This window comes from Adiantum capillus-veneris, chromosome 29 (assembly GCF_014529385.1).
Source record: "Adiantum capillus-veneris isolate H3 chromosome 29, ASM1452938v2, whole genome shotgun sequence".
Lineage (NCBI taxonomy): Eukaryota > Viridiplantae > Streptophyta > Polypodiopsida > Polypodiales > Pteridaceae > Adiantum > Adiantum capillus-veneris.
The window spans coordinates 108,528,869-108,673,047 of NC_140959.1; the positions used below are offsets into that span (position 1 = coordinate 108,528,869).

The 144,179-nt window shown below is 44.1% G+C and overlaps 3 protein-coding genes and 2 pseudogenes across 5 annotated transcripts; 3 read left to right on the forward strand and 2 right to left on the reverse strand.

Annotated features, from left to right (window-relative positions):
- Positions 1–18,314: 18,314 nt before the first annotated feature.
- Positions 18,315–112,005, reverse strand: LOC147419725 (uncharacterized). Of its 3 annotated transcripts, none has more exons than XM_086505500.1 (3): positions 111,876–112,005; positions 43,269–43,363; positions 18,315–19,105 (listed from the first exon to the last, which is right to left on the reverse strand). In XM_086505500.1, the coding sequence occupies exons 2-3, from the start codon at positions 43,339–43,341 to the stop codon at positions 18,645–18,647; spliced, it is 534 nt and encodes a 177-aa protein (XP_086361626.1). In that variant the 5' UTR covers positions 43,342–43,363; positions 111,876–112,005; the 3' UTR covers positions 18,315–18,644. The 3 variants fall into 3 exon arrangements, with proteins under 3 accessions (XP_086361626.1, XP_086361627.1, XP_086361625.1); XM_086505501.1 differs by having other exon boundaries at positions 43,269–43,367; positions 111,876–111,989; XM_086505499.1 differs by having other exon boundaries at positions 43,269–43,347; positions 111,876–111,927.
- Positions 19,744–31,279, reverse strand: LOC147419726 (uncharacterized). The gene is made up of 2 exons (XM_086505502.1): positions 25,934–31,279; positions 19,744–25,822 (listed from the first exon to the last, which is right to left on the reverse strand). The coding sequence occupies exon 2, from the start codon at positions 23,815–23,817 to the stop codon at positions 23,293–23,295; it is 525 nt and encodes a 174-aa protein (XP_086361628.1). The 5' UTR covers positions 23,818–25,822; positions 25,934–31,279; the 3' UTR covers positions 19,744–23,292.
- Positions 86,909–88,441, forward strand: LOC147419727 (uncharacterized; annotated as a pseudogene).
- On the forward strand, positions 88,418–89,121 carry LOC147419728 (uncharacterized; annotated as a pseudogene).
- Positions 112,006–136,873: 24,868 nt separating the features above from the next.
- On the forward strand, positions 136,874–137,790 carry LOC147419729 (uncharacterized). The gene is made up of 2 exons (XM_086506383.1): positions 136,874–137,562; positions 137,652–137,790. Exons 1-2 carry the CDS (start codon positions 137,302–137,304, stop codon positions 137,781–137,783), a joined length of 393 nt encoding a protein of 130 aa, XP_086362509.1. The 5' UTR covers positions 136,874–137,301; the 3' UTR covers positions 137,784–137,790.
- Positions 137,791–144,179: the final 6,389 nt, after the last annotated feature.

Consider the following 144,179-nt stretch of genomic DNA (forward strand, 5'->3'; position numbering starts at 1 on the left):
TTACAGCTTCTGTCCTGTTCATCCTTTCCGAAATCTCATTTTGTTGAGGTGTCCTTGGGGTTGTCCTTTGCCTCCGAATGCCAGTGCTAGCACAAAATCTTTCAAAAGCTTGGCTGCAATATTCGCCTCCATTGTCGGATCTGAGGCATTTAACCTTGGTACCTGTTTCATTCTCCACAAAGGCTTTCCACCTTTGAAATATGGAAAATACATCGGATTTATTCTTCATGACATAAACCCATGTTTTTCTAGTCGCATCGTCTATGAATGTTACATAGTACAATGAGCCACCAAGTGATGGTGTACTTGCAGGACCCCAAACATCAGAATGAACCAACTCAAGTTTTTTATTTTTTCGTTCATTTCCTGATTTTTGAAATTTTACCCTCTTTTGTTTACCATAAACACAATCTTCACAGAACTCTAAGTCCACTTCTTTCAAACCTGGTAGAATCTTCTTTGTTTGAAGGATTTGCATTCCTTTGGCACTCATATGCCCAAGTCGGTAGTGCCACACCGCACTGTCAACTTCTGTAGTTGCTGCACAAGCTGAAGGTTGCGTGCTAACAGTACACAAGTAAAGTGTACCGACTTTTTCACCCTTGGCAACCACCAAAGATCCCTTTGAGATCTTCCACCGTTTGTTTCCGAATGCAATGTTGTGACCTTCATCGTCCAATTGTCCTGTAGAGATCAAATTTTTGCAAAGAGAAGGAACATGCCTAACATCTTTAAGCTTCCATTCATTTCCGTTAGCAGTTTTGACAGAAACTGTACCTTTGCCGACAATCTCACAAGCTTCATCATCTCCCAAGTATACATACCCAAAATTACCTTTGGTGTAGTCTTGGAAATGTTGCTTGTGTGGTGTCGCATGGAATGAAGCCCCGGAATCTACTATCCAGGAATTAGACACATTGTCTAATGAGAGAATTAGAGCATCTTGCTCTACTTTACCTGCCACATTGGCCTCCGATGTTGGCTTGTTGTCTTGAGACTCTGTCTCCTTCTTCTTTTTGGACCAGCAATCCTTCTTGACGTGGCCCTTCTTGCCGCAGTTCCAACATTCAAGAACTGACTTTGTGCGTGACTTGCTCCGCCTTGAGCGATCACGACCCTTTTGGTTTTTGAACCTCTCCTTAAGCCTTCCTCTTGTTTCCACTGATAGTGCAGCACTTGATGATTCTCCTGTGCTTCTTCTTCGCATTTCCTCGCTTAGGAGAACACCCACAACATCATCAAACTTAAGAGTATTTGTGCCAGAGATAGAATTACTTACAGCCATCACAAGGCTGTCCCAACTATCCGGTAGAGATAATAGTATAAGGAGAGCTCGCACTTCGTCATCGAAATTGATTTTCACTGATTGAAGTTGACTTATGTTTGTGTTAAAGTCATTTAGGTGTTCTGCAACTGAACCATTCTCTGCCATCTTTAGATTGAACAAGCGCTTCATAAGAAATACCTTATTGGATGCCGATGGTTTCTCATAGAAGTCGTCAAGTGACTTCATCAAGTCCTCCGTGGTCTTCATCTCCGAAACATTGAAGGCCATCGTTGATGCCAAGCTTAACCGGATTGTTCCCAGTGCCTTTCGATCAAGGACAATCCATGCTTCATCTGCCATTTTTGCGGGCTTCTTCGCAAGACCGCCTAGTGGCAAATAGAGGTCCTTCTGGTAGAGATAGTCTTCAATCTGCATCTTCCAATGTTGGTAGTTTTTGCCGTTGAACTTCTCAATCTTGAGCTTCCCTTCCTCCGCCATAACTCCCACTCAATTCAAGGAATCCTTTCCTTGAGATAATTTAGCTACGAGCAAACCTTGCTCTGATACCGGTTGTTAGGAAATAAGACGTAGCTAAATAGATAATTGAGTAGATTACTTAATGGAGAGAGACAGATTTATATACACGAGATTATAGAGTAGAGAGAGTACACACGATATACGTGGTTCACCCAATGTGGGCTACGTCCACGGGAAAGCAGCCACTCAATGGCTTTAGTACTTCAAAACAAGAAGTAGTTTACAAAGGGATTATACCCTTAATGGAGCTCCCGCCTTGCTTCACTCTCACCACCTCACACTCACCTTGTTGCATCAACTTCACACTATGAAATGTGTGTAGAAATGGCCTCCTTTTATAGGCCAAAAGGGCTGCCCTCTCTTATGAGAGACAGCCATGTGTAGCCGCCCTTGTGCGAATAAGTCCAAATCGGACCCTCCAATCCGCCCATGTGTGGCCGCCCTTGAGAAGACAAGTCCGCTTTTGAATTCGGCCACCAGCCACCGGCCATTGAATTCGTCCACCAGCCACCGGCCATTGACTTCCGACCACCGGCCACCGGCCATTGGCTTCCGGCCACCGGCCAACCGACCGGTTGTTTTCCGACCACTTTCCGGCCGCTGTCCGGCCATAATATTCCGGCGATAAAGAATATTCCGGCGATAAAAAAGTCTCGAGGGCCTCCGCCCCCGAGGCCTTAAAAGTTGCCCCTGATTCTTGTCCATGAAAATTTTGGTTTCCGGTGAGTGATTTTCCTTCACGCACGATGGCTTCTCCTCATAATAGGGGCCTTACAAATGTGCGCTTTTACCACAGAAAATTACAAGGGTAAATCAGGCTCCATACTTAACACATCCCTCAAGGGTGATTCTGAATAACCTTCCGTACTTCTGGAGAGAAAATCAGCTCCACAATGATTCTTGCCAGGCTTATGAAAATTCTGAATTCAAACTCCATTAGGAACATCATCCACCGTATCAGCCTGCCTTGAATTATTAATCAGAAATAGAAGAGCCTGATGGTCCACATAAAAATGGAACAACTTTCCCAACAGGTAATGCCTGAACTTTGTAGCGTTGAAAACCATTCCAAGGGCTTCTCTCTCAGTAGTTGTATATCCTTGTTCAGTCTGACTGAATCTGCAATTGGCAAAATAAACCGGATAGTCAGTCCTTCCATCTGGCTGAGCCAATATCGCCCCCATTGCCAATCCCGAAGCATCTACATGTACATGGAAAATAACATCCCAGTTTGGTTGTCTAAGGACTGGTTTACTGATAATGGCCGTTTTCAGATTTTGGAAGCTCTCCTCACATTCAGCAGTCCAGTTGAACTTACTGGTCTTCTTTGTAAGCTCATATAATGGTACTGCTTGAGAAGTAAACTTATGTACAAACCTTCTATAGAAATTAACATAGCCCAGGAAAGAGCTCAACTCTGAAGCATTTATGGGTGCTTTAGCTTGCTAAACACACTGAATTTTGTCATTGGCCATCTCTATTCCGTTTTGGGAAACCACATGTCCCAGTAGTTGTCCCTTCTAGACTAGGAAAACAGATTTCAATGGATTCAAGCAAATCCGCTTCTCCTGACAGCGTTTGAAAACCATTTCTAGGAATAGTAGGTGTTGTTCCTCATCTGAATATATAGTAAAGTCATCCATAAAAATGGCGAGGAACCGATGAAGGAATTCATTAAACATCTCCATCATACACCGCTGAAAGGTAGCTGGTGCATTGCACAGGCCGAAAGGCATCACCAGATACATGAAATCTCTCCACTCGTTGATGAAAGTGGTCTTCTCTCTATCTTCAGGAGCGATCTGTAACTCGTTATAGCCACTGTAACCATCCATAAAGCTATACATTTCATATCATGCGATCTCATCAAGCAACATGTCAATAAAAGGCAATGGAAATGGATCTTTGATAGTTTGGGCATTGAGTTTCCTATAGTCGACACAAACTCTCAATTTCTTGTTTTTCTTGGGAATGACAACTATGGGAAATAGCCAATCGCTACTGGCCACCTCTGTGATGAATCCAACCTTGAGAAGATTATCAATCTCTTCTTTGACCTTTTTAGCATAGTTGGGGTTCATTCGGTATCTTTGCAGTCATACTGGCCTAGCATCTGGCTTCAACGGTATTCGGTGCTGACATACTTCAGGATCCGCTCCCTTCAGGTCTGTGTGTTCCCAGGCAAACACGTCTTTGTAGTTCTGGAACATCCTGCGTGCCTTTTCCTTCATTGCCGGGTTGAGATGCTTGTTGACCTTGATCATCCTAGGACTTTCCTCCGATCCTAGGTTCCATTCTTCCACTTCTTGGTCGTCTGGAAGCAACCAATTAGGCCTGCCTCCTTTTCGTTTGGTGGACTCTTCAACATAATCCCAGGATGGTCCATTCAGTTCTGAATCAGCATTCTGATCCACTGTGTGTTCTTCAGAACGTATTGGCCCCTCTACCATACCAGTATCAGCTGATTCCACCAACCTCCCAGTTAACTGAACTGTTCTTTCCCCTGTGTTGATTTCAGTAAACTGATCGGGGAATTTCCTTTTCTACTTGTCGGCCTACTCTTTATTCAGTAAGACTGCATTCAAGTCAATCTCTGCTAAAGGGAATATGTTCATGGCCGCTAACATTCGTTCGATCTTCTTGGCCCTGTATTTCTGGCATAACCCCTTTGGTCTCAGTTCTTTTTTCTAGCTCCTAGTATTGTTTGTCTGGATTTGAATTCTGTCGCGCTGGCCCCTTCTATGGTTAAGGTTTGATTTGCATAGTCATGAATAGCATGTGTTGTTCTCAACCATGGGCGCCCTAGCAGCATCCCATATGCCCCTTGCACATCCAAAATTAAGAAACTGGTTTTAAATTTTTCCCTGCCCACTCTTATCTGCATATTTTCAATCATACACGTCGCTTGTACCACTCTGTGATCTACCATTTTCACTTTAAATGGTGCTGGCTTGAAATTCATGATACCCATTATCTGCTGGAGATGAACTCCCATTATGTTGACTCCTGCTCCTCCATCCAAGATAACACTTGAGAGAGGTTCCCATTGCTTCCTAACCTTGTAGTCCACCTGAATGAGTAGAACTTCATCATCTCGAACGGCCATCAGGTCCACTATTTTGGCCTCCGCCTTAGCTTCCTGCGCTGTCTGATAAAGTTGGCCACTTCAGGCAAGGTTTTTCTGATATCCTCCAGCTCTACATTCAGCTTCTGAATTCTGTCACAAATTTTAACATGAATTTCCTCTCTCTCTTGGTCAGACTGATTGTCAGAGCTCGAAGAATTGGTATCTTCACACTGCCATTTCTCTTTTGCAGTGCTTCCAATCCTTCCATCAACTCTCAGCTCATCAGCCATTCCTTGTACCGCAGCCAGCATGGTCTCAGGTATGGCCGGTATTGACTGATCTTTATCAGTTGATTGGGCTGGTATCCTCTAAATAACTCGAGCTTCAAAACTTTCTGGCTGCTCTAACAGCTTCTTGGCCAAATCCTCCGTGATTTTAGCCGCTAGTTCCCTCTGCTCTTGCCATTCATCTACCACCTTCTCTTTACCTTTGGCCTTCCAAATTTCTCTTTGTTGAGCCCCCTTGCTACTGGTAGTATTGACTGGTGTTTCTGAAGTATCCGAAATTTCTTCAATCACTACACCCTTGCTTCTTGTAACTACCTGTACTAGGACTTGCTCTGGTGTCTTAGCCTCAGTAGCAGTAGGTGCAGGTGCGTCTGGGCATTGGGCTGCAAAATGGCCATACTTCCCACAAGTGTAACAATTCATACTCCGACTCTGGAAGTTGCCACGCCCTCTGCCTCGGCCCATACCCATTTGGAATCGGTCACGTCCCTGACCAGTACCACTGGTACCTGGTCTCTCCTCTTGAGATACTTTGGCGGGTTCTACCTTCACTAGTTCAGTATAGGCGACCACTGATAGGTCTTTTCCCTTCTTAAAGTGATGAATCCTGATACCACAATTGTTCCATAAGTGACCAAAATCCTTACAGCAAGTACATTGCGGGCACTCGTTGGATATATGGTCCTTGGATTTGCATTTCGAACACCAAGTCTCCATCTTCCGAACTGGTTGTCTGGTGTGGCTAATTTCGACAATCTGTCTAGCCATTTTTATTAATTTTCTTGGTCCAAGATTCCTTCTTTGACTTCTCCTTGGATAGTTCATTAGAGTTGCTTTCAGAGCTACTGGACACCTCATTGGAATCAGAACTTTCAATAGAGGAACTACTGCTACTGGACCTTCGCTTTTTGTGGCTCTTTTCCTTCTTGGCCTGCTATTCCAGCTTCAGTGCCCGTTGGACTAGATCATTGAATTTCCTGGTAGGAGCCGGTACCTCCTGCTCTCTCATCTTTTTGCTTCTGAAACCATTCGGAAACCATGCCCTCAACTCTTCTCAGATGGCGGTTCGTGTAACTGCCTGGTTAGCTCCTTGATCTTTTCCACATAACTTCGGACTGATAGATTCCGTTGCTTGATTTTATCTAGTTCACAGAGGATATCTTCATCCCCTCTGTTGTCGGAATATTCCAATCTGAAGGCTTTAAGAAACTTGTTGTAGGATCTGAGCTGGCAGGCAGGGTAATGGTAATACCATTTCCTCGTTGCCTCCTTCAAGGTTTGCGGGAAATTGTCCCCCCAATCATCTTCATCAATATTTTCAATTCAGCATACTACTCAAAAGCCTGTATGTGAACGTCTGGATCATCCTTATTACCTCCCTTGAATATTGGAAAAGAAATTTTCAGGGAATCCGTGTAATCATTCCGATTACCACTGATCCTACCGCTTCTCTTCTTGGATTCAGAATGACGCTTGGAAGGCTTCTTGCAATTGTCAGTGTCAGCATCCCAATCAATCTCTGTCTCTATCTCGGTGTTAGTGTCTTCTTTGGCCTGTCTGCTAGAAGTGCGGTGACTGCTTTTACTTCCCTTGGTACCCTCATCCCCCTGCCGAGACCAAGAACTCTTGGCTTTTTGTGCTTCCCTTTCTTCTTGCCGGCGTCGAGAATGACTGGACTGCTGTGAGTCCTGCGCCTCATCAGCCTAACTATGCTCCTCCTGAGCCTCACTGTCAATCATCTTCTCTTGCTTGGGGTCAGAAGCTCTTCCTGACTCCTCAGGAATAGGATCAACACGAATGGTGGATTTCCGGCCACGACTGGATTTGGGTGCCATTGCTGAAAAGCTTCAGCTCGAGCCACCGTGATCGCCAAAATGGAATTGGAGCTGATCTCTTGAGACAGCTAATTCCAGTGTTAGAAGATTTCAGACAATAGACTGGACAGAAATCAGAAACTGGACTCGAATTTCGATACTGGAATAAGAATCAGGCTTATGTACTAAGAATAATATTCACGTTCAGATTCAGAGTACTGGACACAAAGTAAGTGTGACTGGAATATCTGCCATGATTGGGATTACAGATAAAAGATTACAGCGAGTATGATATGATTTACAAAGAGAGTATAGCCGACAACAACTGCCAATGATTGACAACTCAAGTACAAATGTTGCCAAAATGCTAACCCGAATGCCAACAATTGCCAACCCGATTACAATGTAATGGGCCCTATTTATACACCTTGGGTTTACCATAGTAATTACCGTAGTAATTACTAACCAATTCGATGCCCGTCTCATAAGAGAACGTTCCCACATATTGAAACTATCCAGCCGTCTACAAGCACAATCACTTTCTATTTTTAGACTCTTATAACTATTGTCAGTCATCTCCTTTGTCTTGTACCTTTCATCAAGGTTTCTCAAGATATATTTATCCTTCCTTGACATGTACCTATGATTGAGATAACTAGTTATCAATTAACCTTGCTCCTTTACGGACTTTTCCCTTTTGGTCCCAAGCCTTGACCGCTTGGTCCATTAGCACTTTATTAATTTCACTTATTCTCTTTTTATTTTCCCTAGACTTAAATGGCCAATTTAAGTTGAAAAATACTTTTAAAAGGTTAGAAATTAATATTCATGACATTACCTCTTCCTTGAAATCATAGTCGTCCTCCACTATGGGGTGGAAATATAGCCATAGTTAGTCATGTTGCTTTGGGTAGAGAATCCCTTTTTACCTGTCGACATTCTTCCACGGTGGATAGACTAACTTTTCTTGGTGCTTGGAAGGCTTAGCTGTCACAAGAATGTTTTTATGTAGCCCTAATCATCTTTCATAGTTGATTGGAAAGATCTACTAAATGCTTGAGAGACAAAGCTGCCGCAAGCTTGAATCATGGTATGCATACACTTAAAACTTATAAACATTTAAAATAAATCTTGAGTCAAAACAAGACAAAAATTATTTACTAAATATTCTTTGTTCATACCTAATTCTTACCTTTGACAGGAGTCATTCTAAGTATTTACAAGGTTTACATTATCCTTTAGTTGGATGTCTTCCATTCACCTTGCATCTTCAAAAGGATAATTCTTAAATTCGGCAAGATATTGTTGGATAGTCTTACCACTTCTTAAAACCTTGTCTTCATCTTGAAGGATGCTCTCTTTTTGCAAGATCTCTTCTTGACCCTCAAACTTGGGTGGTTCTTCAATTACTGGTTCTTTGGATGGCTCGTCCTTTATAAGGTTTCAAGACGCTCACATGAAAGGCATTACAAATGAGAAAAGTACTTGGTGACCTTAACTTAAAAGCTATTTCATTGATAGGCTTAAGATTTTAAAATGGGCTAAAATACATTTTTTATAACTTAGCATAATATTTTTGGTGACCCGTTGGGCGTCCTTGTGCTCCCTTGCATGTAGTGTAACTTAGGCGTGCTTTAATAAACTTGAGCAATATCCAATCACTTTCTTTGAAAGTGAAGGCTTGTTTATGCTTATCAGTAGCAACAACCTTTTTCTTCTATTGCATGATGGATATATCTTCTTCGATCTTTTGAAAAGATTATTTCAGATATTTGCTATACTCATCAGTAGGAAATATGTTCCCAAGTTTCGTGACTGTCAATGGGATCTTGGGTCTTCCTTCAATTACTTCTAAGGGTGCCTTTCCTATAAAAGTATGGACAATGTTATTGCACACATATTCTACCAAGGGTAAATATTTTTCTCATTGATCTCTTTTATCTACATCCATAATATAGGCTTTAAATAGATCAATGATAGTTGAATTTGCTATCTCACTTTGGCCATCCATTTGTGGGTGATAGACCAAGGAGAAGTTCAATTTAGTATCCAAATTCTCAAAGAGACCTTTCCAAAAATTGCTAGTCATTCTTGGATCTCTATCGGATACTATAGATGTTGGTAAGCCATGATACTTAAAGACCTGTGAGATAAAGAGTGTTGCCATATAGTGTGATTTAATAGTCTTTTTGACCGATATGAAATGCGCTTTCTTGCTAAACCGGTCTAGTATTGTTCATATTCCCATGTATGGACTTGGTTAATCCAAAGATGAAATCCATGGATATACTTTCCCATGGGGAATCAAGTATAGGCAACAATTGAAGCAAGCTAGGTTGCTTCTCTCTATCATACTTTGTCTTTTGACATACAATGCATTTGGCAACATAATCCGGTATGTATGTCTTCATTGGTGGCCAATAGAAGTACATCTCTATTCCCTTGAGAGTAGCTTGAATCCCTTTATGTCACAGAAAGGGTGGAAAATGAGATTCATGCATAACCTTTTCACATAAATTATGTGTAATGCATAGCCTATTTCCATAGAGAAGATAACAATCTTGTACGTTGTATGGTTCCTCTTTTTCTTCCCTAGTGCAATAGCCGACATTACATCCTTGAAGTTTGGATCTGTAGCGTACTCATCTATCATAGAGGATAGATAACTGTGAATAGCTATTGATACAACATTCACCATTGACCTTTGTAAAAGTGCATCGGCCACTTGGTTGTGCTTACCAGGTATGTGAGAAATATGAAATTTAAATTGTGAGAGAGTGTTTTTCCATCTCATTTGCTTATCACTTAATTTATTTTGCATAAAAAATTATTTAAGACTTTGATGGTCTATGTGTAAAACTATTGGAGTGCCTAGGAGATAATGCTTCCAAGCATCTAGGGCATGTAAGATAGTTAAAAGCTCTTTTTCATATATGCATAGATTATTTTCTTGGTAATCCAATCTCCTACTTTCATATGCTATGGAATTCCCTTCTTGAAGAAAAACAGCTCCAAGGCATTGTCCACAAGAATCACACTAGACCTCAAAAGACTTTGAAAGGTCTGGTAATGTTAGGACAGGTTGAGAGATAAGCTTTACCTTTAAATTTTCAAAAGCTTCATTCTCTTTTTTGTTGTCCATACAAATTTAGCATTCTTTTTAGTCAAACCATACAATGGGCCGACTATGAATGACAATTTTTCTATGAAGCGTCTATAGTATCCACACATTCCTATAAAGCTTCTTAATTTGTGTAGATTTGTTGGTAAAGGCCATTCTTTTATTACTTCCAACTTTGCAGGGTCCATTCGCATCCTTGCTTCAGAGATAATATAACCTAAATACTGAATCTCTTTTAAGAAAAATTCACTTTTCTTTTTATTAATGTAAAGCTTATTGTCTCTCAAAACTTGAAATATTACCTAAAGATGCTTCTTATGTTCCTCAATAGTCTTCAAGTAGATGATAATGTCATCAAAGAAAACTCTTGTGAAACTTTGATGAGGTCTAAAAAGCCTTTCCATCATTTGATTAAAGGTAGCCGGCACATTGGTAAGTCCAAAAGGGAGTACCAAGAATACATATAGGCCAAAAGTTGTTCAAAATGACGTCTTATGAGTATTTCAGGCACTATCCCTATCTGATGATAGCCACTTTTGAGATCTATTCTATTGCAGTAGGTAGGTCCTTGTATCTTCTCAAATAGATATTCTATATTGGGAAAGGAAATATATTCTTTATGGTTATCCGATACAGCGATTGATAGTCCACACACATTCTATAAGTACCATCTTTCTTTTGTACTAGTAGAATGGGTGAACAGAATGGAGATGAACTAGGCCTGACCATCCCTTTTTCCACAAGCTCATTCACTTGCCTCATAATCTCCTCTTGTTGAGCTGGTGAGACTCGATAAGGAGTCTTATTAGGACGTGAGAAACCAGGTAGAAGTTCTATGGAATGATCATCCTGTCCCCTTTTGGGAGGTAGCTCCATAGGAATGTCATCCGTAAACACATCTTGAAACTCATTTAGGAAACTAGAAAGTTCTAATTCCTCTTTACTTTCATGTTTAACTTCATTAGGAACACATGCATCCTTCTTAGACTCCTTAACAAAAACCATGTAACAAGAAAGAGAGCTTTTTATTTCTTTGTCTAAAGTTTTGAGTCTATACAAGAGGTATAGTGTTTCCTGCACTATTAACATCAAGCACAACATCCTTGCCTCGATAGGGAAAGAAGACTTTCCTCTCTGGAAACTTCATAGTGGCTGCAATCAAACTATGGTGCCCCTAGGATAACATCTTTATGCTTGATTGGAGAGATAAAGAAACCCTCCTTGTCAACATAGATTTGCACATGGAGCCTTAGCTTCCCAATCAACGGAGTGGCTGAGACCTCTTGCCCTTTGAAAGATCCATCTACTTGTACCACAAATCTCATCTCAAAGTCATGAATTCCTAGCTTGGTAGCTAGCTCAACATAAATAAAATTGTGGGTAGAGCCACTGTCAAACAATATGAAAGCGTAATTATCTCTACTTTTTCCCAAGCATAAGAGAGTGGTGCTCCTTTGCAATGGCCTTTCTCTTTTAGAACTTCCACCACGGTGGCTCTTGGAGGGTCATTACGTTCACTTCTCTTGTTACATGCATGGGAAATATAACCTTGCTCCTCTTGGAGGTTCATTACATTCACTTCTCTTGAAACATGCATGAGAAATATAACCTTGCTCCTCATACTTGAAACACTTGTTATCTTTACAATATCGTTCAACCTCTTCAGGAGAAAGTTTATTTTTAACTTTGTAGCCCTTTTCTTTCACCTTTCCTTTGTCGTTGTTATTGTTAGCCTTGGGAGAATTTTGCATCGCATTGTTCTTCCCCTTTAGCTAAGTTGATTCTTTCGCTTCCGTGACTTTGAGCCCTTCTTAGTCCCTTGTTGGAAATGAATCCTTGAAGCGACCACAGTATGATGTATGACCTCCATAATAGTTTGAGGTCTTTGTGAGTTGACATACTCACTCATCTCTTCAGATATGCTAGCACAAAATTGTTTCTTTTGTTCTACAAAGTTTATCTTTTTGTAGACAGTGTCTTTGAGATGTAACTCTCAAAACTTATCCACATACTTTTGGATAGACTCGTACGGGGCCATCTTCAAGCTTCACCATTCCGTGATTACTTTGTCTTTGGCATCACTTAGTTAAATTTGCTTTGTAATAGAAATCATCATGGTTTTCCAAATCTTTGGTTGACTACGTAGGCTTGTCCACCCTTGACGGGCTGACTTTTGGAAATGGAAACATTTTGGATCTTTGAGGATTCCTAGAAATCTTCAACTCCAAAAGCCGCATCAAATTGTTGGTGGATAAAGGCCATTACTTTGTCATTTTCTCCAAAAGTTCCAACATAGGTAAGAAAGTTGATGTTCTTTCTTCCCTCTTTGAATTTCTTCAACTTTTGTGACCTCTTCCATGCTGCATAGCTCCTCCGTTTACCCCTTCTCTCTCTCTCTCTCTCTCTCTCTCTCTCTCTCTCTCTCTCTCTCTCTCTCTCTCTCTCTCTCTTGCTTCCTTGCTTGGATTTATTTCTCTCTTCTTTGAAGTAGCATGGGAGGGAGTGCTTGATGACTTCCTCTTCTTTTTGGGGGGGAGTAGGTGACCATCATGCCCGCCCTCTTCTTGGGGCATCATAGCTTTGAGAGGTAGGTGAAGTGTTGCTTTCAAACCTCTCCCTTAAAAGTTTAGGACACACTTCTTCTTCTCAAACATTTTGCCTTGGAGGTCCTTCGGGTATCTCCTCCTCATTACCCAAAGATATTCCTCTTTTGAAGTTCGCACTTGGAGGCCTCGCAAGAATTCTCTCTTCTTGGGTACTTGAGGGAACTTGGACTTGAAGAGCTTGAATTTGACTTAGAACCTCTGCTTGCAACTTGGGGTTTCCCATTGCTTCCTGTAATTTGTCTAACAAGGTAGTTGACTACACCCATCATCATATGTTATACCACGAGCCAAGTCTAAGTTATCTATTATTACATTGTCTTGATTATGTTGGGCCATGATTAAATTTATTTATATGTGCATGCTAATTCTTTCTTAAATTGCTCAAGGACATCTATTCTTATGCAAGAAAAGAGAAACCTCGGCTCTAATACCACTGTCATAGAATCTAATACTTACTTTTAGATTCAGCAAAATTTAATTATGAAAGGAGAGAGATAGCAAGGAGACCATAGGTGGTGTCGGGCTAATTTCTTTACACAAACACACACTTAAGACACTTTACACATGCACATAATTCAAAGACAATAACTAATTAAGATTGACAACCCGATGAGGACCGGATTTCCTTGGAGCCGGTTTCCCCTCTAAAAGGACTTTTATTATAATCCTTTTAAAAAAGAGCTTTGTTACAATACATGTTTGTGCTCTTGCAGAGACTTGCTTAAATAAAGAAGATGGTGTCTTCAAGATTCCATGGTATAACCCTTCTTCCCAAACCCTAAACACCCCAGCGGGGAGAAAGGAACTGAGGGGAAAGAGGAAGATGAAGGTGGAGAGAAGTATTTTTCAAGCAACAGAATTGATATTCCATGTACACTTGCTCATGGAAAATCTCTTAGCGTAGCTTAGTTATAGAGTCATAGAGATGGAGAAGGAGAAACATTCATTGGCTTGGATTTGCATCCATAGCCACGAGCTTGAGCATAGAGTCAGTAGAGAGAGAGAGAGAGAGAGAGCTTGCTTTGCCAGTCTTGGGCACTTGAGAGATTGTCTGAGAGGAGCAAGAAGAGGCAAAAAATTCCCACGAGCCCCTTTATGCTTATGCTAGTGTCCAACTAGACTTGAATTAGAATGCTTCACTCTTGACTAATGAGGTGGGAAAACCTCATTCGCGTGGGAACACCTCCTAGTGTAGCTCAAGCATGCCCAACACTTGTCCCCTCTTGCCTCCTTGCATGCTAGAAATCACCCCCACTTCTCTTGCACTTTGTCCCCACTTGCCTTGCATGCTAGAACTTACCCCCACTCTTCTTGGCAAGTGCACACACCACAAACACTCACACGCACTTGTTAAGTTCAGACAAAGCAAGTGTATGCTACTTAAAACACGTGGTCTAGCTAAGCTTAGTAAAAAAAGACTAGAATCAACTTACTGAATAAGGAAGGTCTGATGTAACCTTAGTCTTTAGCTTTTCCCTTTCAATTAATAAAGAACATACACTTACCTTTTTAATTAACTATCTCGGGTGCAAGACCTTTGCGCAAACCTTGGTATTGTGAGTCATTTAGAGAGGATAATCATATTGCAAGTGTTAATCTTGTGCTAAAGGATATGCTAAACGCGTACATTAGCACCAAACAATCCAATTAGAAAGGTTATCTCTCTAGTTGGAGTTTTCTTACCATGAGACAAAGCCTGTTGCGACTTAGTTTAGTCCCTTCATGTTTAAATTATGTTCTCAACCTCGATCATCAATTTATGGTGGGGTTGTTTACTCATGATGATGATAACAAGTGAAGGAATTAATCTTTGATGATGAGTTATGTCAGTATGTTACTTTCATGGAAAGTGAGAAGAGGTTTTTTTTTTACACCTCTTAGTTGTGGTAACTTCTTTAGCATACTCTAGTGAGTTATAAATGGAGTTTAAATATTATGTTGATATAGGCCAGTTACACAAAACGGTTGCAAAAGGACAATAATGTTGAAAATCAAGATGTTCTTGAATTTATTGAACCTCCTAGTGACCCGTGTTTCAGCCAAATGGACAGCTAGATCCATGAAGGATGCCACTGTGGAAAACATTAGTGTTCTTATGAAGATATCACTACTTTTTTAGGATGAAAACGATTCTCCAAGGGAGGAGTAATATTAGACCTAGGGTATGACCGGGCAGGCCGATGGTCTATATAGGGCATGGTTGGGTGGTTATTTGTATGTGCTAGTCTCGTGTCTCTTGCTTGGGTGACATATAGGCTCGTCTGAGCTCGAAAATAGCTATCGAAGAGACATATCTTTGGTTTGCTACTGAGATGGAGATTTTGAGGGCGGAAACAACTTGAAAGGGGGCTAACTCAATTAAGTTCTCATGTATGCTTCTATGTTACCCCCTCCTTATATAGGACACAATGAAATGTTGTACTTCTTGCAAACAAGTTTTATGCCAAAATATTTGTCTCAAGCTCATAGATAATGGCTAGCCTTATATGGTTTCTCTCTTTTGCTAGTTGTAAGACAAGTATGACATGCCAATGTTGTGGATATTCTTTGGTCTTGTGTACTTTGGCACGAGCACAATAGGGTTTTGGAAGAACTAACTTTGGTGTAGCAACAAATTATTTCTTATGGAAAAGAATCACACAAAATATACTTCAATATTGGTTTTTTGGGCCTTGCGTCCGTGGAGATGCATGTCACTTTGTACCAAAATGACATGTTTGCGAGAGATTGGGGACACCCACAATTTAGCATTGTTTACCCATTTGCGCCCCTAAACTCCTTTTTAAAATACATCCGTCATTTTATTGGTCCCTTTAATTGTGTTGCTACCTTTGAGAAAATTCAATATTGCACCAAGTGGGTTGAGGCATAGCTTTTGTGGAGTAACATTGTGGACTCTATGGCTAGATGTCTACTTAAGGACGTGTATACTCAATTTGGTTTTCCAAAGCTTATGATTTCATAACAAATTCATTAAATGACTTATTGCATATTATTACATAGTTCTAGTTAAGAATTTCCCTTCGTTTACCTGCCCATGGGCAAAATGATATAGCCAAAATCTCGAATAAACTTGTTGTCAGAACTTCTTATTTAGTTGGTGAATCCTCATTGAACATACTTGGGTGAGACATTACCCTCAATTTGAGGCATATTGCACTCCATATGTCCATACTTTGGCAATGAATCACTTATAGATAGCTCTAGCATAATGAATTGTTCCAAGTTTGTGTATTGAGGTTTTTGAAAATGGGTGTCTAGAGGATTCTTTATCTAGAGGATGTTTTAATATACAAGGTGGATGTGTAGGAATATTTAGATGAGGATAGATTGTGCAATGTGGTGTACTTATTTGACTTAAGAACTTAAATTTCTAAACACTTTAGATTAATTGATATTGTAAGAAACTCAATTCCAAGAAAGGTGATATGTTGTTAGATTTAGTATAAAAATGGGAAAGTACAAAGAAGGCTAAAGTTACAATGGCTTGGTCCGATTTTTTAATTTGGTAAGATGTTAGTTTCTCGAGAGGTTTGTGTGGCTACATCGTTGATTAGGAAAAGGATACATGATGTAGAGTGTGGCGGAATTATTGGGGAATGATGCACTTGTTACTGACACATTAGTTGAGGGACTTCTAGCCTTCTGTTGCTAAAATACTATGGGCATGACACTACTAGGACTTTGATTTAAGTTTCCATAGAAATTTCTCAGCTATCGCTAGTACTACCCTTTTGCATGACAATGTAATATATATTATTGTACAGGTACCTCATACCCTACCTTCTAATGTTAGTGCACCCTTAACTTGGGGATAAAAGAGACTTTAGAGTCATGCTATTGTAGGCACACAATTGGAAAGTGCGTGGTTTCAATTAGCTTCTCGCATCATACATGTGTGGTCTCTCTTTGATAATATGGTCGAAAGCCAACCTACTTAGCTACAAAACAATATGGACGATGTACAAGCTGAGAATTAAAAGTTGGTATATGAAAATCAAGGCACAATGCTTAAAGACTTTGGATCTTTGACGTGGACTCTCACTTGGGATTAGCCAAGGTGGGTTTAAAGGCAGCTATGCCTTTGCCAACTTGGGTGGTCTCCCACTACTAACACCAACTTTACTCTTTACTGTCTCATACACGTTGAGGAGCTTATCATGTATGTTGCATTGCTTATCACACTTTTTGTCTCTCTCCTATCTTGATTGTGTGTGTGCACGCACTCGCCAACAAGTGATATTAGAGCTGAAGGTTCTCATATGCAAAGAATTGAAGCTTGAAGTATGGTGCCTCCAAGTCTTTGTGAGAACATCCTTAAAGCTGTAAGTGTTTCTCCCAAAAAGCTTGTTTGATTTTGGCATCGACAATACCTATTTATATGCAAGCTGAACTGGGATGAGGATCTATACCTTAAACCCTCGATCAAAATAAACCAATGGTACAAATTATTCTGCAAACTTTTGTGGTTTGTGCAATCTTGTTTGTTTGATAGCATCCACAAGTGAATAGCCAAGAAGCATAACCTGACTGGGCACTCATGCCTACTAGAGTAAGCCAGCTCAAACTCATAGACCTAAGCTACACAAGCTCTTGTGTATTGGGTATGAATGCGGCGTCCGTGGGAAGAGAGGATTCATATGCCTCCCTTGCTCCCCCTCTTTGGATCTGCAGGAGTCCCCTCTCTCCCTTAAGCTCTCGATTTCCCTCCTTTCTAATTCTAGGCCCCTTCTCCATAGGGCTTGGCCCCTTTCGAATTGTCCTCCCCTTTGGAGATCGTCCCCCAACCATGGCATGCTTGATCCTTTTAGCGAGCTTCTTGGCCAACTTACCTAACCCTTATGATAGTGAATGCCATTGTTCACACACACACACACACATGAAATGTTATATCATCTTAGAAAAGCCAAAATGACATGTGAGACCAAATGTAGCACCCATATCGGATGTGATACAATCATTTGAGATAAAGCATAAAAGGAAACATCTTAGATCCTAAAAAGTCCCAGTAGAAAAGGTATTAAAGCTAACAAGCAAGTAGGATACAATCTCATGTTACAAATTGTAGAATGGGGGTTTCGCAATGAGGACTACATGCTAATGTGCGTGTGTTTACTATAAAAAAAGGTAGTGTGTGTGTGTGTGTGTGTGTGTGTGTGTGTGTGTGTGTGTGTGAGAGAGAGAGAGAGAGAGAGAGAGAGAGAGAGAGAGAGAGAGAGAGTTTTTAACATCTTTGAAAGCCAAACTTGACCTATGAGACAAATCCATGTACATATGTGATATATCCTCTCTTATCCCAAAAAAGGAAAAGGTGACCTTAAAAGTAAAAGCTGTAGCTAAAGCTAACTAATAAACTATCGATCTAGGGTGTGGAATGACTAGTGACCATGATGCTGGAGGGAGAGAGGGGAGCTCTACTGCTAGGGGCTCATAATGCAAGACTATATGCTAAGGGTACACAACTACGATATGCACTCCATTCTGTGTGTGTGTGTGTGTGTGTGTGTGTGTGTGTGTGTGTGAGAGAGAGAGAGAGAGAAGAAGAAGAAGAGAGTTTTAACGTCGTAGGAAACTATCCACAGAGAGAGAGAGAGAGAGAGAGAGAGAGAGAGAGAGAGAGAATGTCCATGTATTGCAAGCAAAAACTTAATGCACATGTTAAGAGTGCCAATAATAAACCTACTAAAGTGCTTATCAAGATATGTAGTTGGACACATTTAGGTAGCGTTCAGACTGCCGAGCAGATGCCTTCGGGCAGCTTGCACATGATGCAACAAGATTTTCCTCTATTTTACATGAGAGCCTACTCAACATTCGTAATACCAACAAGATTGAGAAACCAAGCTCTGCGAAAAGTGCTACAAGGAAAAACAGCCCTTCATGTCTTTAACTAGCTTTTGAGCATAATAGTCGGCATATTCACATGTCCTCCTCAGAGCTCATTCTCATTCTGAGGAATGTCCACCAGCCCCAACAAAAATCAGACCATATTCTTTACTTAGTTGCAAAGCCCGAGCTAGGTCTTCCTTTGTCGACTCAGGAGGTGGCTCCGATTGATTTATCACAGGTTTACCTACATCAAGGAACCACTTCTCGAATCCTGCAGGTGCATATGTGAGAACCATGTGTGCAGGTTTGTTCGACTTATTTTCAAAGGCATGCGGGACAAAACGGGGTAAGTGAATAAAGGACCCCTTGGTAGCTGTAAACTCCTGATTACCAACTTTCCATACCAACTCCCCTTCAAGCATGTACCATGTCTCCTCCTCTTGTGTGTGGATGTGAAGGGGCGGTCCAATCCCTGGAGGAACTATGTCCTCAAATAAGGAGTAGGACCCTCCCGTTTCATTGCCAAGTGCTTTCAACGTAACCAGCACTCCTAATACCCACACATTGATTCCTTCTCCTGTACATCATAGGCAGGCAACCCCTCTCTCTCTCTCTCTCTCTCTCTCTCTCTCTCTCTCTCAGAAAGAGACTGATTTCTATTACTTGAAAAATCCCTCAAAACGCCCAAATGGTGTTGATTCTGAGAGCAAGTACATCACTGATTACAAAGCAAGCCTAAAGGTAACAATCTGGAAACTGTAAAAACTGGATACAACTAGCCACATGGAAAACTGTAAAAACTCGAAGCTAGGGTGAAAACCCTCTCCTAAAGAGAGTAAAAAGTGCCATTGCAAGCTAAATCTCTCTCTCTCTCTCTCACACACACACACTCACACACACACACACACAAAGAAAGAGGCTGATTTCTATTACTTGAAATACCCTCACAATGCCCAAATGGTTTAGATTCCGAGGGCAAATACGTGAATGTTTACAAAAAGCAGGCCCGAAGGCAACAAATTGGAAACTATAAAAACTGGATACAACTAGCCACATGGGCAAAATGTAGGAACTCAGAGCAAGGGGAAAAACCTCTCCTAAAGAGAGTAAAAATACCCAGGCAAGCTAAATGGAGAAAGGATGACAGCAACCTCTGAAAGATAGGCACTTCCACCTAAAGCACACTCTGCTACAATATATAAAAACCCTGAACCACCAAAAGCCACTAGTGGTGAAAATGACAAAAGAGAATCTGCAATTGCAAGAGCTCAACGTTAAGCATACGCTCCCCAACTCCTATCATTTGACAACAAAAGGCAATGGACAAACTGAAGGGATAGAGCAGTCGATGAAGAACATGATGGAGAAGAAACAACTCACAAACTAAGAGGCTACAAGAGGATGCCACAAGGTGAGTAGCAAAGCACTACTCTGGAGCAAGCAGGAAGGAGGCATTCCACTTGCTGAAGGTGGCCAGATTGACAAGTGGGAAACCTCAAAGCGCGGAAAACCCACAGAAAGTATTACAAACTGAAACTCAGAAACAGTCAAAGTAGAGCTGGTAATGGCTAATAGGGAGCTCATCCAAGTCCCCAAAAACACACACACACACACGTTGTATACCCTAGATTGAGTCCTAGCATCACCTTATCAGTTAGCTAATGTTTTCCTTTTCAGTTCAGCTTTTCCTTTCTTTGGGTGACAGAGGATATGCCACAAATGTAAATTGTCATTGGTCGAGTTCGATCTTTTGAAGACGTTAATAAGGTCTTTCTCTCTCTCTCAATAAAAAAGTGGGCTGGTACTCTTTGTATTACGAAAGGCCAAGATTGGCATTCCAAAAAACAGTTGTAGTCCAATATCAAAATACAACCTTCCCACAAGATCTTTAGGGAAACAAAGCTGAGGAGAAAAACCCAAGAAACAGAACAAGAGTGAAAGATACGTATAAAATACTATACTATGATTTTTACAGAACTCTCAGTTCCACTGATAGGACGCCTTGAGGGAGACTTTGAATCAGTTTGCGTGGCCACAAAAGCTCTCATTAAATAAGATATATCCCATGGCAAACCATTGGAGTTGGCTTCACATGATTGTCTTGTGTACAAACTTGTTGCTACTTGGCATTCCCCGTTGGGATGGATGTTTCCCCTAAGCATCATTACAACTCCATTCTACAGTTCATTCAACGCAAGCTGTGCCATTGGTCATCTTCATGTTTTTCATTGAGGCAGGTCGTAAGCTGGTGGCAAACCAAGTACTCTTGGCTACAGATTGGTTGACTGTGTCTTGTTGGATAGTACCCTCAAGTGTTTTTGCTTCCGTCGACAGCTACAAGAACGGCTCATAGTGGTAGCAGTTGGATATGTTAGAGTTATGGCATCTCTCTAAGTCGGTCCTAGTATCTCCCAGGGACAGGTAGTAGGGAGTGAGGGCTGTTTGTGGTTGTGCCCAGCCGAAGTGAGGTAGTTTTGTCATGTAGGGATTTTTCAGCCATATTTAGCTCGAGGTTTTGGCTCACTTCATGGCCATAAAGGTTCCTACAGGCTGGGAGTATTTTATCCCAGCCTTGGCATCATTTTCCCCCGAGCCCTATGGGCCTACATTGTCTTCTCTCCCTATCTCCTCATATTAGCCCCTATGTAAGTAAGTTGTGGGCTGGGGGAGTGGGTCGGGCAATTTGGCTCTTTTCCTATATAGGGAGGAGGGGGGTCCCATAGTCGCAAGGGACGCGTCCCGAGGAGTGGGGACGGGGGACGGGGCTCAAATGGGATTTTAGTGTAAAAAGGAGGGCGGGACGGCAAGTGGGGACGGGAAGCCCAAAAATGGGCGTCCCCTGTGACTATGGGGGGTCCTCTCTTTGACTACAGATTTGTAGAGCCCTCTGTGGGGCGCCCTCATTGGGCAGCCCATTAAGCACGCAGGCAGCCAGGAGTTCCCTTCCCTGACGTTTTTGATCTCTCTGGCGTTTTTCCCATATCTGTCCTAGTTTCCTCCTCAGGGAAGCCTCACACAAGCTTTATGATCATGCAATGGTAGAGTTTCTCATCCGAGATCCAGATCCAAATCAAATCTTGCCTTGATGTGATCGGAGTGCCTAGCTGATCAGGTGTGAGGAATAAGCACTCTGCAGTATCAAGAGAGATGAAGTTGTCTGTAGATTCGAGATCTGAAACCAGCCCATAGGACGGTAAGACTTTAGCTTTCACCTGATCTTTACATTGTTTTACTTTACTTGAACTTTACGAGACAAAGGAACTTAACGAATGAGTCTGTGATTGGAATTCAACACTTCAAAACAAAACACCGCTTGGCAGCTAGAGTGCTCCCAAGCAGACAACGACACCTTGTTGGCCCCAAAGACTGGCGCCCTTTCGGTATTTCTTTATTCTTATTGCACTTGAGAAAAAACTGTAAACTTTTACACGCTGTCCCACTTTTATCGGGCTAAAATTCCCTACTCTAACCCGATTTCGGTAGCATAACCACAGTAGAAGTCTCCACGGTCCACGGACAAAATCCCAAGTAACCAGTGACTTTCTACGCACTTTAGAGCAATTTACAAAACCTCGCGAGAAATTACAGCACGCTGAAATCTGTGTTTTTGGCCTCCAATTTGCACTAAAACACTTGTTCGGTGATTCCTTAGCTTCCCCGAAGCTCCTAGGACCTGTAGGCATCAAAACTGGCCAAAACCCTAAACCTACAAAAAAGTACAGAGAGCTGTAATTCTCTGTTTTGCGCTCCGATTCGTGTGCTGATCACTCTTGTGGGTAGCTCTTGAGCTCTCGCACTTGTAGGGTCACTTGTCCCTTGAGTTAGACAAGATTCCTCGTCGGAAATCTCTCTAAATTCCTGTACAAGCACCCAAGGCTTTCCAGAGGCTCCCCTAGCATTACCTTGCAGTTTAGCTGTGAAAAGCTAAACCTACAAAAAAAAATTATGTTTCGCATCATTTTGAGCGGAGCAAATACGTCTACGTGTGTCTCAGAGGCTCCCACACACAATGCGATAGTTCCCCCGTAAATCGGACGAGTTTTCACGCGAGGAAACTCTCCGTTTTCGCATTCCTTCGCGATGGAACTATGCATATTTGAAGGGGATTAGCAATTAGCTAATCCGGTTCTTGTACATAAGGCTCTTGCCTTGGCAAACGCGCATAGAAGTCCGCTCCTTTTGGTTTAATTCCTAGTACCCACCAACTTATAAAGCCTTGCCGAGGGACCTAAATGACTTTAACTGAGCCTAGCCACTTCTTTACTAGTTAGATTCCAGTGCCGATCGGCCCAACCATCTCGTGGCTGCCTGGCCTTGAAACCTGCGAGTGAAACTCTCGGCCAACGGCCGTCTCACACTCGCCATGCAATGTTCGGGCATTTTTTATTTCAACAAAAGGGTCCCAAAAATTAAATAAAAATCAAGGAAAAGAAACCAGCAAATATGTATAGTGGTTGTCGCAATCTCGTGACATACCCCCCTCTTAAAATCGCAAACGTCCTCAATTGCATGCCATATATACATGCCATTGATGATTTAGTGTGGTAAGCACTCTTTCATCATCGCATGTATCTGCAAGAAAGACTGTCAAACATGTGTACAAATGACTTAATGAGACCTATGGAACCATGAAACCGGTCCGTAGGGCAGTAGACTTAAGCTTTCACCCAATCATTATTTTAACTTTACGACACAAAGGAACTTCATGAATAAACCTGTGAGACTGGAATTCAACACTTCAAGACCAAAACCACGGGTTGGCAGCTAGAGCGCTCCTAAGCAGACAACGACACCCTGTCTATTTAAACCAACATTTGGACTCGGAAAGGTGGCTAGCTGAACTGCTACAGCTTGTGGAATTGGCCTCCTAGCCACCTCTTTGTGGATAGAAAAAAGTTGCCTTGGAACCCCAACTGACTCCGCAACATGCAAGTGCTCCCTGCCCTGCTTGGACGCATAAGGGACCTGGGCTTGAGCCTCAGTGGGCTCTCCTGCATGAGAAAGTCGCCTTGTCTGCTGTGACACTGGTGGCGCGTGCAGAAATTCCATAAACCTATGATTCTGCACCAACCGAGAAAATATATTCACAGCAGCAAGCAACTGTGTCCTGAACGCATCCTCGTCTAGTTGCCCAGTCATAAACCCTTGAACTTGTGGAGCATTCACATCAACAAAAGGCACAAATAGTGGTGGCTCTGAAATCTCGCCAACCTCGAACACTGGAGGTACAACCTGTTTGTACTGCAGAGAGGAACCCTCTTCCCTAGCGTCATTTGTCCTGTCAGTCATAGTGTAATTCCAAGTTCCTGTGTTTTGTGTCTTCGTCGAAACCAACCAAGGCTCACTACTCGAGGAAAAAGTGATTCTTTCCCGGCAACGAAACCATGAAACCGGCCCCTACGACGGTAGACTTTAGCTTTCACCCGATCTTTACATTGTTTTACTTGAACTTTACGACACTAAGGAACTTAACGAATAAGCCTACGATTGGAATTCAACACTTCTAAACAAAACACGGCTTGGCAGCTAGAGCGCTTCCAAGCAAACAAAGACACCCTATTGGCCCTAAAGACCGGCACACCTTTCGGTATTTCTTTATTCTTATTGCACTTGAGAAAAAAATGTAAACTTCTACAAGCTGTCCCACTTTTATCGGGCTAAAATTCCCCTACTCCAACCCGATTTCGGCAGCATAACCAGAGTAGAAGTCTCCACGGACAAAATCCCAAGTAAATAGTGACTTTCCACGTACTTTAGAACACTTTACAAAACCTGGCGAGAAATTACAACACCCTAAAATCTGTGTTTTTGGCCTCCAATTTACACCAAAATACCTGTTTGGTGATTCCCTAGCTTCCTCGAAGCTCCTGGGATCCGTAGGCATCAAAACTGGCGAAAACCCTAAACCTGCAAAAAAGTACAGCAAGCTGTAATTCTCTGTTTTGCACTCCGATTTCACATGCCGATCACTCCTGTGGGTAGCCCTCAAGCTCTCATACTTGTAGGGTCACTTGCCCCTTGAATTATGCGAGATTCCTTGCGGGAAATCTCTCTAAATTGTCATGTACAAGCACCCAAGGCTTTTCTGAGGGCCCCTAGCATTACCTTGCAGTTTAGGTGCAAAACCCTAAACCTACAAAAAAACACAGCAGGTTGTAATTTTCTGTTTCGCGTCATTTTGAGCGGAGCAAACACGTCTATGCGTGTCGCAGAGGCTCCCGCACACAATGGGATAGTTCCCTTGTAAAGCGGACGAGTTTTCACGAGAGAAAACTCTCCATTTTCGCATTCTCGCGATGGAACTGTGCATACTTCAAGGGGATTAACAATTAGCTAGTCCGGTTCTTGTACACAAGGCTCTTGCCTTGGTAAACACGCATAAAACCCCCAGAATTGTACATGGTCATCTGAGAAGCCCAACTAGTGGAGCATTACCATATGTGCAAAGGGGAGAGAGAGAAGCACGAGAGCAAATCGTCGCGCTACATAGAGCAAGGGAGAAGGCAAGCTTTCCATTAAAGCTGTGATCACCTGCACCCACTACTCACACACACTGTGTAGCATACTTATGAAGTCCAAAAATCAGCCCCCACTCAAAAATGGGCACCCCCTCTTGGATGAGGCTTTTGGAAAGTGTGTGTTGGCATGCATGCAGCTCCCCTATTGCTAAGTGTCCATTTTGCTTCTTTTGGTTTAATTCCTAGTACCCACAACTTATAAAGTCGTGTCGAGGGGCCTAAATAACTTTAACTGAGCCTAGACACTTCTTTACTAGTTGGATTCCAATGCCGATTGGCCCAACAATCTCGTGGCTGCCAGGCCTTCACTCGTGCAGGTGGAGCTCTCGGCCAACGGCCGTTTCACACTGGCCATGCAATGTCCGGGCATTTGTGATTTCAAGAAGAGGGTCCCAAAAATTAAATAAAAATCAAGGGAAAGAAACCAGCAAATATATATAGTGGTTGTCACAATCTCGTGACAAGATCATAGAGGATAAATACTCACTGGTTGTTTAAAGATCCCCAACCCTTTGGAAGCTGACGCTTCTCTTTCTCCGTTTTTGTATCCCTTGAACATCAAAAATAGAGTTAGAGCTTGGCAAAGCGGGTTCCTTCTTCGATCAATCCTTCTTTGTAGATGCTTTCTCTTGTTGCTACTTCCAAATTGGACAGTCACGCTTCATATGTTCTTTGTCTTCACATCACAAAGTTGAGACAACTTCCTTCTTCTTGTACTTGTGCAGGTGAGGAGAGTATTGCCATGGATTTTATTATGGATCTCCCAAAGACTCGGACTGGAAATGAGACATATGTAAGAACACATGTCAAAGATAATTCACCTTTTTTGACAAGTAGCAAGACAGTTGAGACATGAGACATGTAAAGACGTGTTAAAGATAACTCACCTTTTTTGACGAGTGGCAAGACGCTTGTTTTAATGCTACCACATAACCTCCTTATTCAATTCATCTATAAAAACAGCCCCTTTTTCCTCATTTTGATCATCACTGAAATTAGTCTCTAATCTCAGCCCAAGAAGCCTCTACACTACCATCATCATCACTCTCTACATCTGCCTCTTCAAAAATCCATCCCTCTTTTTTTTACAACAGAAAACCTACAAATCAAAGAATCCAGCCTCTCTCTCTCTCTCTCTCTCTCTCTCTCTCTCTCTCTCTCTCTCTCTCTCTCTCTCTCTATGGATGCGACAACGAAGATGGACTACTACTATATGGCAACAATGGAATGATTTTGTACAAATTGGAAGGCTCTACTTATGTTTGTAGTTTCTTCTTGTCCATGTGTACTCTTGTACATCTTCCATGATCTGCAAGTTTGAGTATACCTAAACTCACTCTCACTGTCACGTGCACATCTATCCCTATGTGCATGGGGACAAGTTGTTCCTATTTCTAAGGTTTAAGAGCCTAGGAAGTGTTATGGCAACCTTGTGAGCCTGTACGCAGGCCATGCATGTCCAGGCACTTAGAGTAGCTGCATACCCCCTGATTGCACAACCCATAGTATTAGCATCATGATCCAATACCAAGCATGAGCATTTTCCACCACATGACACAGTTTGCAGTTGCATGTGAAACACCCCTTACAAATTCATTTGATAATAAGTGACTTTATTAATCATCCAGAATCGTGGGGACTGAAATGGAGCCTGCTCGACCCACTTGCATGCAGCTATATAAGCAAGGCCAGGGCGCTCAGTACAAGCAAAAGAGGCAAGAGGCACAAGGAGGGCATGCACCAACAGATGGGCAGCATCCTCAGGCATTCTCTAGCGTTTTCTCCAAGATCAGCCCTTAGGCTCGCCGTACCGCACCACCAGGCAGTAGAACCTCGCCGTAGACTTTCCCGTCACAGCAGATGAGATAGCGTTTTCTGTTTTCAGCCTTAAGCAGTCAGCGTTTTTGCAGTCCTCACCCTTGCGGCCTTGGTGGTAGTAGATCAGCCCTTGCCTCGCAACAGTAGTAGATCCACAGCATCAGATCTTAGCATTTTCAGATTTCAGCCATTGTTGTCATCGACATCATCGTCGTCATCAAGTACCACAGCCTCTAGAAGCATTGTACCAGACTTTGTGCAATCTAAAGCAAATACCCCTCTAGCAATAGAGAGGGGGGCCCTTGGAGCCGGGTTTGGAACCCCATCTGGTGTAGTCTCTTCTCTCCCTCTCTCTCTAGCACTCTCACTCATAGTTTGCATTCCACTCTCGTTGTTTTTGTCACGTGCACATCTAACCCTATACTCTTACTCATAGTTTGCATTCCACTCTCGTTGTTTTTGTCACGTGCACATCTAACCCTATGTGCATGTGGACAAGCTATCTCAAGTCTAGTCAGGTCAGCCTAGGAAGTGTTCTGGCACCTTTGTGAGCATGTGAGCAAGCCGTGCATGTCCAGGCACTTAGAGTAGTTGCATATCCTCTGATTGCACACCCAGTACCACCCAGCATATGCATTGTCCAAGCAGAAGGACCAAATCCCGGCCAGTTTTGGGACAGAGCATTTTACAGGCAATTTGGTATTTTATTAAGTAATTTTACCAACCCAGGGTCGTGGGTTGTAGGGGAGCTTACTCGACCCATGTTTCAGTAGCTATATAAGCAGACAAGGGACACCCATTTTTAGCAGAGGAAGTAGTAGAAGAAGCTCAGGCGACTTGCAATGCGACTTCTCAGCAAGACCGGCAAAAGACTCTAGCGTTTTCAGCCAACAAAAGCAGCCAACGCTTTTGGATTCCATTCATCAACGTTTTCTGCACAACAGAACCTCCCTAACGTTTTCTCCAACAGCACATCAGCTTGGCGTTTCTAGTTACAGACTAGCGTTTTGCAGATTCCCGACGCCAGATCAGCCAAGACCATTAGCGTTTTCAGTTTTCAGCACTTAGCCGTTGCAGATTCAGCCCCTAGCCTCACAGATCTCACCTACCCGCAGCAGATGCTCGCCGTACCGTCGAGTCAACCAGCATTTACAGTTTCAGCCCGCTGTTTTCAGATTTCAGCATCTGCGTTTTCAGTGCATCATTGTCGAGACGTCGTCAAGGCCATCCTCGCCGACACAGTGTCAGTATTCAGCAGAAAGTCAGCGTTTTGCAGATTTCAGCATTTCAGCCCTAGCGTTTTTCAGTTTTCAACTCGTCCTCGTCGTCATCAAATGATGATGACGACGAGGACGAGTTGATCCATAGTTTTCTTTTCAAAGTCTTTTAGGTTCTAAAACTCTTTCACATAAAGTATGTAATGATAAAATTCTCGTCAACATCGTCGGAAAGTCCATTGCATTTAGACCATTGTTCCAGATTTGTGCAATCTATAGCATAGACCTCTCTTGCCATCGAGAGGGGGGCCCTTGGAGGAGGGTTTGAGAACCGCCTGGTGTCGTATTCTTCTCTCTCTCTTTCTCTAAGTCTCAACACTTTCATTCACAGTAGCATTCACTTTGTTTGTGATCATTGCACTCTCTCTCTAAAGGACGGAAGGCTCTCCCTTCCGTAAGTAAAAGGAACCCTTGAGCACAGTTCGGAGCACCCATCTTGAGCAATATCAACATTCACTTCCGTTGCACCTTACATTGGTATCAGAGCTTTGGCAGTGTTCTGTATCACTCAAGGAAAGAACCACAAGAAATTTTTTGCTTGTTGCGGTCGCACGTAACCCAAGTCGACTTGGGTGTATCAATTCCTAATCGTGTTTTTGAAAAGTGACAGGTAACCCAAGAAAGAAGGGCTTTCCGACCTCCCCTTGTTCCTCTTTTCACTCATTGAGAGCGGACCGTGCACTTAGCGGCCGGCCAATCGATGTGAGGTGGGAAAAAGTAACTTTGGTGTGAGCGCAAGGCCGCCAAGGGGTGCGCCCGCAGGGAAGAGTCGAGCTCGGGTAAGAGAAAAGCCTTATCAAACACCGATTGCAAGCTTACGAACTCAAGAACCTCAAGAACCCAAGAGCCTCAAGAACCCAAGAACCTCAAGAACCGAAGTTCCTCAAGAACTGAAGTACCCAAGATCTCAATGTATGGTCGTCACCCAAAGTGGAATGGATACTTTGCGTGAAGGTGATGAGAGTGGAGTTGGTGACGAAGAAGTTTCTCCACGAGGAGAATTTTTTCTCGATCCTCCCCCATCCCCATCTACACCACGGGTTGCACCAAATCCTATGGTGGCTTTGGTCAAGTCGATGATGGACATGATGCTAGAACAAGAGGCGCAACGCGCCACCATGGATCGCGACCGCGAAGAAAGAAGGGAAGCTATGGAGCTTGAGCGTGAGCATGCACGCGAAGCTCAACGCATAGCGGCCGAAGAAAGGCGAGCGGCCTTGGAATTAGAGCGTGAGGCGCAAAGAGACCAACGCATGCAAGAGTTGGTCCTATAGGTACTCACCTCAAAATTGGAGCCGGTCAAAGATGTGGGTAGTTCATCAGGTAGCACGAGCAGATTCCAACAATTCAGTCACTGAGAAGTTGACGTTCAGGAAGTATAACGATAAGATGGATGCTAATGTTATTCGTTCTTGGTTGCATCAATTTAATGCTTACTTTGCGACAACTAAGGCCCGTGTCACACTGGGACGCCCGCCCCACCCTTTTTTTGAAGTTGGTCCTTGACGTTGCTGTCACACTGAGCCCCTTAAAAAATGCTGCGCTGAGTTGGCAACGAATTAGAGCAGTGCAAGTGGTTTGACGCCCATCTTTCACGCTGGCAGGCAGGGTTCACAGCCTGCGATATTGCTTCCCGCTTGCACTTTTCGCAGATGGCCGCTGCTAAGTGAACTTGGCCGAGGGTGCGAGGCCGTCCCTCTGACAAGCTCTGCAGGCCAACTTTTCCTTTTTCATCTACGAATGGTTGGTCGCCACCTCGGATTCGCCAACCTTTGCCTGCCCCAGTGTGACACGCGCCTAAGAAAACAGGGAATAGTAAAGTTTTGACGTCAGCCATGTATCTTGCCGGTGATGCCATTAATTGGTGTCACGCATGGCAAGAGGCACAGTTGGCCGCGCACCTAGAGAAAGCCGAGGAAGGCGTGCCCCGTTCTTTTTCTTTTCGGTTTGGACGAGTATATCAAGTTTAATGTCGAAGTACTCGACCCCGTGGATCTCAATAAGGCGGTAGCGATTGCTCTCGCACAGGAGATGAAGCACAACAAAGGAAGGCCTAAGGAGAACAAGTCTTCTCACAGTACCTCTCAGACTCCTCAGAACCCACAGAACGGTAAGAACAGTAAGAATGGTAAGCCCACCTTCCTCTGATCCTTCGGAAAAGAACTCTCAAAGTGAATCTAAGGGTAAAGCTAAAACACCTGCTAAACCTAAGCTAGCCCCTGATAAAAAAGCTACACACGGAATTATATAACGATACATAACGCCAGAAGAACAAGTCATTTATGCTAAGGAAGGTCAATGTTATCAATGTTACGTCAAGGGTCATATAAAGAAAGCATGTCCTAAGAGAGAACCACCTAGAGAACGCAAAGCACCGACAGCTACCACAAGCACTTTAGTGAACCAATCTGAGTCTCCATATGTTTCTGACACACACATTGATGAGTCTCTCTTTAAATGTTATGGTCATGTGAAAGGTCAGCGTTTTGTCGTTTTGTTTGATTCAGGCAATATGCATGATGTGATTGGTGACTCACTTGTAGAGAGAGCCTGCTTGAACGTTAGCCAGACAACTCCTCTCGAGGTGTCGGGCTTCGCTCTCGGTATCGACTCTCTCATTACACGAGAGTGGCTTGATGTGTTATTCATTGTTCAGCAAGGGTCCTTCCATAGAAAATTTGTCGTGTCTTCTCTCTCAGGTTGTGATATGATTTTAGGCATTCGATGGTTTCGTGAGCATAACCCTCTCATTGATTGGACAGACAATATGCTAAAAGTAACTCTCCCATGATCATTCGTGGTGAGGAGGGTCTTCATTCTTTACCTCTCATTTCTAATGTGCAGGCGAAGCTTGAAAAGAAACATGAGAAGGAGACTCTCTAAATCCTTTCTTCTTCAAAGCAAGACACACATTTTTTGCATGATAGAGATGTGATTGTTCGCGAGGATGATGGTTTAGATGATGATTTTTCTAGTGAAGCTAACCTCATTGCAGATACGATCAATCACGAAGGACCGATCTTGGCTCTCAAGTCGAGGTCGAGGTCGAGGTCCAAAGATATCACTCAGGAAGTATTGTGTGTTCGCATGATTAGTCAGCATGCATTCTTCGAGTTTTTCATTCGTGACGGTTTCTTGTATTTTTGTCACCGTCTTTATGTGTTTCCTTTTCACAGGCATGCCGTATTGTACGATGCACATTCACTCATGGATGAGCATGGATGTATGCGGATCACTCTTGAAAAGAAAAAAAGTTTGCATCCAAGGAATTCACATTGTTTCCCGATTGTCCATTTTGTCAATCGCTTTTACATGTTTCTTCCTTGGCATGACACAGTCTCAAAAAGAGCACGAGCAAGATTGTCCATCAAAAATCGGCATTTCCGTTGTGATTTGCCACAATTGATAGGTTTAGGTCAAAAGGTCAAGATTCGATCCCACTTTTTGCGTGTGTTTGGTGAACGGTTTGGCACTCCGTCACTTTGTTCATCTGCATTGCAGGCAGAGTCTTTCAAGAACAATAGTACTTTTCCAGTTACTCTACATAGAATGGGTATGTTTATAGTTTTATGCCGCAATAGATCATTTTGTGTCGCTTTCGGCACAACCCATAGAAGCAAGCATTGCAGACCTTCATGAAGTTCAAGTATCGCACGACCCACGCATCAGAGAGGGTCGGCGAAGAGTTCTTTGCAAGATTCCAAAAGCAGATCCCACCAAAGATCTCGAAAATTTTCTGACAGTTCTGAGGAGGATGCATCCTCTTCTGAGAGTACGGACTTTGATGACCAGATGTTTTATTCTAAGAGGAAGCACTTTTATAGAGCCAATCAATACGACTTCCTCGAGGATAAGAGCAAGAAGACCAAAGAATTCAAGGAGAGTGGACAAGCACTAAAATTTGATACCTTTTCAGGTTTCTGAGAGGCCCTCACTTTTATCCAACGGTTTGACATAGCTTTTTCTGGAGGGCGCTATTCAGAGCACTCCAAGATTAGAAGGGCAACATCCTATTTAAAAGGAAATGCACGGACAGGGTGGTCCACTCTTCTGTTACGAAAAAAAGCACCGACAGAGTGGCTAAAGTTCAAGAGACTTTTTATTTCCTCATGGCTCGCTCAGAAGTACGAACGTGATGTGATTACCGCTAGGAATCATCTTCAAATGACCAAGGGAAATACATTGCATCTTTATTGTGAAAGATTTTGGGATGTTTTTCTTCTTGCCTCATCTTCTAAAAAGATCAGTTTTAAGCAACAAATCGAGCGATTTTGTTGTGGACTTCCCAAAGATATACGAGACTATTGCTTATAATAGAAATCTAAGTCCCCATAGCAACTGACGGGACATGCTAAGCAAGGGTTTGCTATGCATTCAAGTAACTTGACTTATCCAACATAACAACTTTCGACGAATGATGACAGAAGAAGAGGAAAGAAAGATGCACGTCCCCGATTGACAGAGGAACAGAAAGACGAATACCTCAAAAGGGGGGAAGTGTTTTGACTGTGGGGAACAAGGAGATATATTGGCGCGGTGCCCCAAAAAGGCACAAGAATGAGAAAAACCGACAGATTGAAATAGAACTAGGCGAGAAGATACTCGCTCCAGAACAGATACTGAATAAGAAAATTGAAAGAGATACTGATGTACTGACAGTACTTTGCTTTATGACTTTATGACAAACTTTGAAATGGGAATTCCCGAAGATGACTCTAATTCTGTTCAATATGAACCAACTGTGTGATTTGTGAGCTGGAATTCCCGGAAATGAATCTGATTTTTGAGTACTCACTCATGTGATTGTATTTGAGTGCAGACTTGAAAGACGAAATAACTGCAGCATTTTGGTCTTGAGAAATCTATGGACATAGTCTTTTTCAAACGCGTCTGATTGGGCAACCTCACTTCCAAGCGCGTCCGCGTGAGGTTGGAGTGAGATTGCTGATTTCGGACGTTGGCAAGGCCACTTTGACGATGTGGCAATTTTTCCCCCAAAGTCACATTTGCCCATAAATTCGCCTCTGCACGAGTGTTCCAGAGTCTGCCACGCTGCATTTTCTGCACACCCGTGACCCGATTGAGGCCATTTTGGGCTTGAGCCCGTAAGCCCTGCCCACACACTCTCTCCCACGGTTCACCATCTTCACCTACGCTCTCCTTTTACCCGTGGGCTGCTCCCGAGGCCTCCACTTTGTCAAGGTTTGAAGTTTGAACTTTGCACTGTGTAGATGGGCCGAGTCAAGCATCCCGAATGGCAATATGTAGAACAATTGAGGCCTCAAAAGAAAGGGAAATTTACATGTAAATGCAAGTATTGTGGGCATACTTGGGACGAAGGTCCCTCTCGTATTCGTGCACATTTATTGTTCATCTCTGGCCATGGTGTAGGCCCATGTGAGAGTGTGCCAGAGGACATCAAAGAGGTGGTCACAAGATTGCATGTAGATGCAAAGAATGATGGGAAGGACCCAAATGCATATGTAGATGCCTAGGTGGATGTTTGGGAGGTAATGCCTCTCTATCTCAAGGAGGTGCCTCAGGCTCAATGAGTACACATGCATCAGGGAGTGCACATGTAAGTGCCAATAGGACGTCGGCTTCCAAATCAAATGTGGGGTCCTCAAGCAAGAAGAGGAAGGTTGCACAAGGGCCTTTGGCAAGTGCATTTAGCTTGCAAGCACGCAAGCAAGCAGATCAAGCCTTGCGCAAGTTGTTTTATGCAGAGGACATTCCTGAATGGAAAGTGCGGAGCCCTTTCTTTTGGGAAATGGTCAAGGCAATTGGACAAGTTGGCCCATCTTATGTGCCTCCCACATACAATGCTTTGCGCACCATAGACTTAAATGATGAGGTCAAATGCATTGGTCATGAGATCATGGGTGTGCGCGAGAAATGCAAGAAACATGGATGCACAATTTTGATGGATGGTCTGACACTAGATGCAGGACTATCATTAACTTTCTTGCATGCTCTATACATGGTTCTGTGTTTTTGAAATCTATGGACACATCTGGGGAGACAAAGACATCAGAATTTATTTTCAAGCAGCTTAAGGATGTGATTATTGGGATAGGACCCTCCAATGTTATGCAGGTATGCATGGACAATGCAACTAATTGTGTTGGGGCTGGGCAAATGGTGGAAGAGAAATGGAAACACATTTTTTTCACAAGATGTGCATGCCATTGCTTGGACCTCTTGTTTGAGGATATTGGGAAGCTCCCTTGGATTGCAAAAATTCTTGAAGATGCAACAAAGGTTGTCACATTTGTCACAAGGAAGTCCACTGTCTTGGCATTATTTCGAATGCTTAGCAAGAAGGAATTGTTGAAGCCGTTGGCCACTCGATTTGCCTACTACTTCATCATGTTGGCTAGTCTTGTGGATAAGAGATGTATGCAAGGTGTGCGTAGGCTTATGATTGATGCAAAATTTGTGAAAATGAAGGCATCCAGGACTGCAAAGGCCACAGTGGTCTCGGACATTGTGTTTAATGCATCCTTTTGGCAAGAGGCCAAGTTGATTTTGAAGATTTGTGCTCCCATCTTGAAGATACTTCGTTTGGTTGATAGGGAAGAAGCCACCATGGGGCTTGTGTATGAGCTTACGAATCGCATGGTTGAGCAAATTCAAAACATGCAAGGTATTGATGTGGCAAGGATGCAAGAGATCAAGGACCTATGCGTTGATAGATGGAATATGATGCACACACCATTGCATGCTGTGGGATACTTGTTGCATCCTGTATGGCGAGGAAGAGGGCAATTTAATGATAGTGAGGTTCATGACGGGTTGATGACATTTTTGGACAGGTATACCAAGGGTGATTTGACCATGCAAGGTACCCTCATTGATGAGTTGGACACTTTCCTCACTGAAAGAAAGTGATTTGCTCATCCTATTGTTGCAAAGGATCCAAAGAGAATGCAAGAGGGTGTAAAATGGTGGGAGACTTTTGGGGCTTGCACGCCCACATTGCAGACTCTTACACTTAAGGTGCTTCCTCAAGGGACGTGCCTCTCCATGTGAGAGAAATTGGAGCACCTTCTCTCTCATGCACACCAAGAGAAAAAATAGGCTACTTCCTGCTCATACCGAGAAGCTTGTCTACATACACACCAACTTGAGGCTTGCTTGAGTTGCAGGTGATTCAGGAGGCTATTGCACAGAGCACTGATGATGTTATGGAGCCTCTTCCGATTAGCATGCCGAGTGATATTTGGACTTCATGCTTCGTTGCTGAGGATGAGGCTTGGGATGAGGATGAGGATCATAGAAAGATCTTTTCCATGCAAAAAAATAAAAATAAAAAAATTGTGATGAGGCATTTTGCAGGCTTCAATTAAGTACCTCGTAATTGTAAGGATCCCTTCTCTCGTCTCCGTCCATTCTTTGAAGCTTGCGTTATAGGGGGTAGATACTCCTCTACAACATTAGGGGCATAGAGAAAATAATGACAAAGCACCATGTAGTCATAAAGATGTTTACCCTTGTATGGGTCCATTCCTACAAGTGTGCTATGATCTACTATGTGTACATGTTAGGATAGTGGTTTTTTAAGCAAGACAACACCCACGTAGACACAAAGGACGTGAGACACCAGTTGCAAAGGGACAGATTGTATTGTTGCCCAAAGCATCTGAGGTGAGCTTTTCTTTTACTTTATCTTTCTTGCCAGAGTCCGAATGCTGCAAGCTTTCTAGTGCACAAGGAAAAAATAAATCAATGAGTCTATTCTTTGTTGTTTTTAAAATATACCAATAGTAGGTCAGTAACTACAAGCAATATTGATCCTCCTGAGCTCGCTGCTGCTGCACGCTCCCCCCCCCCCCTGCTGTTGCGCCATCTCTGCCCCTCACCCCCCCTCCCTCTCGCCCTCGCGCTGCCTCCAGCTCCCGCGCTGCCCCCTCGCCCTCGTGCTGCCTCCAGCCCCCGCGCCCTCGCGCTGCCCCCACTGCCCTCGCGCTGCCTCCCCAGCCCAGCCCTGCACGCCACCATTCCCCTCTGCTGCCCGCTGCCCTAGCTGCCCCCCAAGCCCACCCGCTGCCCCCCATTCCCTGGCCTTTTCTCCCCCCCCCCCCCCCCCCCCCCCCCGGTCCTCTTCGCTCCCGAAGGTCTTCTGCACGTGGCTCCGCAGCACTTCTTCTTCGGACAAGTGCTTGGCGTACTCGTTTGCAGATTTTCTTCACCGCCCGCTTCTTTGACTCAGCAGTAGACACAGATGGAGGCTCCAGCTCCGCCACAGAGGGACTCGCCTGAAGCCCCCTCGCCCGACCCCGTTGAGCCCACCATTCGACTTGCTCTTTCGCCGACAGAGCAAGCGAGCCTTGCCGCAGAGGTAGAACACTTGCAGGCGACTTCTGTCATCTGCAAGGTTCTCGACACCCGTCCTAGCAGAGGAGAGCTGCGAGACCTTCTCCAGGCCCGCCTTCTCGCAGAGGTGGGCAAGATCTTGGATGTCCAGATTCTCGGACGGGGGTACTACCAGATTGAGTTCGAGACTTCCGAGATGGCCTCCAAGGTCATAGCTATGACTCCACTGGCCATCCGAGCATCACGCGCCCACTTTCGACAGTGGCAACATGGTTTTGACCCGACTTCGGATGTGCTAGTAGAGGAGGCAGACATCCCCATCTCAGTCTGCTTTCCGGGTTTACGGAGGGAGTACCTACCACTTCTCTCCAGGATTGGCTCCGCCATCGGGACTGTCCTGGAGACACCTCGTACGGCAGCATCAGTAGCTGCCTTGGCAGCTGGCATCCCTTCAGTTCGAGTTTTGGTCAGAGATACCCACACGCTCCCGAAGGTCATCCTTCTGCCTTGGGTGAGTGGGGGTTGGTTTAGACAGAGTGTGGAGTACTCGGGTCTCCCGAACCAGTGCTTCATTTGCAGACAGATGGGCCACCTAGCAAAGGCCTGTCCACGGAGGAGACCACGACCCGCACCTCAGCCTTAGCCCCAGCCTGCCAAGGCTGGGCCGCAGCCACAGCCACAGGCAGCGACACAACGCACAGATTCAGAGCCACCCTCCGAGCCTGGGGCTGCAGCGGAGGAGGGGTGGCAACAGGCCCGTGGCTGTCGACGCCAGGGGCCACAACGACAGCCTGGCACTCAGAGTGGCCCTCAGGTGCCTACGCAGCAGCAGTGGGTTCCCACGGGGAACCGCTTTGGTCCTCTGGAGCAGGAGGAGCGCCCTACGCCAGCCTCCACCTCCGCTTCACCCTCGCCAGCCGCCCCACCCTCCGATTTCCCCCCCTCCTCCTCCTCTTCCCCCCCTCCCCCGCCCTCTGCTCCCGCCCGCTCCCCACCTCGCTCCCCTGTCTCTGTCGCCCCACCCCGCTTCTCTTCTCCTCCGCCCCCCCCCCCCCCCAGCTCCTTCTCGCCCTCCTCCCCCCTCCCCCTCCTCCACCTCTCTTCTCCCCCTCCTCCAGCTCCACGCTCTGTTCCTCGCCGCTAGGGGGACAGAGGCCTTGAGACTCAGCAGTTGGTTTCTCCTTCCCCCTCTGTGGCAGGACCGAGACAGAGTGGTCCCTCGACTCAGTGGTGGGATGGCTGCATACACAGGTTCTCGAGTTCTCTCACCACATGGGAGAACTTGGCGTTACAGATTTGCTGCAAACTTTGTGGCCACTGGCCAAGTTTGCGGTGACACCCCCAGACTCAGCAGGATGTAGGCACATTGTGGTGTACTTTTTTGCTGATACGCAGTGTTTGCCTTGCTATGTATACATTCATGAGGACTCCTGGATAGAGGAGGTTGCTTTACGCACAGCTCGCTCTGCTTGGGCTTGGACCAGGCACTCACTGCAGTCTCGCCTATCTAGAGGACGCTCGGATGCGGATTACTCCCCATCCAAGCCAGCCTCGAAGATTGCCCGTCGTGCTGCTGCGGCAACATTTGTTCTCTCTCGCTCCCCATGAGGATCGTCTCGTGGAACGTGCAGGGACTAGGTGGGCCCCAGTTTCAGCGACAGCGGGGCTGATTGCGTCAGGAGCTTCAGCGTTGCCTTGTGGGAGGAGAGATTGACCTCCTTATGCTTCAGGAGCACCATTTGTCTGAGAGCCGCATTCGGCGATGTGGTCAGATTTTGCGTGGACGCTATGATACTTTTTGGTCAGCTGCTTTTGGACCTGGAGGCATCCAGGGTGGGGTATGTATGACTATTGCGGACTCATTGCAGCAGGCCATTGTGGGCAGAGGGATTATTGTGCCAGGCAGGGCTCAGTGGATTACTATGCAGGTTTAGGGTGGCCTTGTGGGCTTCCTGAACATCTATGCGCCCAATGTGGCGAGTGCTCGTGCAGAGTTTTGGTCACAGATTGTTGAGTCTTTGCCACAGGTTGACCATTGGTGTGTAGGGGGGGACTTCAACATGTTGGAGGAACCTTCTGACAGGATCGGAGGCAGCCATGCTACTGTGCATGGAGTCGAGTTAGCAGCTTGGGAGAGGTTATGTATGACTTTGAGGATCTCGGATACATGGCAGCAGTCTGGCTTTGTGAGGCCTCCAGACAGTCTTGCCTTCTCTAGATCGGACCGCAGAGTGGGAGGAGTGAATCTATCGCGCATAGATCGCTTCTACACTAGTGACCACTTCAATGACTTGGGGGGATCAGTGAGCATCCTGGCAGGGACATCCTTCTCGGACCATGCACCAGTGATCCTCACAGTGGCAGACAGGCAGAGGAGTGGGAGCACGATGCTTCACATCCCAGACCGGGTCTTGTTGGACTCAGCACTCAGAGAGAGGGTAGAGGCTCTCTGGACAGAGGGCATGGACAGCCAGGCTCCACCTGCAGACAGAGTGGCCTTATTCCTAGCTCAGCTTAGCCACTTTTTTCTCCAGGAGTCTCTGGCTCGTCGGGCTGCAGCGAGAGAGGAGGAGCAGCGTCTCAGACGAGGCATTGCTTCACTACAGAGGATGCAGGAGCAGCTCCCAGACAGTCCATGGTTGGAGGAGCAGTTACAGCAGCCTCGACAGGAGCTTGCTTGCACAGAGGAGAGGCGCCATGAGTTTGCCTTTCACCGACAGGCATCTCAGTGGACTCAGGTGGGTGACAGAGTGACAGGTGTTTTTTTTGAGACAGTGCGACCTCGGCACTCGCATGCCAAGGTCAATCAGTTGAGGAGACCCGATGGGTCAATTGTTTGTGAGCCCGAGGATATGCGTGCAGTTGCTACTGACTTTTACCGTGAGTTACTGTCGGTTGAGCCCCAGTCAGAGAGACAGGATGCATGCAGGGAGCAGGTTTGGGCACAGATGCCTTGTCTTGTGACTGAGGAGATGCGCTAGAGGCTAGAGATACCTCTTCATCTTGAGGAGCTGCACACGGCTCTTAGGGCCCTCCCTCGTGGTAGCTGTCCAGGTGAGGATGGGCTGACTCCCAGCTTTTTCTTGGAGTATTGGGACCTGCTTGGCCCAGATCTTTGTAGTGCCTTTCAGTACATTCTGCACACAGGAGTCATGCCGGATAGCATGAGTGAGGGCCTGATTTACCTCATTCCAAAGGAGGGTGGCTCCTTGGATGAGATTCGACAATGGCGCCCCATCACCATCCTCAACACAGCCTACAAAATTCTTGCCAAGGCTCTGAGTTTGAGGATTCATCCACTTTTGGAGAGCCTTATACATGGGACTCAGACAGGTTTTGTCAAGGAACGCAGTATCCTTGACAACATCTTCACTTTCTGGGAGGCTTCTGCCCTGGCACGACTCCGTGGAGAGGACCTTGTGATTCTTCTTCTCGATTTTGAGAAGGCATACGTCAGAGTTGACTGGGACTTTCTAGAGGGCACGCTACGCAGGATAGGCTTCTCAGATGCTTGGATCAGAGGGGTGTCAGCTTTGTACAGACAGGCTCACAGTCAGGTGCTTTTGGCAGGAGGTAGAGGTGAGCGCTTCATGCTTACACGATCGGTTAGACAGGGTTGTCCTCTTGCCCCCTTTCTCTTTTTGTTCTATGCGGAGGCGATGAGCAGATTTTTGGTGTCACAGCAGGTTGGTCTGAGGGGCTTAGCACTCCCCATACGGGGAGATGAGCTTCTGGACGCTGAGTTTGCCGACGACTCAGCCTTGTACTTAGAGGGCCAGGAGGCCAATTTACACAGATGTGAGCAGGCTTTGGAGACCTTCTGCTGTGCATCGGGCGCACTGATCAACTGGAGAAAGACGGTGGCTTTCTCGGTTGGCAGTGCTCCTATGCCAGATTGGATGCCAGGAGAGGGTTTCAGGTGGATTCCTCCAGGGACTGCAGTTCGGTACTTGGGTTGTCAGGTTGGTTTGGACTTGTCCCCCGAGCAGCAGATTGCTCCTCTTCTCCTGTCCATCAGGAGAAAGCTGTTACATTGGAGCTCAGCAAGACTTTCGCTAGCTGGTAGAGTAGTAGTTGCCAACCAGGTGTTGTTGGCGACTGTGTGGTACATCACCTCTTGCTGGATCTTCTCGAGTTCTTGTATCAGCCAGGTACAGAGGCTGATCAGGAACTTCCTTCGGTCAGGTCGCGACACTCAGATTTCCTGAGCCAAGGTGGCTTGGTCGGTCATCACACTTCCTTGTTCTCACGGAGGGCTTGGGATCATTGATCCAGCACAACAGAGCAGAGCCCTTCTTGGGAAGTTCGTCGTTAGAGGACTTCTTCTAGGCGAGGAGCCCTGGAAGGAGTTCTTGCTGCAGAGGCTTCGTGCCAGGGTGCCTCAGTCAGGAGGCCCTTGGCAACCTTCGACCAGATGGATCTTTACAGAGTTGCGCCGAGTTGGTTTGAGCAGGAGACTGGAGGACCGATTCGCTGTGAGTTTGCTTCGATCTTGGGAGCTCTTACGGCGTGGCCTAGAGCAGAGACAACCGACGTGCACGGAGGAGCGCCTACGGCAGCCCCTCATCTGGAACCCCATGGTTAGCACTCAGAGAGGCCACTTGGTTGGGAGTCGGCCTCATGTTTCTTGGGGTCCCATGGCAGCAGGTCCAGCGCGCTCTCTAGGTGACTGGCTAGCGTTCACAGGTTTGTCAGAGGAGGTGCACGCTGTCCAGCTACAGGGCATGAGAGGGGTGCAGAGCATGTGTCAGGACATCTCAGAGTCAGTTCCAGCTGAGTGGCTCACGCCTCTCGAGCCAGTAGCACCCCGGCGGATGGGAGCCTTCACACAACTGGAGGTTCTCATTTCAATCAGGGCTTGCTCAAAGACTGTCCCAGCCCTGTTCTTTGAGCTTCAGGGTGGGGGACGTTTACAACGAGTTGCAGTAGAGGCCCCGCAGGTAGCAGAGTGTTGTTTCCAGAGGATCCGAGTTGTGGGCATCTGTGGGAGGACTTGCGTCATCAACCCTGACCCAACAGCTCTTGAGACAGGACACTGGAGGCTATGGGCTTGGGAGTGTTGTCCACTGGCACGAGTACAGTGGGATCCTGGTGAGTGGCTATGGAGGGACCCCTTCTCTTCTGCAGACCGCCCAGGAGTCCCCTTTTTTCATTACACTGTTCGGCTTGGACGTCATATACTTGCAGCACAGAGAGAGGCCTGCCCCGCTGCAGCACGTCATTGGCAGGAGGAGGGCCTCACAGTCGAGTTCTTGGCAGCTTTTTGGCAGAGGCTGTGGGACTCCAGACAGCCGAGGCGCGTCACTTTGTTCCAGTGGTTGGTTGCACACAGCATAGTGGTCTCTCGGCCGCATGTGCAGCTTGTGACCAGTTGGTGGAGAGTCAGCGTCACTGTCTTTGGGACTGCCCTTCGGCCCAGCAGGTGTGGCTACGAGTTCTTCGGCTGATGCCTGCCCTCTCCACGGCTCGTCAGTACACTTGGGGGGCAACGGCTTGGTCCACCCTCACGGGCCCGGCACTTCAGTTTGAGCTATCTTCCACCAGTAGGATGATAGTGATGCAGGGGGGGCGACCTACACTCCAGCCTGCTACAGATCTTACTCCACAGGAGTGGTGCAGTGAGAGAGAGGAGTGTTGGGAGCTCATCAGCGGCCTAGCTCTCTGGTTCATCTAGCGGGCCCGCTGTTTCCGCATCTTTGAGGCTCGCCCTGTGCCACCAGCAGAGACTATTCGTGACTTTTGGCTAGAGCTGATCCATACTCTCAGAGGACAGCTTGAGGGACTACAGGGCAGCTCCGACCGCATGCGGGAGCGCCGCAAGGCTTTCCTTCGACTCTGGAGCCTTTCTACACCATAGTCCAGGGGGTGCTCAGATGGCACTACTGTCCACCTGTGTGGCTCTTCCCTCCTCCCATCTCTTGATTTAGCCTCATTGTATATATGCTGTTTTTTCATTGGGAGAGTCTCCCCATCATGCTTGTTGTAGCCCTCTCCTGCAGAGGTGGATGTAGCCCTATGGGCAGTTTTCATCAACTAATAGAAGGATCTTTTTCTCGGAAAAAAAAAAAAAACTACAAGCAATGCTCATTTCCTATAGCGCTTTCATGCACTTCAAATTTCTCATGCATAAGGGCTAGGAGAAGCTATGATTGAAGGATCTAGGGAGCATCTTTTAAAAGAGATCTGGCTGAACCTCTACAAGGGGAGAGGGTCATGATTGAGGCAGGCAGAGCACCGACCAGGTTAGGATTTTGGAAGGAAGAGAAGCTTAGCCAATATGCTCATTCACCAATAATTTGGGTTGACCATTAAAATAGGCTGTCTACAAAAGAAAATGGAAACAGCTCTTGCTATATGATAGGTACATATGGTGACCTTACTAATCTGGTTCCAATCTCTTCCTTGTCCCCTGAGACTTACCTTTTGACTCCTACTCACACAGCCTTTTTAAGGAAAGGTAAAGATAAGCAACTCCAAGGATCTTGAGCTCATGTTGCATGAACCTTGCAATTTTAAACACATATCAAAAGTGGACTGAAAACACAGCAATAGGTCAGTCGAACATACACTAAGCAAATCAATTTGCTATCTGATCTGGCCCGACTCTGACAAAAAAAAAACAGCAATTATCAATGATATAGGTGGTAAACCCCTTTTAAATTAGAAGGCAATTTCTACCCATTCAAAACCTACTCATACACGTTATTATGCAAAACCACAATCAACTAACGTTTAGAAATTACCTGCTTTCAGCATATTTACAGAGGAGGTTATTATGCAAAACCACAATCAACTAACGTTTAGAAATTACCTGCTTTCAGCATATTTACAGAGGATGTTGAGACGGCATGAAACTGGCTAGCATCAATGGAAACCTGATCCATGATAAACTACCCAACACAATGTCTGCCTAGGATTTAATGCAATTAGTTGGATCTCTCTCTCTCTCTCTCTCTCTCTCTCTCTCTCTCTCTCTCTCTCTCTCTCTCATACAAGTCTTGGGCTGATGTATGTCCAAGCCTATATCTTCCCTACCTCCTCCTCGTCCACCTCCAACATCTGGTCCTACCCCTATCCCTGTCCTTGTACCCTCTACACCGCAGCCAGTTACTTCACCCAATCATGCCATGTCAGATTCCGATTCTGATGTGGATGATGGTTCTCCTCCGGTGGAGGCGGTCCCACCTTGAAAGGAGAAGTTAGTACCTAGTTGGCTCTACTCTACGGTTTCTTCCTCTCGAGTCACAAAGTTACCAGACTCGCCAAACCCTGGACAACCTCCACGTTCTGCACGCCTCAAGGAGAGGCAATTTTATGACAGCGCAGAGTTCATGAACTTTGCACTCGTGTCCCAGATTCAGGCTTCACCAGTTGAGCCTTCCTCAATGGAGGAAGCACTCCAGCATGATTGCTGGAAGCGTGCCATGCAGACAGAGCTGGACGCTATCGAGCAGAATAAAATCTGGACTTTGGTTCCCAGGCCCAACAAGCGGAAGGTGATTTCTACGAAATGGATTTTCAAGACAAAGTAGAAGACCAATGGTTCCCTCGACAAACACAAGGCGAGACTTGTTGCTCGGGGTTTCACATAGCGACCAAGCGTGGACTTTGACAAGACCTTTGTGTTTTCTCTCACAGCCAACTTTGGTTGGCCTATCTTCCAAATGGATGTCAAAAGTGCTTTTCTGAATGGAGATTTGGATAAAGAAGTTTATGTGGAGTAACCTCCTAGGTTTCGTATACCAGGCAAGGAGGATTGGGTCTATCGGTTGTGGAAAGCATTGTATGGACTGAAGCAGGCTAGACGACAGTGGTACCTCACACTTGACCAGTTTCTTATGAAGCTGGGGTTACGGCGTACCTCATCAGATTCCAACTTTTATGTTGTTTTTGATGGCTCTTTGGTTGCGATAGTAATTGTCTATGTAGACGATCTCATTTTCACAGGCTCATGGACTAGCGAGATCAAGTCGATCATGAAAGCTATGGAGACACGTTTCGAGATGACTAATCTTGGGCTTCTTCATTATTTTCTTGGATTCGAGATCTTTCAGACACTAGATGGCATCTTCTTTTCTCAACGGAAGTATGCGAAGGCTATCCTGGAGAGATTCCAGATGACAAGCTACAGACCGATTGGCACTCCTCTTCAGCTCGGGGAGAACATATTGCTTCACGATCCTTCCCCACGGATTGACTTGGAGCAGTACACGAATGTTGTTAGCTGCCTCGTATGGGTGACTTTTTCCCGACAAAACATCTGTTACACAGTTTCTATCCTCAGTTTCTTCAACACCCGACCTCCTCAGCGACATTGGCAGTGTGCCCAACGTACTTTTCCGTACATCAGTGGCACTTGGACCATGGTTATTCTATGGTCACTCCAAGGGTTGCAACTTACTTGGTTGGTGCGATTCAGATTGGGCAAGAAATCCAGAAACTCGACGCTCTACTACAAGAGTAGTTTTTACACTCTGCTCAGGGGACATTTCATGGAGCAGTAAGCGGCAACCCACCGTTGCGCTATCTTCCACAGAGGCGGAGTACAGAGCAGCTTGATATGCTGCTTGCGAGGCCATATGGCTACGGAGATTTGTCACTCAAATGGTGACGTGGCTGGACTGTTGGCTGCCTGTGTACACACACCTGCATGGACCCCGAGGAAGCAGACAAGGCAGAAATGCTGACGTGGCTGTTGTACGGTAGTCCCCGCAATTCACGGAAATTCTGCCACGTGGCCAGGCTATACGGACGCCCGCGTTTTGCGACGGAAATCACGGCAGCAAGAAAAGCAGGCTCATTTGCGGCCGTTTCTGCTTTTTGGGCTGACTACGCAATTGGAAGAGAGAGAGAGAGAGAGAGAGAGAGAGAGAGAGAGAGAGAGAGAGAGAGAGAGAGAGCTAAAAGCTCTGCTTTACTTAAGAAAGAAGGCTTGTGAGCGAGAGAAAATAGCCTTGCTTTATTTTTCTGAAGAGCTTTTGATTTTCAACTTTTGGGCTCTACTTTTAGCATCCCTTGTAATCTTTAAATAAGCAAGAAGGCCTCTCACAACTCACAGCATCTGGACGCAGAGTGAGAGTGAGCGCCTGCCTCCACTCTTGTACTTTGAACACAGATTAATAAAAAAAGAAATACAGAAAGGGGCGCCAGTCTTTGGGGCCAATATCTCTAGGCACGCAACTCCGCCGGGCCAGTGTCGAATCAATTGTGAACTGTGAACTGTTTGAAGTGATTATTTGTGGTGTCGTTGTAGATTCTCGACTTGGAGTGTCCAAGTCTGTTACAGTGGTATCAGAGCACGGCCGATTTCTCTTCTACGGAAAATCCGATCCCTTTTTACAGCACCTATGGCTTCAGGCAAAGATCAGTCAACTTCCTCTGCATCCGGCGATGCGGGAAGAGATCACAACGAAGATTCACGCGAGGAGTATGGCCCACCGCGGCCTACTCAGGCGGAGCTCGAAGAGATGAAGCATCAACGACTGATCGGCGACACAACAAAAATGATGCTCAATTTTGCGAAGGACCCAAAGTTTGCAAAATATATGAGCGAGACCTCCCCTCAAACTGGCTCTCAAGAAACCTCCTACGCCCAGGATGTACACAGAGCAAGAATTAGAAGAGGTGGTTGATGCACGAATTGCTCAGCTTTTTGATGCGCCGAACAAAGCCCAAAAGCACGACAAAACGCAGAAGAAAGGCACTGACTTCCCAGGTTATTTGGGTCGTCAGTCTCCATTTGAAAAGGCAAGAAAGCAGAAGAAGCGTGTTCAATTTGAAGGAGTACCCAATTCTTCTTCTTCTTCTTCTTCTTCTTCTTCTTCTTCTTCTTCTGCCAGTTCTTCTAGCTCTTCTGACTCGAGCGAAGAAGACAGAAAAGGCAAAAAGCGAAGCAAAAAGCAAAGCTTCGGGAAGGGCAAGAAAAAGGCAAAGAAGCCTAAATCTCGCCCCGTGGTTGACAGTTGTACAGAGGACTCTTCTTCAGATAGTTCGGACTCTGATGACAACATCTTTTATGCAAAGAAGAAGAATTTTTATAAAGCCAACCAGTATGACTTTCTGGAAGACAAAAGCAAGAAAGTCCGAGAGTTTAAAGAAGGTGGACAGTCAATAAAATTTGACACTTTTTCTCGTTATAGAGATGCTTCGAAGGCTTTGTCTTTTATACAACAGTTTGACATCGCTTTCTCTAGAGGGCGTTACTCAGAGCACTCTAAGATTCGGAGAGTTGCCTATTACTTCAAGGGGAATGCTCGAACTTGGTGGTCCACGCTTCTATTAAACAAGACAGCGCCAGTGAAATGGCTGAAATTCAAAAGGCTTTTTATTTCTTCTTGGCTGACTCGAGAGTATGAACGCGAGATACGAACTGCTTGGAACCATCTTCGGATGACCAAGAAGGATACAGTGGACACTTATTGCGAGAGATTCTGGAGCTCTTTTCTACCCGCCTCTTCATTTAAGAAGATCTCGTTCAAGGAACACATTGAGCGGTTTACCTTGGGTCTACCTACAGAGATCCGAGATCACTGCTTGAAACAAAAGTCAGCTTCCATTCAGAAGTTGATGAGTCATGCGAAACGGGGTTTTGCCATTCACTCTGGCAGTCTGACCTACCCCACAGGTGAGATCATGATGCAAAGAGCCGAACAGACTTCGAAAAATGAAAGTAGAAAGAGAAAGAGCAACCCAGAACAGAAAGACAAGGATGCACGACCCAAGCTTACTCCTCAAGAGAGGGCTCGCTACATAAAGGAGGGGAAGTGCTTTGGATGCGGGGAAACTGGACATATCTCTGTGAAGTGCCCTAAAAAGGCACAGAAAGAACAAAACGACAAGGACAACGAAAGGCCTAAGAGTTTGAGAGCAGCTGAGGACCGTGGAAGAAAAGGCAAGATGAAAACAAGACTGGTTCCAGATTGCATGGGTACTGATCCCAGCACGATGGACGAGTACAGAACTTTGTCGAGCTTGGGGCAAAGTGAAAGACCAAGAAGCCCTGATCTTCTTTGATGGAGGAGCCAAGGGCAACTTCATTTCACCGGAATTGGCGGCGCGGCTCGAGATCACTCCCGATTGGATGGGACCACTTACAGAGGCAGTTCTAGCGGCACCCGGCAGGGACGTAGCCATTACACCTGTCATTGGCAAACTTCGGTTGCATTGTCAGGGGTATTTGGGGCATGAGGACTTTTACATAATGCCTTTGGAAGGTTGTGATATCCTCTTGGGAATTCCCTGGTACCACAAGAACAACGCCGTGGTCGACTATCGGGTGAGGAAAGCGACATTGACCACAGAGAAGGGCAAAACCATTGTAGTCGGTGTAAAACTTAAGGGCGGGTATGTCCCTATTGTATCGGCTTCAGCCATTTCTAAATTAATGAAATCCAGTCTGTTTGTTTACTCGATCTTTTTGAAAGAGTTGAGCAATGCGGATAGGACAAATATGTCTAAACTAGATAGAGAACGCCAAGATTTTCTCCACGCTCATGCCGATTGCTTCTTAGAGGGCCTGCCAGGCGAGTTACCACCCGCTCATCCTGAAGATCATACTATTGATCTGATACGTGGAAGCACACCACCGAACCGGCCACCTTACCGTGTGAGCCGAGCTCAGAACGAAGAGATTATGAACCAAGTGAAAGACCTCTTGGAAAAGGGTCTTGTCCAGCCTAGTACTTCACCGTACTGCTCTCCTGTGTTGTTGGTATTGAAGAAAGACGGATCTCGGAGAATATGCATCGATTATAGAGCTCTCAACAAAATCACCATCAAGAACAGATTTCCGATTCCTAGGATCGATGATATACTCGACAGATTACAGGGATCCTCGTATTTTAGGACGATTGATTTGAAGAGTGAATATCATCAGATCGGAATCTCGCTGGGAGACGTCTACAAGACAGCTTTCCGGACGACTTTTGGGTTATTTGAGTTTTTGGTGATGCCGTTTGGCCTAACCGATGCTCCTGCGACATTTAACCGGATGATGGACAGGATTTTTCGAGAGTACAGACTATTTGTTGACACTTTCTTTGACGATATCATTGTTTTCTCCAAGGATGAGGCAAAACATAGAGATCATCTGCTTCAAGTCTTTCAGGCATTACGAGATCACAAGTTAGTGATTAATGCGAAGAAAAGTAAATTTTTCCTACCAGATTACACTTTTTGGGACACATTGTGTCAGCAGGCAGGAGTGCAGATGGATCCGGCCAAGATAGAGACTATCCGTGATTGGCCCGATTTGAAGAATGTCCATGAAGTTAGAAGCTTCTTGGGATTGTGTTCGTACTACAGTCGGTTCATTCAAAAGTTTGCAGAGGTTGCTTCCGCTTTGCATATCTTGACACAGAAAGGAGTCCCTTTCTCGTGGGGACCCACAGAGGTGATTGCCTTTCAGACATTGAAAGAGAAATTGACTACGGGACCAGTTTTGACTTTGCCGGACTTGCAAAAGTCATTTGAAGTATATTGTGATGCTTGTAGTCATAGTCTGGGTACGGTCTTAATGCAAGAAGGCCATGTCATTGCTTACGAGAGCCGATTGTTCTCAAGGCCGGAATTGACAGCACACATTTATGAGAAAGAGCTTTTGGCGGTTATCCATGCTCTTACTCAGTGGGGGCACTACCTACTCGGAGCGGATTTTACTGTCTTCACAGATCATCAGAGTTTACGCTACTTCTTGTCACAGAAGCAGCTGTTGGAAAAGCAGATACGGTGGGCGAACATCCTGTCACAGTTTCACTTAGGGACAGAAGAATTTGGTGGCAGATGCTTTGTCTCGGAAGCCGTTGGTTCTGGCTATTTCCGCGATACATCATAGGAGCTTCGAGGATATGGTCGATCAGTATGCCACGGATACAGATTTTGTAGACGTTTTCACACGGATACGGAATGGGGAGACAGCAGCGGGATATTCCATTCGGGATGGCTACTTGATGAGGAAAACCACGTAGTGCGTTACACAGCCGTTGAGGGAAAAGGTTATGACTGAATGACACTGTCCGCCTTTTACGGATCACCGCGGCATTGCTACCACCATGAAAGGGGTAGAGAGATACTTCTTTTGGCCGTGACTCAAGACGGATGTGGACGAGTTTGTGCGTAGTTGCTTGGTATGCCAGAAGGTCAAGTTTGATAGGCATAAAGCACAAGGATTGTTACAACCTTTGCCCATACCCACCCGCCCCTGGGAAAGTATTGCAATGGATTTCATTTTTGATCTCCCGAGAACACAGAGTGGTCACGATGGTATCTGGACTGTTATTGACAAATTTAGCAAGCAGGCTCATTTCATTCCAATAAAGAAAATAGTCAAGCCAGATCGCTTAGCGAGACTGTTTGTGGCCCAGATTTTCAGATTACATGGCATGCCTATAAGGTGCAGCGTAATGAATGTTGTTCTTTCTCAAGATGAGTGCTCCGAACTGTGCTCAAGGTTCCTTTTGTTCTTATGGAAGGCAGAGACTTCCGTTCTTAATGAGAGAGTGCAATGATCATAAACAAAGTGAATGGACACTATGCGTGCAAGTGTATGAGACTGAGAGATAGAGAGAGAAGAGAAATACGACACCAGAGACGTTGTAAAACCCTCCTCCGAAGGCCCCACTCTCGTCGGCGAGAGTGGTCTACTATTGATTGCACAAACTCGTACAAAGTGGATGCATGTGACTGATGCAAGTCTAGGCTAGATCGATGACGACGATGGGGATGGCGAGACCGATTTAAGGGCTGGAATCTGCTGCTTTCTATCTGCTGTCGAAAAACACAAATGGCTGAAATCTGCTGCGGCTGAAAACACAAGAGAAAACGCTGATTTGCTGCTGGTCTTTATTGCTGAATTTCTGCTCCTAAAAACGCTGATATGGCTGGTCTTAATGGCTGAATTCTGTTGGTCTTTAGGTGGTCAAAAGCTGAGACCTCTTGGTGCTCTATCTGCTGAAAACGCCAGCAAAAAGGGGGCGATTTGGGGATCTTGGAAAACCGCCAGGGCTGAGGTTGTCTTGCTACGCCATCTGGATGAAAAACGCTAGCAAGGGGAGAGGCTATGGCGATGGGAGGTTGCTGAAAACACCAAGGGCTGAAGTTGTATGGCGATAGTGCTTGCTAGGGAAAACGCTAGGGAATCTGAGTTCTTGCTTGGAGGAAAAACGCCACCAAGGGTTCTTGCTGAGAAGTTGCCTGTTGAGCAATGGTGCTTCTGCTGCCTCTTCTACCAATTAGTGCTAGTCTAGGTTTGCTTCTATACAAACTTACTCAATTTGCCCTACCTACTTTCAGACAAAAGTCACTTAAAAATAGTAAGTGAAAAATGTCAAAAATAGGGAAAATAGGCTAAATGCACTCGAAAATTCCCCTGAAGGATTCTGATAGATTCTAATGGGAATGCTTATGATCATGCTGTGTGCAACCAGAGGATATGCATCTACACTAAGTGTCTGGACATGCACGGTCTGCGAAGAGACTCAGAAAAAGTGCCAGGTCACTTCCTATTCTAGACTGACTTGACTGAACTGAACCCTGATCATGCTGTAGCTTGTCCACGGACACATGGGGTTGGATGTGTCACGTGACAATGCCGGAGACGATTGTCTCCGACAGGGACCCCAAATTTACGAGTTTGTTTTGGAAGGAAATTTGGGAGAACATTGGCACGCGGTTGCAGTTCTCGTCATCTTTCCACCCGCAGACTGATGGGCAATCTGACATTGCTAATTCATTGGTTTTAGATTTATTGAACTCTTATATCTCGGATCAGAAGACTCACTGGGAAAAGTATCTACCTTTGGTGGAATTTGCCTACAACAACACGATCCATTCTTCAACAGGGAAGGTGCCATTTGAGATTATTGAAGGTGCTGTGAAGGTTCCACCCTTCCTAAGCATGAAAATTAAGATTTTTGAAGCTGATGAGTACACGCGCGACTTAGACACGGATTTTGCCAAGGTCTGCGAGGCTTTGCAGAAATCTCAGGAAAGACAGAAAAAGACAACAGACCGCCATCGTCGCAATTTGAAATTGGAGGAGGATGATTGGGTGCTCTTACGTTTTGAGAAGGCACGCCTGAGAAAGAAGAAGGGAAAGGAGAAGCTTTTTCCAAAGCTTAGTATGAGATACTACGGACCCTTCCAGATCTCCGAAAAGATCAATGATGGCTCCTTCCAACTACAACTGCCTGACACTTGGAGGATTCACAATGCATTTCATGTGAGTCTCTTGAAACCTTTTAAAGGTGATGTGCCCAAAGATGGGGAGCCTGATGAGCAACCCGAAGTGGAAGAAAACGAGGAGATCCTTGTTCTTGAACAGATTTTGGCACATAAGGAGAGAAAGAATAAGGGTAAAGTAAGAAGGCGGTTCTTGGTTAAATTCAAGAACTATCCTGCATTGGATGCGAAGTGGATGGAGGAGAAGGACCTAGTAGATACTCCTCAGATTGTGAACCTTTACCTTGAAGCTTTTGGTTTAGCATAGTCTACTCCAAATGGAACCCCGAATTCAGCTTGGCCGGAGATCTGGTGCAGTGGGTTGCATAAGAGGGGAATTACTCCGCTCCTTTGTCAACAGATGCCTTGATGTTTGAATACTAGAGTCACTGATGTCTCTTTGAGCTTCAGGAATACTGAGGGCTGACAGTATTCTGTTGTATGACTTTATGAAATGGAATTCCGAAAAAATATGAAACTGATTTGTTCTTGACTTGCTTTTAAGAGCAGGAACTGATAGAAGAAATGACTGCAGCATTTTGGTCTGAATGATCTCGAATAGACATGGTTGCAATAGGGGTTCGTCAATCGGGCATCTATGAGCTCCTCACTGGATCTAGATGCGATTGCTAACTGCATTGCCGATAAATCATGGTCTAAGATCCGAACGAATGTTCAAAGTGATTTGCCATGTGATGTCCTCTGATGTCTAGTGATGTCCTGTGATGTCGTGTGTGATGTCATGTGATCTGACTGTCGATTGGCACATGTGCTAGATGTGTGTTCCTAGTGCGTCGGTACTAACAGTCAGTGTCTGCTAAGGCAGTTTATGGCTTCTGTTTGTTTTGCAGGCGTAATCGAGGGCGATTACAATGCTTTCAAGAGGGGGGTACGTCACAAACTGGTGACGTGGCTGGACTGCTAGCCTGCCTGTGTACACACACACCTGCATGGACCCCAGGGAAGCAGACAAGTTGAAAATGCTGACGTGGCTGCTGTACGACAGTCCCCGCAATTCACGGAAATTCTGCAACGTGGCCAAGCTATACGGACGCCCGCGTTCTGCAACGGAAATCACGGCAGCAAGAAAAGCAGACTCATTTGCGGCAATTTTTTGCTTTTTGGGTTGGCTCCGCAATTGGAAGAGAGAGGGCAAGAGAGAGAGAGCTAAAAGCTCTGCTTTATTTAAGAAAGAAGGCTTGTGAGAGAGAGAAAATAGTGTTGCTTTATTTTTCTGAAGAGCTTTTGATTTTCAGCTTTTGGGCTCTACTTTTAGCATCCCTTGTAATCTTTAAATAAGCAAGAAGGCCTCTCACAACTCACAGCATCTGGACGCAGAGTGAGAGTGAGCGCCTGCCTCCACTCTTGTACTTTGAACACAGATTAATAAAAAAAGAAATACCGAAAGGGGTGCCAGTCTTTGGGGCCAATATCTCTAGGCACGCAACTCCGCTGGGCCAGTGTCGAATCAATTGTGAACTGTGAACTGTTTGAAGTGATTATTTGTGGTGTCGTTGTAGATTCTCGACTTGGAGTGTCCAAGTCTGTTACAAGATTACTGGGAGAGTTGTGTTTTCCCCAGGACTGCTACGACTCGTCTTTTGTGCGACAATCAGAGTTGCATTGCTATTTCCAAGAACCCTATCTTTCACGCTCGGACAAAGCACATTGAGGTACAGTACCACTATGTTTGGAAGCGGGTTTTTGAAACCGGCCCGTAGAGCGGTAGACTTTGTCTTTCACCCGAAACTTTACTTTGAGCTTTAACACACAAAGAAACCATGAGAGGGAAGCTTACACACAATAGCTTTGGCACCTACAACAATCCACCATGCGGATGAAAAATGCAGCCCCACGTTTATTTCAACGGTTCTCTCTCTCTCTCAAGGTGGAAAATGCCCAAAAATGTGCCCAGTGGCACTCATGCATGGTTTTTCTGTTTGGTACCTTCTGGTCTAAAAATATCTCAACCGGTTGCTCAATTGACTTAGCGGCAGAGTAATAAAATGTACCTCTTGTCATTCTGAAGCTAATGACGCAAACAGATTTCATGGCCCAAAATAGCAGTTTCCTAAATTTTAGGAGATGCTTCCATTGGACTCTCACTAATCATCTGACCGTCTTTCACCATTGGGACCACGTCCAAAAATGCAATGTAGCCCAGTTCTCGGGTGATTTTCTCTTGATGATCCCACCTTGGCACTGTGCCTCCATTGAGTTAGTTTCTTAGTATCCAGTAACTTATTAAGTGTAGCGAGGGGACCTTAATGACTTTGAACTGAGCCTAGACACCCTTTTACTACTCGAATTCTAGTGCCAACCAAGTTCCTGTCTGCGGGTGAAACTACCGTTTCACACTGGCCATGCAATGTCCGGACATTTGCAACTTCAAAAAGAGGGTCTCAAAAATTAAACGAAAATCATCGGAAAGAAACCAACAACTAAGGTTAGCAGTTGCCACGTCCTCGTGACATACCCCCCTCTTGAAATCGCAAACGCCCTCGATTGCATACCATAAATACATGCCATTGATGATCTTATGTTGTTAGCACTCTTTTATCATCGCATGTATCCACAAGAAAGATGATAAGACATAGATACAAATGACTTAATGAGAACTTCATACTTTTTTCATTTACAATTAACATTTAAAGAACGATACACACTTCTATTACATTGAATCCATATGTACATTTGATGTGCTAGCTCTATCATTACCCCTCCTTTGCACACGTTGTGTTGGGGCATACGTAGGTTGTAACCCAAAGGCCTCAAGGTAAAGCTGCAATACATTTGGTGACTCTAACAGGTCATGCTCTTTCATCCACTTTGCATCCATAGGTGGATAGTTCTTGAACTTCACCAAATAGCGTCTTGCAACCTGTCCCTTGACCGCGTCAGGCAATTTCAGGCTGTAAACAACATCGTTGATCTTATCAAGCACTTGAAAAGACCCATAGTAACGCATATTGAGCTTCGGAAATAACCTTTCCTTGCCCTTCATCTTCTTTAACCTTGCCTTTTCAAACCGTAAAAGTATCCAATCACCAAGTAAAAACAGTAATTCACGACGGTGACGATCAGCAGCCCTTTTCTGCTTTGCCTGAGTCTTCTCCAAGGCAAGCTTAATCTTCTTATACATTTCATCCATGTTTTCAATATTTCGATCTGCCTCAAAGATCTTGTCCTTTGTATGTAAAATGGGAGGAACCTTTTTGCACCTTCAACAATTTCAAAAGGTGCCTAGCTTGTGGACGAATGCACCGTATTGTTGTACGCATACTCAAGCATAGGCAAACATTGTTCCCACTTCCTCTTATTATCTGACACATAGCATTTCAACAGATCCAAGACAGTAGAATTAGCCTCTTCTTAATGTCCATCATTTTGTGGATGAAATGAAGACGAGAACTTGAGCGTAGTGCCCATGTTCTCAAACAATCCTCTCCAAAAAAAACTTTTCATGCGAGGATCACGATCACTCACAATCGATTGTGGCATACAATGGTACTTTAATACATTGTACATAAATAACCGTGCCATCTAATCAGAATCCAGATTTTATCTTCTTCCTAACAGGGATAAAATGGGCCTGTTTGCGGAAACTGCAAATAATGGTCCATATACCATCATTCGCTGTTGGCATTCTTGGAAGATCAAAGATAAAGTCCGTAGCAATGCTTTCCCATGGCTTATCCAAAATCGGCAGTGGCTGTAACAACCCTGGTGCCTTTTGCTTGTCAAACTTGACCTTTTGGCAAAGCAAGCATGCTCGCACAAAGGCATCCACATCTCTCCTCAAAGTAGGCCAATAAAAGAATGTCTCCACAGCTTTAACTGTAGCATCAATTCCAAGATGCCTTGCATACGGTGGGACACGTATGTCACAATGGCTGAGTAACACAAAGTCTGCCATGCATGATCATAAAACCGTCTTTGAGGAGGTAGTGCTCATGATGTTGCCCCTCTTGCAACTGTTTAAAACACCTTGCAAAATCTTCATCAGTAGCATATTGTTCCTTCATGTCATCCAGCTCATGATGATAAAGAATTGACACAGCTGAAATTTGTGGCTTCCTTGATAACGCATCAACCACAATATTCTTCTTGCCTTCCACATGCATAATCTGGAAGTGGAACATAGAAAGAATGTTTGCCCATCACATATGCTTTTCGGATAGCTTTGACTGTGTCAAGAAGTATCGCAAGGTCCGATGATCATAGGTTTGCATAGTCTTTTCTGGCCCTTGCAAGATTCTGCTCTCATAAGCTACTACCCGACCATCTTGCATTAGCACTGCTCCGATGCTATTGCCACACGCATCACACTGGACCACAAAAGACTTCCTGAGATCTGGTAAAACAATCACAGGATATGAAGTCAACTTTTCCTTTAAGAGACTAAAAGCTGAAATCTCTCTTTGGGTCCATCTGAAAGTGACCTCTTTCTATTGCAAAGCGTGAAGAGGTGAAGCTATCTCAGCAAAATTCTTGATAAACCTTCTATAGTATGAACACAATCCCAAGAAGCTTCGAACATCGTGCACAGTCTCTAAGTCTGGCCATGTCTTAATAGCTTCAACCTTTGCGGAGTCCATTAGGACACCATCCTTTGACACTATGTGGCCAAGAAAGTGGATCTCTTCCAAGAAGAATTCACTTTTCTTAGGATTGACAAGTAACCTGTGACTACGCAACTCTTCGAGCACAATGGTCAACCGATGTCTATGCTCCTCTTCATTCTTCGAGTAGACTATCATGTCGTCAAAGAATGTCCCAACAAACTTCTGATACGAACGAAAAATCCGGTCCATCATTCTATTGAACGTTTGCAGGAGCATTTGTAAGACCAAATGGCATCACTGAGAACTCATAAAGACCAAATGTCGTTCTAAACACAGCCTTGTGCACATCCTCTGGCCTTATACGAATCTGATGGTACTCTGATGGTACCCACTTTTAAGGTCTATCCTGCTGAAAATTGCAGCATCCTCTAAACGGTCAAGAATATCATCAATCGTTGGGATAGGAAACCTATTCTTGATGGTATTCTTGTTCAACGCACGGTAATGAATACATAGCGCCAAGAGCCATCCTTCTTTTGCACTAAAAGCACTAGGGAACAGAAAGGTGACGAACTAGGCTAAATTAGTCCCTTCTCTAAAAGCTCCTCTACCTGGCCCATAATCTCTTTCTGTTGCGCCGCACTAACCCTGTAGGGAGGTCTGTTTGGTGGGCTTCACCCTGGCACCAAATCTATCGCATGGTCCTCAGGGCTCTCCAGCGGCAATTGAGACAATAATGAATCGGAAAAACAGTCACTAAACTCTCGCAAAAATGTTGACCGTTCTTTATCTAACACACATGAATTTGACTGGCAATTATCTGAAACATCACGTGCAAAGATCAAGTACATAGAAAGATGATTTTTAATTACAGAAGTGATAGCCGAAGCAGATACAATAGGGACAGACTCCCCTTTGAGCTTTACATCCAAAACATGAGTTTTGTCCCTATTTTGAAGGGTGATCGTCTTGTCGCAGACATCAAGCACGCCATGTGTTCGGAACATCCACGGAATTCCCAGTAACGCATCACACCCTTCAATGGCATGATATAGAATTCTTCTGGTCACATACGACTGAATATGCAGCCACAGCTTTCCAATGATGGCAGTAACACACTCTGAGTGGCCAGGCACATGCCAACCCTGCCTCTGTCGTGTACCCCATCTCTTCAGCTCTGATGCCCAGCTTCATAGCTAACTCTCGTGAGATAAAGTTTTCTTTGGCACCCGGATCAAAGAAGATGAGTGTCGTCTGATCTCTGACTTTATCTGTGTTTGGCCTGTCACCCACCATATCTGGCACCAAACCTGTTGTGGGCTTAGGCTTCTTCCCTTTCTTATCTTCTTTATCATCCGAATCAGCTGGCCTTTTCCTTTGTGGACAATCTGCAGCAAAGTGACCAGGCTGCTCGCATATAAAGCATTTATTTTCAGCCATCAAGACCTTCTTTTCCTCGAGCGACTTGCGCACAAAAGGCTTCCTTTTTGGCTTCTTTGCCTGCGCTCCAAAACTCCTGGCTGAGTCCTTATTCTTGTTGTCCTTTTCTGACCCATGTGACGCTTTAGGAGTCGCTTTTGCAAAGGGCTTCTTTGCTGGATTTTTCTTTTGCTGCCCCCCTTTTATGTTGCCCGGAAATCCATTGTCTTCTCCCTTCAACAAGGCAACACCAGTGATTGCAACTTCCATGTTGGCAACTTCCATAAGCTGGGTGAGGGTAGCCACTCTGTTCTTTGTACAGTAATCTCAAAGCCCTTTAGGCAACCCACAACAATACTTCTATATCTGCTCTGTCAATGGCAGAATCTGTAGGAGGTTACTGAGAGCAATGATTTACAAAACCTTCGATTCTACTCCTGTATGCTCTTGCAAGTAGCCGCAATGAGTTGGTGCCAATTCATCCTGACGTCGGCTTCAGATTCATTTGACAGCCACGCAGATGCAAACATTAGCTTGAAGTATACCCATGTGGCGGGTGCCTGTCCTTGCATCAAGAGGGTCATCCACCATGTAAGCGCACTGCCTTTCAAGAAGGTGGCAGCTTTCCTGACCTTAGAGGCCTCTGTAAAATTCCCCCCTGCATACGTTGTATCAAACTACTGGAGGAAAGTGAGAGCCTTCGTCTTATCCTCAAAGCTGTTGAAAGTTTTAAACTTAACAGTTGCACCACCTTCTCTGTATGCTTTTGGTTTCTCCAGTGCCCCCAAATTTTCATAGGGAATTGCTTGCAACATCGGCACTGTGATAGGGATCATCGACGCGTCTTGGCCATTGACATTTTGCGTCATAGGTGCCATATCTGGCTGCTGTCTAGGAAAACCAGCCATGCCAAAATTACCCTGTGGCACCCCAAACTTGCCCTGGTTGCTCTGAAAGCCTTGCTGCATGCGGATGCTACCATACATGGGGTTTGGCATCATGCCTTGCATACCCCAAACACTATTCCTAGCATATAATGTTGGTTTCCAGGCGCATAACCCGCCATACTTTGGAACACATATCCACCCCCAAAATACCTAGGATGTACCGTGGGTGGTAGAAAAACCTGATGCATTGTCTGAAAACTGGTTCCCTGTCCCTATAATGCAACATGCGGGCTTGGAAAGGTGGCGCGCTGAACTGGCAAAGCCTGTAGAATAGGCGTCCTAACCACCTGTTCATGGACGGAAGGAACCTGTTTTGGAGCCCCTAACTCTGCAACATGCAAGTGCTCCCTCTCCTACTGAGACGCATGAAGTACTTGGGCTTGAGCCTCAATAGGCTCCACGGGCTGAGTGAGTTGCCTTGATTGTTGTGGCACTGGTGGCGCTTACAAAAACTCCATAAACCTTGGGTTCTGCACCAATCGGGAAAACACGTTCACAGCGGCAACTAACTGAGTCCTGAACGCATCATCTTCAAGTTGCCCAGTCATAAAGCCCTGCACTAGGGGAACATTCACATCAACAGGAGGTACAGACCAAGGTGGCCGTGAACTCTCGCCAACCTCAAACACTGTAGGAATTTCCTACCTGTTCTTCAAAGAGGAACCCTCTTCCATAATGTCCTTCCCTTTGTCGACCAACCGAGGCTCACTTCTTGAGGAAAAAGTGATTCTGTCCCGGTGATGTAACCATGAAACCGGCCTGTAGGGTGGCAGACTTTGGCTTTCACCCAAAACACACACACAGAAACTTTACAGAAGGAACCTGTAACGAGAATTAACACTTCAAAGCACAAACGGCTCGGAAGCTAGAATGCTTCGAGCAGACGCCGACAACCTGTAGGGCCCAAAAACTGGCGCACCTTTCGGTATTTCTTTATTCCTTTAGAGGGTAAAGTTACAAAACTAGAGTCCTGGGGATCTTCACCTGTATCCGACTGGATCACACATGTTCTAGCAAAATGTCGGCAACATAACGGCCCCAAAACTCGCCCTTGACAAATCCCCCTGTTAGAACTCACTTCCAACGACATAAACCCTCTGTTATCAGCCCAAAAACAGCAATTACAGCTCGCTGTATTTACTGGTTTTTACCCTATTTTCAGCCTTAAGTAGTCTCGGAACTGTCCTCTAACAATGGGGCATTGTTCCCAACGCTTCTGGCATTCATACGGCTGCAAAACAATCCAAAAACAGCGCATAACCAACGTTGAAAATGCACCTGTAAGGTGAGGTTATGAAACCGGCCCGTGGGGCGTTAGGCTTTGGCTCTCACCCGAAATTCTTTACTTTACTTTAGACACACACACAGAGAACTTTGCAAAGGTAACCTGCGTCGGGAATTAACACTTAAGCACACACGGCTCGGAAGCTAGAATGCTCCGAGCACACGCCGACAACCTGTAGGCCCCAAAATTGGCACCCCTTTCGGTATTTCTTTATTCTTTAAGAGGGTAAATTACAAGAAGAGTCCTCGGAATTCTTTACCTGTATCCAGCTAGATACCACCTGTTCTGGCAAAATTTCGACAACATAACAACCCCAAAACTTGCCCGAAACCGACTCCCCTGCTAGAAATCGCTTCCACTGACATAAACCCTCTGATTTCTGCCCAAAACCAGTAAATTCAGCACGCTGTATTTACTGGTTTTTGCCCTATTTTCAGCCCTAAACAATCCCTAAACTGTCCTCTAACAGTGAGACACTGTTCCCAATGGTTCTGGCATTCGTATGGCTGAAAAACAGTCCAAATTCAGTGCATAGCCAGCGCTGAAAAAACACCTGTACGGTGAAGTTATCACCCTCACCTGTGCCTTCTTTTGAAGTAGCAGTTAGCTACTCCTGTTCCTGCTCAGAGAGGCTCTTGCCTCAGCAAAAACGCATGCAACCACACAGCTGTACATGAGTCAAATGAAGAACCCTCTTGTGGGGCATCACACTACTGCACGTAGGGAAGAGAGAGAGCAGTGTGAAGTGTGCAGGACATGACTTCTTGCACCACACTGTACATGAGAGGGAAAGCTTCCAATCAATAGCTCTTAACCTGTGAGACAGGAGGTTGTAAATGAACCCTCCCACCTAGAAATCGAGCGCTACAAGTTCTGCATGAGGCAAGTCCACCAAAAGGTGCCACTTGGCACATTTACAAGCATTTTCCCGTTTTGAACTTCCCGCTTAAAAATCTCCCGACTGGTTGCCGAGTTCACTTTGCAGTAGAGTTCTAAAATGTTCCCCTTGTCATTCCGGAGGTAATGACGCGAACAGATTTCGTGGCCCAAAATAGCAGTTCCCTAAACATTAGGAGATGCTTCCGTAGGGCCTTCACTGGTCATCTGACCATCTATCCCCATTGGGACCGCATCCAAAAATGCAATGTGGCCCAACTGTTGAGTACTTTCCCTTGGTGAACCCACCTTGGCATTGTGTCTTTATTGAGTTCACTTCCTAGTATCCACCAACTTGCTAAGTGCGACGGGGGGACCTACATGATCTTGAACTGAGCCTAGACATCCTTTTACTATACGAATTCCAATGCCGACCAACTTCCCATCTGCGGGTGAAACTACCATTCACATTGGCCATACAATGTCCGACCATTTGCAACAAAAATTAAAATTAAAATCATTGGAAAGAAACCAACAACTAAGGTTAGCAGTTGCCACGTCCTCGTGACATAGTTAACAGTTGCTATGTCCGCGTGACATACCCCTCTCTTGAAATCGCAAACGTCCTCGATTTCATACCATAAATACACGCCACTGATGATCTTGTGTTGTTAGCACTCTTTTATCATCGCATGTATCCATAAGAAAAGGTCGTAACACATAGATACAAATGACTTAATGAGACCTTCATACTCATTTCCATCTATTACACTGAATTCATATGTACATTTGATGTGCTAGCTCTATCATTACCCCTCCTTTGCACACATTGGGTTGGGGAATAAGTAGGTTGTAACCCAAAGGCTTCAAGGTAAAGCTGCAATACATTTGGTGACTCTGAGAGTTCATGCTCTTCCATCCACTTTGCATCCATCGGCGGATAGTTCTTGAACTTCACCGAGTAGCATCTTGCAACCTGTCCTTTAACTTTTATGTCCTTATGTGCAAAACCTTGCTCAGGCACCAGGATCTCATCAAGTTCCTCAACTTCTAGCTGATCCTCATCTGGCATATCTTATGGCACATCACCCACGAAGGGTCTTAGAAGACTCACGTGAAACGCATTATGAATCTTCCACGCATCAGGCAATTTCAGCCTGTAAGCCACCTCGTTGATCTTGTCAAGCACTTGATAAGGCCCATAGTAACGCTTCTGAGCTTAGGAAACAGTCGTTCCTTGCCCTTCATCTTCTTTAACCTTGCCTTTTCGAACCTTAACAAAACCCAATCACCAAGTGATAACAGCAATTCACGACGGTGACAATCAGCAGCCTTTTTTTGTTTTGCCCGAGTCTTCTCCAAGGCAACTTTACTTTTCTTGTACATCTCATCCATGTTCTCAACATATCGATCTGCCTCAAAGATCTTGTCCTTTGTATGCAAAATGGGAGGAACTTTTTTGCCGCCTTTAACAATCTCAAAAGGTGCCTTACCAGTCGACGAATGCACCGTATTGTTGTACGCATACTCAAGCATAGGCAAATACTGTTCCCACTTGCCCTTATTATCTGACACATAGCATTTCAGCAAATCCAAGACAGTAGAATTAGCCTCTTCTGACTATCCATCAGTTTGTGGATGAAACGAAGACGAGAACTTGAGCGTAATGCCCATGTTCTCAAACAACCCTCTCCAAAACAAACTTGTCATGCGAGGATCACGATCACTGACAATTGATTGTGGCATACCATGGTACTTAAACACATTGTACATGAATAAACGTGCCATCTGATCAGATTTTATCTTCTTCCTAACAAGGATAAAATGGGCTTGCTGTCACAAACTGTGGCATGGCTACCCAATGTACACACACACCTGTCCCCCTAAAGCATGGACAGTCCTGGGGATGGACAGGCTGAATGATGACGTGGCTGCTACGTACGGTGTTGCAGGCTGAATGATGACATGGTTGCTGCGTACGGTCAACACCCGAAAATGGCGGAGGTGGTGCCACGTGGCAACAGTACAGAATTCCGTGATTTTCGGCGCAATCAGTGCTCAGCTTTTGACAGCTTTTTGGCTATGCAACTGAGAGTGGTAGAGAGAGAGAGACTCTTGCTTTTTCTACGCCAGCTTGAGAGAGCTCTTCTGCTTTATATTAAAAGCTATTTTTATGGACAACTTTTTGCACTTGCTTTATTTGACAAGCAAGAGAGAGAAAGAGCCTTTGCTTTATTTTTGGGCTTTTGATTTTCAGCTTTTGGGCTCTGCTTTTAGCATCCTTTGTACTCTTTAAATAAGTGGGTAGGCCACTCACAACTCAGAGCATCTGGACGCAGAGTCCCAGTGTGAGCGCCTGTCGGCACTCTTGTACTTTGAACACAGATTAATACAAAAAGAAATACCGAAAGGGGCGCCAGTCTTTGGGGCCAATATCTCTAGGCACGGAACTCCGCCGGGCCAGTGTCAAATCAATTGTGAACTGTTTTGAAGTGGTTATTTGTGTTGTCGCGGTAGATTCTTGACTTGGAGTGTCCAAGTCTGTTACAGTGGTATCAAAGCACGGCCGATTTCTCTTCTACGGGAAATCTGATCCCTAATTTTTTTTTAAAAAAATTCCGCGGTGGAATTGGAGCTGATCTCTTGAGACAGCTAATTCCAGTGTTGAAGGATTTCAGCTACTCGTGTGGAAAGATTTCAGACAGTAGACTAGACAGAAATCAGAGACTAGACTGAAATGTGGATACTGAAATGAGAATCAGACTTATAGACTGGAATAAAGTTCAGATTCAGATTCAGATTCAGAAGACTGTTGAGAAGTAAGTATCACTGAATATATACCATGATTGAGATTACAGCGAATATGATTACAGAGAAAAAGTATAGCCAACAATACTATCACTGATGCTCAAGTGCAATTATAGCCCAAAGCGCTAATACAAGTGATTACAATTGCCCCCCCGATATCAATGTAATGGGTCCTATTTATATGCTTCGGTTTTACTGTAGTAATTACTCTAGTAATTACTAAGTGATTCGCTGCCCATCTTCTAAGAACACGTTCCCACATGGTGACTCTCCAGCCGTCTACATCCTTCCCTTCTTTCTTGAATTTTAGCAAGATTCCAAAATTTCTGAAAAATTCTCCAGTCTCATTCTGATGTGAGACTGAAAAAAATCCATCGTCTGGTTCTGATGTGGAACTGAAAAATCCATCGTCTGGTTCTGATGTTGAAAAGCCATCTTCTAGTGGATTGTCAGGGTCTGACATTAAGAAGATGGTGAAGGATGCAGAGCTCTAGAAAGATCCCGATTTCGAGAGGCAGCTGAAAAGGCCAAGGTGGAGCTGTCATCTCTCCCTGCCTGCTGAGAAGAAAAGTAGCCCCTGAATTCTGAGATAGAACTACCCAGTATCCTTCCATTGGACCGTCTTCCTTTTGCCCTTGCTCTTTGACCGTGTTGGTGCCTGAGAAGTCCCAGTATCAGCATTCTCCTTTTGAATCAGTCGGTAAATGGCCTCCTGCTCAAGCTGATCCCGCCGGTCTGTGGTCATCTCTACCTCATAAGGTGTGAGAGAATGATAGGTTTTGGTGTCAGGATCATAGAGTGTACGCCTGCCCTTGCTCAGTCTGGTTCTGGCCAGTTTATGACAATGCGAAGCAGTATGGATCCATCCTTTTGGAAGAGGCTGATTGGTTTTGACGCGAGCTTCGAAAAGAATCTCAGCCATCTCCCTGTACTGCAGTGCCAAACCCGGCTTTGCTGCAATGTCTTTCTCGGGCAGTTTGGAAGATTCGATCGTGAGCTGTAGTAGCTGATTAGTAATCTTAGTCAATCCTCTGACCTGAATCTTCCATTGGCCCATACATAGCTGAATCCTGTGTAGCTCTTCCTTTATTGCCTGAATGTCATTGATTTGAATAGCATCATTGAGCAATGTCTGCCAAGTCTTCCATTCCACAGTTGATCGCTCATACCAATCCCTAAGCTCATCAATTATTTTGAAATATGTGAGTCGATCAACTGGTTCTTGATGTTGAGGATACAGCGCTGGAAAAAATCTTGGCAACTCAGTTTCTCTTGCTGGAACAGCATACAAAAGAACTAGAGAATCAGACACAAATTCCAGGAAATTCAGAACTGTCTGGTTCTCTTGTTGCATCATCTTCCTAGTAATTCTTACTAGCTGGAATAGAGTTCGGAAAGCAGTTGCCTGTGCTCCGAGTGACATCTGCGTTTGAGGTCCTTTGCTAGTGGCTGTCTGGTCCTCTAGGATGGCTTTCACTCTCTGGTCCAAAACACCTTTGGTAGTTTGTAGTTGTACCAGAACATCCTTAAGTTGGACCCTAACGTCCTTCATGCAGCGGTAAGTTGGTTTGTTACCCAGCAGAAGTTCCAGTTCTAGAGCTAGCGACTGACAATCTGCAGTAGACTGTCTTTGCCAATACGGGTTTACCACTTTCTCATCAGTATTGAGTATCCATTCCGGAACTCGTTCCACAGCTGAACTGTACTAGGATGCGCAGGTAGTCTACAAGCTTCTTTATCATGGAAAGTAGCAAAATTCCAATGTTCTACCATTTCCCTGGCTCCCACATATAATCTTTGGAACCTTTCTAAATCAGTCCAGAGAGCATCATCCTCCAGATACTGTCTGGTGATGGAGGCCTGTTGATGTCTCAGCTGCTTATTCAAGGTAATGAGCTGTAGTGAATGCTGATGATCATTCACTGGTCCTTCATCCTGAACCTTCATTTTCCCTTTAGCCTCTCTGTTGTGATGGGACTGATCTGTGGGCTGATTCCCAATGTTACTGGGCTGTTGTTCTTCAGTCTGCTGATGACCCGACTGGTGTTTTGTTTCTTGTCCTTCCTGCTGTCCCTCAGTCTGGTCTGGTTGGTTTGGCTGTGACTGGCCTTCTTCATCTGGCCCTGTCCCACCAGTACCAGGTCCTGGGGGTGGAGATGGTGGTAGGGCATCATCATCATCCTTTGTATGCCCAGTCTCTTCATCATCCTCCTCTTGATTAGGTTCATCTTCTTCTTCCTCATCCGGGGAAGTCTGTTGCTCAATATAATCCATTATGGCTTGGTTCATCAGAGCATTATTGAACTCACCCACCTTGTCCTGCAAATCACTCTGCAGACTTTCCATTAAGGACTTTAAATTTTCTAGGTCAAAAACGGCATTGCCTGCGGGGTTTAAAATTTCAGACAGGCTATTGTAGATGTATCTGTCAGTCAGTGAACGCTTCAGAGCTGTATGGTGCATTAGCAGCTTCCTGAATTCTACCCACTTCATTCTGAGCCCTGCCTCAGCTCGCTCTGCAGCTCTCAGTGCCTCATTCCTTTGACTCTTCATGAGCATAATTTCAGACTCAGCTTTGGCTAGCTTTTTGTTCAACAACTCCTGAGCTCTTGCCGATTGAGCTTCAAGTACCCTGTGTTGTATGTTCTGCACTTCCTGGGCTTTCTGGAGTGTTGCAATCTGATGCTGTGCTTCTGCCAAATCAGCCTTAAGCTTTTTGATCTCGTCTTCTGATCCAGCAGCCTCCACCAATTGTCCCATACAGCTGACAATGGTATTCCAAGAAGACTGTATTAGTACTGAACATCTGTCTTTGACCGTGGTTGGATCAGAATCGACAGGTTCATATATTGCCACAGGAGCCACATAAGGTAGAGATGCATAATCAGTTTTGGTGAGTAAGAGATGCCCTCTCAATTTCTGAGTTTGCATTTGCTGCAACTTATCCTTTTTAACCAGTTGCAGAGGGTTTCCAGAAATGGCAGGAACTGTTTCAGACACAGTTGAGGACGCTGGACCTTTCCCCTTATCCAGTTGATTCTTGCCTTTATCTCTTGACTGGTCTTGTACCTTCGCCTCAGTGATTGGCTTTACCTGCTCTTTCCCAGAGCCAGTAGCAACTGTATGTTTGACAACTGACTGATCAGGTACAGTTGTCTCAATGCTCACTGCCTTAACCTAGCTTTCGATTTGCTTCAAGAATTCACTGCTTTTGGTCTGTGTAATTCTTGGTTTCTTTGAACTGCCAACTTCCTCTGCAGTGGCTTTCCTTTTCAGGTCCTTGGAAATTGTTTGACTGTCCGTTTCCTCGTCGTCTGAGGACAGTTCAATCTTCTTTGGTTCAAAAATGGGCTGCTCACTCCATGCCTGCTTTACCTCCTCATTAACATCTGCAACAGTAGCCCAATACAGAAATTGCCAAACATACCATGCCTTGAAAACAGTTTGAGATTTCAGCTTGGCAGTCTGTTGGAGTACATTATGCGAGAGCATTTGACACAGGTTGATATCGACTTGTGGATCCAGTATCTTGGCCAACAGCATAGCAAATAATTTCTCTGACACATACGTTGGGTTATTCTTAAGACTGACTGCTTCTGCTACAAACCTGTAAGCAGCGGAGGCTTCCAGTCCGGCTACTGGAACTCCTTGAGCACTTGCCTTGCGCTTCTTTCTAGCTGTTTCGTCCTCCTTTAGAGTAGTACTTATTTGTTGTGTAGTTGCCACAGACGGTTTGGGCTCATTAGGCATCCGAAATGCAAATGCAATGGCCTCTGGTGTCACTGACACCTTCCTATTATTTATCACAGCACTGCTAGTTTTAGCATCAAAGAAATCAAGAACTTGCTTAATAATATCTGTCTGAAAAGCAATCCTTGTGGCTTGCAACACAACTCGCAAATCTCAAAGTTGTAGCAGAGTCATTGCGTGATCAGTAAAGACATCTTTGGATTTTACTGTATGAGAGAACAGGAGGGCTTGCCTTTGCCTCAGCAACTATAGCCCAGGTTTCTTCAAGAGTTTCCTGCATCTTCTCTGAGCTTTTCCTTCTACCCATACACTGTGAGGTCGACGATGATGAAACAGGCGAAGGCGAAGAGGACTTACTTGTGTTAAAGCCGTTTCCTGGTGTCGCTGGTAAGGCTGTCTAACCGTCAACTCTCTCGTAAGAGGTCGAAGTTTGAGGCTGTAGTGAAGAAACCTCGGAGCTCGGCGATGGCGAATGGTTGACAGGAGGAAAACGTCGCGCAGGAGATTTATGAGGAAAAATGCTAACTCTCCTGACTGTTATACGTGTTCGCGCCATAAAAGCTCCACCACTCACCGCTCCTAGACTTGTGTGCGTCGTTGCTGTCGTGGCAAACATACATTGGACAAGACTGCAACCCATCCTTGTAATAATTATCACTGGCATACCACTTGACCGTTGGCCACTTAGAATTTGGAAAGTGTGTTCATACTGGTTCTGAATTGGTTCCCACTCTGGCTGGACCATACTGGTACTGGTTCTTAAATCAGTCTGATCTGATTCTTCCGGTACTGGTTCTGAATCTAGAACTGGTTGCACATGGAAAAGACCAAAAATATCTGATTCTGGTATCTCTTGATCAACAACCTCCAATTCCTTAATGACTTCTTCTAACCCAGTTTCTCTGGTCTCTGAATAATAAAGTTTGATCTTTGCTCCATTATATACTCCCGGCAACATTAGTCCAGATAAGTCTTTTAATCTAACTGTGCCATTGGAGAAGACCCAATCAACCTCAAAAGGTCCTGCCCAGGCAATCTTCAAATTCGGCTTCTTTGGACCCAATTTAGACTTATATAGAAGCACTAAGTCTCCTTTCTGGAATTCTCGGACTTTAATTCGGCGATCATGCCAGTGCTTCCTTCTTTGTTGAACAATTTCCTGTTCCAATATAGCTCTTTGCCTGAGTTCATCTAACTGCATCAGTTCATCCAGTCTTTTCTTAAGATTATGGTTGAAGTCTAGTCCATACTTTACAGCCATTCTCAGACTGGGGATTACAAACTCCATAGGAACCACAACTTCAATACCACACACCATTCTGAATGGTGTCATTCCAGTAGTTACCTTATAAGCTGTTCTATAAGCCCAGAGAGCAATCTGAAGCTTCAAATCCCACTGGTCTGGTTTCTTTTGCACCACCTTAGTGAGAATAGTCTTAATTGTCTTATGTGCTACTTTCAGCCTATCCATTGCATCTGGGATAGTAAGGAGTAGATTTCCGATGCTTGACTGAAAGCATATCCAATAGGATTTCCATAGTATCATTGATGAAATGTGTCCCTTGATCGGTCACAATTTCCACTGGACATCCATATCGGCAGACAATATTCTCAAACAGAAACCTTGCAGTTGATTTAGCTGTATTGTCAGGAAGAGCTTTAGCTTCAACCCACTTGGTAACATAACAAGTAGCCATCACGATGTACTTGTTCTGCCTGGGAGTCACCTTCTTAAAAGGTCCCATAAAATCCAGTCCCCATTTCATGAATACTCCCAATGGTTGTATTGGCATTCAGGGAGTCATGTCTGCAGCTGTTGGTCGGCCCATTCTTTGGCATATGTCACAAGTTTTACAAAAGCTTCTGACATCAGCAATCATTGTTTGCCACCACAGACCTGCTTGCAGAATCTTCTTGTAGGTCACTTCATTGGAAAAGTGTCCCCCAGACTCTCCATTATGCGCTTCTGAGATAACTTGCATTCTTCCCTCCATAGGGACACATCTCCGAAGTATACTATCCACACCCAATCGATAAAGTACTCCCCCAATGATGGTAAATTTCAGGCTTTTTATGATCAGAGCCTTCTTCTGATTCTGTTTCCAATCCTCTGGAAAGGCACCTTGGGAAAGGAATTGATAAATATCATACCATTCAGGATCCACTAATTCTTCTGCTTCTAACTGAAATAAATCAACATCCACTGGTTCATCTCTCAGAGGTGATTCTGAATATCCTTCTATACTTCTGGAAAGAAAGTCAGTTCCACAGTGGTTTCGGCCAGACTTATGGAAAATTCTGAATTCAAATTCCATAAGGAACATCATCCATCTTATCAGCCTGCCTTGAATAATGACTTTGTTAATCAGAAACAGAAGAGCTTGATGATCCACCTAAAAATGGAATAACTTCCCCAATAGGTAATGTCTGAACTTTGTAGCGCTAAAAACCATTCCGAGGGCTTCTCTTTCAGTAGTCGTGTAGCCTTGTTCAGCCTGACTGAATCTCCGACTAGCAGAATAGACCAGATAGTCTGTTCTGCCATCTGGCTGAGCTAATATTGCCCCCATTGCCAATCCTGAAGCATCTACGTGTACATGAAAAATAATATCCCAATTCGGCTGCCTAAGGACTGGTTTACTGGTAATAACTTTTTTCAAATTCTGGAAACTCTCCTCACACTCAGCAGTCCAATTGAACTTACTAGTCTTCTTTGTAAGCTCATATAGTGGTACTGCTTGAGAAGCAAACTTGTGTACAAATCTTCTATAAAAATTCACATACCCCAAGAAAGAACTCAACTCAGAAGCAGTTCTAGGTGCTTTAGCTTGCTGGACACATTGTATTTTGTCATTGGCCATTTCTATTCCATTGCGGGAAACCACATGTCCCAGTAGCTATCCCTTCCAAACCAGGAATACTGATTTAAATGGATTCAAGCAAATCCTTTTCTCCTGACAGCGTTTAAAAACCATCTCTAGGAATAGAAGGTGTTGTTCCTCAGTTGAATAGACAGTGAAGTCATCCATGAAAATGGCGAGGAACCGATGAAGAAATGCATTAAACATCTCCATCATACACCGCTGAAAAGTAGCTGGTGCATTGCACAGGCCAAAAGGCATCACCAAATACATGAATGCTCCCCACTCAGTGATGAAAGTGGTCTTGGCCCTATCTTCAGGAGCAATCTGTAACTGGTTATAGCCGCTATAACCATCTATGAAGCTATACATCTCATATCCTGCAATCTCATCAAGCAACATATCAGTAAAATGTAAGGGAAACGGATCCTTAATGGTCTGGGCATTTAGTTTCCTATAGTCGACACAAACCCTTAATTTCCCATTCTTCTTAGGAATGACGACTATTGGAAATAACCAATCACTACTTGCTACCTCCGTAATGAACCTAGCCTTGAGAAGATTATCAATCTCCTCCTTGACCTTCTTTGCATAGTTAGGGTTCATCCGGTATCTTTGCAATCTGACTGGCTTAGCTTCTGGTTTCAATGGTATTCGGTGTTGACAGACTTCAGGATCTACTCCCTTCAAATCTGTATGTTCCCAGGCAAATACATCTTTATAGTTCTGGAACATTTTTCTTGCCTTTTCCTTCATTGCTGGTTTCAAGTGCTTGTTGACTTTGATCATTCTGGGATTTTCCTCTGATCCCAGGTTCCACTCCTCTACTTCTTGATCATCTGGAAGCAACCAATTTGGTCCTCCTCCTTTTCGTTTGGTCGAGTCTTCACCGTAGTTCCAAGAAGGTCCATTCATCTCTGAATCATTATTCTGATTCAGTGGATACTCTTCAGAATATACTGATTCTTCTATTTTACCAGTATCAGTTGGTTCCTCCATTCTTCCAGTTAGCTGAACGTTTCTTTTCCCTGTATTGACTTCAGTAAACTGATCAGGGAATTGTCTCTTCTGCTTGTCAGCTTGTTCTTTGTTTAGTAGGACTGCATTCAAATCAATTTTTGCCAAAGGAAAGATGTTCATTGCTGCTAGCATTCGCTCAATTTTCTTAGCTCGGTATTTCTGACACAACTCCTTCGGCCTCGGTTCCTTTTCCAGCTCCTGGTGTTGTTGGTCTAGATTTTGATTCTACCACTGGCCCCTTCTATGGTTAAGGTCTGGTTTGCGTAGTCATGAACAGCATGTGTTGTTCTTAACCATGGGCAGCCTAATAGCATTCCATATGCTCCCTGTACATCCAAAACTAGGAAACTAGTTTTGAATTTTTCCCTCCCAACTCTTATCTGCATGTTTTCAATCATGCCCGTCGCTTGTACGACTCGATGATCCGCCACTCTTACTTTGAATGGTGCTGGTTTCATGTTAGTGATACCCATTCTTTGCTGAAGATGGGCTCCCATTATGTTGACTCCTGCTCCTCCATCCAGTATGACGCTTGAGAGAGGTTCCCACTACTTCCTGACCTTGTAATCTACCTGAATAAGTGGAACTTCATCATCCCGGACAGCCGTCAGGTCCACTGTTCTGGCCTCTGCCTCAGTCTTCCTACGTTTTCTGATAAAGTTGGCCACCTCAGGTAAGGTCTTTCTTATATCCTCCAGCTCTACAGTCAGCTTTTGGATTCTATCACAAATTTTCACCTGAATTTCCTCTCGCTCCTGGTCGGACTGATTGTCAGAGCTTGAAGAACTAGTGTCTTCACACTGCCATTCTTCTTTATCAGTGCTACTGTTTCCTTCCACTCCCATTTCATCAGCTAGTCCATGTACTACAGCCAGCATGGTCTCTGTCATGGCAGGTACTGACTGATCTTTATCAGTCGATTAGGCTGGTATCTTCTGAATGACCCTAGCCTCGGAACTTTCTGGCTACTCTGGCAGCTTCTTAGCTAAATCCTCTGTGATTTTAGCTGCTAGTTCCCGCTGCTCTTGCCACTCATCTACCACCTTTTCTTTACCTTTGGCCTTTCAAACTTCCCTTTGTTGGGCCCACTTGCTGCTGTTAGGATTAGCTAGTACTTCTGAAATGTCTGGAATTTCTTCAATGATCACTCCCTTGCTCCTGGTAACTACTCTGACTGGGACTGGCTCTGGTGCCTTAGCCTCAGTAGCAGTCGTTACTGGTGCATCTGGACATTGGGCTGCAAAATGACCATACTTCCCACAGGTGTAGCAATTCATGCTCCTGGTCTGGAAGTTGCCTCTTCCTCTTCCTCTGCCCATTCCTTGTTGGTATCTGCCACGTCCTTGACCAGTACCACTGGTACCTGGTCCCTCTTCTTGTGCTACTTTGATTGGCTTTGCCTTCACTGGTTCAGTGTAGGCAACCACTGATAGATCCTTTCCTTTCTTAAAATGGTGAATTCGGATGCCACAATTATTCCATAGGTGACCGAAGGCCTTGCAGTAGGTACATTGTGGGCATTCCGTGGAAATGTGGTCCTTGGATTTACATCTTGAACACCAAGTCTCCATCTTCCGGACCGGCTGTCTTGTTTGGCTAATCTCTACAATCTGCCTAGCCATTTCTTCAATTTTCTTGGTCCATGATCCTTTCTTTGATTTTTCCTTTGTCCATTCATTGGAGCTGCTCTCGGAGCTGTTGGATGTTGCACTGGAATCAGATGCTTCAGTAGCCGAACTACTACTACTGGTCCTTCTCTTCTTGTGGCTCTTTTCTTTCTTAGCCTGCTGTTCCAGTTTTAATGCTCGCTGGACCAGATCATTGAATTTCTTTATAGGGGTTGGTGCTTCTTGTTCTCTCAGCTTCTTGCTTCTGAACCCATTCAGAAACCATGCCCTCAATCTCTTCTCAGACGGTGGTTCTTGCAACTGTCTGGTCAATTCTTTGATCTTTTCGACATAGCTGCCAACTGACAAATTCCTCTGTTTAATCTGATCCAATTCACATAGAATATCCTCATCTCCTCGATTGTCGGAATATTCCAACCTGAAGGCCTTAAGTAATTTATTATATGATCTCAGCTGACATGCAGGGTAATGGTAATACCATTTCCTTGCTGCTTCCTTCAAGGTTTGTGGAAAGTATTCCCCCCAATCATATTCATCAATGTTTTTTAGTTCAGCATATTGATCGAAAGCTTGTATGTGAACATCATGATCATCCTTTTTCCCTCCTTTGAATATGGGAAAGGAAATCTTCAAGGAAGCGGTGTAATCATTTCGATCACTGCTGATCCCGCCAGTTCTCTTCTTGGCTTCAGACTAACGCTTGGGAGCCTTCTTGCAATTGTCAGTGTCAAGCATCCCAATCAATCTCTGTCTCTGTCTCAGTATCAGTATCTTCTCTGTTTTGTCTGCTAGAAGTATGGTGACTTCCCTTTCTGCCTTTGATACGCTCATCTTTCTGGCGAGACTGAGAACTCTTGGAACTCTTTGCCTTTCGTGCTTCCCGTTCTGCCCGTCTGCGTCGAGAATGACTGGAGTGTTGTGAGTCCTGCGCCTCATCAACCTCACTATGCTCCTCCTGAGCCTCAATGTCAGTCATTTTCTCTTGCTTGGGGTCAGACTCTCTTCCTGACTCCTCAAGAATGGGGTCCACACGATTGGTAGATTTTCGGCCACGATTGGATTTTGGTGCCATTGCTGAAAACTTTAATTGGGAGAAGAGTCTTTCAGTCCACGGGCTTCAGCTCAAGCCACCGTGATTGCCAAAATGGAATTGGAGCTGATCTCTTGAGACAGCTAATTCCAGTGTTGAAGGATTTCAGCTACTCGTGTGGAAAGATTTCAGACAGTAGACTAGACAGAAATCAAAGACTAGACTGAAATGTGGATACTAAAATGAGAATCGGACTTATAGACTGGAATAAAGTTCAGATTCAGAGTCAGATTCAGAAGACTGTTGAGAAGTAAGTATCACTGAATATATACCATGATTGAGATTACAGCGAATATGATTACAGAGAAAAAGTATAGCCAACAATACTATCACTGATGCTCAAGTGCAATTATAGCCCAAAGCGCTAATACAAGTGATTACAATTGCCCCCCCGATATCAATGTAATGGGCCCTATTTATATGCTTCGGTTTTACTGTAGTAATTACTAAGTGATTCGCTGCCCATCTTCTAAGAACACGTTTCCACATGGTGACTCTCCAACCGTCTACACGCGGCACTTATGGCTTCAGGCAAGGATCGGTCGACTCCCTCTGCATCCGGAGATGCGGGAAGGGATCACAATGAAGATTCACGTGAGTACGGCCCGTCTCGTCCTACTCGGGCAGAGCGTCAAGAGATGGAGCGTTGACAATTGATAGGCGACGCAACAAAGATGATGCTTAATTTTGCCAAGGACCCGAAATTGGCTAAATATATGAGCAAGACTTCTCTTGAAGAGGTGCACATGCAGTAGCAGAAAACCACAAAATCACCCCGAAAACCCGCTCTCAAGAAACCTCCGACTCCCAAGAAGTATACAGAGAAAGAATTAGAAGAGGTGGTTGATGCACGAATTGCTCAGCTTTCTGACGCGCAAAACAAAGGTAAAAAGCACGACAAAAAGCAGAAGAAAGGCATTGACTTCTCGGGTTATTTGGGTCGTCGGTCTACATTCGAAAAGGCAAAGAAACAAAAGAAGCGTGTTCGATTTGGAGTACCCAGTTCTTCTTCTTCTTCTTCTTCTTCTTCTTCTTCTTCTTCTTCCAGTTCTTCTAGCTCATCTGACTCGAGCGAAGAAGACAGAAAAGGCAAAAAGCGAAGCAAGAAGCAACACTTCGGAAACGGCAAGAAAAAGGCAAAGAAGTCTAAATCTTGCCCCGTGATTGACAATTCTACAGAGGACTCGTCTACAGACAGTTCAGACTCTGATGACAGCAACTTTTATGCAAAGAAGAAGAATTTTTATAAAGCCAACCAGTATGACTTTCTGAAAGACAAAAGCAAGAAAGTCCGAGAGGTTAAGGAAGGTGGACAGTCAATTAAATGTGACACGTTTTCTGGATATAGAGATGCTTCGAAGGCTTTGTTTTTTGTACAGTAGTTTGACATCGCTTTCACGGGAGGGCGTTACTCAGAGCACTCTAAGATTCGGAGAGCTGCCTCTTATTTTAAGGGGAATGCTCGAACTTGGTGGTCCACGCTTCTATTATACAAGACTGCGACAGTTAAATGGCTGAAATTCAAGAGGCTTTTTATTTCTTCTTGGCTGACTCGAGAGTATGAACGTGATATACGAACTGCTTGGAACCATCTTCGGATGACCAAGAAGGATATAATGGACGCTTATTGCGAGAGATTCTGGAGCTCTTTTCTACCCGCCTCTTCATTTAAGAAGATCTCGTTCAAGGAACAGATTGAGCGGTTTACCTTGGGTCTTCCTACAGAGATCCGAAATCACTGCTTGGAACAAAAGTCGGCTTCCATTCAAGAGTTGATGAGTCATGCGAAACGGGGTTTTGCCATTCACTCTCGCAGTTTGACCTACCCCACAGATGAGATCATGACACAAAGAGCTGAACAGACTTCGACAAATGAAAGTAGAAAGAGGAAGAGCAACCCAGAAAAGAAAGATGCACGACCCAAGCTTACTCCTCAGGAGCGGGCTCGCTACATTAGGCAAGGGAAGTGCTTTGGACGCGGGGAAACTGGACATATCTCCACGAAGCGCCCTAAATAGGCACAGAAAGAACAGAAATACAAGGACGACGAAAGACCTAAGAGTTCGAGAGCAACTGAGGAACGTGGAAGAAAACGCAAGATGAAAGCAAAACCGGTACCACATTGTGTGGGGCCTGAACCGAATCAAATGAATGAAAGTACAAACTTTGCCGCTTTTAGGGCAAAGTGAAAGATCAGGAAGCTCTTTTGAAGGAGCCAAGGCCAACTTCTTTTCACTTGGAATTGGCGGCTCATTGTGGAATTACGCCCGATAGGCTGAGGCCACAGGCAGAGGTCATTCAAGTGGCACACGGACGGGATGTTTCCATTACACCGAGCATTGGCAAACTTCGTTTGCAATGACAGGGGTATCTAGGGCACGAGGAGTTTTACGTATTTGCCTTGGAAGGTTGTGATGTTCTCCTTGGTACCGCAACAACAACGCCGTGGTTGACTACGAGGCCGAGAAAGCGACTTTGACAAATGAAGGGCTTAGAGATTGTACTTGATGAACTTGAGCTTCTTTACTCACTTTTTGGGAGAGAATTGAACGATGGATGAAGGTCGAATATGTTTTGACCTGAACAAACGAACGCCAAGATTTTCTCCACACTCATGCCGATTGCTTTTCAGAGGGCCTGCCAGGCGAGTTACCATCCGCTCCTCCTGAAGATCATTCTATAGATCTGATATCAGGAAGCACACCACCGAACCGGCCATCTTACTGTGTGAGCCGAGCCCAGAACGAAGGGATTCTGAACCAAGTGAAAGACCTCTTGGAAAAGGGTCTTATCCAACTTAGTAGTCACCGTATTGCTCTCCAGTGTTGTTGGTTTTGAAGAAAGACGGATCTTGGAGAATGTGCATCGATTATAGAGCTCTCAACAAAATCACCATCAAGAACAGATTTCTGATTCCTAGGATCGATGATATACTCGACAGATTATAGAAATCCTCGTGTTTTAGCAGGATTGATTTGAAGAGTGGATATCATCAGATCCGAATCGCGTCGGGAGACGTCTACAAGACAACCTTTCGGACGACTTTTGGGTTATTTGAGTTTTTGATGATGCCTTTTGGCTTAACCAATGCTCCTGCAACATTTAACCGGATGATGGACAGAATTTTTCAAGAGTATAGACTATTTGTTGGCACTTTCTTTGACAACATCATTGTTTTCTCCAAGGATGAGGCAGAACATAGAGACCATCTGCTTCAAGTCTTTCAGGCATTACGAGATCACATGTTAGTGATTAATGCGAAGAAAAGTGAATTTTTCCTACCAGAGATACACTTTTTGAGACACATTGTCTCAGTAGTGGGAGTACAGACGGATCCGGCCAAGATAGAGACTATCCGTGATTGGCCCGATTTAAAGAATGTCCATGATGTTAGAAGCTTCTTGGGATTGTGTTCGTACTACAAGCGGTTCATTCGAAAGTTTGCAGAGGTTGTTTCCCCTTTGCATATCTTGACACAGAAAGGGATCCCTTTCCCGTAGGGACCCACAGAGGTGATTGCCTTTCAGACTTTGAAAGAGAAATTGACTACGGCACCAGTTTTGACTTTGCCGGACTTGCAGAAGTCGTTTGAAGTATATTGTGATACTTGTGGTCGTAGTCTAGAGGCGGTCTTAATGCAAGAAGCCCAATGTCATTGCCTACGAGAGCCGATTGTTCTCAAGGCCGGAATTGACAGCACAGATTTGTGAGAAAGAGCTTTTGGCGGCTATCCATGCTCTTATTCAATGGCAACATTACCTACTCGGAGCCGATTTTTCAGTTTTTCACAGATGATGAGAGTTTACGCTACTTCTTGTTACGGAAGCAGCTATTGGAAAAAGCAGATGTGGTGGACAAACATCTTGTCACAGTTTAACTTCCAGATTGTCCATGTGCAGGGACAGAAGAAATTGGTGGCAATAACTTTGTCCCGAAAGCCGTTGGTTCTGGCTATTTCCGCCATACATCATAGGAACTTCGAGGATATGGTCGGTCAGTACACCACGGAAGAGACTTTGCAGATGTATTCAGTTGAATACATAAAGGGGAGATAGTAGCGCACTATTCCATTCAGGATGGCTACTAGATGAGGAAAACCATGTTGTGCATTACACAGCCGTTGAGAGAAAAGGTTATGACTGAATGCCACTGTCCACCATTTACGGGTCACCGCGGCATTGCTACCACCTTGAAAGGGGTAGAGAGATACTTCTTTTAGCCGAGACTCAAGAAGGATGTGGACGAGTTTGTGCGCATTTGCTTGGTATGCCAGAAGGTCAAGTTTGACAGGCATAAAGCACAGGGATTGTTACAGCCTTTTACCCATACCCACCCGCCCCTGGGAAAGTATTGCAATGGATTTCATCTCCCGAGAACACAGCGAGGGCACGGGGGTACTTCCCTGATACCACTTGTGAGGGTCATACCCAGACTCGACCCTACTCACCTCCCTCAGTCCTCCAGACCGTTCCAAGGAATGACGTAGATCTATCTGCAAGTATCCCTCCCACTTGGGACCGACACTCAGACAAGACTCTAGTCTATCTCGAATGCCAACCCAAGGGGGTACTTCCCTTCATTCAATGATTCTATCCGCTTCTCATAATCAATCTTTCTTTGACAGCTTTCCGTACCCAAAATCGTGGTCCTTAGTCTTGATTCTCTTGATCTTTTAACTTGAGGATCTGCTCTTGCTTTCTTGTTCTCCCTTGGTTCATGCCGATAACCCCTTTTTCCTTACAAGCAGGCACGGCAGTTATCACTTTCCCCTAAGAAGAGGGATCTTGCAATCCTACCTTATTGCCCAGGTCTTCAGATTACATGGCATGCCTGAGACGATTATTTCCGACAAAGACCCCAGGTTCACGAGTTTGTTTCGGACGGCTATTTCGGAGAACATAGGCACGCGGTTGCAGTTCCCGTCATCGTTCCACAAGCAGACTGACGGGCAATCACAGATTGCTAAGTCAGTGAAACATGATTAACTCTTTGATGGGGAAGGTGCCATTTGAGATTCTTGAATTTGCTACGAAGGTTCCTGTCACGTGACACATCCAACCCTATGTGTCCGTCGACAAGCTACAGCATGATCAGGGTTCAGTTCAGTCAAGTTAGTCTAGATTAGAAGTGATCTGGCACTTTTGTGAGTCTATTTGTAGATCGTGCATGCCCAGTCACTTATTGTAGATGCCTATCCTCTAGTTGCACACAGCATGATCATCAGTATTCCCATCAAAATCAGTTAGGGGAATTTTCCAGTGCATTTAGCCTATTTTTGACATTTTTCACTTATTAATTTAAGTGACTTTCCAACAAAAGTAGGTAGGGCAAATTGAGTAAGTTTGTATATAAGCAAACTAGAGCTAGCACTATTTGGCAGAAGAGGCAACAGGAGCCAAGCTCAGCAGGCAACTTCTCACAAGAACCTTGGTGGACTTTTTCCTCCAAGCAACAAATTCCCTCACCTAGCGTTTTTGCACAGCATCCCCAGCCTGGCGTTTTTGCATCAGATCTGCATCACCAATAGTACCCATCCCCTAGCGTTTTTGCAAGGATCAACCCCTGCTAGCGTTTCTGGTCATCAACTCCATTGGCGTTTTTGGTTTTCAGCAGCAGATAAAGACCGCAATTTTCACCTAAAGTGTAGCAGATTCAGCCCGGTAAAGACCTCAGTTTTCAGCCATGAAGAACCTCAATTTTCAGCCCTAAACCTGCAGATTTCCAGCGGCCCCCAAATCAGCGTTTTTGGCTCAGTCGCAGATTTCAGCCCATAGCGTTTTTGGACAGCAGTAGAAAGATTGCAGATTTCAACCCTTAGGTCGTCGTCGTCGTCGACGACATAGCCTAGACTTGCATCAGTCTCATGCATACCATTTGTACCAGAATGTGCAATCATAAGTAGACCACTCTCGCCGACGAGTGGGGCCTTCGGAGGAGGGTTTTACAACCGTCTTGGTGTCGTATTTCTCTTTTCTCTCTATCTCTCAGTCTCATACACTTGCACACACAGTGTCCATTCACTTTGTTTGTGATCATAGCATTCTCTCATTAAGAACGGAAGGCTCTCCCTTCCATAAGAACAAAAGGAACCTTGAGCACAGTTCGGAGCACTCATCTTGAGCAAAGAGCAAACATTCATTCCACTGCACCTAACATTGGTATCAGAGGTTTGGCAGTGTTTTATATCACTCAAGGAAAGAACCACAAGAAAAAAAAATTTGCTTGTTGCGGTCGGACGAACCCAAGTTCGCTTGGGCGTGTCAATTCCTAATCGTGTTTTTGAAGAGTGACAGGAATCCCAAGAAAGAAGGGCTTGTCCAGCCTCCCCTTGTGTCACTTTTCACTCATTGAGAGCGGACCGTGCACTTAGCAGTCGGCCAATCGACGTGAGGTGGGAAAAAGCAACCTTGGTGTGAGCGCAAGGCCGCCAAGGGGTGCGCCCACGGAAAGGAGTAGAACTCGGGTGAAGAGAAGATTCTTCTCAAACACAGATTGCAAGCAAAAGAAAACCTCAAGAACCCTCAAGAACTCAAGACCCACAAGAACCCAAGTTCCTCGTGAACTTAAGAACCCAAGACCACAAGAACCCACGACTTCAGAATGGTCATCACTCGAAGCGGAATGGCTACTTCGCTTGGAGGTGATCAGCATGAGAGAGGCGAAGAAGAAATTTCCCCACCAGGAGGTTTTTCTGACCCTTCCCCATCTACAACAAGGATTGCACTAACTCCTATGAAGGAGTTGCCGCAGTTGTTTATGGACAAGAAGTTAGACTACGAAGAAAGAAGGGTAGCCATAGATCGTCACTACGAAGAAAGAATGGCAGCCATAGATCGTGAATACGATGCAAGACTGGAAGCCATAGAGCGTCAGTACGACTTGGAAGAAAAAGAAAGTCAAGCCAAATTTGATCGCGAGAACAAAGCAACACAAGCAGAATTTGATCGCGCGAACAAAGCCATCAAAGAAAAGAGCGACCAACACATGAAAGAGTTCTTGCGACTCTTTTCTCAAGTTCAGGCACAGATGCAAGAGATTCGGGAAAAGGAGACTCTCTCAGTCTCTTCTTCTCCAAAGCATGACACACAGGATTTGAATGACAAGTATGATGATTTGAATGATAATGATGAGCATGGTGATTTGGTTGATAATGATGAGCATGATGATTTGCATGATCGAGATGTGATTTCTCACAAGCATGATGATTTGCATGAAGATGATGTGTTTGTTCACAAGGATGATGTGTTAGTGGATGCTTTTTCTAGTGAAGCTAACCTCGTTGCAGATTCGATCACTCACGAAGGATCGATCTTGGCTCTTGAGCCTAGGTCCAAAGAACCCTCACAGGAAGTATTCTGTGTTCGCATGATTGATACGCACGCACTGTTCGAGTGTTTCATTCGTGATCGTTTCCTGTATTTTAGTCAGCGTTGTTATGTGATCCCTTTTCCTAGGCATGACATATTGTACGTTAAGCACGTCTCACTCATGAATGAGCACGGATGTATGCGGATTTCTCATGAAAAGATGAAAAGTATGCATTTCAGGAAGTCACATTCCATGTCTCTTCCTTGGCACGACACAGTTGTAGAACGAGCACATGAAAGTATGAGCACCAAGCATGGGTATTTCCGTTGTGAATTGCCACAGTTGATTGCTCTAGATCATAAGAGAAAGATTCGATCTCATTGTTTGTGCGTATGTGGTGAACTGTTTAGCACTCCGTCTCTTTGTTCATCTACATTGTATGCACAGTCTTTGAGGAAGACAAGACTTTTTCACTCACTTTACATGGAATAGGTATGTTCATGTTTTTGTGTTGGAAATGGTTTCAGGAATTTTCAGCCATGGAGATTCTTGAAGAAGAAAGAAGCATGACTCTCGGCGAAGTTGAAGCATTGAAGGAGCCACAGAAGACTTTCTGTCGCTTTCGGCGCGGCCCAAAGAAGCAAGCATTGCAGACCTTTATGAAGTTCAAGTACCGCACAACCCACACATCAGAGTGGGCCGGCGAAAAGTCCCTTCCAGGATTCCGGATGCTATTGACGATCTCCCTCGCCGCCATACAGTTCGGTACCAGTACCTCACTTTGAAAAGGAGGGGATGTCAGTGACAAATCCAACCCTATGTGTCCGTCGACAAGCTACAGCATGATCAGGGTTCAGTTCAATCAAGTCAGTCTAGATTAGAAGTGATATGGCACTTTTGTGAGTCTATTCGTAGACCGTGCATGCCCAGTCACTTAGTGTAGATGCATATCCTCTGGTTGCACACAGCATGATCATCAGTATTCCCATCAAAATCCATCAGAATCAGTTAGGGGAATTTTCCAATGCATTTAGCCTATTTTTTCCTATTTTTGACATTTTTCACTTATTAATTTAAGTGACTTTCCAACAAAAGTAGGTAGGGCAAATTGAATAAGTTTGTATAAAAGCAAAGTAGAGCTAGCACTATTTGGCAAAAGAGGCAACAGGAGCCAAGCTCAGCAGGCAACTTCTCACAAGAACCTTGGTGGACTTTTTCCTCCAAGCAGCAGATTCCCTCACCTAGCGTTTTTGCACAGCATCCCCAGCCTGGCGTTTTTGCATCAGATTTGCATCGCCAACAGTACCCAGCACCTAGCGTTTTTGCAAGGATCAACCACTGCTAGCGTTTTTGGTCATTAGCTCCTTGGCGTTTTTGGTTTTCAGCAGCAGATAAAGACCGACAATTTTCACCTAAAGTGTAACAGATTCAGCCCAATAAAGACCTCAATTTTCAGCCATGAAGAACCTCAGTTTTCAGCACTAAACCTGCAGATTTTCAGCGTCAAAGATCTACCGAAAACAGCCCCCAAATCAGCGTTTTTGGCTCAGTCGCAGATTTCAGCCCATAGCGTTTTTGGACAGCAGTAGAAAGATTGCAGATTTCAGCCCTTAGGTCGTCGTCATCATCACCGTCGTCATCGTCGACATAGCCTAGACTTGCATCAGTCTCATGCATACCATTTGTACCAGATTGTGCAATCATAAGTAGACCACTCTCGCCGACGAGAGTGGGGACTTCGGAGGAGGGTTTTACAACCGTCTTGGTGTCGTATTTCTCTTCTCTCTCTATCTCTCAGTCTCATACACTTGCACGCACAGTGTCCATTCACTTTGTTTGTGATCATAGCATTCTCTCATTAAGAACGGAAGGCTCTCCCTTCCATAAGAACAAAAGGAACATTGAGCATAGTTCGGAGCACTCATCTTGAGCAAAGCGCAAACATTCATTCAACTGCACCTAACAGTTCCACCCTTCCTTAGCACGAAAGATCAGATTTTTCTTTGAAGCCGACCAGTTCACGATGGACTTGGTCCGAAAGGCTTTGCAGAAATCTCAGGAAAGATAGAAAAAGGATGCAGATCGCCATCGTCGCGATTTGAAATTGAAGGAGAATGATAGGGTGCTCTTACGTTTTGAGAAGGCACGCCTGAGAAAGAAGAAGGGAAAGGAGAGGCTTTTTCTAGAGCTTAGTATGCGATACTATGGACCTTTCCAAGTTTTCCGAAAAGATAAATGATATCTCCTTTGGACTGAAGCTGCCAGAATACTTGGAGGATTCACAATGTTTTTCCTGTGAGTCTCTTGAAGTCTTTTGAAGGCGATGTGCCTGATGATGAACAACCCAAAATGGACGAAAACAAGCAGATACTCGTTCCAGAACATTGGCACAGAAAGAAAGTAGAAGGTAAAGCGAACTGACAGTTCTTAGTTAAATTCAAGACCTACTTCAATTGGATGCGAAGCGAATGGAGGAGGAAGACCTAGCAGATATTCGTCGGAATGTGAATCTTTACCTTGAAGCTTTTGGTTTAGCATAGTCCATTCCAAATGGAACCCAGAATTCAGCTTGGCCGGAGATCTGGTGCAGTGGGTTTTCACAAGAGGGGAGTTACTCCGCTCCTTTGTCAACAGATGCCTCGATTTTTGAATACTAGAGTCACTGATATCTCTTTGAGCTTTAGGGTTACTGAGAGCTGACAGTATTCTGCTGGATGACTTTATGAAATGGAATTCCGGAAAATATGAAACTAACTTGTTTAAGTGCAGAAATTGATAGACGAAATGACTGCAGCATTTCGGTCTGAATGATCTCGAATAGACATGGTTGCAATAGGGGTTAGTCAATCGGGCATCTATGCAGTCGAGTGGATCTAGATGCGATTGCTAACTGCATTGCCGATAAATCGTGGTCTAAGATCCGAATGAATGTTGAATGTGATTTGTCATGTGATGTCAAGTGATGTCTTGTGATGTCGTGTGATGTGACTGTCGATTGGTACATGTGCTAGATATGTGTTCCTATTGCATAGGTACTAACAGTCAGTGTCTGCTAAGGCAATTTATGGCTTCTGTCTGTTTTACAGGCGTAATCGAGGGCGATTACAATGCTTTCAAGAGGGGGGTATGTCACAAACTGTGACGTGGCTGCCCAGTGTACACACACACCTTCCCCCCTAAAGCATGGACAGTCCTGGGGATGGACAGGCTAAATGATGACGTGGCTACTGCGCACGGTCAACACCCGAAAATGGCAGAGGTGGTGCCACGTGGCAACAGTACGGAATTCCGTGATTTCCGGCGCAATCAACGCTCAGCTTTTGGCAGATTTTTGGCTATGCAACTGAGAGTGGAAAAGAGAGAGAGACTCTTGCTTTTTCTACACAAGCTTGAGAGAGAGCTCTTTTGCTTTATATTAAAAGCTATTTTTATGGACAGCTTTTTGCACTTGCTTTATTTGACAAGCAAGAGAGAGAAAGAGCCTTTGCTTTATTTTTGGGCTTTTGATTTTCAGCTTTTGGTCTCTGCTTTTAGCAGCCCTTGAACTCTTTAAATAAGTGGGTAGGCCACTCAGAACTCAGAGCATTTGGACGCAGAGTCTAAGTGTGAGCGCCTACCCGCACTCTTGTACTTTGAACACAGATTAATACAAAAAGAAATACTAAAAGGGGTGCCAGTCTTGGGGGCCAATATCTCTAGGCACGGAACTCCGCCGGGCCAGTGTCGAATCAATTGTGAACTGTGAACTGTTTTGAAGTGGTTATTTGTGTTGTCGCGGTAGATTCTTGACTTGGAGTGTCCAAGTCTGTTACACCTACTTGCTGAAACCTGCAAATAATGGTCCATATACCCTCATTCCTTGTTGGCGTTCTTGGAAGATCAAAGATAAAGTCCATAGCAATGCTTTCCCATGGCTTATCAGGAATCGACAGTGGTTGTAACAACCCTGATGCCTTTTGCCTGTCAAACTTGACCTTTTGGCAAATCATGCATGCTCGCACAAAGGCATCCACATCTCTCCTCAAGGTAGTCCAATAGAAGAATGTCTCTACTGCTTTAACTGTTGCATCAATACCACGATGCCTTGCATACGGTGGGACATGACTCTCTTCCATGACCTTATGACGCAATGGCCTAGTGACAAAGTCATCCATGCATCATCATAAAATCATCTCTGAGGAGGTAGTGCTCATGATGTTGCCCCTCTTGCAACTGTTCAAAGATCCTTGCAAAATCTTCATCAGTAGCATATTGTTCCTTTATGTCATCCAGCTCATGATGATAAGGAATTGACACAGCTGAAATCTATGGCTTTCTTGATAACGCATCAGCCACAACATTCTTCTTGCCTTCCACATGCATAATCTGGAAGTGGAACATAGAAAGAATGTTTGCCTATCGCATATGCTTTTCGGATAGCTTTGACTGTGTCAAGAAGTATCACAAGGTCTGATGGTCTGTTTGGACAACAAAATCAGCGCCTAAGAGGTAGTGCTTCCAACTAGAAAGCGCATGAATCACGGCCAAGAGCTCTTTCTTATAGACTTACATAGTCTTCTCTAGCCCTTGTAAAATTCGGCTTTTGTAAACTACTACACGTCCATCTTGCATTAGCACTGCTCCGATGCTACTGCCACACGCGTCACACTGGACCACAAATGACTTCCTGAGATCTGGCAAAACAATTACTGGATCTGAAGTCAACTTTTCCTTTAAGAGACTAAAAGCTGAAATTTCTTTTTCTCCATCTGAAAGTGACCTCTTTCTTTTGCAAAGCGTGAAGAGGAGATGCTATCTCTGCAAAATTCTTGATAAACCTTTCATAGTAGGAACACAATCCCAAGAAGCTTCTGACATCGTGCACAGTCTTCAAGTCTGGCCACGTCTTAATAGCTTCGACCTTTGCAAGTTTGCGGGATCCATTCTGACACCATCCTTTGACACTATGTGGCCAAGAAAGTGGATCTCTTCCAAGAAGAATTCACTTTTCTTAGGATTGACTAGTAACCTGTGACTGCGCAGCTCTTTTAACACAATGGTCAAGTGACGCCTATGCTTCTCTTCATTCTTCGAATAGACTATCATGTCATCGAAGAAAGTCCCAACAAACTGTTGATGCGAGCGGAAAATCCGGTCCATCATCCTGTTGAACGTGGCAAGAGCATTTGTTAGACAAAACGGCATCACTAGGAACTCATAAAGACCAAATGTCATTCTAAACGCAATCTTGTTGTAACAAACTGCTGACGTGTCAAAGCCTAAAGAATGGAGCCAACTTACAGATGTGGCCGAGGGGCCTAAACTGTCACAAAGTGATGACATGGCTGCCCAAGAGAAAAAACCCTAACCCTAATTTCTGCCAAAAACCCTAACTGCTGAAACCCTAATTCTAGAAAACCCTAACCCTAAAACCACGGTTGTTCTCATCCGTTGGACGTAACGTCCCGTCCGGTTTTGTCCCGTCCGACAGTGGCGTCCGTTCCGTCCGGCCCCTTTTTAGTCCGTTTGGCCGGTTTTAAAACCGTTGACTACGCTTTTGTTTGTGAGGATTTTACGTGACTTTTTGGCATAGGATCCCTCCTAGGATCCCCCCCCCCCCCCCCCCCCCCCCCCCCCTCACCTCCCACATGCCTTGAGCATTGCTTTGGATTCCATTAGCTCCTCTCTCTCCCTCTCCCTCTCACATTTCTTTGGATTCCATTAGCTCCTCTCTCTCCCTCTCCCTCTCTCTCATTGCTTTGGTCCTTTACCTTGGATTCCATTAGGGCCTAGGCTCCTCTCTCTCTCTCTCTCTCTCTCTCTCTCTCTCTCTCTCTCTCTCTCTTATCTAACTCTCTCTTGTGTTCAAGCCTCAAGGGCAAGTGTCTACACTCTAAATCTATATAAAGATGCCCTCTTTCTCTTCTTCTCCATTATGTTCCAACTCAAGGCTCAAGCTCATGAGTCATTCTCAAGCTCTCAAGCTCTCCATTCCTCCATGAAGCATTCCTCCATAGCTCTCAAGCTCTCCATTCCTCCATCATAGCTCTCCATTGGCATTCCTCCATGAAGCTTTCCTCTTGAGTCTTCCTCTCTCACACCTCCTCTCTCCATTATCAAAAAATCTCAAGCTCTCCATTGCGTAACCCTCTCAAGTTTCAACTTTCAAGCTCTAAATCTCTCAACTTTCAAGTGTTCTATCATGCCTCCCCCTCTTCATGAAGCTTTTGAAAAGCATTGCCGTTCCTATGAGAGAGTGAGGGACAAACGAAACGTTTGTAGGTGGACATGCAAGTATTGTCCCAAGATCATGACCTCCTCCTCCACTCGACTCATCATCCACTTGACGAAGATGGGAGGTGAAGCCGGTCCATGTCCCAATATACCCAACAACATTTTGGAAGAGTGCAAGAAGAAGTATCTCCCTTTGAAAAGGTGCAAGGTGGGGATGAAGAGAGCCCAAGAGGAGATAGTGGCGCCCGACATTGATGTTACCGACTCGGAGGAGGATACAACTACAAGTGGCCCTTCTCCCTCTACCTCCATTGCAAGCGGTGACGTGACGGCAAGCTCAATGGCTACCAATAAGAAGAAGGCATCGGCAAGTGCTAGTGGCCGTCCTCCAAAGCAAGCAAGGCAAGCCTCTCTCTCGCAATCGGTGGGTGAGCTCCGGTCCATTGTCTTTCCTCAAAGAGAGACAAAGGCTTGCGGACATTGAGATTGCACGCACCATCATTGAGTGTAATCTTGCTTTCAACATCCTTCGACTAGAGCGGTGGAAGAGGATGGTGAAAGCTATTGCGGCCATCGGTCCATGTGAGGGGTGGACAGGTCCATCCTATGCGGACATGCGCACCAAGAAGCTCGACGAAGAGCGGACAAGAATCGACAAATCCCTTGAGCCCGTGCGAGCCGGATGGGCAAAATATGGGTGCTGCATTCTCTCCGATGGGTGGAGTGATCGTAAGAAGAGGGGCATCATTAACATACTCGTGTCATGCTCTCTTGGCACCTACTTCTTGAGAGCGGTTGATGCGGGACCAAGAGGCAAGAAGATCACGGGAAAATTCATCTACAAGCACATCAAGGCGGCAATAGAAGAGGTGAGAGTTTAAGTTGTCCCCTCTTCTTGTGCAATGTGCATTGTGCAATGTGTAGTATGTACTTACTACTTTTGCCCCTCTTGATAAGTGTTCTAAATTTTTCTCTCTTTAATGTAGGTCAGGCCCGAAAATGTGGTGCAAGTGATCACCGATAATGCATCCAATTGCACTAGCATGAGCCGACTACTTAAGGCCGAATACAAGAACATTGTATGGACCCCTTGTGCCTCCCATTGCCTCGATCTTCTCATGGAAGACATAGGAGAACTAGAATGGGTGAAGGCCATTCTCACCCAAGCCCTCACTATCGTGCTAAGGTGAGAGTACTTGCAATTTTTCGCACGTACTCCGACAAGGAGTTGAAGAAACCCTCGGCAACACGATTTGCCTCTATGTGGCTTCTTCTTGAGCGCCTCTACGATGTCCAAAACAAAGTGCAAAAAACCATGGTGTCCGATGAGTTCAAGCAATGGTGTGAAGGAGAGAACTCGGCAACCTCACAAGAGGCAAAGGCCATCCAACGGCTTTCCCTCAAAGAAGAATTTTGGGAAGAGGTGAAGGGTCTTGTGGTAGCCATCTTGCCCATCTACAGAGTGCTCCGAATGACCGACATGGAGGGATCTACCATAGGCCTTCTTCACCACTTCATGGATGAGGCATACAAGGAAATAGAGACATCAACCATTCTTGATGGTCCACCCAATGGGACACGGTATGATGTATCTCCTTTGCTCTCCATTCTCAAGTCGACAATATGTTTTTTGCTAATTTGCACTATGCCTCACCTCTCTCTCTCTCTCTTTTTGTAGTGATGTCTTTGAAGATTCCCCCAAGAAAGATGATATCCTCTTTCTTTTCCAAAAGAGATGGGATTTTATGAAGAGGCCCATTCACCACTTTGCGGCTCTCTTGCATCCGGCCAACAAGAAGCCGGATCTTTTCACAAACCAAATGCTACAAGAAGAGAGTCGCAACTTCCTTCCCAAGGCCCTCTCGGAAGATCATCACGGCGCATTTCTTCAAGAGCTAATCAACTATGGAGACCAAAGAGGCACGGCTTTCACTTCCACCATATGTTGGAAGAGGGAGTCCTTGGTGAAGCCTCTTTTTTGGTGGGAGAGCTTCGGCTACCAATTACCTCACCTTCAAAGAGTTGCATTAAGGATTCTTGGACAAGTAAACCCTCTTAAGCCTCGGGCCTTGGCGCTCTCTCTCTCTCTCTCTCTCTCTCTCTCTCTCTCTCTCTCTCTCTCTCTCTCTCTCATGAATTATATTACATACATGATACTCACTATCTTTTGAATATAATATAGGATTGCTCATCTGGTGCATGCGAGCGAAATTGGTCCGCATACTCGCTTATCCACACCAAAATTCGCAACAAACTGTCAACAAAGCAATTGGAGCGGCTCATCTATTGTCGCTTCAATCTCCGAATGTTGCGCTCCATGCATGAGATGCCTATGGCTAGACAAGTAAACCGTCTTTCTACACACTTGCTTCTTGACTCATATGGGCTATGGCTTTGCATTCCAATTCACATGTGCTAACTTTATCTTGAGTCTTGACTCTTTTGGACTTTTGTATAACTTGTCAAATAGGTCAATGTTGATGATTGCAAGCTCTCAATTGATACTCTCAAAAGTGTCAACAAAGAGCGTGATATGACGGAGGAGCAAATTTTCCGCGAGCTCTACTTGGAGCTAGAGGAGATTGACCGACGGTTTCTCGCACACGATCACGCAAGAGAGTCATTGTGCGTGGAGTCCCTTCGGCTACAAGAGGTAGAGGTGCAAGAGCTTCCCATGCTCGTGGCCGTGGCCGTGAGATGGAGGCTGCTACTCCTACAACCTATGTGTGGCCAGGCTCGGGAAGTGGCTCCATTGCGGCGGCCTCTATTTTGGAGGATGTGCCTATTCGTAGATCCAACACTATGGACCCTAGAGAGCCAGAGTATGACGAGGAGGGAAATCTCCTTAGTGAGGGAGATTATGACACACCACAATCCGATTCATGTGAGGATGAAGATGACATCGATGAGCATAGCTCACAAGAGGAAGATGATGATGATGATGATGAAAGCGGAGAAAGCTCTTAGACTTTAGTGTCTCTCATATCTTTTTTGACCCTACTTCCACTTTTTGCACGATTGAGGCTTAAAAGGCCTACTTTTTTGTATCATCTCGATTATCAAACCTCAACTTAGCTTTTTGATTTATGACATATGTAATACGAATCGCAGTTCATACCCATTGTGTCTCATTGTCTTGATTCTCAACTCTTGAGTGTCGGCACTTGGCACTTGCAAGCTGCATTCTTGTCCAATGTGATAATCAATTGTCTATTTGTCCTAAGTGTAAAATGTAGGGTTAAGAATTGTGTGTTTTTATTTTTGAACGTACGTAACCATGTCGTACGACATAAAATTTTCTAGTTCAATGAGTACCGTACGTCTTCGTACGAGGACAAAACGTACGTGACCGTACGAGACCACCCTGCCTAAAATCTGCAAACCCTAATTCTAGAAACCCTAACCCTAATACCTGCAAACCCTAATTTTGCTACTAAAAACCCTAAAACTGCACAAACCCTAACCCTAACCCTAACCCTAAGGGCAGCAGGGAGATTTCCACGTTTTGCACTAGCTGATGACGTGGCAGGTTGTACGGATTTCCATGATTTACGTTGGCACCTTTTTGGCTTTGCTTGTGGACCAGAAGCTTTTGAGTTTTGAAGGCTTTTCACTCTAATTGCTTTTTAGGCCAAGGGCCTTTATATATGAGGTTAGGGCTCATTCTCTGGCATGCTTCTTGGCGAAGGTGCAGATTCTAGAGTACCAGCTTGTACTTTGTTGATGCAATATAAGGAAATACCGAAAGGGGCGCCAAGGTTTGGGGCCAATACTGTTAGGTGCAGCGGAATGAATGTTTGAACTTTGCTCAAGATGACTGCTCCGATTGCTCAAGGTTCCTTTTCGTTCTTATGGAAGGTAGAGCCTTCCGTTCTTAATGAGAGAGTGCAATGATCACAAACAAAGTGAATGGACACTATGCGTGCAAGTGTATGAGACTCAGAGATAGAGGGAGAAGAGAATACAACACCAGAGACGACGTAAAACCCTCCTCCAAAGGCCCCACTCTCTATGGCGAGAGCGGTCTACTTATGATTGCACAAATCTCTACAATGCTTGGACTTGCCGACGACGATGAGGACAACGACAAGACGGGCTGAAATCTGAAATTGCTAAGGGCTGAAATCTACAAATCTTTATCTATTGAATTCTGCCTCTATGTCGATGGCAACGATGCGACGACGACGCGCTGAAAACGCAGATGCTGAAATCTGCGTTTTCCAAGCTGAAACTGTAAACTTTGCGGGATCTGACCGTGCGGCGAGGATCTGTTGCGGGAAGGTGAGATCTGCGAGGTTCGGGACTTCTACTGCGGGTGCTAGCTGCTGAAAACTGAAAACGCTGATGTTCCTTGATGTTCCGTCGCGGTATATTTGCAAAACGCCGGGAGTGATCTGCAAACCAAAAACGCTAGGGCTGAAAACTGATCTGCTGTCGCTGGATGTCCTGCAAATGCAAAACGCTAGGCTGATCTGTGGTTCTGTTGTTGCCGGGAATCTGCAAATGCAAAAACACTGATTGATCTGGGGTCTTGATGCAAAACACTAGCCTCTCTGCTGTGTAGCAAAAACGCTAGGCCTTGCTGGGAGTTCCTGCTGAGAAGGTGCCTGTTGAGCGGTGCTCCTGCCTCTTTTGCCAATTAGTGCTAACTCTGGTTTCCTTATATACAAACTTACTCAATTTGCCCTACCTACTTTCCAACAAAAGTCACTTAAAAATAATAAGTGAAAAATGTCAAAAATAGGGAAAATAGGCTAAATGCACTCGAAAATTCCCCTGAAGGATTCTGATGGATTTTGATGGGAATGCTTATGATCATGTTGTGTGCAACCAGAGGATATGCATCTACACTAAGTGTCTGGGCATGCACGGTCTGCGAACAGACTCACAAAGGTGCCAGATCACTTCCTATTCTAGACTGACTTGACTGACTGAACCCTGGTCATGCTGTAGCTTGTCCACGGATACACAGGATTGGATGTGTCACGTGACATCCCCTCCTTTTCAAAGTGAGGTACTGATACCGAATTGTATGGCGTCGAGAGAGATCGCCAATAGCATCCGGAACCCTGGAAGGGACTCTTCGCCGGCCCACTTTGATGTGCGGGTCGTGCGGTACTTGAACTTCATAAAGGTCTGCAACGCTTGCTTCTTTGGGCCGCGCCGAAAGCGACAGTCTTCTGTGGCTCCTCAATGCTTCAACTTCGTCGAGAGTCATGCTTCATGGCTGAAAATTCCTGAAACCATTTCCAACACAAAACCATGAGCGTATATACCTATTCCATATAAAGTGAGTGGAAAAAATATTGTCTTCCTAAAAGATTGTGCATGCAATGTAGATGAACCAATAGACGGAGTGCCAAACCGTTCACCACACACACGCAAACAAGGAGATCGAATCTTTCTCTTCTGATCTAAAGCAATCAACTGTGGCAATTCACAACGGAAATACCCATGCTTGGTGCTCATACTTTCATGTGCTCTTTCTACAAATGTGTCATCCCAAGGAAGAGACATGGAATGTGACTTCCTTGAATGTATATTTTTCAGCTTTTCATGAATAATCCACATACATCCGTGCTCATTCATGAGTGAAATGCTCAACATACAATATGTCATGCCTAGGAAAAGGGATCACATAAAGATGCTGACGAAAATACAAGAACCGATCACGAATGAAACACTGGAACAATGCGTGCGTATGAATCATGCGAACACATAATACTTCCTGTAATGGTTCTTGGGACCTAGGCTTGAGAGCCAAGATCGGTTCTTCCTAAAGGGGTTCTTTGGACCTAGGCTCGAGAGCCAAGATCGATCCTTCGTGATTGATCGAATCTGCAACGAGGTTAGATTCACTAGAGAAAGTATCAACTAACACATCATCCTTCTTGTGACAATCACATCTTCTTCATGCAACTCATCATGCTTGTGAGAAATCACATCTTGATCATGCAAAGATCGATCCTTCGTGATTGATCGAATCTGCAACGAGGTTAGATTCACTAGAGAAAGTATCAACTAACACACCATCCTTCTTGTGACAATCACATCTTCTTCATGCAACTCATCATGCTGGTGAGAAATCACATCTTGATCATGCAAATCATCATGCTTGTCAATGTCATCCAAATCATCATGCTTATCATTGTCATTTAAATCATCATGCGTATCATCATGCAAATCCTGTGTGTCATGCTTTGGAGCAAAGACGGAGAGAGTCTCCTGTTCTTGATTCTGTGCAAACTGCCCATGTACCATAGAAAAGAGCAAGTGTATGAGACTGAGAGATAGAGAGAGAAGAGAATACAACACTAGAGACGTAAAACCCTCCTCCGAAGGCCCCACTCTCTATGGCGAGAGTGGTCTACTTATGATTGCACAAATCTCTACAATGCTTGGACTTGCCGACGATGTCGACGACGATGAGGACGACGACGAGACGGGCTGAAATCTGAAATTGCTGAGGGCTGAAATCTGCAAATCTTTATCTGCTGAATTCTGACTATGTGTCAATGACGATGTCGATGGCGACGATGCGACGACGACGCGCTGAAAACGCAGATACTGAAATCTGCGTTTTCCGGGCTGAAATTGTAAACTTTGCGGGATCTGACCGTGCGGCGAGGATTTGTTGCGGGAAGGTGAGAGGTTCGGGACTTCTACTGCGGGTGCTAACTGCTGAAAACTGAAAACGCTGATGTTCCTTGATGTTCCGTCGCGGTAAATTTGCAAAACGCCGGGGCTGATCTGCAAACCAAAAACGCTAGGGCTGAAAACTGATCTGCTGTCCAGATGTTCTGCAAATGCAAAACACTAGGCTGATATGTGGTTCTGCTGTTGCCGGGAATCTGCAAATGCAAAAACACTAGCTGATCTGCCAGGGTCTTGATGCAAAACGCTAGCCTCTCTATTGTGTAGCAAAAACGCTAGGCCTTGCTGGGGGTTCCTACTGAGAAGGTGCCTGTTGAGCGGTGCTCCTACCTCTTCTACCAATTCAGTGCTAACTCTGGTTTCCTTATATACAAACTTACTCAATTTTCCCTACCTACTTTCTAACAAAAGTCACTTAAAAATAATAAGTGAAAAATGTCAAAAATAGGAAAAATAGGCTAAATGCATTGGAAAATTCCCCTGAAGGATTCTGATGGATTCTGATGGGAATGCTTATGATCATGCTGTGTGCAACCAGAGGATATGCATATGCACTAAGTGTCTGGGCATGCACGGTCTGCGAACAGACTCACAAAGGTGCTAGATCACTTCCTATTCTAGACTGACTTGACTGACTAAACCCTGGTCATGCTGTAGCTTGTCCACGGACACACAGGGTTGGATGTGTCACGTGACAAATACTCTCTGGGGTAGGATTCCGCCGCTCCGTGTCTCGTATCGTCTCTCTTTTTCAGTTCAGTTGTTATTGAAGTGCTAAAAGTTTGTTCAGTTTGTTCTTTTCTATTGGCATGTGGTGTGGTGCCCGTCTTGTGACACTTGTGCACATCCTCTGGCCTTATACGAATCTGATGGTACCCACTCTTAAGGTCTATCCTGCTGAAAATTGCAGCACCCTCTAAACGATCGAGAATATCATCAATCCTAGGAATAGGAAACCTATTCTTGATGGTATTCTTATTCAACGCACGGTAATCAATACACATGCGCCATGAGCCATCCTTTTTCTGTACTAGGAGCACTGGGGAGCAAAAGGGTGAAGAACTAGGCTGGATCAGCCGCTTCTCTAATAACTCCTCAACCTAGCCCATAATCTCTTTCTGCTGTGTCGTACTAACCCTGTAGGGAGGTCTATTTGGTGGGCTACACCCTGACACCAAATCTATCCGATGGTCCTCAGGTCTCTCTGGCGGCAATAGCGACAGTAATGAATAAAAAAACAGTCACTAAACTCTCGCAAAAATGCTGACCTTTCTTTATCTCACACAGATAAATTTGACTGACAATTATCTGAGACATCACGTGCAAAAATCAAGTACACAGAAAGATGATTCTTTATTACAGAAGTGATAGCAGAAGCAGATACAATAGGGACAGACTTCCCTTTGAGCTTTACATCCAAAACATGAGTTTTGCCCCTATGCTGAAGGGTGATCGTCTTGCCGAAGGCATCCAGCACGCCATGTACTCTGAACATCCACAGAATTCCACGTAGCACATCGCACCCTTCCAATGGCATGATATAAAATTCTTATGTGTCTACATATGACTGAATATGCAGACGCAGCTTTCCAATAATGGGAGTAACACACTCAGAGTGGCCAGGACATGCCAATCCTGCCTCTGCCGTGTACCGCATCTCTTCAGCTCGGATGCCCAGCTTCATAGCTAGCTCTGGTGCGATGAAGTTTGCTTTGGCACCTGGATCAAAGAAGATGAGTGCCGTTTGATCTCTAACTTTACCCCATGCTCTACATAACTCACTGGCATCTGTAATGGGCCTGTCACCCACCATATCTGGTACCAAACCTACCGTGGGTTTAGGCTTCTTGCCTTTCTGATCCTCTTTATCATCTGAGTCAGCTCATCTTTTCCTTTGTGGACAAAAGATAGCAAAGTGACCAAGCTGCTCGCATATAAAGCATTTGTTTTCAGCCATTAAGACCTTCTTTTCCTCGAGCGACTTACGCACAAAAGGCTTCCTTTCTGTTTCTTTGCGTGCGCTCCAAAAGTCCCGGCTGAATCCTTGTCTTTGTTGGCCTTTTTTGACCCCTATGACGCTTCAGGAGCCGTTTTCACACAGAGCTTCTTTGCTGAATTTTTATTCTGCTGCCCTCCTTTCTCGTTGCTCGGAAACCCACTGTCCTCTCCTTTCAACAAGGCAAGACTAGTGTTAGCAAGTTCCATGAATTGGGTGAGGGTAGCTACTCTGTTCTTGGTACAGTAGTCCCGAAGCCCTTTAGGCAGCCCACGACAGTACTTGTCAGGTGCATCGGAAGAGAATAACGATTTTGCTCGGATCTAGTACTCCGCAAACAAACACAAGGGGGCCCTTGAGGGTTGGGACAAGACATCCTTGTGTCATCTCTTTTCTCTCTCTCGTCATCTCTCTTTCGTTCAATTCAGTTCAGTTCTTTCAAGTGAAGTAAAATGTAAGGTGAAGCAGAAGTGAATGTTGAACTTTGCTCAAGATGAGGGGTCCGAACTGTGCTCAAGGATTCCTTTTACTTACGGAAGGGAAGGCCTTCCGTTCCTTTAGTGAGAGAGTGCAATGGACACAAAACCAGTGAATGGACACTGCGTGAAGATGCATGAGACTGAGAGATAGAGAGAGAAGAGAATACAACACCGGAGACGTAAAACCCCCCTCCGAAGGCCCCACTCTATATGGCAAGAGCGGTCTACTTATGATTGCACAAATATCTACAATGCTTGGACTTGCCGACGCTGTCGACAACGATGAGGATAACGACGAGACGGGCTGAAATCTGAAAACGCTAATGGCTGAAATCTGCAAATCTTTATCTGCTGAATTCTAACTCTATGTCGGTGACGACCGCGATGACGACAATGCGACGACGACGCACTGAAAACGCAGATGCTGAAATCTGCGTTTTCCGGGCTGAAACTGTAAACTTCGATGGATCCCACCGTGCGGCGAGGGACTACTACGGGAAGATGAGGTCTGCGAGGTTCGGGACTTGTACTGCGGCTGCTTACTGCTAAAAACTAAAAACGCTGGTCTTCTTGTGGCCTTGTCGCGAAGAATCTGCAAAACGCTGGGGTATAATGCAGATGCAAAAATGCTAGGGCTGAAAATCTGCTGCTGTCGCCGGTTGTCTTGTAAATGCAAAACGCTAGGCTGATCTGCTGTGTCTTAACGACGCCAAGGCTGATCTGCTGTGCACAAATCACCAAGGCTGATCCGATGCAAAAACGCTAGGTCTTCTGTGGAGAAAACGCCAGAGTAGTCGAGGGGGTTGGTCGTGCTGACAACTTGCCTGTTAAGCAAGGTGCTCCTAATGCCTCTTCTGCCAATTAGTGCTAGTCTAGGTTTGCTTATATACAAACTTACTCAATTTGTCCTACCTACTTTCCAACAAAAGTCACTTAAAAATAATAAGTGAAAAATGTCAAAAATAGGTAAAATAGGCTAAATGCACTGGAAAATTCCCCTGAAAGAGTTTGATGGAGTCTGATGGGAATGCTTATGATCATGTTGTGTGCAACCAGAGGATATGCATCTACACTAAGTGTCTGGACATGCACGGTCTGCGAACAGACTCACAAAAGTGTCAGAACACTTCAAAATCTAGACTGACTGGATTGACTGAACCCTTGTCGTGCTGTAGCTTGTCCACGGACACATAGGATTGGATGTGTTACGTGACATCCCCTCCTTTTCGAAGTGAGGTACTGGTACCGAACTGTATGGCGTCCAGGGAGACCGCAAATAGCATCCGGAATCCTGGAAGGGACTCTTTGCCGGCCCACTCGGATGTGCGGGTTGTGCAGCACTTGAACTTCATAAGGTCTGCAACGCTTGCTTCTTTGGCCCGCGCCGAAAATGACAGTCTTCTCTGACTCCTTCGATGCTTCAACTTCGTCTATAGACCTGCTTCTTTCTTCTTTAAGAATCTCCATGGCTGAAAATTCCTAAAACCATTTCCAACACAAAAACATGAACATGAACATACCCATTCCATGTAAAGTGAGTGGAAAAATGTTGTCTTCCTCAAAGATTGTGCATGCAATGTAGATGAACAAAGAGACGGAGTGCCAAACCGTTCACCACACACACGCAAACAATGAGATCGACTCTTGTCTTGCTGATCTAAATCAATCAACTATGGCAATTCACAACGGAAATGCCCATGCTTGGTGCTCATACTTTCATGTGCTCTTTCTACAAATGTGTCATGCCAAGGAAGAGACATGGAATGTGACGTCCTTGAATGTATACTTTTCAGCTTTTCATGAACAATCCGCATACATTTGTGCTCATTCATGAGTGAAACATGCTCAATGTACAATATTTCATGCCTAAGAAAAGGGATCACAAAAAGACGCTGATGAACATACAGGAAACGATCACGAAAGAGACACTCGTATAATGCGTGCGTACTAATCATGCGAACACATAAAACTTCCTGTGAGGGTTCTTTGGATCTAGGCTCGAGAGCCAACATCAATCCTTCGTGATTAATCGAATCTGCAACTAGGTTAGCTTCGTGTCCGTGACACATCCAACCCCATGTGTCCGTGGACAAGCTACAGCACGACAAGGGTTCAGTCAGTCCAATCGGTCTAAATTTAGAAGTGATATGGCACTTTTGTGAGTCTATTCGTAGACCGTGCACGCCCAATCACTTAGTGTAGATGCATATCCTCTGGTTGCATATAGCATGAGCATAAGTATTCCCATCAGAATCCTTCAGGGGAATTTTCCAGTGCATTTAGCCTATTTTCCCTATTTTTGACATTTTTCACTTATTAATTTAAGTGACTTTCCAACAAAAGTAGGTAGGGCAATTTTGCTATGAAAATATATAAGCAAACCAAAGTTAGCACTAAATGGCAGAAGAGGCAACAGGAGCCAAGCTCAGCAGGCAACTTCTCAGCAAGACCAAGTCTTGGTGGACCTTCCCTCCAAGCAGCAAACCCCCATTGCCTAGCGTTTCAAACAAGGATCGCCAACAGAAGACCCAAGCCATCCCAGCGTTTTACATCAACATTGGCGTTTTTGCATCAACCTTCATCGCCAGAAGATTCAACCAGCCATCGAGCGTTTTTGAAACCAGCAAGCTAGCATTTTTTATCTGCATCAGCAGCATTTTCCAGCATTGAGAACGTGCAAGTACGGCCCTACAACAGTAGCAGATTCAGCCCATGAAGAAGTAGCAGATTCAGCCCCAGAAAGACCTCAATTTTCAGCCATTAAACTGCAGATTTCCAGCGTCAAGGAACCACCGAAAACAGCCCACAAATCAGCGTTTTTGGATCAATCGCAGATTTCAGCCCATAGCGTTTTTGGACAGCCGTGAAAAGCTTGCAGATTTCAGCCCTTAGGTCACTGTCGCCAATCTCGTCGTCGTCACCGACATAGCCTAGAGTTGTATCATTCTCATGCATACCATTTGTACCAGATTGTGCAATCATAAGTAGACCACTCTCGCCAACGATAGTGGGGACTTCGGAGGAGGGTTTTACAACATCTCTGGTGTCATATCTCTCTTCTCTCTATCTCTCAGTGTCATACACTTGCACGCACAATGTCCATTCACTTTGTTTGTGATCATAGCATTCTCTCATTAAGAACGGAAGGCTCTACCTTCCATGAGAACAAAAGGAACCTTGAGCACAGTTCGGAGCACTCATCTTGAGCAAAGCGCAAACATTCATTCCGCTGCACCTAACATTGGTATCAAAGCTTTGGCAGTGTTCTGTATCACTCAAGGAAAGACCCACAAGAATCACAAGAATTTTTTTGCTTGTTGCGGTCGCACGAACCCAAGTTCGCTTGGGCGTGTCGATTCCTAATCGTGTTTTTGAAAAGTGACAGGAATCCCAAGAAAGAAGGGCTTGTCCAGCCTCCCTTTGTGTCTCTTTTCACTCATTGAGAGCGGACCGTGCACTTAGCGGCCGGCCAATCGACGTGAGGTGAGAAAAAGCAACCTTGGTGTGAGCGCAAGGCCGCCAAGGGGTGCTCCCGCGGAAAGGAGTAGAACTCGGGTGAAGAGAAGATCCTTCTCAAACGCGGTTTGCAAGCGAAAGAAAACCTCAAGAACCTCAAGACCCTCAAGAACCCAAGAAACCAAGTTCCTCGTGAACTTAAGAACCCAAGACCACAAGAACCCAAGACTTCTGTGGATGGTCATCACTCGAAGCGGAATGGATACTTCACTTGGAGGTGATGAGCATGAGAGAGGCGACGAAGAATTTTCCCCACCAGGAGGTTTTTCCGACCCTTCCCATCTACGTCAAGGATTGCACTAACTCCTATGGAGGCTTTAGACCAGATGTTTATGGAAAGGAAGTTAGAACGCGAAGCAAGATATACAGAAAGAATGGCAAAAATGGAACGCAGACACGCAGAAAGAAGAGCAGAAAGAGAAGCAACACGGAAGGAAGCCAAAGCAATACAAGAACCGAGCGACCGACAAAACAAAGAATTCTAGTGACTCTATTCTCAAGTTTAGGCACAGATGCAAGAGATTTGGGGAAAAGAGACTCGCTCAATCTCTTCTTCTCCAAAGCATGACACACAGGATTTGCATGATTATGAGAAGCATGATGATAATTTGATTAACAATGATCAGCATGATGATTTGGATGATAAAGACAAGGATGATGATTTGCATGATCAAGGTGTGATTTCTGACAAGCGTGATGATTTGCATGATCAAGATGAGATTTCTCACAAGCATGATGAGTTGCATGAAGAAGAAGTGATTGTTCACAAGGATGATGTGTTAGTTGATGCTTTTTCTAGCGAAGCTAACCTCGTTGCAGATTCGGTCAATCACGAAGGATCGATCTTGGCTCTCGAGCCTAGGTCCATAGAACCCTCACAGGGAGTATTATGTGTTCGCATGATTAGTACGTACGCATTGTTCGAATGTTTCATTTGTGATCGTTTCCTGTATTTTAGTCAGCATCTTTACGTGATCCCTTTTCCTAGGCATGAGATATTGTACGTTGAGCACGTTTCACTCATGAATGAGCACGGATGTATGCGGATTATTCATGAAAGCTGAAAAGTATACATTCAAGGAAGTCACGTTCCATGTCTCTTCCTTGGTACGACACAGTTGTAGAAAGAGCACATGAAAGTATGAGCACGAAGCATGAGCATTTCCGCTGTGAATTGCCACAATTATTGCTTTAGATCAAAAGAGAAAGATTCGATCTCATTGTTTGCGTGTGTGTGGTGAACGGTTTAGCACTCCGTAACTTTGTTCATCTACATTGCATTGACAGTCTTTGAGGAAGACAAGATTTTCTCCGTTCACTTTACATGGAATGGGTATGTCCATGTTTTTGTGTTGGAAATGATTTCAAGAATTTTCAGCCATGGAGATTCTTGAAGAAAGAAGAAGCAGAACTCTAGGCGAAGTTGAAGCATTGAAGGAGCCACAGAAGACTTTCTGTCGCTTTCGGCGCAGCCCAAAGAAGCAAGCGTTGCAGACCTTTATGAAGTTCAAGTACCGCACGACCCGCACATCCGAGTGGACCGGCGAAGAGTCCCTTCCAGGATTCCGGATGCTATTGGCGATCGGTACCAGTACCTCACTTTGAAAAGTAGGGGATGTCACGTGACACATCCAACCCTATGTATCCGTGGACAAGCTACAGCACGACGAGGGTTCAGTCAGTCCAGTTAGTCTAGATTTAGAAGTGATCTGGCACTTTTGTGAGTCTATTCGTAGACCGTGCACGCCCAGTCACTTAGTGTAGATGCATTTCCTCTGGTTGCACACAGCATGATCATAAGCATTCCCATCAGAATCCTTCAGGGGAATTTTCCAGTGCATTTAGCCTATTTTCCCTATTTTTGACATTTTTCACTTATTAATTTAAGTGACTTTCCAACAAAAGTAGGTAGGGCAATTTTGCTATGAAAATATATAAGCAAACCAAAGTTAGCACTAAATGGCAGAAAAAGCAACAGAAGCCAAGCTCAGCAAGCAACTTCTCAGCAAGACCAAGTCTTAGTGAACCTTCCCTAGACCCCCATTGCCTAGCGTTTCCAACAAGGATCGCCAGCATAAGACCCAAGCCATCCCAGCGTTTTCCATCAGCAGTGGCGTTTTTGCATCAGCCTTCATCGCCACAAGATTCAGCCAGCCATCTAGCGTTTTTGAAACCAGCAAGCTAGCGTTTTTGATCTGCATCAGCAACGTTTTTCAGCATTGAGAATCTGCAAGTACGACCCTAGAACAGTAGCAGATTCAGCCCTAAAGGTAGCAGAATTCAGCCCATGAAGAAGTAGCAGATTCAGCCGCAGAAAGACCTCAGTTTTCAGCCATTAAACTGCAGATTTTCAGCGTCAAGAAACCACCGAAAACAGCCCACAAATCAGCGTTTTTGGATCAATCGCAGATTTCAGCCCATAGCATTTTTGGACAACCGTGAAAAGCTTGCAGATTTCAGCCCTTAGGTCAGTGTCGTGATTCCCGTCGTCGTCACCGACATAGCCTAGACTTGCATCAGTCTCATGCATACCATTTGTACCAGATTGTGCAATCATAAGTAGACCGCTCTCGCCGACGAGAGTGGGGCCTTCGGAGGAGGATTTTACGTCTCTGGTGTCGTATCTCTCTTCTCTCTATCGCTCAGTCTCATACACTTGCACGCACAGTGTCCATTCAGTTTGTTTGTGATCATAGCATTCTCTCATTAAGAACGGAAGCCTCTACCTAAGAACAAAAGGAACCTTGAACACAGTTCGGAGCACTCATCTTTAGCAAAGCGCAAACATTTATTCCGTTGCACCTAACACTTCGCTAGAAAAAGCATCAACTAACTCATCATCCTTGTAAACAATCACAACATCTTCATGCAAATCATCATGCTTATGAGAAATCACATCTTGATCATGCAAATCATCATGCTTGTGAGAAATCACATCTTGATCATGCAAATCATCATGCTCATCATTATCATCCAAACCATCATGCTTATCATTGTCATTCAAATCATCATCATGAAAATCATGTGTGTCTTGCTTTGGAGAAGAAGAGACTGAGAGAGTCTATTTTTCCCGAATCTCTTGCATTTGTGCCTACACTTGAGAAAAGAGTCGCAAGAACACTTTCATGTGTTGGTCGCTCTTTTCTTTGATGGCTTTGTTCTCGCGATTAAATTCTGCTTGACTTTCTTTGTTTTCGCGATCCAATTTGGCTTGTCGTTCTTTGTCTTCCAAGTCGTACTTACGCTCTATGGCTGCCATGCTTTCTTCGTATTCACCATCTATGTCTGCCATCTCTTCTTCGTAGGCCTTTCTGTCTGCTTCTCTTTCTGCTTTTCGTGCTTCGCGGTCTAACTGTCGTTCCATAAACAACTGCGTCATCTCTTTCATAGAAGTTAGTGCAATCCTTGACGTAGATGGGGAAGGGGGAGGGTCGGAAAAACCTCCTGGTGGGGAAAATTCTTCTTCGCCTCTCTCATGCTCACCACCTCCATGCGAAGTATCCATTCCGCTTCGGGTGATGACCATCCACTAAAGTCTTGGATTTGTGTGGGTTCTTGTGGTCTTGGGTTCTTAAGTTCACGAGGAACTTGGGTTCTTGAGGGTCTTGAGTTCTTAAGTTCACGAGGACTTGGGTTCGTGAGGGTCTTGAGTTCTTGGGTTCTTGAGGGTCTTGAGGTTTTCTTTCGCTTGCAATCTGTGTTCGAGAAGGATCTTCTCTTCACCCAAGTTCTTCTCTTTTCCGCGGGCGCACCCCTAGGCGGCCTTGCGCTCACACCAAGGTTGCTTTTTTCCACCTCACGTTGATTGGCCGGCCGTTAAGTGCACGGTCCGCTCTCAATGAGTGAAAAGAGGTACAAGGGGAGGCTGGACAAGCCCTTCTTTCCTAATCGTGTTTTTGAAGAGTGACAGGAATCCTAGGAATCGACACGCCCAAGCAAACTTGGGTTCGCGCGACCTCAACAAGCAAAAAAAAATCTTGTGATTCTTGTGGTTCTTTCCTTGAGTGATACAGAACAATGCCAAAGCTCTGATACCAAGATAAGGTGCAGCAGAAGTGAATGTTGAACTTTGCTCAAGATGAGTGCTCCAAACTGTGCTCAAGGATTCCTTTTACTTACGGAAGGGAGAGCCTTCCGTTCCTTTAGTGAGAGACTGCAATGGACACAAAACCAATGAACGGACAATGCGTGAAGATGCATGAGACTGAGAGATAGAGAGAGAAAAGAATACGACACCAGAGACGTTGTAAAACCCTCCTCCGAAGGCCCCACTCTCTATGGCGAGAGCGGTCTACTTATGATTGCACAAATCTCTACAATGCTTGGACTTGCCGATGATGTCGACGACGATAAGGATAACGACGAGACGGGCTGAAATCTGAAAACGCTAATGGCTGAAATCTGCAAATCTTTATCTGCTGAATTCTGACTCTATGTCAGTGACGACGATGCGACGACGACGCACTGAAAACGCAGATGCTGAAATCTGTGTTTTCCGGGCCGAAACTGTAAACTTCGATGGATCCCATCGTGCGGCGAGGAACTACTACGAGAAGATGAGATCTGCGAGGTTCGGGACTTGTACTGCGGTTGCTTACTGCTAAAAACTAAAAACGCTGGTCTTCTTGTGGCCTTGTCGTGAAGAATCTGCAAAACGCTGGAGTATAATGCAGATGCAAAAACGCTAGGGCTGAAAATCTACTGATGTCGCCGGTTGTCCCGCAAATGCAAAACGCTAGGCTGATCTACTGTGTCTTGACGACGCCAAGGCTGATCTACTGTGCACAAATCGCCAAGGTTGATCTTATGCAAAAACGCTAGGTCTTCTGTGGAGAAAACGCCAGAGTAGTCGCGGGGGTTGGTCTTGCTAAGAAGTTGCCTGTTGAGCAAGGTGCTCCTGCTACCTCTTCTGCCAATTAGTGCTAGTCTAAGTTTGCTTATATACAAACTTACTCAATTTGCCCTACCTACTTTCCAACAAAAGTCACTTAAAAATAATAAGTGAAAAATGTCAAAAATAGGTTAAATAGGCTAAATGCACTGGAAAATTCCCCTGAAGGATTCTGATGAATTCTGATGGGAATGCTTATGATCATGCTCTGTGCAACCAAAGGATATGCATCTACACTAAGTGTCTAGACATGCACGGTCTGCAAACAGACTCACAAAAGCGCCAGAACACTTCTAAATCTAGACTGACTGGACTGACTGAACCCTTGTCGTGCTGTAGCTTGTCCACGGACACATAGGGTTGGATGTGTCACATGACAGTACTTCTCTATTTGCTCTGTCAATGGCACAAATCTGTAGGAGTTATCGAGAGTAAGGCTTTACAGAACCTCCGATTATACTCCTGTAGGCTCTTGCAAGTAGCCGCAGTGAGTTGGTGCCAATCTGTCATGATGTCGGCTTCAAATTCATTTGACAACCAAGCAGATGCAAACATTTTCTTGAAGTAGACCCAAGTGGCAGGTGTCTGTCCTTGCATTAACAATGTTGTCCACCATGTAAGCACATTGTCTTTCAAGAAAGTGGCAGCTTTCCTGACCTTAGAGACCTCTGTAAAATTCCCTCCTGCATAAGCTGTATCGAACTGCTCCAGGAAAGTAAGAGCCTTTGTGTTATCCTCGAAGCCACTGAAAGACAGTTGCACCACCTTCTTTGTAAACTTTCGGCTTTTCCAGTGCCCCCAAATTGTCATAAGGAATTGTTTGCAACATGGGCACTGTAGTAGGAATCATCGACGCATCTTGACCACACACAAGTGGTTAAATATGTTGCACGTCACACAATATATGGCTATGTCACGTGCACATCTAACCCTATGTGTACGTGGACAAGCTACTTCACGACATGGGTTGGGTTCAGTTCAGTTCAGTCAGCCTAGATTAGGAAGTGATCTAGCACTTTTGTGAGTTTGTTCACAGACCGTGAATGTCCAGACACTTAGAATAGATGCATATCCTTTGGTTGCACACAGCATGACCATCAGATTTCCATCAAAACCCATCAGGAGCATTTTTAAAGTGCATAGACCTATTTTCCCTATTTTAGCCAATTTTCACTTATTATTTTTAAGTGACTTTTGTTGGGAACTAGGTAGGGCAATTTTGATAGCCAAGTATATAAGAAAACCCAACACTAGCACTTTCTGGCAGAAGAGGCAGCAAGGACCGGACATCCACAGTGCACCTTCTCAAGCAAGACCCCCCCCCAACTGAAGACCTAGCGTTTTTGCATGATGCAAGCCTAGCGTTTTCACACAGAACCAACAGCCTCGCATTTTTGCACAGCAAATCAGCCCCGGCAGCAGCAAGATCCGTTTTCAGCCCTAGCATTTTTACATCAGCCTGGCAATCCAGCATTTTGCAGATGTACCGCAACGGAACCCCCACAAGCATCAGCATTTTCAATTTTCAGCAGTCAGACATCGCAGTAGAAGCCCCGAACCTCGCAAATCTCACCTTCCCGCAGCAGATCCTCGCCGCACGGTCAGATCCATCGTAGTTTGCAATTTCAGCCCGAAAAACGCAGATTTCAGCATCTGCGTTTTCAGTGCGTCGTCGTCGCATCGTCGTCACCGACATCGTCACCGACATAGAGTCAGAATTCAGCAAATAGAAGATTTGCAGATTTCAGCCATTAGCATTTTCAGATTTCAGCCCGCCTCATCGTCGTCCTCATTGTCGTCAACATCGTCGGCAAGTCCAAAACATTGTAGAGATTTGTGCAATCAATAGTAGACCTCTCTCACCAAGGACAGTGGGGCCTTCGGAGGAGGGTTTGACAACATTCTGGTGTAGTATTCTTCTCTCTCTCTCTCTCTCAGTCTCATGCACCTTCATTCACAGTGTGTATCCACTTTCTTTGTGACCACTTGCACTCTCTCACTAAAGGAACGGAAGGCTCTCCCTTCCGTAAGTAAAAGGAACCTTGAGCACAGTTCGGAGCACTCATCTTGAGCAAAGTTCAACATTAACTTCCGCTGCACCTTACATTGCTATCAGAGCTTTGGCAGTGTTCTGTATCACTCAAGAAAAAAACCACAAGAATTTTTTTTGCTTGTTGCGGTCGCACGTAACCCAAGTCTTGGGCGTGTCTATTCCTAATCGTCTTTTTGAAGAGTGATAGGAAACCCAAGAAAGAAGGGCTTGTCCAGCCTCCCCTTGTTCTCTTTTCATTTATTGAGAGCGGACCGTGCACTTAGCGACCAGCCAATCGACGTGAGGTGGAAAAAAGCAACCTTGGTGTGAGTGCAAGGCCGCCAAGGGGTGCACCCGCGGGAAAGAGAAGAGCTCGGGTGAAGAGAAGATCCTTCTCAAACACAGATTGCAAGCGAAAGAAGACCTCAAGAACCTCAAGAACTCAAGAACCTCAAAGGCCCAAGAACCCAAGACCCTCAAGAACCTCAGGAACTCAAGAACCCAAGATCCACAAGACCCCAAGTTCCTTGTGAACTTAAAAACCCACGACTTCAGTGGATGGTCATTACCTGAAGTGGAATGATTACTTTGCATGGAGGTAGTGAGCATGGGAGTGGCGAAGAAGAGTTTTCCCCACCAGGAGGTTTTTCCGACCCTCCCCCTTCCCCATCTACGCCAAGGATTGCACTAACTCCTATGGAGACTTTCGCCAAGATGATGATGGACCAGAAGTTAGAACGCGAAGCAAGAAAGATAGAATTGGCTTGTGCAGGCAAAGCGAGAAAAGCAAAACGGGATCGCGAGCACAAAGAACAAATAACCGAACTGGATCGCGAGCACGAAGAAAGAATGGCAACCCTAGAGCGTGAGCGCGACCGCACGCACTTGGCAGCCGAAGACAGAAGGGTAGCCTTGGAGCATGAGCATGAGTAAGCGCACTTGGCGGCCGAACAGAGAGCCCAACACATGCAAGAGTTGTTCCGACTCTTTTCTCGTGTGCAGGCACAGATTGCAAAGGATCAGATGAAGGAGACTCTCTCAGTCTTTTCTTCTCCAAAGCACGACACATAGGAATTGCATGATGATTGCATGATCAAGATGTGATTATTCACGAGCATGATGATTTGCATGATCAAGATGTGATTATTCACGAGCATGATGATTTGCAGGAAGAAACTGTGATTGTTCACAAGGATGAGGGTTTAGTTGATGCTTTTTCTAGTGAAGCTAACCTCATTGCAGGTTCGAGCAATCACGACAAACCGATCTTGGCTCTCGAGTCGAGGTCCACAGAACCCCCATAGGAAGATTCGATCAATCACGAAGAACCGATCTTGACTCTTGAGTCAAGGTCCAAAGAACCCCCACAGGAAGTATTCTGTGTTCGAATGATTAGTCAGCACGCATTGTTCGAGTGTTTCATTCATGATGCTTTCCTGTATTTTAGTCACCGTCCTTATGTGATCCCTTTTCATAGGCATGACATATTGTACGATGAGCACGATTCACTCATGAATGAGCACGGATGTATGCGGATGATTCATGAAAAAATAAAATGTTTGCATTCAAGGAATTTACATTCCATGTCTCTTCCTTGGCATGACACAGTTTCCGAAAGAGCACAAGAAGGATTGAGCATCAAGCATCGGCATTTCCATTGTGTTTTGCCACAGTTGATAGATTTAGATCAGAAAGACATGTTTCGACCCCATTGTTTGCGTGTGTTTGATGAACAATTTAGCACTCAGTCACTTTGTTCATTTGCATTGCATGCACAGTTTTTTCGAAGGAATAGTATTTTTCCAGTCACTTTACATGGAATGGGTATGTTCATGTTTTTGTATTGGAAGTGGTTTCAGGAATTTTCATCCTCGGAGATTCTTGAAGAAGGAAGACGCATGATTGTAGACGAAGTTGAAGCATTGAAGGAGCCTCAGATGGCTTTGTCGCTTTCGGCGCCGCCCAAAGAAGCAAGCATTGTAGACCTTTATGAGTTTAACTATCGCATGACCCACGCATCAGAGTAGGCCGGCGAAGAGTCCTTCACAAGATTCCAGACGCTATTGGCGATCTCCCTCGACGCCATACAGTTCGGTACCAATACCTCACTTTAAAAAGGAGAGGATGTCACGTGCACATCTAACCCTGTGTACGTGGACAAGCTACTTCACGACATGGGTTCAGTTCAGTTCAGTCAGCCTAGATTAGGAAGTGATCTAGCACTTTTGTGAGTCTGTTCGCAGACCGTGCATGTCCAGACACTTAGAATAGATGCATATCCTCTGGTTGCACACAGCATGACCATCAGATTTCCATCAAAACCCATCAGGAGCATTTTGACAGTGCATAGATCTATTTTCCCTATTTTAGCCAATTTTCACTTATTATTTTTAAGTGACTTTTGTTGGAAACTAGGTAGGGCAATTTTGATAGCCAAGTATATAAGAAAACCCAGCACTAGCACTTTCTGGCAGAAGAGGCAGTAGGGATCGGACATCCATAGTGCACCTTCTCAAGCAAGAACCCCCCAAATTGAAGACATAGAGTTTTTGCATGATGCAAGCCTATCGTTTTCACACAGAACCAGCAACCTGGCGGTTTTGCACAGCAGATCAGCCTCGACAGCGGCAAGATCCGTTTTCAGCTTTCAGCCCTAGCGTTTTTGCATCACCTTGGCAATCTAGCGTTTTGCAGATCTACCGCAACGGAACCCCCACAAGCATCAGCGTTTTCAGTTTTCAGCAGTCAGACATCGCAGTAGAAGCCCCGAACCTCGCAAATCTCACCTTCCCACAGCAGATCCTCGCCGCACGGTCAGATCCATCGTAGTTTGCAGTTTCAGCCCGGAAAATGCAGATTTCAGCATCTGCGTTTTCAGCGTGTCGTCGTCGCATCGTCATCACCGACATAGAGTCAGAATTCAGCAGATAGAAGATTTGCAGATTTCAGCCATTAGCGTTTTCAGATTTCAGCCCGTCTCGTCGTCGTCCTCATCGTCATCGACATCGTCGGCAAGTCCAAAGCATTGTAGAGATTTGTGCAATCAATAGTAGACCTCTCTCACCATAGACAGTGGGGCCTTTGGAGGAGGGTTTGACAACATTCTGGTGTCGCATTCTTCTCTCTCTATCTCTCAATCTCATGCACCTTCATTCACAGTGTTTATCCACTTTGTTTGTGACCACTTGCACTCTCTCACTAAAGGAACGGAAGGCTCTCCCTTCCGTAAGTAAAAGGAACCTTGAGCACAGTTCGGAGCACTCATCTTGAGCAAAGTTCAACGTTCACTTCCGCTGCACCTTACAGGCTAATCTTGAATTTTGAAAATTAGACCTTTTTTTCCTCAACCTAAGAAACGCATTTCGGCTCCGTGTTTCCAAGTTTGTTTCAAAACAGTTCAAAGTGTTTCGTGTTTTGTTTTATTTCGAGGGGATGAAGCACGTTTTCATATGACACTATTTCTGGCTCAGGTGCAGCCTAGTAGCAAGATACCCACCCCTCCCTCGCTTGTTTCAGATCCGCAAAGGCTCACGGTTTGTTTGTGTCTTTTTCATTTTGTTTTATTTTACTGTGGGGTTGGGGTAGATGTGTATGTGTGTAAAATCTAGGACACAAAATTTTGTTGATAATGTCATTTGAGTGCCAACAATATGGGTTGATCTAAATATCGGACTCTTGCCGACGTGGCAGGGAGTCCCGCCCACCGGCAATCGGAGTTCCTTTTGAACACGCCCTCCCATCGACCAAGCGTGCTATGCTAGTGGTTTGAGCAACTGCCTCTCAACGCAAGCGCTCGAGTTCAAAACCTGAAGTTGATTCACTTGCAGCGCTTAATCATTTTGTGTTTGAGCATTGCACCCCTTTGGGCTTGCAAAAATTCTAAGTGCTCGGATGTGACCTGCTGCACCGGCCGGTGCAGCAGGTCAACATGCTTGCCACTTGGAAGCCTCTCAAGGATACTACATCCTTGAGAGTCCACTATTTAGTGAGAGCCCAACAATCTGCAACGTTCAAAGAGCAATGAGGAGAACATGATATCAAAGCTCGGCGATGGTTAACTTTCAGGGTGCTTGCCCCCGTGTAGGTGCAAGTGACCAACACAACCGGTCACCATGGATTTTGGGGGCGTTGCACTTTGTTCGAGCATATCATCTGCTGCTCACTGCTTGAGGGCACAAGTATGCGTGTAGGTGAGGTGGTAGAGGTCCGAAGTCTGAGGCCCAAGGCGTTGGGTTCAATACCGTGTGAGCACCGCATTGACTAACCTTTTAGTCAACAGGCAATAGTCCACTAGCAAGACTGGAGACCGCGGCTAGGGCATGCTTGCCACGATGGCAAGCACCCCGAAATCTAAACAACGCCTCAAAGCTCCCCTCAATACTTAACAACATTGCCAGATTCTAGCTTCTCTTCCCTAAGATTCCTATTGGAAGTATATTTTCCATAGTAAGCAACAAAACACAGTGCCATGGTTACAATTAAATGTAGAGGAAATCTATGTAGCTTTGTCCTCCCACAAGTAGTGCACCCAAGGAAAAAAGATGTTCGGCCTGGACAACAATATAACAGGCTTGCTTTCCGAGGCATATATCAATATCAGCATCATTAGCATACACATTGAGAGAACAGGTGCCCAACATAATATCAGCAGACAAAAATAGAATGAAAAGGAATTTTATAGGGTATATTACACAGTCACTGATATCTCATTTTATACACCTTGGAGAACAAAAGGCAGTATTGGATGCTGTTGGTTCTGTACCAATACACAAACCCTTATGACTTCATGTACAATAACCAATATGAGCTCTCTCGCTCTCTCTCTCTCGCTCTCTCTCTCTCTCTCTCTCTCTCTCTCTCTTACCAGAGAGAAGCAAGGCCGCGAGCAGCGGAGTGTGGACGCTGGAGCTTGCAGCCGGACTGAGGCTGGCTCCTTTTTGAGGGACATAATGACATCAGGCCATTCATCAGCGCCTTCAATTTTAAATATTTTCATTTGATAATGATATAGGTAGAGGGGCCAGTAATAATACGGGGTCCAATCATAGGACGATCCCACCCTCATGACTAAGTAACACGGGGTCTTAAATGACCCCAAGCGGTGGGATCAACGGTTGCGGTTGAGTAGGGGAATCTCGAGGACGGCGGATGACACACAAAAAGTCAACACGAAGTGACGAGCGGGATTTGACCCCAGGCGGCCGCAGGGAGAGGCACACACCCTAACCACGTGCACGCGGGCGTTTGGTTGACCAAGATGGGGAAACATAAATATATAAATTAAACGAAAATGCTAAAAAGTAAACATGGACAAAAAAAGTAAACACGGACACGTCCGTTTAAAATCAGACAGCCGGTCGTGCCTCTGCTTTTGTGCGCATAGTTGCTCGCCGTCGATCCCATGGCGGGGTCTTCATTTAAGACCCCGTGTTACTTAGTCCTGAGGCGATCCCACCCCTAATACTTTTTACGTTTTAGGACCAATTGTAGTACACGAGAGGCCGAAGACTAGTTGGTTAGCGCGAGTGAGGTAAATCACGATCATTCGATCGTCAGTTCGAGCCTTGGTGGCTGCTTTGACTCATCATCCGTCCGAGAGATACGCATCGAACTTTGATGTCTGAGTGGCGATTGTGCCGATCCTTTTGATGCAAGTAGGCCTTGCGGTGGGCTATGCATTGCACCCTTTTGTGCTTGAAATGGAGCGGCACAGAGATGGAGCGTCTTGGATTTCCTTAGGTGTACCCTTACGGGCCCCTCTACCCTATGTCCCATGTGTGCACCACAGCAAAAACAAGTGATAAAATCACGAGGCCTGCCATGGAAATGATTTGTGTCTATCAAAAATATAAAACAAAACTCCACCAGGAAAGAGAGGCAAGTGGCAACCCATTGAAGCCAGTAGCACATGCCTTAGGAAAGCCAAAATTTTAGTTGTGAAGCTCTCTATTTAAAAAGGCGATAAAATCACAAAGCCCGTTTTTTGGATCAAAATTGTACTAAAGACGGAGATTTTAGAGACAAAAGAATTGTTATGTACTCATGTCCAAATTTGAGATTGAGAAAAAAACTATATTGACAAAACGGTTATAGATTACAAAAGTTGTGTTTGATATACATGGTGAAACGAGTGGAAGAGGATTTTTAGGGAGGTAGTGTTGAACTACAGTGTTTAGTTGGAGGGGTTGTTATTGCTTGGCATGAGGAGAACTCGGATTTTTTTGGGTGGGGAGGGGGGGGTGTGGAGTTGGGAAGGGAGAGGGAGGGGAGTTGAGATGGGAAGGGAGGGGGAGGTGTCCCCTCCGGTGATCTTTGGTCTTTTAATGGAGTTTATTTTGGAAGTAGTATATATGGGGTTGAATGATCCAACCAAAAGCAAAATCTTGTGCCACAAATGTAGTGAGGTTGTTGGCTTCTTACCCAAATATGGTCAAGCATTGAATTATAGATGGTTGTTGTTTCTTTAATTTGTTGTTGGTATTTGTTTGAATGAAATAGAGCTTCCAGATGTTGATATTGGGTGTTTGTGGTGTCGATATTGATGTTGAAGTCTCCTAGTAAGATGCTCAGGTTTTTTTTATCATTGTTGTGTATCAAGCATTGGCGTTATTGGTGGCTTGGGTAACTTGTACACATTTATGACATGGATATGAGTTGAAGACTACTTTCCAAAAGAGAAAGTGGCATCCAATATTTCAAGTCCCAGACTTGAGATAGCTTTTTGAGTTACGAATTGGATGCGTGGATTATAGAATATGGATAGACCATAACCATTATAATGTTAAATATGCTGGAAGTCTAGTGTGAGGAGGTTGGTATCTCTTTTTTGACTTGTTTCTTGGAAGCACAAGATGCTCGATGACATGAAGTTTGGATCGTTCTTGATGTGGTCAATGTGTTTCTTAATCGACACTACATTCAATGATACAATAATGTGGTGGGTTTTTTTTAATGCGACTAGCGGCTTGTTCAAGTAGGTCCATCTAGCATTTGTTCATAGGCACATGATTTTTTTTAGCACGATGGGCTCACTTCTAATGTGGGTCTTGAGAATGGGGCTAAGAATGTGTAGATTTGCGGGGTCTTTGATACGTGACAAAGCTGTGTAGACCAAACCATGGGATTGGATCCTAGTAGGGTCCAATGCCATTGTTGCCATCGTTAAGCTTTGGGATCTATGGATTGTGTGTGCGTTTGCTGCCTGTATTGGGAGTTGTGTTCTTGAGACTAGTGAGTGGGTTCCTACCTACTTGGAATTCTTTTGTGACTTCAAGTATTGGTGTCCATTTTTTGTTTATTTTTTTACGATAAAGGTGTGCATTTTGAGGCCTTTTCTTTTTTCCAATTGAGGTATCAAATAACGCTATCCAAGATATCGATGATTGTGCTTTGTTGTCTACTGTTTGAAAGATTCCATCTGCACCATTCACAAAACTATCCAATACATTGATATTGCTGGCACAAAGCTCAACTATTATGCTTGGCTTTAGTTCAAGGATGGAGGCTAACCTAGCAGTTGTTTGAGGGTTGTTTGGAATGACTGGGTTTTTCAAGCATGTTTTGTGGAATTTCTCACAAGCCTTGATGATGTATGGTGTTGCATGCAGGTTCTCAAAGACCTTTGGGTTGTGCTTGGACTTTAGTTTGTTTTTGTGAAGAAAAGATGAGGTGTTGTAAGAATGTCAAAATTTTTGTTTCCAAATGTGTCATTGATAAATGTCAAGTCTGATTCTGTTTGTTCTGCAACCCTTATCCTATTCAGGACACCCAAGAATAGTTCATTTGATTGTTGCATTGGTGTTGTCAGCTCAACATATGTGATGTGTGTGTTCCAACATGACGGTGTGAGGATGTCAAGTGTATTGTTTGTGTCATTGAATATCCATCGATCACGAGAAGGGCTTGCTTGGCAAAGATCACCACAGAAGATAACGTCTAGGCCACCAAAGGGTTTGTTGTGTCTATGGTTGATAGCTCAAAGTCTTGTGTTAACAATGTGTAGTAGTCTATTACCTATCAAGGAAGCCTCATCAAAGACAACTAGTTTGAGGTTCATGTATACTTGGGATAGTTCATTGAGGGTGTCATTAGAAAGAGGAACCATGTCATTTAGCATCAATGGAAGACGTAATGCAGAGTGAATTGTTTGCCGCCAAGATTAAACGCTGCTTTGACTGTGTATGCCATTAACAACGTCGTTGGAAGTTCAATGTTGCCTTCTATCAAAGGTGTGTAGTGTCGGGCCAAGCCTTGGACGATTGCACGCAAAGTAAAGGTTTTTCCTGTACCGGCACCACTTGTCAAGAAAGGTGGATTACGCCATTAGGACATGGTCTCTTTCTTGTCATGATATCATCATAAAGATGTCGCTCCTCTATATTCACGCTCATGATCATTGAGTGATATTCTTCATTTCGCATGCCAAGAATTGTAGATGATGTTGTTAGTTGAGTGGTATGATGTCTTGCACTTGGTAGGTCGAGATCAATCTCATAAGTGAATTGCTCTTGTTGTGTTTCTTGTGAGGAGGAAGAGGATGATGTTGATGATTCTTGATTGTTGACTTCTAGTTTTGTGAAAGGTTTCATGTTTTGTGCAAATGTGGCAATGCTAGACTCATACTTTTCCCTCCAAGTTGTTGTGGAAACAGCGAATGCATTTTCATCAGTTGTTGTGAATGGTAGAAACAACAAGCATATTTGATGATAATGCCTTTAACTGTCGATCTCTTTATTGAAGTTTGTGTATTTGATGATGTGGGCCTTCTTGCACTTGTGGTGGGTCCCTCGTGAGATGATGTAGTTGCCTGCATACTTAGCCAAGTAAAGATTTTCTAGACTAGCTCGTCTCTTTGTGTATTTTTTCACAAGGTCATCAAAGAATATATTTGTGTCATTAGGATGAAGTGTTTACAAGGAAGTCTTCCTCTTTAGAAATATTGTTCTTTGGGTTTGGAAGTCTGCATTGATGAAGATAAATTGTCTGCTTGTGTTGTGCAATGGGAGAGATAGTGAAATGTATGATGCTTGTTGGTCTATGATTTCTTGAGCATTGATCAAGGCACCTCCAATTTATTTAAGAAGTTCCATTGCAGGAAGATTCTGTTTCTTGCACCTGTCAAGGATTTTGTTAATTGCTCTACTTGTGGCTGAATCTATTTTTGTCATGTAGATGTGCAGTATGCAGCAGCTCCATGAGCATTGAAAATGAACCGGATATTAACATTGCCATTCCCAATGTGCATAATATTTTTCAGAAATTGTTTGTGTATATATCTTTTGGTTGTCTCTTGATAAAAGTGTGGCTTCTGAGAGTGACTCAAGATACAATTCTTCATCCATATTCAAAGAGGATAACCAATCATTGAAGCTCAATTCGGGGCAATGTGGTAGAGCTGCAAGTTGGCTCTCAATTTTTTTCTTGTTTGCAAAAAGCATGTTTTTCTTTGTTGACTTTGTTGTATCGGGTGCAAGATAGTCGTTTGCCTTGCAGGTGCTCTTGGAAATCCAAAATGACAACTCTTTTTCCATATTTTGCATGTCTTGCGATGGGAATGGATTTGCACTTTCTGAAGCTCAGCATCTAATTCATCTTTGTTAGTTGAGATGTATTTGTCAACAAAAACAATCACTTCTTCATCATTAGAAACCCTAAGCTTTGAAGAATTGTTAATCCAAATTAATCCATGGTCATGCTGACTTCCCCTATGTTGAAATTCAGTGAGACGAAGAAGAAATCCACGATCTGCCAAGTATTTTTGAATTTTGCATTGTTTCAGCTCCTTCTTGAGTGATTTGAATATATGGACATAGTATCGAGTTGTAGTGATAGGATCAGCATACACCAATGCACGAATAAATTGAGCAGTAGTTTGAAAATCAGATTTGTTGATTTGTGGGTTGAGCATAGTGAGGCACTCATGCAACGGCTTCCATCTTTGCTCCACAATGACAGAGTGACAAAAATAGTAGGTTGTGCTACTTGTCAAATCATGGCAAACACATCGCACTTAAGTTTGTTTTTGTAATCTGATAATGTTCACAATGATTCAAAGTCATGATATCCTAGTTGGGATGGTAGTATTTGCTCAATGTTAGTGTTGTTTTGGACATCTTTGCATATAATTTTCTACCTTGCAATTTTCCCTTGCGTAGATGCACCCATATAGAGTCAAGTACCTTGCTGATGATAATCTTAATCACTTTGAAGAACAAGTTGTCAATATCCATGGCAAAGCATCTTTGTTTTAAGTTTCCATTGCACTACTTTTCGGTATTTTTCCTTCACGAGATGAGTGTAGGCTCTTTGTTTTCCAAAAAACAAAGTTGGGAATGATAATTCTTCACAAGTGTCATTGTCAAACAAGCTCGATAGACTAAATCCTTTGCAAGGCGCAACACTAGGAGCATGTGCATTATGATTGATGACTTGTTGTGAGGAGTAGATGCCATGGACAAGGGTGTCTGAATGATCATCCACCAACTCATCAACCTCATCTTCTTCATGCAATATTACATTTAGACTCATATGAAAGCTAGAAGCCCAACTCTTGTTAATAGAGGCTTTGTGCTCTACATACAAAGGGGTCCGAATCAAGTCCTTCAATGCTTGGATCACATAAAAGGGACGAACAACACTACTAAGGTATGCATGGTTGTACTCAAGTTTGCCCTTGATTTCTACAAGTATTGTTGCATGATCACTATTGAAACATGGCAAGATTGCTTGAATTCTTGTTAAATCAGTCATGACATTAACGACACTCCCTCACAACCCATATTGGCCCTCATAATTGAGCTCTCAAATTTGTGTGAAAGGGATGCACAATGACATGAGATGTTTCTCGATTCCATTCAATAATGTGATGCTTGCAATACTTTCATTCAATTGAGAATGTGGATATATGCAAAAGAGTGACATTTTTTTAGTTTTTAAGCTTTGCTTGCAAGGCAAACACGCTCTTTTATCTAGAATAATGCTTGATGTATTTAATCCCACCAAGGTTTCAAAAAGGAAACCTCCAATGAAGTCAAATGGCACAAATTCTTTTGGAACATAAGGGTTTCACAGCTAAAATATGCATACGAAGGAGTGTCTAGTGTTTCTTCCACATATTTTTGTTTCGTTGATCTCTTAAATGATGGGCGCACTCCATTGTCTTCATGCATCATTTTTCATATGGAGTAAAATTTTGTTTGAATTTGTTTTAAAGTGTAAGAGGAAGGGAATTGGGGCTTGAAATTGTGTAGCTATATGTGATGCAGTTTCATTTCGAAGACTCCTTACAACATCAGGCAAACTAGTAGCAAGATCTTTGGACCAGAAACAACGCTTACACTTCTTGTGTAAAGTTGCCTGTGGATAAACAAACAATCCACTTTGTGCAATAAAGACAAACAAACCATAAGACGAAGAAGCAATGGAAGGATTAGCATTCAATGAATGTTGATGATTTTGTTCTTGGAACACATAAAAATTACATTGCATCTCCAACACATGGCAAGCTAAAGTGATCGAATTTATTGCTAGCAAAACTGAATTAGATCTTGTGTTCAAACGTTCATACATTAAGCGTTCAAGAGTTTGGTGCTCACAATTACAAAAATCATGATTACCCTCCACAATTTCATCCAAACATTCATGCTCTCTATGCCTTGAGAGGCAATTTTCAAAGCAATGTGTTTGACATTTTTTTCTTCTAGTGTTTGCATGGAAACACTTACATCAAACAAAGACACAAATACATGGTGTACGCATGGGTGATGCCGTTCCAACATTGGCAAAATCATCACACACACATAGGGAGTACCTTCGCGTGAAAAGGTACAACAATCTATACATCCAGAATGGGCTGGATACCAGACCTCAAGCAGGTAGGTGCTCAAACCTACTGTGTAGGGTCTCTTTGTGAGATGGCATATACTGTTTCTTTTGAAAATTTCCCCAAAATACAAACAAGACTCTGCCAAAATTTGGTCAAGCACCAATTATCATATAGCTCAAAAAAAAGGGGGGGGGGGGGGGGGGGGGGGGGGGGGGGGGTAATTATCCTGAGAAGGATCCCTATTGAGAAACCTTTGAAAATTATGTGTGGGTAAACTTAGAGAACTATGATTCCTCAATGAAAGTCACTTGATTCGTAGTCTTACAGGGTGTTTATGATATTACAGGTTGGTTTGTTTTGGGATCAGTTCTCATTGCATAACATATAGACATATAAAGAATTGAGTATATGTTTTTTGGAATCCTTTTTGAGATACAAACAAGATGCTACCAGATTTTTATAAAGATGGTTATATGTGTTGGTGACATGTGATGTATTGCTAGGTTTTGACACATGACATGCAGGGGTTTTTTCATTAATGAAGCCGTAGACCTCCTGTGAGGGTCTTGTTGAGAGATGGCATAAATTGAGTAATTGAAATACTAATCGAATTACAAGGGAGATGCTACCCATTTTTGTCGGGAGGTCTACAATGATCTTTGAACCAAAAATACCAAAAAATACATAGGTATCTGCATCATAATGGTAGTATTCATTAGCATCATATCTTTGGGGAAACTCAATGAATACTGGGACACACATGATTCGACAATCAAAGGTTATCTTACTTAAAAGCTCAACTTAATGATCAATCCTAAGGGTAGGCTGTAAACTAGGTCTACAAGTGTGACATGGATGACAACTGGATCCAGTGTCGACACCTGCAATACGCACAAACATAGCCATATCTAACTGAATGTTTTTGTATGGATGCAGGTAACAATTGGATCCTTCTCCATGTAGATGTATTGGAAACTCATCCCAAAGGGTGGACACACATTTATACAACACTAAGATATCAATTTGTAATGATCAAAGATCAAATTTTTGATCTAACTGACTGTATTATCCATTAGATACAGAATGCTGTATTGGTGTATATGAAATGTTAATTGAGTTTTATGACATTTTGTTTAAAATATTGTTATTTAATATATTATTTAATACAATTATCTAAGTATGGTTCAATTATGAGGGGATTTTCATACTTAAACACACACACATCTTATAATGGGGATACTAGCTAGTATGAATAGGTAGTAGATATAGTTAGCGTGGAGCCTTATTGTCATTGGGTGCCTCTGACAATACAAAATCTAGGTTTATAAGACACTATGCAAAGTCTGAAAGGACGATTGCAAGAGATCTCATTATGTGTAGACTCCCTTGGTGAGATAGCTAAGCCAGGAATGTGTGGCTTTGGCTATGAAGGCCTTAAGCTTCTCCATGCTCATGCAGCTTAAATTTGCTAATTAATGCAATCCTCACTAATCTTTCCACTATTTGACTCTCTTGCTTTCATTAGTTATTTTGTGTGCATGTGATGATCCTGGTTCATTAATCTCTCTAGTGTTCTCTCGAAGTCACTCTCTTGCTCTTAACATTTTCATGTGTGATTTGATTAGAGGTTAATATGCATGGCATGTGGGTCGTGGCTAATTGTTGATATACTTGATTGTTGCTGCATGCTTGATTCATTAAATCCATGTGTGTGAGCTTGTGTTTAGAGATTCTAAGGTAGACATTGCCTAAATCTTTACACCATTGACACTATCAGATCTAGGTCGGGGAATGTAATCTATGAATTTGCTTTCCCATCGCCATTGAGCACCTCATGTAGAGTTCACATGTTCTTAATGTTGTTGATTACCTCGCTCATTTTTTGTGAGTGTTTCAATTCCCTAGCCAGGTTATGGATTGACAATTTTGTTGGATCATTACGTGTGTAGTATTAGTTTTATGGCCTTTATCCTATGCTTTGTGTGTATCACCTCTTGTCTACTGGATACCTAAGTGGAAGGAATCATGTGGTAGCATCAGGAAAGACACCTCAAGGATGTAGGTACTGATAGGGGGAATTTCTAAAGGATGTGGATTCACCTAGACTTAGTAAAAGGAGTACCCACGAGTTCCTTAGTGGTTTTGGGTTGATTGGGAGCCTCTAATGATGTTGTGTATGATTCCAGATGAGATGCATACTCTAGCTCTATATAATGAGCCTCTTTGCACTCAATATAATTATCATTTTGTGTCTACACTCTACTGCAATGTCTATTCTGTGATTAATTAAGTAATGAGCATGTTAATTCCATGAATAATTCTCTATTTTATACTCCCTTATCCTCCCTACTCTCTACAAATTGTATCAAAGCCATTAGTGGTGATTAGCAATTCCTAACCACCTAGTTAAGATCTCTATGCTAGATCACATGGCACCTCTCTCGCCTTGCCATCATGGTTGATTCATAACTCTATTGCATTTGCATGTATGCTACACGTCAATTTCACTCTCCATAATTCTTCCTCTTGAAGGGATATGTACACGACGTGTGCCACTACTCACATTAGGGTGCACATTAGAGAAAAAAAAAAGTGTAGTTTCATTTTTCTTAGCAGTTTCCACACCCATTGTGCTTAAACCCCTCTGGAACATCTTGATTTTGAGTCATTAAGCTCAGATTTTGGATCTAATTAACCCATAATCATTTCATTAGTGGAATTGTGTGTCACACAAAAGTCACACAGAGTACTCAAAGTAGGTAGGAATACCAAAGAGGCCATTAATCCATTAATAAGAAACCTTTGAGACTTACAATAGACATGCCAGAGAGTATAAGTATTGGGAGAGAGAAAGAAGTGGAGAGCTCCTTTAATTTAAACAGAAGCAGCAAGCAGGAAAGCTTATTCAAATGCTATATTCCACTTGTTAAACAAGATTGACCCTTGTCACCTACCACCATCACAAAAACCAAGAAGAGAGCTAATTAGAATTTTGTGGAAGACAGGTGTCTTATAGGCTAATTACTTGTTATTGATGTTGATTTTACATGTGAAAAAAACAAGATCATTTTCATTTACTACCTGTGCAGTAATCTCCATGTGGTTGGGAGGAAAGGAGAGAGAACATAGCTTTTCAGTGAGTCTCCAAGTGAGCATCTTTTGTGGCCCCTCTTATATATACAGTGCTTGCCTCATGAGGTGCTGCATGGAGATTTTCTTAAAAGCTATGTTATGGAAACACTTTTTTGCTACTAATCGGGGGGGGGGGGGGGGGGGAGGCACTCATGATTTGTACAAGGGAGTTAACCATTTGCTTCTTTTCCTAAGTGATGGGATCGTGGAGGAGATTCAACTCTAGAGTCTACTCACTTAGGAAGGTGTGAGGTAGTCTTGAAGCATTAAATGTTGCAGCTTTTAGGTATGTAGGTGGCAGCACTAAGTATGGTCAAATGCTAGATGCTTATGTGTGTGTGTGTGTGTGGCACACCATCCAGCCCACACTAGGTTCCAACACATGGGTTGGGGACACTTTGTGTGTGTGTGTGTGTGTGTGTGTGGTCCACTCTATGATGTCAACAATAAGTAACCTAAATTTGGAAAGCTTTCACAAGTGACTCATTCTAAATAAATCTTTGGGGCCCCCAAGGGGTTGTGAGTTCAACCCCACCCTATTTTGGGTGTGGGAGGATGTGGGCAGATGCCAAAAGACTAGTTCAAATCAAGTTGATACCCAAAACAAGTCCGTTGAAGGTGATTCATGCACACATGAGAATTTTTGGAGTGTGGCGGATGCCACACGCCGTCAAGCTTGGCTCAAAAACCCATTCGGGTCTGTAGGGAATTAATCCAATGCCTCCAAGCCTGGCCTAAGCCTCCAAGTCCCCCCAAGTCCCTTGTCTCAAAACCCTTACCTACAAGCAGGCCGAAAAGCTGTTGCAAAGGTTTCCGAGCCCTCTTAGGGGGTGTTTCTCATAGGGTAGAGCTAGTGCTATCTACTGCTAAGAGCCAATTCCCTAGGAAAAGCGGTGAACCAAAAGCTCACAAAGACCTCAAAAAATCCCACCAAGGGACTTAAACGCCATCAAGAAAAGATTTTCCTTAGCTAGCAAAGCCTATCCAAAGGAGCTTCAAATATCACCATTCAAAAGGAGAAGTCTTTCAAATCTCTCTCTCTCTCTCTCTCTCTCTCTCTCTCTCTCTCTCTCTCTCTCTCTCATCCTAAAAGAATTAAACCCAAATCTTTTGCAACCAAGAAACACATAGAAATGTAAATAATTGATTGTTGAGTTTAAAAAAAAAAGAATCAAAAGGAGGAGAATTTTTTTATGTAGCCTTCCTTCAAACCTAATGATCTTGTGCGCACATATGGCACTATTCAAAGCATGTGTGTGTGTATCCTGATTGATGATGGTGCCATGCATAACTTCTTAAATTACAAGCTAATTAAGAAGATTAATCTCTCACATCAGACTCCAAGTTCACATTGCTATGTTATGAATGAACCTGATAAGGAGGTGTGGGATATGGAGGTCAATAATCTCCATATCCCATTGCTATACCGTGTCCCTTATGAATGAACCTGATAAGGAGGTGTGGGATATGGAGGTCAATAATCTCTTTGTGTAAATTCAAGGACATCTCATGCACCTAGATTCCAAGTGATGAACATGAGTCGAGTTGATGTGGTCCTTATTAGAGCATGGTTACATAGTTTAGGTCCCTCTTTAACTAGGAGTTATGAACATAATTCTCTATATCTTTTTGCCAATGGAAGACATGTGTTGTTGCTAGGAGAACAAGATATACCTCAATCTCCGCCAATCTATTCTATGGAACTCCTCAAAGTTGTACAACAACAATAAAATAAAAGAAGTCTTTTTGTGTTATATGTTGCCTCATGCTCTTTTTCGAATTAAAAAAAAAGTACTAATGACAACGTATTTCTTAATGAAGGAACTTTCTCGACCCAACATTCTTACTCTTTTTCTATGGCTACCCACGAACACACTAAGAATCATGTCTCTAAGCATGTAGCACATCAATGCTAGCACTTGGTACACAATTATGAAGATGTCTTCCTACAAGATTTACCGCTAGGGTTACCATTGAAATGTTCAATGCAACATGGCATTGATTTGGTACATGGTAGCTTACCTATAAGTAAGCCTCCTTACAAGTTAAGTCATACAAAATCCATGGCATTAGAGTGACAGTTAGCCGACTAATTAAGTCATGGTTTCATTAGACTTAGTTCTTCGCAATGGGTGGCACCAATTTTATTGGCTAAGAATAACAAGGGCACTATGTGCATGTGTGTATACTACCATGCCTTGAATGAAGTAACCATCAAGAATAAGTATCCTCTCCCAAAGGTGGATGAAGTGTTTGATTAGCTTAACAGAGCTTAGTGTTCTTTTAGTAGAGATTTACGCTCCTGCTATCACCAATTATGGATACGATTGGCAAACATTCCAAAGACTACCTACCTTTCGTACAAGATTTGGCCATTATGAGTTTCTAGTTATGCCTTTTGGTTTAACTAGCTCACATGCCACCTTTATGACTATGATGAACGACACGATAAGACCATATGCTGGAAAATTTGTCATTGTTTTCTTGGATGAAGTTTTAATCTTCAAAAATCAAGGCAAGGCCTTTACTTGAGGCGATGAGCAATAACGTAGTTTTGATAAGCTTAAAGTAGTTGTAACTACACGACCCATCCTAGCTAGTGTTGATCCTCTCAAATCATTTGCACTTGAGACGAATGCTAGAAAAAAAATTATAGATACAATGCTCCTCCAAGAAGGGTGGCATGTTGCCTTTGAAAGTAAGAAGCTAGATTCTGCTTAGTAGAATTACCCCGCTTATGAACGAGAGCTTTATGCCATTATTCATGCCCTTAATCACTTGCCCATCGGTAATTCTACTGGCCACATCTACATAAAGACATATAAGATTATGTGACTTGCTGTCAAAAGTACCAGGCTAGTAAGCCAAAAAGTTTAAAAGAATAAGGATTTCTTCACACTTTAGAGATCCCAAATGGCAAGTGGAAAAGTATATCTATGGATTTTATTATAGGGCTACCAACCCTTTTACGTGGGTTGTGGTTGATCACATCTTAAATAGATGTGTAGGTTTATTCCTATAAAGATCACAATAAAAACTTTAGAATTAGCAAGGCTATTCATGGAGAACCTTTACAAGTGATCACAGTTGTAAGTTTAATAGCCATTTTTGGTGAGCTATATTCCAAAAATTAGATACTAAATTAAGTTTAAGTACGGATGTGATGCATGGTTTTTAGGACCCCTTCTGAAGATGCAATAAAGGCACAGTCAGTTGTTGGGGAGATGAGGATACTCTAGTCCAAGGGATCTCGAAAGAGAAGAAAAATCTACTTCACAAGCACCAAAGAGTAAAAAGTGCCATGGATAGAAGATACGTGGGAACAAGCTCTTATGCATGCCTACAACCTATATCTTACAGAATAGCCCATTCTAGGTGTGAATTTCTAGTGAAATTTACATGAAGATGTTCGTGTGGACTAACAGCATAGCATACTCCGTTTTCACTTTTTTACCGACAGTAAATATTTTTTACCTACAGTAAATATTTTTCACCTACATGGTAAATACAAATCACTTTTTACCTACAGTAACTTTTTTTTATCCATGGTAAATATTTTTTACTGCACCATAAGTATTTGGTAGGTAACAGTTCACTGTTACTAGAAGCAGTGATTGGGCATCAACAATGCAGTTACAGGAGGAGAAAAGGAGAAAATCTTATGGTAAAGGTGAGTCAACAGGGATAAAGACTTTTGAGTTGAAAAGAGACATGCTGATTTTTTCAAAGAACACATGTCAAAAGAAGCCATGGTTGAGGATTTTTTGAGAATTTGATATTCAGGAGGACCCCCCTGACATGTGCAGAACCTCCAGTTTCAACAGCCACCTACCTGATCTTAAATGCTGGTCAAGGCCTTATCCCCATGTGTCACAATCAGATAAATCAGCATTTACCCTCCCCTCTCACATCACTCTAGAGAATATCTTGATGGTGACATATCAGGTGACCTCAATCTGTTGACCACCCTAAGCAAAAAGTAACCCCAAGCAGCGAATTTAAGCATGTTTATCCCTAATCCTAAACCCTCTCAGAAACCTATATAAGGAGGCCTTCTCTCACTCAAAACCAACACTTCACCCACTCCACCAAGCAACGAAGCTATGACGACATTGCTCACAACGAGGAGCTACGGATGGAGCTCTACTCTCTCTCCCTCTAGTATGCTACATTACTAGCCCTAAAACCTAAATAAGGAGTCTTCTCTCATGCTCCATGGCCACCATCCTCGCCATCATTCTCTAAGGTATTGATGTGTTGCTAGTAGGATCATACCTACTTGTTGGGTTGATTGTTTTTGACAAGGGATTATGCCATCCTTGGCTTGCTTCTCTATATCCTTGTTATGTATGATCAGATGCCGTTGTATTGTTAAGCTGATGTCTTGTGTATATATATGCTACATAAGGTCCCTAAGCTTCGTTTCTATGTGTTTTTCCATATGTTTTGATGCCATCATAATGCCAGAAGTCTCACTTGCCTATGTGCACTATGTGTGAGGTCCCTAAACCTCTTAATTTAGGGTGGTGCCCCCTTTGTTTTGTTCTTTGCTTGTTTGCATGAGGCGTGGTTTGTGGAGTGTGCACGAGTACAGAGGCCACCCGATTGCACTGCTCTTTTTCCCGCCATCAGGATGATCATCCAAAAATTGATACCCAAACTGAATGGGTAAATCAAGTCATTAAAGATATGTTACATCACCCTATGTAGGTGAGTAACAACTAGATTGAGAAGACTATCTCTCAATATTGTAGTTTTCTTATGATAGTGCTAAGCATGTTTCCACAAAGAATTAGGTAGGAATTGTGGTGATATACATCTATGTTGGATGAGTTGATTGTTAGAGGCGATAATGTGGCAAGAGTAGAGGGTGTACAAGCTCTACTTATGCAGGAGTTTGAGATGAAAGACTTGGGAGACTTGCGATACTTCTTGGGCATTGAAATTGTTTGCACATAAGAGGGTGTATGGCTATCACAAATACAATATGCTTTGGATATGTATAAAAAGTATGCTATGGCTAATTGCAAGCGTATCACAATGCCCTTGGATAAAAAATTGAAGTTGGAGAATCATGTAGGCCAAGTACTTGAGAATGCTACCTTGTATAGAAAGATTATGGATAGTTTAATCTACTTATCTCACATCCAGACTTGAGCTACACAGTTGGATTAGTGAGTAGGTTTATGTAGTCTCCTAAGAATCCACACTTGGATGCAGTGAGGTGCAAATTGTGTTATGTGAGTGCTACTTTAGATTATGTACTCTTTTATAGGGGTGATGTTAGGTTGTAGCTCTATGGTTACACAAATTCAGGTTGGGCTGGTGGTATGTATGACCACAAGTCACGCTTTCATGTTCTCACTTGGGAGTATTCTCACTTGGTAGTGTTGTTATCACATGGAGCAGCAAGGAGAAACTATACCCTATCGAGTACATTGGTAGAGTACATGGGCACTGCAATAACAGCATGTGAGGTAGCATGGTTGGGATTGTTGCTTCAAGACTTCAATGGAGTATAGGTACATAGGACGATTTTCATCTATTATGACAACCTTAGCAATATAAAGTTGGATCAAAACCCTATGTTCCATGCAAGGATGTAATGGAAAAGACCTATGAACTTTGAGAATAGCGGACTTAAGAGAATTAAAGTGAGTATTTTTGTGACATTACTTGGAGAAGATAGAGAGTGAACTTAATTAGTAGTAGCAACATAACCATAATACTTAATTAACTTGGCATGAACAATACTTTTGCAAGAGAGAGAGAGTTTAGAGAACTTGACAACAGTTGAGGACCGGATTTACTTGGAGCCGGTCCAAAATGACAAAATAAAATATTATGGAATCCTAAACTGCTGGGTGTGGACTAAGCAGCTAAAACAACTAGCTGGGATAGGTAGATCATAGGAGATCCAGCATCTGTCTGTCGTTGGCGTACCTCATCAATCTCCTCCATGGTCAGTAGTTTGACCGGGCGTTGTGCATGTCGAGCCAAAGTGACCTGGATCGTCTTATGCAGCCTATGACTTCATTTGACTATCTCAAAATACATTCAAAGCTCAACTCTCACCTTTACACATGAAAGTCCTCTAGGGAGCAACAACAGCACCGTCGTTGCTCTTAGAGACAAGCTTCCTCCTCAAAAAAGGTTGGGCGGGGGCATATAACAAGCCGTAGGTCAAACGGATAGAAGAAACGCCCAAAATACAAGCCGTTTTTGAAGTCCGGTTGGGTTTTTCTACGGAAAAACGCAAACGAACTTCATAAACGGCTTCTATGCCGTAGGTCAAATCCGATTGCGTTTTTCTATGGAAAAACGTAAACGGGCTTCGGAAATGGCTTTTATGTCTACCGAAACCATCCGTAGTCTATTAGGTAGTCTTAAGGCAATGTCAAGAGCGTGTATGGCAAGCCGTAGGTCAAACGGACAGAAGAAACGTCAAATACACAAGCCGTAGGTCAAATTCGGTTACATTTTTCTACGAAAAAACGCAGACGGTCTTCGGAAACTGATTCTATTGTAGACATGTAGTAGTGTTAGTGTGTATACGCGCTTCACCAGGGGCACTTTTCTCCCACTGGGTTTTTCCCCCTGGACATCTGGTGTGAAAGGACACCTTATCTCTTAGGGTTTCATATAAGCTTTGTAGCTCTGAGTTTGTACACATATTATTATTCCAATACAGAGAGAGAGACTACAGAGATCTCGTACACAAGCTCTGTGTCTTCTCCTTCTCCATCTTCTTCCTACTCTGAGTTGCTGTCTTCCTTCTGTTTCCTGTTTCATCATCTTCAACAATTGGTATCAGAGCAAGGTGATTTCCAGAGCCTCTACTTGCGTTTTCGCGTCCGCGCGCGCAATCGCAGTTTTCAGGCAGTTTTCGGAAAATTTGTTCGTGGGAGCATCCTCGACGTTCCGGGAGTATTCTGAGCAGGCGACCTGGGGTTTTACCCCCTTTCGAAGCCGTTCGAGCCCTCAGAATTTCGTTCTGAGCAGCGTAGCAGAAGTTACTTTTCCGAGGCGTTTAGATCAAGAGGGTGTGCTTTCTGACAGATTTTCTTCAGGTAAACAGTTCTTTTGGGAAGCAGCTTGTCTTAGCTTTGTGCTGAGATTTTGTGTAGAGTTTTGCTTGGATTGGAGAAGAGATTTGTGAATCTCTTGGAGGTTCTTTTGCTCTCTTGTGTGCATCTACAGTATGGCTCAATCTACGGAGAAAGAGATTTTTGGTGCGTTTACATCCGAAGACAAATTGGATGGTACCAACTATTCTCTTTGGTCTTTTATGGCCAAAAATGTTTTGGTTGGTAAAGGATTGTGGGATTATGTATCTGGAGATGAAGTTCGTCCAGGTAGCATTGCACCTGCCACGCCTGGTCGTGGTGCAGCTGTTGGTGCAGGACCCTCACAAGTCACTCCAGAGCAAAAGAGATGGGATACTAAAGATGCACAGGCTATGGCTGTGATTGCCTTAACCATAAAGAGGACAATCACACCACATATCAGATCTTGCAGAACTTCTGAGGATGCTTGGAACACTCTGCAAGCTATGTTTGGAGGAAGAAACGCTGCCAGAATAGAGTTTTTGAAGAAACAACTTGACAAAATACAGATGGACGAAGGTGACGATATTGTCGAGCATCTTACAAAAATCAGGGATCTTAAAGAGCAATTGCTTAGCATTGATGAAGTGATTCCAGAGAAGGACTTGGTTTCCAAAACACTCAATTCACTACCACCATCTTATTTGACTTTTCAGACTTCTTTGACTCTGTCTTTGCGAGCTAATCCTGACCCTCTTCATTTTGAAGAGTTAGTGGCATTGCTATTGCAGGAGGATCAATCACGTAAGAACAAATCTTTACAGGTGGATGGTATGGATCATGCTCTTGTTGTACAGAACAAAAACAGGGGTAAAGAGAGTGCTCATCACTCCAAGTCTGGTGCAGGACAGTCTTCAGAGAAGTCTAAAGGTGATTCAGACAAGTCCAAGAAGAAAGGTAAATGTCACTACTGCAAGAAACCTGGTCACTACATTAGTGAGTGTAAAAAGCGAATTGCTAAAGAAAAGAAGAAAGAGTCAAGTTTGGTTGTTTCAGCTTCTGGTGATTCTTCTACAGCTAAAGAAGAGTCTGCAAACTTTGTGCAGGATTCTTATGCTTTTGTAGTATGTTCAAATTTTTCTGCTTACAGTGTTGACAAGACACAAATGATTTGGTACTTTGATAGTGGTGCATCCAGGCATATTACTTCAAGGAAGGATTTGTTTTGTTCATTGGATGCAGCTCCAGCAGGAAAGAAGGTGACATGTGCAAATAATGCTTCTTATCCAATCAAAGGCGTTGGTAAGATTTTGATTACCATTTCAGATGGTTCAGATTTATGCTTGCCAGATGTCTTATATGTTCCAGGGATCAAGAAGAATTTGTTGTCTGTATCCTCTCTTGCAAAAAATGGTCTTCGGGTCATTTTTGAGGATGACAGATGTGTTGTACGAGATCGAGAGAATGGTTATTCTCTTATCACTACAGGTACGCTGGAAAATGGACTATTTGTGCTAGATCGTTATGAAAAGCAGATTCAGGTATGTATTGCAGAAACAAAGACTCAGGCCATGCAGGATGCTGAGTTGTGGCATGCTAGATTTGGGCATGTTGGTTATGGCAGTTTGATGACTTTACAACGTCATAATATGGTGCATGATTTGTCTTTATTGGAGATGCCACCAAGACATGTATGTGAAGGTTGCGTTCTTGGAAAGATGCACAGATTTTCATTTTCGCAGGATGGTTCAGTTAGAGCGACACGAAAGTTGCAGCTTGTACACAGTGATGTATGTGGTCCTATGAGGACGCCATCTATAGGAAACAGCCTTTATTTTGTGACCTTCATTGATGACTTTTCCAGGTTTTGTTGGGTGTATCCACTCAAAGCAAAGTCAGACGTGTTTGCAGTTTTTCAACATTATGTCGCCATGGTTGAAAATGAAACAGGTTGCAAAGTACAGACTCTTCGTACCGATCGAGGAGGTGAATACATGTCAGGTGCATTTAAGGATTTTTTGGGAAAGAAAGGCATTAAACACCAATGCACTATGCCATACACACCACAACAGAATGGTGTTGCAGAAAGGAAGAACAGGTCTTTAATGGAGACAGCTAGATGTATGCTCAAGGCTAAGAGTTTGCCTCATAAGCTATGGATGGAGGCAGTTGCTTGTGCAGCACATGTTTTGAACAGGTGTCCTACTCGTGCCTTGAAGACCATTACTGCATATGAAGCTTGGTATGACAAAAAACCTTCAGTCAGTTATCTTCGTGTTTTTGGTTGTCTTGCTTATGCTCACATCCCTCAGCAGTTACGTGGGAAGCTTGATGATAAGGCAATCAAATGTATATTTGTGGGGTACAGTAGTGGAAGTAAAGGTTATAGACTTTACAATCCTGCTACAAACAAGATTTTTGAAAGTCGTGATGTAATTTTTGCAGAAACTACTGCTCAACCTATGGTTGCTTTTGATGTACCTCATATGCAGACACATGATGTATTTGAAGATTTGCTTCCTTCTTTTGTGGAGAATCAAGAATCACAACAGGTTGATAATCTTGATCAATCTTTTGATCAGCATGTGACACCTCATGATGTAGAGAAAATTGTGCGTGAAGAGCAAGAAGTTCTCAGGGAAGAAAGAACCTTGCCTAAATGGGTTCAGAAAACTTTGCAGGATAGCAAGTTGGATGCACCGTTGCCACGAAAAACACGTGCTGGTACTACTTTTGGCAGAGAGCAAGTAGATTTGGCTTGCTTTAGCACTCTTTGTGATGCAGATGAGCCTGATTCATTTGAACAAGCTTTAGAGTGTGTTCAGTGGAAAGATGCTATGCAGCAAGAAATTGATTCTATTCATAAGAATCATACATGGGATCTAGTGGACTTGCCTACAGGTAAAAAGCCTATTGGTACAAAGTGGGTTTTTAAGGTAAAAAGGAAACAAGATGGTACTGTTGACAGGTACAAAGCAAGGCTTGTGGCAAAAGGCTATGCGCAACAGAAAGGCATAGATTATGATGAAACCTTTGCTCCTACTTCTCGTGCGTCCACAGTTAGATCACTAGTTGCAATTGCTGCTCATCATGGTTGGAAAGTGCATCAGTTGGATATCAAAACTGCTTTTTTGAATGGTGATTTGCAGGAAGAAGTTTATGTAAGTCAACCAAGTGGTTTTGTTGTAAAAGGTCAAGAGCAAAAGGTATGTAGATTGCGTAAAGCTTTGTATGGTCTCAAACAGGCTCCAAGAGCATGGTATGAGAAGATACATACTTATTTGATTGGCCAGGGATTTCAGAATAGTCCAACAGAAAGTACTTTGTATGTCAAAAAGAGAGATGGAGTTCTCATTATGCTAACACTTTATGTGGATGATATGCTTCTTACAGGCAATAGTGCAGATGAAATTGAAGCGTTTAAAGATGCTTTGAGAAAAACCTTTGAGATGTCTGATCTTGGTTTGCTACATTATTACTTGGGTATTCAGTTTGTGCAATCAGAAGATGGCATATACATGTTGCAGGCAAAATATTTGCATAAAATTTTGGACAAGTTTGGTATGCAAAATTGTAAGCCAATCTCTACACCCGTAGAAACTGGATCAAAGTTGAGCATGCATGATGCTGGAGAACCTTTTGATGTACATACTTATGCAGCAGCCGTTGGTTGCTTGATATATTTGGCAGGCAACACTCGTCCAGACATTCAATTTGGGGTTTCACAAGCAAGCAGATTTATGCACAGCCCAGGTATGCATCATTGGCAAGCTGTGAAGCGCATACTTCGTTACCTTTCAGGTACCCCTAATCTTGCCATGTTCTTTCCAAGGGGGGATATGTATGGAAAGCACAGTTCTATGCAGCTTCTTGGTTACAGCGATTCAGATTGGGCTGGTGATTTTGACACACGACATTCCACAAGTGGCAATTGTTTTTTCTTGGGAAATGCATGTATATCTTGGCTAAGCAAGAAGCAACCCACAGTGGCTACATCAACTTGTGAAGCTGAGTACAGGGCAGCTTTCACGGCAACAGTTGATTGTGTATGGATACGCAGGTTATTGGCAGATCTTTGTGAGTGTCAACAGGCACCCACTACCATTTTCACTGACAGTCAGAGTGCTATGGCAGTTGCAAGGAATCCAGTATTTCATGCAAGAACAAAGCACATAGAGGTTCACTACCACTATGTCAGGGAAAGGCTACATGCAGGGGAGATCACACTAACTTACTGTCCTACACAGGATAACATTGCAGATCTATTCACGAAGGCGTTATCACGAGAAAAGTTTGAAGCTTTCCGAAAAGCTTTGGGCTTACTCTCATACACATGATGATCAGCTACCTTGTACGGATTCACACTATCACTACAGGGGGGATTTGTAGACATGTAGTAGTGTTAGTGTGTATACGCGCTTCACCAGGGGCACTTTTCTCCCACTGGGTTTTTCCCCCTGGACATCTGGTGTGAAAGGACACCTTATCTCTTAGGGTTTCATATAAGCTTTGTAGCTCTGAGTTTGTACACATATTATTATTCCAATACAGAGAGAGAGACTACAGAGATCTCGTACACAAGCTCTGTGTCTTCTCCTTCTCCATCTTCTTCCTACTCTGAGTTGCTGTCTTCCTTCTGTTTCCTGTTTCATCATCTTCAACATCTATGCCTACCGAAACCATCCGTAGTCCATTAGGTAGTCTTTAAGCAATGTCAAGAGCGCATATGGCAAGCCGTAGGTCAAACGGATAGAACAAACGCCAAATACACAAGCCGTAGGTCAAATCCGATTGCGTTTTTCTACGGAAAAATGCAGATGGACTTCGAAAACTGATTCTACATCTACGGAAACCATCCGTAGTCCATTAAGTAGTCTTAAGTCAATGTCAAGACCTTGTATGGCAAGCCGTAGGTTAAACGGACAGAAGAAACGTCAAATACACAAGCCGTAGGTCAAATCCGATTGCGTTTTTCTACGAAAAAACGCAAACGGACTTCGGAAATGGCTTCTATGTCTACTGAAACCATCCGTAGACGATTAGGTAGTCTTTAGGCAATGTCAAGAGCACGTATGGAAAGCCGTAGGTCAAACGGATAGAAGAAATGCCAAATACACGAGCCGTAGGTCAAATCCGGTTGCGTTTTTCTAAGAAAAAACGCAAACGGACTTTGGAAATGGCTTCTATGCCTACCGAAACCATCCGTAGTTCATTAAGTAGTCTTAAAGAAATGTCAAGAGCGTGTATGGTAAGCCGTAGGTCAATGGGTTTGAATTAACGCCAAATACACAAGCCGTAGGTCAAATCCGGTTGCGTTTTTCTACGGAAAAACGCAAACGGATTTCAGAAATGACTTCTATGCCTACTGAAACCATCCGTAGTCCATTAGGTAGTCTTAAAGCAATTTCAAGAGTGCGTATGGAAAGCCGTAGGTCAAACGGATAGAAGAAACGCCAAATACACAAGCCGTAGGTCAAATCCGGTTGCGTTTTTCTATGGAAAAACGCAAACGGACTTCGGAAATGGCTTCTATGCCTACTGAAACCATCCGTAGACGATTAGATAGTCTTTAGGCAATGTTAGAGCGCGTATGGCAAGCCGTAGGTCAAACGGATAGAAGAAACGCGAAATACACAAGCCGTAGGTCAAATCCGGTTGCGTTTTTCTACGGAAAAACGCAAACGGACTTCGGAAATGGCTTCTATGCCTACCGAAACCATCCGTAGTTCATTAAGTAGTCTTAAAGCAATATCAAGAGCGTGTATGGCAAGCCGTAGGTCAATGAGTTTGAATTAACGCCAAATACACAAGTCGTAGGTCAAATCCGGTTGTGTTTTTCTACGGAAAAACGCAAACGGATTTGGAAAATGGCTTCTATGCCTACTGAAACCATTCGTAGATGATTAGGTAATCTTTAGGCAATGTCAAGAGTACGTATGGCAAGCCGTAGGTCAAACGGATAGAAGAAATGCCAAATACACAAGCCGTAGGTCAAATCCGATTGCTTTTTTCTATGGAAAAACGCAAACGGACTTCGGAAATGGCTTCTATGCCTACCGAAACCATCCGTAGTCCATTACGTAGTCTTAAGGCAATGTCAAGAGCGTGTATGGCAAGCCATAGGTCAATGGGTTTGAATCAACGCCAAATACACAAGCCGTAGGTCAAATCCAGTTGCGTTTTTCTACGAAAAAACGCAAACGGACTTCGAAAATGGCTTCTATGCGTACTGAAACCATCCGTAGACGATTAGGTCGTCTTTAAGCAATGTCAAGAGCGCGTATGGCAAGCTGTAGATCAAAAGGATAGAAGAAACGCCAAATACACAAGTTGTAGGTTAAATCCGGTTGCGTTTTTCTATGGAAAAATGCAAACGGACTTCGGAAATGGCTTCTATGCCTACCGAAACCATCCGGAGTCCATTAGGTAGTCTTAAGGCAATGTCAAGAGCATGTATGGCAAGCCGTAGGTCAAACGGACAGAAGAAATATCAAATACACAAGCCGTAGGTCAAATCCGGTTGCGTTTTTCTACGAAAAAACGCAGACGGTCTTCGGAAACCGATTTTATGCCTACCGAAACCATCCGTAGTCCATTAGGTAGTCTTTAGGAAATGTCAAGAGCGTGTATGGCAAGCCGTAGGTCAAACGGATAGAAGAAACGCCAAATACACAAACGGTAGTTTACATTGTGAGGAGTATATATATTAAAACAACATTCATAATCATTATAGATGGCAACGTCATCAACTAACATGGAGGAAAAGATTGCATGCTTGCGCATGCTCTGCAAGTATCAAATCTTGCGCAAGCGTAGGATATGTAATGAGCATGTGCACAACTACGGAGAGTTTGCTAAAGAAACCGTACAGAATCTACGATACGACTCCTACGAAACGGGCATTGTTTTTCGTGACATAGCACCTACATCTGAGAGAGAGAGAAAAAGGATTATGCGTGAAGGTCTAGCACTAGCAACCTAGATTACTGTGGTCTGGTGTCAGATATCCTGAAAGTAAGCTTCAGGCGGTTTGAGATGTTTTTGTTGGATGTGAAGTGGTTCAAGGTGATTACTTCTAGTCGCAATGCAACGGTACGCAGAGATGGAAACAAACTTGTGCAAATAGATTCTACAAAGGTTTGGACAGATGCGAGCGACACATTTGCTCTCCCCGAACATTGCGAGCAAGTGGTCTTTGTACTGGATCCTCGAGAGCGACAATGGTGGTTTGTGGTTCAGGTTGCTCGAAGAAATAAACAAGTATTTGAAGGGCAAGATCTCCTGGAGGAAAGTCAGTCAGACGACGTCCATACTACTGTGACATTAGATGAGATGGACGAAGGTATGGCAGAGGAAGCTGACAGATATACGAGGGATGACGCAGACGAGCCAGAATTGATACTTATAGATGAAGATGCAATGGATGAAGACAATCTGCCAGAACGAGTTGGGGTAGAGTTATGTTTGCAATTAGAGATATACGATGAAACGATGCAAGATCTTATCGATGATGCCTCACTTGTCGAGGCCTAGGCCTGTAAGTGTTTCTGTGAAGACGTTGATTTAAAATTAAGCTTAAAGTTAATTTAAACAACTGTGTTCTGACGCTTTATTTTACTTTCTTTGTGCAGGACTTTAGTATGACAGATTAGTTTCCAGATCCCGCTTCTATGAGTGCAGAATGGGCTTCGTTACATGGATGACGCCTGCTCAGATGGCAGAGGCTTCTCAGTACTGGGTAGCCAGAGGCACAGGTACTACGCCTCCGAGCTTCACACCCGAGGGTCCGACGCCTAGGGAGGGGACGCCTATGAGGGGGGGGACGCCTATGGGTACGACGCCTTCTTCTCCCATCACGGCTGCTTCAACACCTAGGGGTGGGACAAAGGCGGGTACGTCCTCATCTCCGCAGCACAGGCGCACTCTCCGGTCTCAGCGATCGTCAGGTGGAGGTGGTGGTTGCTGTGGAGGAGGGTCCACAGATGCTTCGACCCCTCCTCGCTCACGACCCCCGTCCTACCCAAGCACATCTCTCGACACACCTCTTGGCACACCTCGGACACCTTGGGGGGCACATGATCCTAGTGCCTCCAAGCTCTATACTGTACGGGGAGATGGTTCTGTTGACATGGATAGAGTCAGGACTGAGATGAGATAGCGGATTCGCCAGCTCGCGGAGCTACAGTTTTCGACCAGCATTCTGACGTCTTGGGATCAGCAAGAAAAGGACAAAGTCACTTACATAGTGGAGACCATCCAGAGAGAGTACCAGCCTGCTCCGAGTTCTGATGTTGTTCCGAGGAGGTGGATCAAGGGTGTTGTACTGGACACCCATGAAACATCGACGAGATGCAGCTCGGAAGGCTTTCAGGACTGGCTCACCGAAGCCTTTGGGCATCCCACACGAGACGTGGCTGCAGATCAGGGAGGATGAGCAGACAACGGCCATGCGATTCAGACAGCAATGTGAGGCAGCGCAGATACGACAGATGACCAGGGGGACATCTCATCTTAGCAGCGGAGGCTTCGACACCTTTCGCTATGAGTTTGTGAGTTTCTAATCCAATCTTAACTATGGCGTTTTTAAAAATGCGATGAATCATGTATTCTTATTACTCTGATTTTTGTATAAACGCAGAATCTTGCGATGCATCGAGCCCCGACACGTCAGGAGGAGTCAGATGGATATCGCAGAGGTATCTATGAAGTATTGAATGATCTTGATGCTTCAGGAGAGCCTGTAGACTGGGCGGCCTTACAATCTCGCTGATCACTTGAGGTGAGACGTTAATATGTGTGAGTTGATTTAATTAAGTAAGTATATGTGAAGTAATATCAATACTAATTTTGTGAGTTGTCCTATGTGCAGGTTGTGACGCCTAGTCATCAGTGGACCGGATTTCATATATATGCTTTGTGAGACACAGACACGCTTCTGTGTCTTCTTTTGTATAGACATATATATATATAGTTATGATTATTGTTCAGACAGTTATTGTTTTCCTTATGGTTATGGTTATTGTCATTGTCATTGTCATTGTATAGACATGGTTATTTCTCCTATTCTTGTATAGACATAGATATGGTTCAAGTTTTGTTTATGGTTATGTTTAACTTTCTGGTTATGCTTATGGTTATTGTTAATTTTGTTTCTGGTTATGATCAAAGTGGTTATATTGGTCGATTATGGTTTTAATTTATGGTTATGCTTTTAAGTTATGGTTATGGTTCATTATGGTTATGCTTTTAAGTTATGGTTATGGTTCGTTATGGTTATACTTTTAAGTTATGGTTATGGTTCGTTATGGTCATTGGCCTTAAATCTCATGTGAGATCCTACATGGATAGCATGTAGGAGGCGTATACATGATTTTTTTTGTTGAAAAGTTTATGTAAAAACGAAGGGAACTCTGTCGAAATTTCTACGAGAGCACGGTTGATTTTGGTGCTGCTTGCTTTCTTGGGCAGAGGGCAAGAAGTCTGGCTGTGGTGGCTGTGTCCATCTTTTCACTGGGCACAGGCCAGGCTACCTGCCCTCTGCCCAAGAAAAAAATTTTCTGTTATGGTCGTCGATATCCGCGTCGCTATCTCTGTCTATATAAGCGTCTATATACGTGTCGCTATCTGCGTCGCCAATAAACCCTTTCCACGCGTATATCGACGCTCTCTGCGACAGGTTCACAAGGACACATATAGCGACGTTAAGCGTCGCCATATACGTCGATAACACCTTTTTTTGTTGTAGTGTTTGTGCTCCTTGTGACCTAGGTGATGCTATGAAGATGAAAGCTTCATGCATCACGAGCATAACATAAACTTTGTGAAAGCATTAACCATCCCCGGCTTCAATCCCAAGGCCTCAAACTCCTTCAAAGGTGGAGGGAGATAGCAGGGAATGAGGGTAGGGAAGAGGAAGAAGAAACATTTCATAGGAGAAAGAAATAGTTCCTCACTTATCATCACTCGTCTTGCTTAGCATAGCATACTAGCATAGTAATGAAGATGAAGAAGATGGCAAGCTTAAACATTGAAGCGTGGCTCTTGGTTGGATTTGCATTCCATAGAACCGAGTGCCTGAAGTGGGATGAGATGATGAGGTGGGCACCGTTTTGTCGCCAGGCCGTGAGGCAAGCAAGAAGAGGGGAGACGAGAGATCACGTGGGGTTTTTTGGCCACATCCACGAGCAGGAAGTAGCCGAGAGTAAGTGAGAGAGGGCTTTGCCCTGTGTATAAACCAGTGAGGAGAGAGATTGGGAGAGAGAACCCCTCTGTGGGCTAGCGGGAGTAATCGAGAGTGAGAGAGAGAGAGAGAATGAGGGCGTCCTATTTTGCGCTGCAGGGAATCAAAAAAAGGGTAATAAGAAAAAAAAGACTCATTAATGTCATCTAAGGGGGCTCACCCATAGGGCATAGAGAGGTTGTGATTGAGTGAGATTGAGAGAGGGAGAGCTACTCTGCATAGCGACATGTATTGAGAGAGCAAGAGGTTGCCAAAGGAAGACGCCATGCAACGTAGAGAAAGGGAGATGTACGGACATGTCTTTTCATGGCCATATTTGATATATATCTATATATATATATATATATATATATATATATATATATATATATATATATATATATATATATATATATATATATATATATAGAGAGAGAGAGAGAGAGAGAGAGAGAGAGAGAGAGAGAGGAGACTTTGATGAGAGAGAGAGAGAGGGCCATTGAAGGCTATCGAGAGCATGAAGAGAGAAATATTCCATGTCTGGGGAGTGTGTGAGAGAGAAAGAGGATACTTGTCGAGTTGCTGATTGAGAGAAAGGAGGGGATAAGAGAGAGCCGAGAGTAAGCCAAATCTATGCGCTGTCCTATTGGGTGTAAGCCAATTGCAAGTGCGTTGCCCTATAGGGTGTAAGACAAAAGATAAGTTTTGTTGCGTTTGTTGTAAAAACAATTCCAATATTCATAATGACATATTAATTTCACATTTCTCGTGCTCATATCATCTTTCTCTCTCTCTTTTGAAATAAAGACAACATTAAGTTTTTCTCTCTCTCTTTTAATGAATGGTGAAGTGATCACTTCGTTTGTGGATTATCATTGATACGATCTGACACTGAGACTGCATTGCTTATTCCTTGGCAGCAGATTTTAGCAACAGATCTCCAGCCATAGTTCCTTGTTGGTGGGCTAGGGTTGGGGTTTTGAGTATTATCATTGCTTGGTTTTTCTTGTGTGGGTGTGCTCCATGGCCCAAGCCTAGAAAAATATCCATTAGTGGCACGCCCGATGGGACACAGCTTCTAGTATCTTTGCTTGGGTGAAGTACCTGCGATTCCCATAGATGGAGCTAGTTTTTTCTTTTTGCTTGTATTTGACTTTTAGGCTGGTTTCTTTCCTCGCGGACATCTTGCATATCTAGGCAGGAGGATTTTAAAAAAAGGGTTATTTTAACGTCTGTTGCTACCTAGAGCTTGAGCGTTGATGATGATGTTGGTGAGCGTTTAGGTTTTTATAGAATTTGGGATGAATTTTTAGCCCATTTGAGCGATGAAGTGGATGAAGACAATGGCATTTCCCTTGAGGATATTGCTTCAAGAAAAGTTTATAGGGAGAGTGAGACTCTTGATGAGTGCATTTGGGATGTCTTTTTAGCCAATTTAGTGGATAATGCCACTTTTGACCAATGTCTTCTTGGAGGAGCAGAATGTTGACCTACCTCTTGTTCTTTCCCACCCTCCCACCCTTGTTCATGAGGTGCAATGGGGGGGGGGGGGGGGGGGGGGGGGGGAGGTTACCGCTTCTTTTGACCATATTGATGATGTGATACAACCTTTAGAATGGGTGGCGTTTGTACCAGGAGTTAAGCCATTTGTTGCAGTCATGCCTTTTGAAGAAGATATTCTTATTCAAGATGTTCTTGATGCTTCTAATTTTAGCTCTCTTGATATTCCTAATGACGATATGGTTACCATTGAAAATGTTCTTAAGGAAGAGAAGCTTGATCCTCTAGTGGCAGATCCCGTGGTTACTGATGTTCATGTAGATCCCCCACCTATTGTTCTCCAAGTTAGGGAGAGACCTATTGACCAGTTGACACTCTATGATGGAGTTGGAGCTGATGCAGCTGATTCTCATTTATTGCGATTTGTGCAAGCTGGTTGGTTTGAGGGTTATGACAAGCCTGATGACCTCATGCAGTTCTTTCTTGCCTATTTGATTGGTGTAGCTATGCAATGGTACCATAGTATACTGCAACATTCTCCACATTTGATGCAGACTTGGGATGGCATAGGTCGAGATTTTGTTGCTAGATTTTTCCCTATTTTGCCTTCTAATTTAGCGTTTGGGAACCTGCTAGACTTCTTCCAAGGGGAGGGTGAGTCAAGTGCTGAGTATGTTAATCGTTTTCAAGGATTCAAGAGGAAGCATTGTGACCCCTATTCTTTTGATGAAAGGGTTTTAATGGAATGTTTTCTTAAGGGAATTTTGAGGGATATCCAATTCCATGTGAGGTTGTCAGATCCAAAGACACTTGAGGATGCATATGCACAAGCTCAGGTCGTGGTGGAGGGGGGGGGCCTAAGTGCCAGGTGGTCTGCTCAACACACCACCACAACTTCACCATCCGGTAGTAAGAACTTTGCACAGGTAGTGTGTGGCACACTGACAATGAGCTCGATAGAGAATACATTCCACCAGGGCACACCACCAATGCCAGCGTCAAGTTTGCAATGTGTGGGTAGGTCTGCCCACACAAGTCGCACACCACCAAGCCATTGATCAGGCTCCATCTTCCCAATGTGAGAGAGAGAGACCCAACCAAATAATGGATCACTCAAAGGCTCTTGCAATGCACAAGACCATGCGTAAGAAGATTGATTGAGTTTTCAACGACTTCAAAATTAAAACTAGATACCAAAGTGTCATAAACTCACTCAAGATTGAATTTTATGTCCATGAGCGCCTTTCATAGATGGTCTATATCAGCAAGTACTATAATATGTACAATAACCACTCCAACACTCACAATTTCTACCATTTTTGCATCAAAGTGAGCCAAACCTGCATCACATCCAAAATTTATCAATTGTAAGGAACCCTTAAAATTTAAACAAAATGCATTGGCTTGTAATTTCATTTTTTATCGAGTGGAAAGGAAGCAAGTGGTTCGGGTGGCCTCATTGAAAGTGGGATGCTCCCTTGCTTTGGATATGGTACACATCAAACCCTTAGATCTTGAACCATGAGATGGAGTTGGCCTCTGTGATTCCGAGTGTCTCTCGGAGTCACCCTGCTCATAAACTGACCCGCCACCTTGCTGCTTGCTCCTTTCACTCTGGTACTCTTCCCAAAACTCCTCAAATTCTTCGATGACTAGTCGTCCTCTCCTCTTGCCTTATGAAGGTCCACTAGCTGCAGTTTTTGGGCTTGGACATCCCTTAGCTGTGCTAGGGGAAATAACATCGGTGGGAGGCTAATTGATGGTGACATTTCTGATTTTGCTCTTCCCCCTAACCTTTTTGTGTAATGCTACAAGTCCAAAAAAATCGTGAGGACACTCTACCGAATCAAACCACGTTAGTTTCACAAGAAAAACATAACTTACCATTTTATTATATGGCTTTGTTTTTGGGGAACTTGCCATCCACATAGTCCAAGAACCATGGATAGTCTCTCCACGTATCCTTAGCATGGAGTTTATCTATCCAATCATTGGGCTCGGGGTATGAACAATGAAAACCTTTCTTAAGGGTGCCCAACCACCATCTACAAATTACAATTACTACTCCACCATTCAAAATAGATAATTTGAATCATACATCCTAATAAAACTCTATAGTTGAATATCTGTAAAGAAAATGTTTCACATTTCATGCAAAGTGCGCTCCTGCTTCTTTACACAGTGTGCGGTTCATTTGGTTGGCTTCCACCGCAAAAAAGCCTTGCCAAAGTGCTCTTGTCAAAAATCTTGCAGTGCCTCTCCAACAGATAGGACACAGCGGTGCGTGCATGTAGCTTCTTTAACGTGGAGTTCCAAGCCTCCATCTTCTCTGCCAAGCTCAATACACCCCTGCATTCCAAGCATTAGTAATATTGCAATGTACAATATGATCCCGCACTCTAATGATACTATGCTCACCTTTCAAGCTGCCACTCGTAAACGTGCATTCACAGCCACTTTGAGAATGGATTCTCTAGAGTTGGAATAGATGCCTCCATCATCGAAATATCGCCCTTAGCCAATATGTCAACCAAACAACATTTTTTGCAATGTATAATTAGGCACCATCTTCGACAATAAAAAAAGAAAATAGTGCATTCAAAAGCAAATAATACTTACTCCACGGGATTGATGTATGCACATACAACCTCGAACGCTCTAAAGGGGGTCATTTTGCAACCCTTCTCTCCCCAACCCACAAATGAAATGCATTTTCAAAAAAATATTGTGTCATTCTTGGGATTGGCCAATAACCGCAATCTACAATCCCTTCTGCACAAAGAAGTTTTTGGTCTCATTTACCGTCAAATCATAGCTTGCCTTGTAATCATCTGTAAAATTTTATTAACAATTAAAAATTCAAGTGCACCAATAGTATTGTGAAGGAACTTACTTGTTGATCATGCCGAGCACTAACCAAAAATCTGCCATCTCCTCTAGATCAAACTTCACAATCGTGCACTCAACCTTCGAATTCATCTAACCACTCCCACAATGCCCAATATTTCCACACATGGAGCCAATGATTACTATCCCATATAATGAATATTTTTTTCCTCAATGTGAGAGAGCTTGGGAATGGCTCTAATTTGGTCATCAAACATAGCTGAATAAATCTATCCCATAAGTGCCACGCCTATCAAATGGTATAAGATCTTGCCTGAAGCTTCAATCACAATGAAATGAGCCATCATGGGCTGGTAACCTCTTTTAGCTATAGAGGTCATGAGTTTTTCCACACAATAATTGTTCGTTCTAATGGCCAGATCGGACAAAAGATGACAAAGAGGGATTTGTGGCAACATGTGATTTTATGGAACAACATGTGCATCAATCCAACCTGAAGATATGTGGCTATTAAACCATAGATCCAAAGAGATCAGTAAGAGAGTCATTACCCATGTTTTGTGCTTATATGGATGTCGACATGATTGTACCCTTCAATGA

Bases quoted from the DNA above. Each gene is read 5' to 3' on its own strand.
- LOC147419726 (XM_086505502.1), bottom strand. From the start codon at position 23,817: ATGACTGACAGGACAAATGACGCTAGGGAAGAGGGTTCCTCTCTGCAG.
- LOC147419725 (XM_086505500.1), bottom strand. From the start codon at position 43,341: ATGGATCAGGTTTCCATTGATGCTAGCCAGTTTCATGCCGTCTCAACA. The intron at 19,106-43,268 runs GTAATTTCTAAA...TATGATGTACAG, and splicing joins TGTAAATATGCTGAAAGCAG to GAGAAGGAATCAATGTGTGG.
- LOC147419729 (XM_086506383.1), top strand. From the start codon at position 137,302: ATGTTGTTCCGAGGAGGTGGATCAAGGGTGTTGTACTGGACACCCATG. The intron at 137,563-137,651 runs GTGAGTTTCTAA...GTATAAACGCAG, and splicing joins ACACCTTTCGCTATGAGTTT to AATCTTGCGATGCATCGAGC.